The sequence below is a fragment of the Diplotaxodon limnothrissa genome, linkage group LG7 (genome assembly GCF_057381915.1).
Source record: "Diplotaxodon limnothrissa isolate DT_005_m linkage group LG7, D_limnothrissa_male_GT1.1, whole genome shotgun sequence".
Classification (NCBI taxonomy): Eukaryota; Metazoa; Chordata; class Actinopteri; order Cichliformes; family Cichlidae; genus Diplotaxodon; species Diplotaxodon limnothrissa.
In genome coordinates this window covers 62,149,149-62,293,327 of record NC_140602.1, presented here as the reverse complement: position 1 = coordinate 62,293,327, position 144,179 = coordinate 62,149,149, and the positions used below count along the sequence as shown (strand labels likewise).

The following is a 144,179-nucleotide window of genomic DNA, read 5'->3' as shown; positions in this document are numbered from 1 at the left end:
TCCTGGAGCCCACAGTGTTTATCCTGTATTGATAACTATCTGCAAATATACCTGTAAGACTTTACCACAGTGTCTCATCATCATTCTGTTGTTTTCATAACAGTACACTGTAGAAATAATGGACTGTGTAATAGGTATTGAGGTCATAGTGAATGTAGTTTATTAGTGTGTGTCGTAGTATGATTTTGTTGTTTATAGGATTTAAGATTAGAAAATAGAAAATAGTCCTGGGATGGGAACAAAGAACTGGGTTGCAGGGAAGTGGGGCAATTAACCCCAAACACAGGACAGTAGCAAGATTTACTGAGGGTGAGGGGCAGACAATTGCCAATGTACATTACCTTAAAAGGAGATGGGGGTCAGGGTGTCAGCACCCCAGGCCACTTTACCAGTGTTTTTCCATTGTGGGGGATTTACTGTAGAAATTGGAGACCAGAGACTATAACTGTAGCTGTTGTGTGAAACCCTTCAGATCAGCCTTTAGAGTAGGACTGCACAGGATGCAGTGTGCTGATCTCCAGATGCATCTGTAAGGAAAATGGGTAATAAAAGGATTGTGTGAAATTTGGAAACATCTCTGCGTGATCTCTACCGAGACAAAAAGAATTGGAGAGTCTCAACAACACTAAGTAGATATTCCACTAAATCTCATTTGTGATTTATGATAAATGTTACCATTAATTATTTATATTTCTTTACGCTTCTGATTAATTTAGTAAAACTTCTAAACGATTTTTACTGTTGTCAGAAAATAAGACATTTCTAATTCTCTACAGACTTTTGAGCTGTAGTATAGATTGCAATAATAGTGTATGGTTATTGTTTATAGCAGATGAAATAGCAGTATCAGGACAGATACGAGAGAAACGCTCTCGTATTTTAACATTAAACTCATAACTTTCCTTTTTGATGGTTTGCATTTGGCCTCTCAGGGCCACTGCAGTACAGCCCCCCCCCCATTTTTTTTTAACTTAACCCAACAACATAGTTGGTTAAATTATACAAAAAAAAAAAATCATATGTGCCCATAAAAGAGGTCAAAATAACAGAACTCTACTCAAAGTTAGCAACAACCAATACTGATACCTCAAACAAACTGACCTCACTAAAGAAGACAACGGGGGAAACTTAAATAGTGGCTGATCAGCCCACAAAAATCACAAAAAGGGGTAAAACACACAAAAACCTAACTGAGACCAAAACCAGTTATTTATTATCCTGTAAATTAAACCTTATATTTAAAGAAAGACCAATGTGAATGCAGTGTTGTGTGTAAGCCTCTACACTGATATTACCACTGTGTGGCTGTAACTGCAGCCATCACATCGCCTGACCACGTTAAGGTGGTAATCTCTCAGGGGGAAAACAGAAAAACAAAACAACAAAAAAGAAAAGAAAATAATGCTCATCAGATTCTAACAATTCAAAACATGACATTTACCTTAACTGGATGACCTATATAATAAATATATTCTAACCCAACAATAGTACTTCACACTATTGCCAATATTAACAAAACCAAAAAGGGTAAGCCAAGTTATTTTAAAAAAAGACAATTCACAAAGTCTTGAAAAATAGAAATAAAGAATAAAAATCCTCAATCCACTCTATAACAACAGTCTCCTGCTTCCCTGCAGATCAACACGTTCTCACTCCTAACTCGTCATATGTGCGACGCCCATACAGCATGTATCACTTCTCAGTTATTTATTGCACTTCTTGCTCGTCAGTGAGGCACTTTTAGTGCTTTATCTATGTTTGTGTGGGGACTTGTTATAAATCAGTCTTCAACCTTTAATCTCTCTCTGAAAATGACTGGGATTAAATGCAGTGTAATAAACTTTCCTGAACGTGTGTCTTGTCATGATCTCCAGTGCTGCCATTTCATAGGATCTCCTGTCCAGGGCTTCTCAGACGTTGGTTGTTTTTATAACTCCTCTCACCTTCTGCTCTTGTGTCTGCTGTGATAAGCCTTTTATACTCACCCATTTTATTTCCATTTCTGTTTCTCACTATTTTTCTTAACAAGATTAAACCAGAATCAAGGTATGACTCAAGTATGTGAGGAAATTCTACACTAATTGGTACCTGCGGTCTTTCTTCTGTTGCATACCACACCCCAAAGAATGGACACACATAATGCAGACACATTTTCAGTGACCCAAATAACATTCAAACACGCTCCGTATCATAACCTCCTTTTTGTTTGTGTTTATTTTAAGCAGTTGATTTAACATAAGGATTAAAATAGAAAGAACAATCCTTGAAATAACACATGTGTGTGAAATACATAATAAAAAACATAAAATAAATAAAATAAATAACTATGTCAAACCTCCTGAGATCCAGCCTCACAATCACTTGTTCTATGATGACTAAAGGAAGTTTATTTACTTCATAGACCCAGTGACGCCCATTCACTTTCATTATCCAGGAAATAACAGCTGATGCTCACTTCTGTTTAAGACACAGTCCAATCTTAGGTTCCTCATCCTGAGTGGAACAATGGGTCTATAGAATAGAATAGAATAGAATAGAATAGAATGCCTTTATTGTCACTATACAGTTGTGCAGAGCATCTCATACTCAGTGTAAACATGCTGGGGGGGGGTACAGTTCTGCAGCGCTATGTACATATGGACAGTATTAACATGAGGAAAAACATATATATATATAAAATGTACAATATACAAGACGTAAGTAATATGTAATAAATAGTGTTATGTATATACAGTGTGAGTACAGCTGCCTTTTTCAGATCATCTCTACATTATATGAGTTGATGATTCTAGCATTACAGAAAATGTCTTAATATTTCCAGACTCAGCTGTGGTGAGATCTTTTATTTTCTTTCTTGTGTTTCAGTGACAGCCTTAGCCATCACAGCCGGGCAGGTAACAAACCTATTTGCTTATTTATTTATTTATTTTTGTCTCTAAAACTCATAAATACATATCAATACATGTATTCATTGTGAAGCATCCTGATGATCAGTAACCAAGTGTTTCTTCCTGAAACAATTACATGTAACTGTGCTGCAGTGAGGATAATACGATGTAGTATTAGGGCAAAGTTAAGAAAGGTATTATCGATCATTTTGAGAATAAAGTCAAAATGTGGAGATTACAGCTGTCTCAAGGCAAGCTGCCATGGTTGCTACTGTATATCATCTGAGTTGGTGAAACCGTACTTCAGAATTGGTTTTAGCAAGAAGGAAACATGAGCTAAAATAACCAGAACACAACTTTAAAATGCTTTTCACCAGGAGTTTTAGCTCATGAGCTAAAACTCCCTGGTTTTAGCTCATAAACGCAGTGTGGTGATAAGTATTAGGTTGTACCAAAAAAGGGCTGGTAATAATAATAATGGATTGCATTTATATAGCGCTTTTCAAGACCCTCAAAGCGCTTTACAATTCCACTATTCATTCACTCTCACATTCACACACTAGTGGAGGCAAGCTACAGTTGTAGCCACAGCTGCCCTGAGGCAGGCCGACAGAAGCGAGGCTGCCATATCACGCCATCGGGCCCTCTGGCCTCTACTAGTAGGCGGTAGGTGAAGTGTCTTGCCCAAGGACACAACGACCAAGACTGTCCGAGCCGTGGCTTGAACCGGCAACCTTCCAATTACAAGACAAACTGCCAACTCTTGAGCCACGATCTAATGGACAGATGCAAGGTTATCGATGGTTACATCCTCGTGTAATAAAGAAGTTGAATGTTGTATCACACAATGCCTGATCAATTTGTTTCACTAACTCATCTAAATAAGGAATTTTGTAGCAGAAACAGTAATTATAGCAGTTTTTTGTGGGACAGTAATGTCCATATCAACAACTTTTTTCTTGTGGCTCTAAAACTCCATCGTAGCGTAGAGCCTCCCCGTCTTCTCTGTAGCTCAGTTACTTGATCTAAATCCTTGATCAGCTGTGTGCTGAGCTATGGCCCAGTTAGATGTTAATGTGTGTTCTTATGTTGTGTTATAGTGACAGCTGTGTGTACTGCTGCAGGAGCAAGTAAGCTAATTTGAATCAAAGCCCGATCCATGTCTGATACATGTCTTGTCTTCCTGCAGTAGGTGCTGTAGTCACTGCTCCTGCTCTTCTGGGAGCTGCAGGTTTCAACTCAGCTGGAATAGCTGCAGGCTCCTGCGCTGCAGGCATGATGTCGTCTGCTGCAGCTTCTAATGGAGGAGAAGTGACAGCCGGAGGTGTGGTGGCTGTTTTGCAGTCAGCAGGTAAATATATAATTAGATGTTTTATTAGGATTTTAACTTACAACAACATGCAAAAAGAAGAAGTTCATGGCTTTGGGCCTTGGATTCCAGGCCGGAGTTGTGTCCTCAGCCTGTAGTCTGACTTGGACGAAGAAAACTAAATCTTGTGGACCCCATTGCAGTGTGAGTGTGGTGGTTTCTTACTGGTCAATAGTAGACCTTACTACAGTCTTGTACGGGAGTCATTTTGAACCGTACGTAACATTTGACGTTTGTCGACAGGATTTTTATTCAGCATACAAAACTACCTGCCTTAGACTGATCAATATGGCTGATGAACTATCTGAAACCGTTAATATGGTGTGTGTGAATATCAAATAAAGTCTTATGAATCAAATTATGTCAGTCCTTCATGACATGTATCACTTGGTTTTTTTGGAGTGTTTTTTTGGAGTGTTTTTTAATTTTGTCATCCCACATGAAAAATTCCAAAACTGCAGATTTTAGACACTTTAGACCTAAAATGTATATTCATTAGGGGAAAAAACATTCATTTGTGATAGTAAACGTAAAACAACCTGAAAGACTCCATGTGACAGTCAGAACATTGAGCTTAACAACTAAGGTCCAGTTATTTGTTTTAACAAACATTTCAGGCACATCCTCTAGTCTATTTGTAGGATTGTTGGCTGTCCACTCAAGAAGTTCAGAATACAAAAAGCAGAATAAGAGATTTTTGACTACCTGACTTCTGTCTGTATTAAGAGTGGCCTTTGGTGTCTTATTTCAGTTGCTGCACATGTCAATTGATTTTGTAACACCAAGACTTTAATATTTGAGACTGCTATTAAGCAGGTCAAAAATGAAATTTCATGCTCATCTGAGGCTACATATATACAAACCCGATTTACTTCACACCACATCATTTTTCATATGTAGGAAAAGGTAAGTTCATCAGATGAAACTTAAAGGATCTTTGGCTCACGTCTTCATCTGGATCAGCGGTCCCCAACCCCCGGTCCGTGAGTCCTTTGGTACCGGGCCACGAGAGTTGAGGCTCAGGTGTGAAATGTCAAGTCAATGAAAGTAGAAAAATGTTTTAATATATATTAATTTTATAGTATTTTGTAAACGTAAACAGGGGTGGCCATTTTTGGCCACGAACAAGCTGAGAGGGAGTTTTTTTGTTTTTCTGTTACTGCACACAAAAAAACAAAGATACATAAAACTCATTGATACTTTTAATTATTGCTATGCATCTAACCTCCATCATGGTTAGAAAATAATTCAGTTTGCATGTTTTATTTGGAAAAAAATTGGGGTTTTGTGATTTTTTCCATTTATGAGTTCCTAGGATTATGTGATCTAACTGGTATTTAAAGGGTTAGAATTCTGAATTTGAATGAAATTTTGATTTTCATGAACAGCACTGATGCTAATCTAAAAAATCAAGTAAAAAAAAGTGGAAATTTTTCTTAATATATATGAATTTTATAGCATTTTGTAGTTGTAAACAAGGGGTGGCCATTTTTGGCCACGAACAAGCTGAGAGGGAGTTTTCATGTTTTTGCTCTCTCTGCACAAAAATAACAATGCATTATAATCAATGTTGATGTGAATCAATTACATGACCCATACTCTACTATTAATAATACAAGAAATTTCAGTAGCAACTCAATTATATAAAATTGCAAGATTTGAGGTTGTCTTCCAGCTAGTCGCAGTGGACAAACAAACTGGTGTTTAAAGGGTTAAAAATGTAAAAAGTAATAATTATTTTATATTTATGAAAAGAACTGAAGTTACTTAAAAGCTTTATGCAGATAAAATGGCAAAATAAACATGAAAATAACAGACCTAATCTGTTGGTGGCCACGAACAAGCTGAAAGGGTAGTGATTTTGAACAAAGGCAAGGCAAGGCAAATTTATTTGTATAGCACAATTCAACAACAAGGTGATTCAAAGTGCTTTACAGAGACATTAGAAACAAAAACAAATAAAAAGTATGATTTAAAATTGATTAAAACAAGCAAACAAACAAACTAACTAAACACACACATTTCACACCTGTTCGCGCGATCTGAACCCTTATCGTAAGGGGAGCTACCAGTCCTTCTGTGGACGAGCTACTTTCTATTTTAAATTCCCTGAATTTAAAATACTCTCTAGACCCAGTCTAGACCCAGCTGGGGAGCTACCCAGAGCTCTAACCCACTTAACAAACAAACAAACAAACAAAGCAGTATGTAAAATCAAAACAGATAAAATCAGAACAGTAGATAAAATCAGTAGTTAATGTAAGTTTTGAAATTTAAGCTTAACTAATTAACAAACAAACAAAACAGTATATAAAATCAAAACAGATAAAATCAGAAATAGATAAGATCAGTAGTTAATGTAAGTTGAGAAACTGCTTTTTCAATGATCTTACTTAAAAACGGGAGATTTGAGATCGGCCTGTAGTTGTTCATTTGTGTCTTGTCAAGATTGTCCTTTTTCAGTATAGGTTTGATTACAGCAGTTTTTAGTGGTTCTGGAAACACACCTGACATTAAGGAAAAGTCGACGATCTGTAACAGGTCTGACTCTAAAGTCTTTGAGACCTTTTTGAAAAAACTTGTTGGCAGGACATCTAAACAGCAAGAGGAGGAGTTCAGTTGACCTAAGATGTCCTCCAGGTCTTTGCTGTTAATCGGGTGAAACTCTTTGATGGTGTTTAAACAGTTTTTCAGTGGACACAGTACATATCCTGGATCTGCTGTTGATGTACCAACTGCTTGTCTAATCTTTTGGATTTTGTCTGTGAAGAATTTGGCAAAGTCATTGCAGGCCATGGTTGAATGAAGTTCAGCTGCCACTGGCACAGGAGGGTTTGTTAGCCTGTCAACTGTAGAAAATAAGACCCGAGCATTATGGCTGTTTTTAGTGATGATGTCAGAGAAGTAGGACCTTCTTGCACTCCTCAGTTGTAAATTATAATTGTGAAGTTTCTCTTTATAGATGTCATAGTGAACCTGGAGGTTTGTTTTTCTCCATCTGCGCTCAGCTTTCCTACACTCTCTTTTTTCATTTTTCACTAGTGTGGAGTTTCTCCATGGAGACTTTTTCCTTCCAGAGATAACCTTCACCTTAATGGGGGCAATAGTATCCATTACATTTAACAGTTTTGCCTTAAAGCTATTGACGAGCTCATTGACTGAACCTTTGGACAGGTCAGGTGTTAATGGGAAGACCTGGTTAAAGATCTCACTACTGTCTTCAGTTATACACCGTTTTGTGATCACTGCTGTTGATATATTTGTGTGGGCTGAGATTTTACTTTCAAAGAAAACACAGTAATGATCAGATAAGCCCACATCAGACACAGCAATGTTTGAAATGCTCAGGCTTGGAGATCAGTAGGTCAAGAGTGTGTCCTCTATTATGTGTGGCCTCTGTTACATGCTGAGTCAGCCCAAAGTTGCCCAGAGTGTTACTCAGGTCTTTAGTCCCTTTGTCCTGAGGGTTGTCCACATGGATGTTAAAATCCCCAACAATAATTACACAGTCGAAATCAACACAGATCACAGACAGCAGTTCACTGAGGTCATTAATGAATCATTTCAATGTAAGCAGCTGTCTCCTGGAAGTTTTCAGTCTTTTGAATATGTGGCTTTACAGCTGAAGGCCCCATCCAAAGTTGTGTTTGTTAATGTTTACAGGCCTCCCAAATGCTGCACAGACTTTTTTAAATAAGACAGCATCCCCTCCTCCTCTCCTGCTCACCCTGGCCTCACTGATAAAACTGTAGTTAGGAAGCCAGAAGATCGCATGACGTCGTCATTGAAAATAAGCGCAAACATTCCCACTCATTTTTCTTTCAACATATGATGAGGGGAGAGCGCGAACGCAGTCCCCACTACCAGAAATTATGTAGTCGAGATTCCCACATTTGGGGAATTCGCAGGCTGTCAGCAAAGCCAGAGTGCAATGGCTGAGCCTCGGCCTGAGAGAACCACCTTCGTGATCATGGTATCTCTCCTACCAGGTAAGTATGAATTCCTTAGCTCACGCATGGGCCAGTCTTTCACACACAAACCCTGCACACTCACGGTGCTCACAATCTCAAAATCAACACAAACACAGCCTGTAGGAAGCTGGGACTACACACTATTTATATATACACATGAAGCAGTTTCCAACAGAGCCCCATAAGGTTATTTAGCTTTACAAATACCGGGAGAATTTCCCATCATGCATTGCTGTATCTGCGCAACAAGAGCTAGCTGAAAGATAACTTTTTTTCATCCATTTAACCTCCTTAAATCCACCAACAAACCACCAGAAGTTCAGCTAACTCAAAGGTAAAGCACGCTGCTAAACGAGTTTGTCTGATACTCGGGAAAAAGAGGATAAACGCAAAAGTTTTCTAGTTGAAGCACAGTCACTTCCGGTCTTTTCGTTAACTGCTGCTAGGCAACCAACAGTTTCCCGCTACGGTCTCGGAGTATGAACAGTGTTGCTCACGAAAACACGTCTGTGAACATGTCCGTGTGCAACAAACAACCAGAAAACAATCCAAATAAAAACACTAAAAATTTACTCATTAACAACGACTGAATTCACTCAGAGCAACTTTTTGCTTTGGCGGGAGTTTATTACCTGCTAAAGATGGCAGGAAGTCTCAAATCACGCGGGTCCGGCGCACATACACGTCTGGATGGTACAGCATAACCAGGTTAAGACATCTCTAAAAAAATATATTTTTGAGTGTTTTTCAGTGTTTTTAATTATTTGTTTTAATTTTGTTTATTTTCCATTGTTCACTGTGGCCTGATAAACATTTTATCAAAATATATTTCATAAGGCCATCGCTAAATATTTACAAGAAATCAGGCATTATACAGTGTGTAAACTTCAGTGTGATTTGGATGCTCAGCAGAAAATGTAGCCAGATATCAGCTGGGTTTAGATACATTTCAGATAAGAAAACCTTTGTTAGTCCCAGAGTTGGGAAATTCAAATTGTTACTGCAGCAGAGTACACAAGGCAGGAACAAATGAACACACACAGCATACCTAACAGCAATAATGCTATGCAAAAATAGAAGAAATATAGACTAAGAAATAGATAAGTACTTATATATGTAAGTCTATTTATCTATATCCATAGCCATCTATCTATATATATCTACATACATACATATACTTATATATGATGTAATAATACAGATTACTATTAGAAGAAGAATGAAACACAAGAAAACCCCAGGAAGGAGATCCTGTTTATTTTAATACCTGCAGTTGCCATCCCATTGGTTATCGCTTGCCTCTTCTTTCTGGTTTGCTTGTGTCGCAATAAACATAAGGCTTCAAATGACACACCACCTCGTTCCCAGCTCAGCAGCTCACCCTCCCAGGACACGGAGCTGTCGCCCCTGAATCATCAAAAACAACAGGTAGCAATAATAATAACAAGGTAACATTAAATATGGTCACAGTAAATGTGATTTACATACATTTGTTTAAGTATTGTTGAATTCTGGTGGCCAGAGTCTTTGGTGACATGTATTTATTGTTTCATGGCTGCAGGCGAAGCTGCGTGAGATTAACATGTCAGCAGTGCGATTTATGGAGGGGCTCGGTGAGGACCGGTTTGGCAAGGTGTACAAGGGCCACCTATATGGCACAGTACCTGGTGAGCAGACCCAAGTGGTGGCCATAAAAACTTTAAAGGACAAGGTAGATTCTGCTCTTTGTGAGGAATTTCACCATGAAGCTATGGTCCGTTTCCATCTGCAGCACCCAAACATTGTTTGTTTGCTTGGCGTGGTCATTTCATAGTGCAGTGGTTGGGTGTTAATAGGTATTAACAGGTATTGCACACTGATATATGCAAAGACCCCAGTGTGTGAATATGTGGTGTACATTCATTGCTGTTGTGCAGTGTACAGTCTGACAGCAGCTGGAGGGAAAGGCCTCCAAAATGTCCACTTGGAACACGGCCTGTCACTGAAGGGTGACCTGTATGGGGTGGGAGCTGTTATCTGACAGGGATAACTACCTCCACTGGGTCAAGAGGACATCCCAGAACAGAGCTAGTTTTCTTGATGAACCTGTTCAGTTTCTTCCTATCCCCAGCAGACCACACCATAAAACATGGACAATACCACCACAGCGTCTGAGGTCTTCAGGAGCTCTCCCTGCTCCCTTCCAAAAGACTTCTCTGTTGCAAATACAACCGTCTTTATCCTTTTGTGTAGATGGACACTCTGTTGTTACTCCAGATCCGTTTATTAATCAGATCACTTATATGAGTCAGCTATCTTAATGCCCATTCTCTGGATGTTCACTGGTGTAGGTGGAGTCCACTACCTGCTCCTTGGTTTTCGGAGTGTTGATCTGGAAGTGGTTCTGCTGGCACCAGTTGACAAAGTCCTCAGTCAGTTCTCTGTATTCCCTGTTGTCCTGTTGTACACATCGAGGAGATGCTCTCATTGCCCACCCATTATTTTAAAATAGAGATAGCCTACATAGTTCATACATATGAGAGACCATTATGAGCCAATTAGGAGAAAGCATTAAATGAGCTGTGGGCCACTGCTGGCACTGTCATCACATTGGAGGGTCACTTTAGTGTTCAAGTAGTATAAAAACGTTTGTCTTTAAACAAGAAAAAACTCACTAATATTTCAGAAAATGTAGTGTTTTGTTTTAATTTTCAAATATTGTATAACAAGGCAAAACTGCAAATGTGAATGCAAATTCTTTTTCCTCAATCTTAATTAACTAAAACCTTTCATTGAATAAAAAAAGAATTGGCACTCAGACATGTGGCAGCACTTTGCTATAATTTTTGTTTTATTTAACAAAATAAAAATGCAGACATAAGTGTACATTTATGTCTACTAGTGAAAATTGTTTTCTTTACAAATAACTCTCACTGAACTAACACAGCCAATCCCTCAACATGGTTTTACTCTCTGCTCATATTGCCTTCATATTAAATCATTTTTTGCTTTTTATAGAAGTTATTTTCACATTGCACTCAACAACAAAATCCCCCGTAACAAAAACTAACTTCAAGGACCAAAATGCACAATATTTCCTCACGTCAACAGTACGGGTGGCAAGTAGGGGTGATGTGGGCCTCACGCAAGTCGGCCCCGGGCCGTGTGTTTCAGACCGCTAATTCACCTACTGTCACTATAGTGAAATTACTGTTTTTGTTTTGAAAGGTTACTAGTGGATGCTGGCAACCATCTTGGAAGAGAACAATACAATCTGTTGTAAGGCCTTCACTGGAAAATTGTGTATTTAGAATATAATACCAACATGTCATTTGAAGATAACATAGTACTTCAGTGACCAAATAGTATTTGGGTAAAAGTCACTGAATAGTGTTGGAATAAAGTGTGAAATTTGTGAAGAATTAAAATATCCAGGAGCTCAAATTACTTCACCAAAACATGTTTCAATCATATTTTATCAACACAAATTGCACAGGTTTATTGAATATGAATAACTTCACCTCAGTTGTTTAAGCTCCTGCCAAAGCAAAACATCTGTGTGCAACCAGTGTCCACTATTGAATTAAGTAAACCCAACATGTTCTTTTTCAGTGCATAATCACATTTAGTGAAATAAACTATTAAACCAGAATTACATATTAGGATTTAGCCAAGTGTTAGGATGTAATGCAGAGTAGTATTTCTAGTAGGCTTGTTTTGATATGCCTGTTTTCATTTTATTTTCTAATTTTTAAAGAAGGCTTTAGAAAGGTCAAAATAAATCTTCTGTAAGGGAGTATCAGCTATTCTAGTAGAATTTATTTTACCAATGCAAGGGTGCATTAATACCTTGTAATACAACATATCTATTTCATAAAGGGCGAACACAAATGTCCAAAGAGACTTCCTGGCAGCTGCCATTTTAAGTATAACCTCTGGTACGGGCACGTTCAGTTTGCAGCAGCTATACAACAGTGGCCTCTAGAGGTGTTTACACACTATGACCAAATCAGACAATGCAGCACAACACGCAGGTTGCCCCAATGAATTGATTAGGCTGGTAGCAGTGACTTGTTAACTTATCATTTGTCAAGCATATCTCCCATGAATGATATGAAATAATTTAGAGACATAACATTGACATCACAAAGTAGAAGCTGCAATCAGTTTTTAGGAAAGTGAGTTTAATAAGAGTAAAATAATGCAGTAATTTCTTAGATTTTATAATCCCTTTATAAATCATGTTGGCTACTGCCTATTTAGCAGTGCAACAAGAGCATTAGACAAACAAACAAATAAATAAACAGTCAGCAAAAACAAAAAAGTTAGTACCCAGGGATAAAAATGTTGAGTATGAAAGGGAAACCTAATGGACAGATGTGATGCCTGAACAGTGGTGGCTTTAAGTGATGTATCAACTTAAACATGCATCCACAGTCTATGTTACATAAGTACGATGATCGGTGGTGACGGCTGGCGCCACTTTGGAAGCAGAAACTGTTGGTTTGAAAGCCTTTAGTGTCTCCTTGTGGCGGGACTCTTATACTGTACTGTGAGATGTCGAGCAGTGACACCCCCCCCCCCCCCGTCACTCTGGCTCCTACCTCAAAGCACACTGTGCGCTGTCGATCTTACGTGCTGCACAATAATATTCAATATTTAGTATTTACTGTTATATTCACATAGATCATCGCGATGATGTTATTTATTATATTGCTCTCTTTTTTTTTGCTCGTTTTCTTTCCTGACAGGTGATCCAGGTGATTGATATATGTATTTTTTTGTCTGTTTGTTTTTCTTTTTTGTCCTTTATCACGTTCCTCTTCCCCGCTGTTTTTCCTTTCCTCTTTCTTTCTCCGTTTTCTTTCCCGCAGTCAAATCTGTCCCATGTTTAGCAAGTGAAAATAAAACAAAATAAACAATAAAAGCAAAGGTGAATCAAATAGATCATTAAGGCAAGGCTGGGATGGTCCATTTGGTAAAGTAAATCTGTTGGGCATCTTTCTTTGTCTTTACACAATAATTCTGATGGCAAAAGAACCAAACGGGACAGGCAAAAAAAAGAAAAGAAGATGTCGAGCAGTGTCAGTAGTATGCTAGAAAGTGATACATTAACATTTCTGGGGTCACCATGAAGAGCTCACTTCCTTTCTTGCTCAGTGTGTAAAATGTGGTACTTAATGGATTGAAAAGAAAAAGGATGGCACCCTTGTAGTTCACACAGGTGGTGATGATTCAGGGTTTTAATTTGTAAGGTTTGAATTTTGAGCCATCATAAATTTTAAACCAGGAAAGTATAATATTTAACACATGATAAGTCAAAGCTAATATAGCTGCTCATATATAGCTACTTATAATTTGAAGAGCTGCCTACACCAATGAGTAGACTTCCCAGAATGGAAACAGCACTCTGTGTGGTTGGAGAAAACAGTCAAGTTGTTAAGAACTCTGACTGAGAAGAATCCGCCTGTGTACAGCAGCAGGCTGCCTTCCTAGAATTTGGATATCCCCCGTGCGCTCGTCTCTGCATTATGTGCATTACCTCTCTTAGAAAATTAAAACCACAGCAGCTTTTTATAGCTTTTTTCATTCACTATCAGCTTACACCAAAAGTCTACTCTGAAGAAGATTATTCAAAACATGCAACACAGTCACCAATCCCAGCAAATCCACCCCTAAGTCAGACTGTACAATACAGAAAATAAAAGAGCTACAGCTCAGACTCTACAGGCTTCAGTTAGCATGTTAAATGTGAAAGTTCAGTTAGAAAAAGACTGAACAAAAACGGCCTGAGTTTAGCAATTAACCAAAGTGACAAACATTGCTCTAAATAATACTCCCCTAATCCAAGTAGTCACCCAAACCTGGACGTGGATTTAGAGGCCCGAGGGCCATCTCATACGTTTATTCAGAATAAAACAAGTTTCAATTAAAAAAATCAAAATCTTGTGGACGTATGCCTTTTACATGTTGGTAAAATGTTTAGGATGAGATGGAGATATAACACTCATGCACCCTGAAAATTATGAAGGTCTAAACATGTATCAAAGGGACTCACTGAACATCAGTGGATTTCTATGGGGCAAACGTACTTAAACTAGCCACTGTGACCATTGAGGCAGAGCAGAATGAATGATACTGACGGGAACTATGAGGGTTTGTAGTTAAATTCCTGCTCTTACACACTGTAAAATCTAATTAGTTAGAACTCAAAATAATTGAGGAAACTCGTTGCCTCAAAAAAATTGAGTAAAGCTTAGCTAAAAATGACTAAATTAGGACAACTTATTTATTTTGAGTACTCTGTACAAGCTCATTTGTTCCCAGAACTCAAGAAAATTGGATCAAGTTTACGTAAGTTGACCAAGTTAGGGCAACTTACTCATTTTGAGTACACTGTAAAGCCTTGTTAGTTCCCAGAACTCAAAAAAATTAAGGAAACTCATTGCCTCAAAAAAACTAAGTAAAGCTTACTTAAGATGACTGTTAGGACAACTTATACAGTGCAAGTCTGCAGTATTAAGAATAACTTGATATTTCTGACTGTACAGTGCTAATTGTTTACTTACTGACAAACATTTCAAGTTCAACTAAATGAAAAAACAATTTGTGGTAACCTGAATATGATTAAAAATAATTAACAACACTTTTTGTCTTGATGTTAAAATCAGACCAACTTTTATTTTCAAACACAACAAAGTATAACAGCCAACATACTGGACACTGTTCTGCTGAACAACAAACAATTATATTGCCATCACTGTTATAATCTTACAATGAAACAAGGTCGCAGATGTAATTATTCTGAAAATAAGTTTAGGCCTACCACAAGTTTGTTTTGTACTTACATTACTTATATAATCAAAATAAAAATATGTGTTGTTCTGTCACAAGTGCAGTCTCTAATTTAAACAACACATTTGTTTTGCATTCCAACACATGAGCTGGAATGTTGTAATGTTTTAAGGATGGCTTGTTTCCAGTCCAGGCATTACTGCCTGAATGACTATCATGGATCGAGGTGATCCAAATGTAGGTGCAGAAGAAAGTCTTTAACTTCCCTTAAGTACAGTGGCAGTGGATGTGGGTTGGAGATGCAATGAGCTTGAACCTGCAGGCGACCATCTTCACTGACCACACCATCTGTGACGGAGGACTCATCTCTCCTGGTGTCCTGCAAGCAAACAATCATATTTTTTGGAACATGAACTTAATTGCTTTCTTAAAACATTTTTTTCTGCATTTGGTATAAAACAGACTCCAATTTGGACAATCTCAGGCTCCCTCCCCACTGGAGAGGTGACATTCAATGTCCCAATTGTCAGTCTGGATAGCCCTGACCCCCACCCGACACACAATAATGTCATGAAAGCATCATTTTAAAAAGGGCTATGCAAACATGGCCAATAACTTTCATTCTAATGATGTGCAAAATGATTTGGGCACAAAACAAATTTTGCTGTTAGAAAACTTGCAGACTTCACTATATTCAGTGTAGACCCTCTAAACTAAGTTTGGGGGATGTGATCTTTCAAGAAATGCAGACCAAACTGTTGTTGTTTGTTTACTTACACAGCATGTCTTGTAGAATTAACTGGAGTCACCAGCAACAGCCTAGTGCAGTCATATCTCAAGTCTAATAACAGAAGACAGGAAAAGATCAGTAAAGAAACAACTTCCCCAAACCAAAAAAGAAGTAAAACAATAAGTAAAACAGGCTGATCTAAAGTATGATTAAAGTTCAGCCTGATTAATATAAATGTCACTGACAGTTGCTAATATATTGGAAAACCAAAATACTTACCACTGAGTTGATGTCTTTCTGTCCAACAGCAGGAGTGCTGGTCCCGAGCCTCAAAGACAGTAAGAAGCAAGCAGAGGGAGAAAAAACAGAACATTTTTCAGAAACCGATTTGATCCTTAATGGCTGTGCAATCATTGTAACATAGAGTTTGCTTATGTTGTTAAATAAAGGCTAGATTTGACATTAATAGATGCCACAGATGTTCAAGGTGCCACAAAGCATGAAAAAAATAGACATCTCAGAAAACGTCGGGGCATTTTTGCAAATATGTGATGTCTTGATAAATCGAGCAGATATTTGAACTTTCGACAGCTACATTCTCGCCTGAAAATATCTTAAAAGTTGATTTTGTGACCCAGAAAAAGCAATAAGCCGCGCTCCTCCGCCATTGGCGAGCTTACAAGTACGCACAGGCTCCGACAACCATGGCCGACATATGCGATCCTCCTTTCCCCTAGATTACCCTTTCTGGGTCACAAAATAACCTTTTAAGATATTTTCAGTGGAGAATGTAGCTGTGTAATGCTCAAATATCTACTTAATTTATCAAAATATCACATATTTGCAAAAGTGCTTCCACGTTTTCGGAGAGCTCTGTTATCCACCAGCGCGATAGCTGACCGGGAGGTCAAGGCTTGATAAGAGTCCGCAAGCACAGCTAACTCTTGGCTTATTGTTTTCACCCCCCCCCCGAAGAATTTTGTCTGGGCTCTTATCTCACTTTTTTATTTCAAACAATCAACAGAAAATTTCACAGACATATTTTTATATAAGGTTTTTAAGGCTGTGGTGTTAATTTTTAAGTAACATGAGCCCAGCCGCAGCAGCAACGCTAGGCTAACACTAACTAGCTAGCACGATTATAAACCTGGTGCTAAACTAAGAGAAGCCACAAAATCAGTTTGAATAAGAGTAAACATTTACTCACCAAGTCAGTGTATCAGGTAAAGATCCACAGCAATGACAACAATAATCCCTTGAGCTGACGCTTTTCTAGGTTTGCTCAACATATTCCATAAAAAATGCTGGCACCATGAACATGCGGACTGATCCGTGCTAGGGAGGAGGACGGTAGTGACGTGGCATTTTCAAAACACATCTTTCATCTTTCCACACTGAGAAGAAAAACTTCCATCTTACTTAGTTTTTCTAAGTTAAGACAACTCAAATAAATTGAGTTTATCAGCATTTCTGTAGCGGACAGAACCACCTGCTTTAATTTACCATGATGCTCTGTGTTATGTTGTCATGGCAATATGAAGTCAAATAAATACAAATATATAAACTGCACATTTGAAGGAGGACAAGAAGACAGGCAACTGGAAGAGCTTTTGAAGCAGGAAAACTTTTCTGGATTACTCTTAATTTAACTGGAAATTTTGCGAATACAAGTCAAGGAGGAAACAAGGAGGCAGGTTGGATTATATTTGAGGACAGGACGCACGAAGGAGAAGCTTGAGGAGAGAGGAAACAGCAGAGCGATGGTGCAGAGCTAATCGTGGATCAAGTCGAAGAAGCAAGCATCAAAACTGTGAGTAAACATAACACATAAAGACTTAAAAATTACTGTGCTGATTAAGGAAACATTAAATTTGGTTAGTTTGGGGTCTGCAGCTTCAGGTTTGTGGGTTCAGTTGGTCTCAAAATTGAGGAAAGACAAAAAAATTTATTTTGAAAGGTTGTTGGAGGATTTTTACTGTAAGAAATATCTGGGTGTGCAACTGCTTTTATTTAAAAAAAAATTTAATTTTATTTAGTCACATTGGAAAGGGAAAATTGGAGGATCGGGACAATAATGTGGCCAGATTTACTGTTTCCTTAATCAGAACAATAAGTTTGATCTGAACTAGAAATTTTGAAATGGGTTATTTTCTTTCTTCTCTACTGATCACTGTGTGATCGGTTGAGTTACTTGTCAGTCTACATTTATGTTAAAGGTAATTTTAAAAAATGCAGTTTATTCGTAATTTTGTAGAAAAAGGCTCCGCACCTATGAAAAAACAGAAAATGGGTATCCACACCCCCAAAATTCCTGTAGATCAGAGTAGCTAAGCCCTGGTTAACTGCAATTATATAACAGAAGATGAAAAATATTGGAATGATTGAAAGAAACAAAGATTGCTTTAGGGTTTGAAGATTTGACTTTCTTATTGAAAGAGACGAAAACTAATCCATGTGTGACACTGAGAAAAAAACTGAAAGCTTAAAAGATCTGGAGGTCTGACTACTGTTATTCAAATGTGCAAAATTGTTTTAATGACATTAGAAAGAAAAATGGGATGTTTAAAAAGGTAATATATAAAGATGATTTTTATATTACTTGAAAAAATGATGTTGTTTAGCGCTTCTGTACTTAGAAAAATGCTGGGTCACTAGTAAGCTGAGATTTAATGTGATAAACTGAGGAAAGGTAATATAATCTACACACTCGCTGTTATTGTTGCAATCCATACACCAGTTAATATTTAATCAATCGTCATTCATAATTGGTGATCTATGCAAGTTTTAAGGAATAATATTTGAATTGAGGTTGAATGACGCTCTGCCTCTGTGGTCAAGTACAGACATAGGCCTTAAGCAACCATGAGCCACTGATAAGTGTGGCAGATTAGGAAACATGCATACAGTTCATTAGTTAGACTCCTATGAACCACTAATAGGAGAAAATGAGCACGCAATAAAGTGGACTTGTTAGGGAGAGATTGCCACCAGAGTTAAAACACTCCAACTCAATTTTGATGACAGAACCAGCTAAAAAATGAGCGTTTTGTTGACACTGATGACAAAATCCTGATCAGATACAGACAGACACATGCATACAACACACACTACTGCTCAAAACTTTGTGGTCAGATTCAAACATTCTTGTCTTAATTTTAAAATTATATTTGCTATAACATAAAATTGGGCAAAGTTTATCAGAAATGTTTTCACAGATGTGTGTTTAATGAATCATTTATGTTAAATCACCCATGATGCATTAGGAAATGTCTACACACTTATACATGGGCCCATTTTTAGTAACCATCACTCCTGTGTGGACAGATCACATGGTTATAAACCAGGTGAAAATTGACTTCAAACGTTTGAGCTGTAGTGTAGATTGCAATGATAGTGTATATTTATCTATTACAGAAGAATATATAGAAGTCTGAGGACAGGGAGACACTGTAAAAAAGTTATGAGCTGTCTTGCTGCAGAGAAAGTGGAGTCTGTCATCCTTGAAAAGCTCCCAAGATAGGCAGCTGGCAGGTTGAATGATGCTCTGCCTCTGTGGTCAAGTACAGACATAGGCCTTAAGCAACCATGAGCCACTGATAAGTGTGACAGATTAGGAAACATGCATACAGTTCATTAGTTAGACTCCTATGAACCACTAATAGGAGAAAATGAGCACGCAATAAAGTGGACTTGTTAGGGAGAGATTGCCATCAGAGTTAAAACACTCCAACTCAATTTTTGATGATAGAAACAGCTAAAAAATGAGCATTTTGTTGACACTGATGACAAAATCCTGATCAGATACAGACAGACACATGCATACAGCACACACTACTGCTCAAAGGTTTGTGGTCAGATTCAAACTGTCGTCTTTTTAATTAATAATTTACATTTACTTTTAACATAATATTACATGAAAATGATCAGAAATGTTTTCACAGATGTGTGTTTTATGAATCATTTATGTTAAATCACCCATGATGCATTAGGAAATGTCTACACACTTATACATGGGCCCATTTTTAGTAGCCATCACTGCTGTGTGGACAGATCACATGGTTATAAACCAGGTGAAAACTGACTTCAAACCTTTGAGCTGTAGTGTAGATTGCAATGATAGTGTATAGTTATCTATTACAGAAGAACATATAGAAGTCTGAGGACAGGGAGACACTGTAAAAAAGTTATGAGCTGTCTTGCTGCAGAGAAAGTGGAGTCTGTCATCCTTGAAAAGCTCCCAAGATAGGCAGCTGGCAGGTTGAATGATGCTCTGCCTCTGTGGTCAAGTACAGACATAGGCCTTAAGCAACCATGAGCCACTGATAAGTGTGAGAAATTAGTGCACTTAATGCAGCGGTCCCCAACCCCCGGGCCTCGGATCGGTGCCGGTCCGTGAGTCGTTTGGTGCCGGGCCGCGAGAGTTGAGGCTCAGGTGTGAAATGTATGGTTTTCAGGGTTTTTATCGGTATTCAGAGTTATTTTGTTATTGTTTTTATCGTTAACTCGGTGTCCCTGGGTCTTTTCAAGTGTGTCATAAATAAATCTTCTTTTTTTCCGGTACCGGTACTAGTTTTATTTTGTTGTATTTATCCGCGACACCTTAAAGGCCGGTCCGTGAAAATATTGTCGGGCATAAACCGGTCCGTGGCGCAAAAAAGGTTGAGGACTACTGACTTAATGCATGTTTCCTAATTATATACGTATGGGCCACTAATAGGAGAAAATGAGCACGCAATAAAGTGGACTTGTTAGGGAGAGATTGCCACCAGAGTTAAAACACTCCAACTCAATTTTGATGACAGAAACAGCTAAAAAATGAGCGTTTTGTTGACACTGATGACAAAATCCTGATCAGATACAGACAGACACATGCATACAACACACACTACTGCTCAAAAGTTTGTGGTCAGATTCAAACATTCTTGTCTTAATTTTAAAATTATATTTGCTATAACATAAAATTAGGCAAAGTTTATCAGAAATGTTTTCACAGATGTGTGTTTAATGAATCATTTATGTTAAATCACCCATGATGCATTAGGAAATGTCTACACACTTATACATGGGCCCATTTTTAGTAGCCATCACTGCTGTGTGGACAGATCACATGGTTATAAACCAGGTGAAAACTGACTTCAAACCTTTGAGCTGTAGTGTAGATTGCAATGATAGTGTATAGTTATCTATTACAGAAGAACATATAGAAGTATGAGGACAGGGAGACACTGTAAAAAAGTTATGAGCTGTCTTGCTGCAGAGAAAGTGGAGTCTGTCATCCTTGAAAAGCTCCCAAGATAGGCAGCTAGCAGGTTGAATGATGCTCTGCCTCTGTGGTCAAGTACAGACATAGGCCTTAAGCAACCATGAGCCACTGATAAGTGTGACAGATTAGGAAACATGCATACAGTTCATTAGTTAGACTCCTATGAACCACTAATAGGAGAAAATGAGCACGCAATAAAGTGGACTTGTTAGGGAGAGATTGCCATCAGTGTTAAAACACTCCAACTCAATTTTTGATGATAGAAACAGCTAAAAAATGAGCGTTTTGTTGACACTGATGACAAAATCCTGATCAGATACAGACAGACACATGCATACAACACACACTACTGCTCAAAGGTTTGTGGTCAGATTCAAACTGTCGTCTTTTTAATTAATAATTTACATTTACTTTTAACATAATATTACATGAAAATGATCAGAAATGTTTTCACAGATGTGTGTTTAATGAATCATTTATGTTAAATCACCCATGATGCATTAGGAAATGTCTACACACTTATACATGGGCCCATTTTTAGTAGCCATCACTGCTGTGTGGACAGATCACATGGTTATAAACCAGGTGAAAATTGACTTCAAACCTTTGAGCTGTAGTGTAGATTGCAATGATAGTGTATAGTTATCTATTACAGAAGAATATATAGAAGTCTGAGGACAGGGAGACACTGTAAAAAAGTTATGAGCTGTCTTGCTGCAGAGAAAGTGGAGTCTGTCATCCTTGAAAAGCTCCCAAGATAGGCAGCTGGCAGGTTGAATGATGCTCTGCCTCTGTGGTCAAGTACAGACATAGGCCTTAAGCAACCATGAGCCACTGATAAGTGTGACAGATTAGGAAACATGCATACAGTTCATTAGTTAGACTCCTATGAACCACTAATAGGAGAAAATGAGCACGCAATAAAGTGGACTTGTTAGGGAGAGATTGCCATCAGTGTTAAAACACTCCAACTCAATTTTGATGACAGAAACAGCTAAAAAATGAGCGTTTTGTTGACACTGATGACAAAATCCTGATCAGATACAGACAGACACATGCATACAACACACACTACTGCTCAAAGGTTTGTGGTCAGATTCAAACTGTCGTCTTTTTAATTAATAATTTACATTTACTTTTAACATAATATTACTTGAAAATGATCAGAAATGTTTTCACAGATGTGTGTTTAATGAATCATTTATGTTAAATCACCCATGATGCATTAGGAAATGTCTACACACTTATACATGGGCCCATTTTTAGTAACCATCACTCCTGTGTGGACAGATCACATGGTTATAAACCAGGTGAAAACTGACTTCAAACCTTTGATCTGTAGTGTAGATTGCAATGATAGAGTATAGTTATCTATTACAGAAGAATATATAGAAGTCTGAGGACATGGAGACACTGTAAAAAAGTTATGAGCTGTCTTGCTGCAGAGAAAGTGGAGTCTGTCATCCTTGAAAAGCTCCCAAGATAGGCAGCTGGCAGGTTGAATGATGCTCTGCCTCTGTGGTCAAGTACAGACATAGGCCTTAAGCAACCATGAGCCACTGATAAGTGTGAGAAATTAGTGCACTTAATGCAGCGGTCCCCAACCCCCGGGCCTCGGAAAGGTGCCGGTCCGCGAGAGTTGAGGCTCAGTTGTGAAATGTATGGTTTTCAGGGTTTTTATCGGTATTCAGAGTTATTTTGTTATCGTTTTTATCGTTAACTCGGTGTCCCTGGGTCTTTTCAAGTGTGTCATAAATAAATCTTCTTTTTTTCCGGTACCGGTACTAGTTTTATTTTGTTGTATTTATCCGCGACACCTTAAAGGCCGGTCCATGAAAATATTGTCGGGCATAAACCGGTCCGTGGCGCAAAAAAGGTTGAGGACCACTGACTTAATGCATGTTTCCTAATTATATACGTATGAGCCACTAATAGGAGAAAATGAGCACGCAATAAAGTGGACTTGTTAGGGAGAGATTGCCACCAGAGTTAAAACACTCCAACTCAATTTTGATGATAGAAACAGCTAAAAAATGAGCGTTTTGTTGACACTGATGACAAAATCCTGATCAGATACAGACAGACACATGCATACAACACACACTACTGCTCAAAAGTTTGTGGTCAGATTCAAACATTCTTGTCTTAATTTTAAAATTATATTTGCTATAACATAAAATTAGGCAAAGTTTATCAGAAATGTTTTCACAGATGTGTGTTTAATGAATCATTTATGTTAAATCACCCATGATGCATTAGGAAATGTCTACACACTTATACATGGGCCCATTTTTAGTAGCCATCACTGCTGTGTGGACAGATCACATGGTTATAAACCAGGTGAAAATTGACTTCAAACGTTTGAGCTGTAGTGTAGATTGCAATGATAGTGTATAGTTATCTATTACAGAAGAACATATACAAGTCTGAGGACAGGGAGACACTGTAAAAAAGTTATGAGCTGTCTTGCTGCAGAGAAAGTGGAGTCTGTCATCCTTGAAAAGCTCCCAAGATAGGCAGCTGGCAGGTTGAATGATGCTCTGCCTCTGTGGTCAAGTACAGACATAGGCCTTAAGCAACCATGAGCCACTGATAAGTGTGACAGATTAGGAAACATGCATACAGTTCATTAGTTAGACTCCTATGAACCACTAATAGGAGAAAATGAGCACGCAATAAAGTGGACTTTTTAGGGAGAGATTGCCATCAGTGTTAAAACACTCCAACTCAATTTTGATGACAGAAACAGCTAAAAAATGAGCATTTTGTTGACACTGATGACAAAATCCTGATCAGATACAGACAGACACATGCATACAACACACACTACTGCTCAAAGGTTTGTGGTCAGATTCAAACTGTCGTCTTTTTAATTAATAATTTACATTTACTTTTAACATAATATTACATGAAAATGATCAGAAATGTTTTCACAGATGTGTGTTTAATGAATCATTTATGTTAAATCACCCATGATGCATTAGGAAATGTCTACACACATATACATGGGCCCATTTTTAGTAACCATCACTGCTGTGTGGACAGATCACATGGTTATAAACCAGGTGAAAATTGACTTCAAACCTTTGAGCTGTAGTGTAGATTGCAATGATAGTGTATAGTTATCTATTACAGAAGAATATATAGAAGTCTGAGGACAGGGAGACACTGTAAAAAAGTTATGAGCTGTCTTGCTGCAGAGAAAGTGGAGTCTGTCATCCTTGAAAAGCTCCCAAGATAGGCAGCTGGCAGGTTGAATGATGCTCTGCCTCTGTGGTCAAGTACAGACATAGGCCTTAAGCAACCATGAGCCACTGATAAGTGTGACAGATTAGGAAACATGCATACAGTTCATTAGTTAGACTCCTATGAACCACTAATAGGAGAAAATGAGCACGCAATAAAGTGGACTTGTTAGGGAGAGATTGCCATCAGAGTTAAAACACTCCAACTCAATTTTTGATGACAGAAACAGCTAAAAAATGAGCGTTTTGTTGACACTGATGACAAAATCCTGATCAGATACAGACAGACACATGCATACAACACACACTACTGCTCAAAGGTTTGTGGTCAGATTCAAACTGTCGTCTTTTTAATTAATAATTTACATTTACTTTTAACATAATATTACATGAAAATGATCAGAAATGTTTTCACAGATGTGTGTTAAATGAATCATTTATGTTAAATCACCCATGATGCATTAGGAAATGTCAACACACTTATACGTGCGCCAAATTTTAGAAACAATCACTCCTGTGTGGACAGATCACATGGTTATAAACCAGGTGAAAACTGACTTCAAACGTTTGAGCTGTAGTGTAGATTGCAATGATAGTGTATAGTTATCTATTACAGAAGAACATATAGAAGTATGAGGACATGGAGACACTGTAAAAAAGTTATGAGCTGTCTTGCTGCAGAGAAAGTGGAGTCTGTCATCCTTGAAAAGCTCCCAAGATAGGCAGCTGGCAGGTTGAATGATGCTCTGCCTCTGTGGTCAAGTACAGACATAGGCCTTAAGCACCCATGAGCCACTGATAAGTGTGAGAAATTAGTGCACTTAATGCAGCGGTCCCCAACCCCCGGGCCTCGGATCGGTGCCGGTCCGTGAGTCGTTTGGTGCCGGGCCGCGAGAGTTGAGGCTCAGGTGTGAAATGTATGGTTTTCAGGGTTTTTATCGGTATTCAGCATTATTTTGTTATCGTTTTTATCGTTAACTCGGTGTCCCTGGGTCTTTTCAAGTGTGTCATAAATAAATCTTCTTTTTTTCGGTACCGGTACTAGTTTTATTTTGTTGTATTTATCCGCGACACCTTAAAGGCCGGTCCGTGAAAATATTGTCGGGCATAAACCGGTCCGTGGCGCAAAAAAGGTTGAGGACTACTGACTTAATGCATGTTTCCTAATTATATACGTATGAGCCACTAATAGGAGAAAATGAGCACGCAATAAAGTGGACTTGTTAGGGAGAGATTGCCATCAGAGTTAAAACACTCCAACTCAATTTTGATGACAGAAACAGCTAAAAAATGAGCGTTTTGTTGAAACTGATGACAAAATCCTGATCAGATACAGACAGACACATGCATACAACACACACTACTGCTCAAAAGTTTGTGGTCAGATTCAAACATTCTTGTCTTAATTTTAAAATTATATTTGCTATAACATAAAATTAGGCAAAGTTTATCAGAAATGTTTTCACAGATGTGTGTTTAATGAATCATTTATGTTAAATCACCCATGATGCATTAGGAAATGTCTAAACACTTATACATGGGCCCATTTTTAGTAGCCATCACTGCTGTGTGGACAGATCACATGGTTATAAACCAGCTGAAAACTGACTTCAAACCTTTGAGCTGTAGTGTAGATTGCAATGATAGTGTATAGTTATCTATTACAGAAGAACATATAGAAGTATGAGGACAGGGAGACACTGTAAAAAAGTTATGAGCTGTCTTGCTGCAGAGAAAGTGGAGTCTGTCATCCTTGAAAAGCTCCCAAGATAGGCAGCTGGCAGGTTGAATGATGCTCTGCCTCTGTGGTCAAGTACAGACATAGGCCTTAAGCAACCATGAGCCACTGATAAGTGTGACAGATTAGGAAACATGCATACAGTTCATTAGTTAGACTCCTATGAACCACTAATAGGAGAAAATGAGCACGCAATAAAGTGGACTTGTTAGGGAGAGATTGCCATCAGAGTTAAAACACTCCAACTCAATTTTGATGACAGAAACAGCTAAAAAAATGAGCGTTTTGTTGACACTGATGACAAAATCCTGATCAGATACAGACAGACACATGCATACAACACACACTACTGCTCAAAAGTTTGTGGTCAGATTCAAACTGTCGTCTTTTTAATTAATAATTTACATTTACTTTTAACATAATATTACATGAAAATGATCAGAAATGTTTTCACAGATGTGTGTTAAATGAATCATTTATGTTAAATCACCCATGATGCATTAGGAAATGTCTACACACTTATACATGGGCCCATTTTTAGTAACCATCACTGCTGTGTGGACAGATCACATGGTTATAAACCAGGTGAAAATTGACTTCAAACCTTTGAGCTGTAGTGTAGATTGCAATGATAGTGTATATTTATCTATTACAGAAGAATATATAGAAGTCTGAGGACAGGGAGACACTGTAAAAAAGTTATGAGCTGTCTTGCTGCAGAGAAAGTGGAGTCTGTCATCCTTGAAAAGCTCCCAAGATAGGCAGCTGGCAGGTTGAATGATGCTCTGCCTCTGTGGTCAAGTACAGACATAGGCCTTAAGCAACCATGAGCCACTGATAAGTGTGAGAAATTAGTGCACTTAATGCAGCGGTCCCCAACCCCCGGGCCTCGGAAAGGTGCCGGTCCGTGAGTCGTTTGGTGCCGGGCCGCGAGAGTTGAGGCTCAGGTGTGAAATGTATGGTTTTCAGGGTTTTTATCGGTATTCAGAGTTATTTTGTTATCGTTTTTATCGTTAACTCGGTGTCCCTGGGTCTTTTCAAGTGTGTCATAAATAAATCTTCTTTTTTTCCGGTACCGGTACTAGTTTTATTTTGTTGTATTTATCCGCGACACCTTAAAGGCCGGTCCGTGAAAATATTGTCGGGCATAAACCGGTCCGTGGCGCAAAAAAGGTTGAGGACCACTGACTTAATGCATGTTTCCTAATTATATACGTATGAGCCACTAATAGGAGAAAATGAGCACGCAATAAAGTGGACTTGTTAGGGAGAGATTGCCATCAGAGTTAAAACACTCCAACTCAATTTTTGATGATAGAAACAGCTAAAAAATGAGCGTTTTGTTGACACTGATGACAAAATCCTGATCAGATACAGACAGACACATGCATACAGCACACACTACTGCTCAAAGGTTTGTGGTCAGATTCAAACTGTCGTCTTTTTAATTAATAATTTACATTTACTTTTAACATAATATTACATGAAAATGATCAGAAATGTTTTCACAGATGTGTGTTTTATGAATCATTTATGTTAAATCACCCATGATGCATTAGGAAATGTCTACACACTTATACATGGGCCCATTTTTAGTAGCCATCACTGCTGTGTGGACAGATCACATGGTTATAAACAGGTGAAAATTGACTTCAAACTTTTGAGCTGTAGTGTAGATTGCAATGATAGTGTATAGTTATCTATTACAGAAGAATATATAGAAGTCTGAGGACAGGGAGACACTGTAAAAAAGTTATGAGCTGTCTTGCTGCAGAGAAAGTGGAGTCTGTCATCCTTGAAAAGCTCCCAAGATAGGCAGCTGGCAGGTTGAATGATGCTCTGCCTCTGTGGTCAAGTACAGACATAGGCCTTAAGCAACCATGAGCCACTGATAAGTGTGAGAAATTAGTGCACTTAATGCAGCGGTCCCCAACCCCCGGGCCTCGGATCGGTGCCGGTCCGTGAGTCGTTTGGTGCCGGGCCGCGAGAGTTGAGGCTCAGGTGTGAAATGTATGGTTTTCAGGGTTTTTATCGGTATTCAGAGTTATTTTGTTATCGTTTTTATCGTTAACTCGGTGTCCCTGGGTCTTTTCAAGTGTGTCATAAATAAATCTTCTCTTTTTTCGGTACCGGTACTAGTTTTATTTTGTTGTATTTATCCGCGACACCTTAAAGGCCGGTCCGTGAAAATATTGTTGGGCATAAACCGGTCCGTGGCGCAAAAAAGGTTGAGGACCACTGACTTAATGCATGTTTCCTAATTATATATGTATGAGCAACTAATAGGAGAAAATGAGCACGCAATAAAATGGACTTGTTAGGGAGAGATTGCCATCAGAGTTAAAACACTCCAACTCAATTTTGATGATAGAAACAGCTAAAAAATGAGCGTCTTGTTGAAACTGATGACAAAATCCTGATCAGATACAGACAGACACATGCATACAACACACACTACTGCTTAAAAGTTTGTGGTCAGTTTCAAACAGTTGTCTTTTAATTAATAATTTACATTTACTTTTAACATAATATTACATGAAAATGATCATAAATGTTTTCACAGATGTTTGTTTAATTAATCATTGAAGTTAAATCACCCATGATGCATTAGGAAATGTCAACACACTTATACGTGCGCCAAATTTTAGAAACAATCACTCCTGTGTGGACTGATCACATGGTTATAAACCAGGTGAAAATTGACATCAAACTTTTGAGCTGTAGTGTAGATTGACTGCAATGATAGTGTATAGTTATCTATTACAGAAGAACATATAGAAGTATGAGGACAGGGAGACACTGTAAAAAAGTTATGAGCTGTCTTGCTGCAGAGAAAGTGGAGTCTGTCATCCTTGAAAAGCTCCCAAGATAGGCAGCTGGCAGGTTGAATGATGCTCTGCCTCTGTGGTCAAGTACAGACATAGGCCTTAAGCAACCATGAGCCACTGATAAGTGTGAGAAATTAGTGCACTTAATGCAGCGGTCCCCAACCCCCGGGCCTCGGACCGGTACCGGTCCGTGAGTCGTTTGGTACCGGGCCGCGAGAGTTGAGGCTCAGGTGTGAAATGTATGGTTTTCAGGGTTTTTATCGGTTTTCAGCGTTATTTTGTTATCGTTTTTATCGTTAACTCGGTGTCCCTGGGTCTTTTCAAGTGTGTCATAAATAAATCTTCTCTTTTTTCGGTACCGGTACTAGTTTTATTTTGTTGTATTTATCCGCGACACCTTAAAGGCCGGTCCGTGAAAATATTGTCAGGCATAAACCGGTCCGTGGCGCAAAAAAGGTTGAGGACCGCTGACTTAATGCATGTTTCCTAATTATATACGTATGAGCAACTAATAGGAGAAAATGAGCACGCAATAAAGTGGACTTGTTAGGGAGAGATTGCCATCAGTGTTAAAACACTCCAACTCAATTTTTGATGATAGAAACAGCTAAAAAATGAGCGTTTTGTTGACACTGATGACAAAATCCTGATCAGATACAGACAGACACATGCATACAACACACACTACTGCTCAAAAGTTTGTGGTCAGTTTCAAACATTCTTGTTTTAATTTTAAAATTATATTTGCTATAACATAAAATTAGGCAAAGTTTATCAGAAATGTTTTCACAGATGTGTGTTTAATGAATCATTTATGTTAAATCACCCATGATGCATTAGGAAATGTCTACACACTTATACATGGGCCCATTTTTAGTAGCCATCACTGCTGTGTGGACAGATCACATGGTTATAAACCAGGTGAAAATTGACTTCAAACGTTTGAGCTGTAGTGTAGATTGCAATGATAGTGTATAGTTATGTATTACAGAAGAACATATACAAGTCTGAGGACAGGGAGACACTGTAAAAAAGTTATGAGCTGTCTTGCTGCAGAGAAAGTGGAGTCTGTCATCCTTGAAAAGCTCCCAAGATAGGCAGCTGGCAGGTTGAATGATGCTCTGCCTCTGTGGTCAAGTACAGACATAGGCCTTAAGCAACCATGAGCCACTGATAAGTGTGACAGATTAGGAAACATGCATACAGTTCATTAGTTAGACTCCTATGAGCCACTAATAGGAGAAAATGAGCACGCAATAAAGTGGACTTGTTAGGGAGAGATTGCCATCAGAGTTAAAACACTCCAACTCAATTTTGATGATAGAAACAGCTAAAAAATGAGCGTTTTGTTGACACTGATGACAAAATCCTGATCAGCTACAGACAGACACATGCATACAACACACACTACTGCTCAAAGGTTTGTGGTCAGATTCAAACTGTCGTCTTTTTAATTAATAATTTACATTTACTTTTAACATAATATTACATGAAAATGATCAGAAATGTTTTCACAGATGTGTGTTAAATGAATCATTTATGTTAAATCACCCATGATGCATTAGGAAATGTCTACACACTTATACATGGGCCCATTTTTAGTAACCATCACTGCTGTGTGGACAGATCACATGGTTATAAACCAGCTGAAAACTGACTTCAAACCTTTGAGCTGTAGTGTAGATTGCAATGATAGTGTATAGTTATCTATTACAGAAGAATATATAGAAGTCTGAGGACAGGGAGACACTGTAAAAAAGTTATGAGCTGTCTTGCTGCAGAGAAAGTGGAGTCTGTCATCCTTGAAAAGCTCCCAAGATAGGCAGCTGGCAGGTTGAATGATGCTCTGCCTCTGTGGTCAAGTACAGACATAGGCCTTAAGCAACCATGAGCCACTGATAAGTGTGAGAAATTAGTGCACTTAATGCAGCGGTCCCCAACCCCCGGGCCTCGGAAAGGTGCCGGTCCGTGAGTCGTTTGGTGCCGGGCCGCGAGAGTTGAGGCTCAGGTGTGAAATGTATGGTTTTCAGGGTTTTTATCGGTATTCAGCGTTATTTTGTTATCGTTTTTATCGTTAGTTCGGTGTCCCTGGGTCTTTTCAAGTGTGTCATAAATAAATCTTCTTTTTTTCCGGTACCGGTACTAGTTTTATTTTGTTGTATTTATCCGCGACACCTTAAAGGCCGGTCCATGAAAATATTGTCGGGCATAAACCGGTCCGTGGCGCAAAAAAGGTTGAGGACCACTGACTTAATGCATGTTTCCTAATTATATACGTATGAGCAACTAATAGGAGAAAATGAGCACGCAATAAAATGGACTTGTTAGGGAGAGATTGCCATCAGAGTTAAAACACTCCAACTCAATTTTGATGACAGAAACAGCTAAAAAATGAGCGTCTTGTTGACACTGATGACAAAATCCTGATCAGATACAGACAGACACATGCATACAACACACACTACTGCTCAAAAGTTTGTGGTCAGTTTCAAACAGTTGTCTTTTAATTAATAATTTACATTTACTTTTAACATAATATTACATGAAAATGATCATAAATGTTTTCACAGATGTTTGTTTAATTAATCATTGAAGTTAAATCACCCATGATGCATTAGGAAATGTCAACACACTTATACGTGCGCCAAATTTTAGAAACAATCACTCCTGTGTTGACCGATCACATGGTTATAAACCAGGTGAAAATTGACTTCAAACTTTTGAGCTGTAGTGTGGATTGACTGCAATGATAGTGTATAGTTATCTATTACAGAAGAATATATAGAAGTCTGAGGACAGGGAGACACTGTAAAAAAGTTATGAGCTGTCTTGCTGCAGAGAAAGTGGAGTCTGTCATCCTTGAAAAGCTCCCAAGATAGGCAGCTGGCAGGTTGAATGATGCTCTGCCTCTGTGGTCAAGTACAGACATAGGCCTTAAGCAACCATGAGCCACTGATAAGTGTGAGAAATTAGTGCACTTAATGCAGCGGTCCCCAACCCCCGGGCCTCGGAAAGGTGCCGGTCCGTGAGTCGTTTGGTACCGGGCCGCGAGAGTTGAGGCTCAGGTGTGAAATGTATGGTTTTCAGGGTTTTTATCGGTATTCAGAGTTATTTTGTTATCATTTTTATCGTTAACTCGGTGTCCCTGGGTCTTTTCAAGTGTGTCATAAATAAATCTTCTTTTTTTCCGGTACCGGTACTAGTTTTATTTTGTTGTATTTATCCGCGACACCTTAAAGGCCGGTCCGTGAAAATATTGTCGGGCATAAACCGGTCCGTGGCGCAAAAAAGGTTGAGGACCGCTGACTTAATGCATGTTTCCTAATTATATACGTATGAGCCACTAATAGGAGAAAATGAGCACGCAATAAAGTGGACTTGTTAGGGAGAGATTGCCATCAGAGTTAAAACACTCCAACTCAATTTTGATGACAGAAACAGCTAAAAAAATGAGCGTTTTGTTGAAACTGATGACAAAATCCTGATCAGATACAGACAGACACATGCATACAACACACACTACTGCTCAAAAGTTTGTGGTCAGATTCAAACATTCTTGTCTTAATTTTAAAATTATATTTGCTATAACATAAAATTAGGCAAAGTTTATCAGAAATGTTTTCACAGATGTGTGTTTAATGAATCATTTATGTTAAATCACCCATGATGCATTAGGAAATGTCTACACACTTATACATGGGCCCATTTTTAGTAACCATCACTGCTGTGTGGACCGATCACATGGTTATAAACAGGTGAAAATTGACTTCAAACTTTTGAGCTGTAGTGTAGATTGCAATGATAGTGTATAGTTATCTATTACAGAAGAACATATAGAAGTATGAGGACAGGGAGACACTGTAAAAAAGTTATGAGCTGTCTTGCTGCAGAGAAAGTGGAGTCTGTCATCCTTGAAAAGCTCCCAAGATAGGCAGCTGGCAGGTTGAATGATGCTCTGCCTCTGTGGTCAAGTACAGACATAGGCCTTAAGCAACCATGAGCCACTGATAAGTGTGAGAAATTAGTGCACTTAATGCAGCGGTCCCCAACCCCCGGGCCTCGGACCGGTGCCGGTCCGTGAGTCGTTTGGTACCGGGCCGCGAGAGTTGAGGCTCAGGTGTGAAATGTATGGTTTTCAGGGTTTTTATCAGTTTTCACCGTTATTTTGTTATCGTTTTTATCGTTAACTCGGTGTCCCTGGGTCTTTTCAAGTGTGTTATGAATAAATCTTCTTTTTTTTGGTACCGGTACTAGTTTTGTTTTGTTGTATTTATCCGCGACACCTTAAAGGCCGGTATGTGAAAATATTGTCGGGCATAAACCGGTCCGTTGCCCAAAAAAGGTTGAGGACCGCTGACTTAATGCATGTTTCCTAATTATGTACGTATGAGCCACTAATAGGAGAAAATGAGCACGCAATAAAGTGGACTTGTTAGGGAGAGATTGCCATCAGAGTTAAAACACTCCAACTCAATTTTGATGACAGAAACAGCTAAAAAAATGAGCGTTTTGTTGACACTGATGACAAAATCCTGATCAGATACAGACAGACACATGCATACAACACACACTACTGCTCAAAAGTTTGTGGTCAGTTTCAAACAGTTGTCTTTTAATTAATAATTTACATTTACTTTTAACATAATATTACATGAAAATGATCAGAAATGTTTTCACAGATGTTTGTTTAATTAATCATTGAAGTTAAATCACCCATGATGCATTAGGAAATGTCTACACACTTATACGTGAGCCAAATTTTAGTAACCATCACTGCTGTGTGGACAGATCACATGGTTATAAACAGGTGAAAATTGACTTCAAACTTTTGAGCTGTAGTGTAGATTGACTGCAATGATAGTGTATAGTTATCTATTACAGAAGAACATATAGAAGTATGAGGACAGGGAGACACTGTAAAAAAGTTATGAGCTGTCTTGCTGCAGAGAAAGTGGAGTCTGTCATCCTTGAAAAGCTCCCAAGATAGGCAGCTGGCAGGTTGAATGATGCTCTGCCTCTGTGGTCAAGTACAGACATAGGCCTTAAGCAACCATGAGCCACTGATAAGTGTGAGAAATTAGTGCACTTAATGCAGCGGTCCCCAACCCCCGGGCCTCGGACCGGTGCCGGTCCGTGAGTCGTTTGGTACCGGGCCGCGAGAGTTGAGGCTCAGGTGTGAAATGTATGGTTTTCAGGGTTTTTATCAGTTTTCACCGTTATTTTGTTATCGTTTTTATCGTTAACTCGGTGTCCCTGGGTCTTTTCAAGTGTGTTATGAATAAATCTTCTTTTTTTTGGTACCGGTACTAGTTTTGTTTTGTTGTATTTATCCGCGACACCTTAAAGGCCGGTATGTGAAAATATTGTCGGGCATAAACCGGTCCGTTGCGCAAAAAAGGTTGAGGACCGCTGACTTAATGCATGTTTCCTAATTATGTACGTATGAGCCACTAACAGGAGAAAATGAGCACGTAATAAAGTGGACTTGTTAGGGAGAGATTGCCATCAGAGTTAAAACACTCCAACTCAATTTTGATGACAGAAACAGCTAAAAAAATGAGCGTTTTGTTGACACTGATGACAAAATCCTGATCAGATACAGACAGACACATGCATACAACACACACTACTGCTCAAAGGTTTGTGGTCAGTTTCAAACAGTTGTTTTTTAATTAATAATTTACATTTACTTTTAACATAATATTACATGAAAATTATCAGAAATGTTTTCACAGATGTGTGTTTAATGAATCATTTATGTTAAATCACCCATGATGCATTAGGAAATGTCTACACACTTATACATGGGCCCATTTTTAGTAACCATCACTGCTGTGTGGACAGATCACATGGTTATAAACCAGGTGAAAATTGACTTCAAACGTTTGAGCTGTAGTGTAGATTGCAATGATAGTGTATAGTTATCTATTACAGAAGAACATATAGAAGTATGAGGACAGGGAGACACTGTAAAAAAGTTATGAGCTGTCTTGCTGCAGAGAAAGTGGAGTCTGTCATCCTTGAAAAGCTCCCAAGATAGGCAGCTGGCAGGTTGAATGATGCTCTGCCTCTGTGGTCAAGTACAGACATAGGCCTTAAGCAACCATGAGCCACTGATAAGTGTGAGAAATTAGTGCACTTAATGCAGCGGTCCCCAACCCCCGGGCCTCGGACCGGTACCGGTCCGTGAGTCGTTTGGTACCGGGCCACGAGAGTTGAGGCTCAGGTGTGAAATGTATGGTTTTCAGGGTTTTTATCGGTTTTCAGCGTTATTTTGTTATCGTTTTTATCGTTAACTCGGTGTCCCTGGGTCTTTTCAAGTGTGTTATGAATAAATCTTCTTTTTTTCGGTACCGGTACTAGTTTTGTTTTGTTGTATTTATCCGCGACACCTTAAAGGCCGGTATGTGAAAATATTGTCGGGCATAAACCGGTCCGTTGCGCAAAAAATGTTGAGGACCGCTGACTTAATGCATGTTTCCTAATTATATACGTATGAGCCACTAATAGGAGAAAATGAGCACGCAATAAAGTGGACTTGTTAGGGAGAGATTGCCATCAGAGTTAAAACACTCCAACTCAATTTTGATGACAGAAACAGCTAAAAAAATGAGCGTTTTGTTGACACTGATGACAAAATCCTGGTCAGATACAGACAGACACATGCATACAACACACACTACTGCTCAAAAGTTTGTGGTCAGTTTCAAACATTCTTGTTTTAATTTTAAAATTATATTTGCTATAACATAAAATTAGGCAAAGTTTATCAGAAATGTTTTCACAGATGTGTGTTTAATGAATCATTTATGTTAAATCACCCATGATGCATTAGGAAATGTCTACACACTTATACATGGGCCCATTTTTAGTAACCATCACTCCTGTGTGGACAGATCACATGGTTATAAACCAGGTGAAAATTGACTTCAAACGTTTGAGCTGTAGTATAGCTTGATTGCAATGATAGTGTATAGTTATCTATTACAGAAGAATATATAGAAGTCTGAGGACAGGGAGACACTGTAAAAAAGTTATGAGCTGTCTTGCTGCAGAGAAAGTGGAGTCTGTCATCCTTGAAAAGCTCCCAAGATAGGCAGCTGGCAGGTTGAATGATGCTCTGCCTCTGTGGTCAAGTACAGACATAGGCCTTAAGCAACCATGAGCCACTGATAAGTGTGACAGATTAGGAAACATGCATACAGTTCATTAGTTAGACTCCTATGAACCACTAATAGGAGAAAATGAGCACGCAATAAAGTGGACTTGTTAGGGAGAGATTGCCATCAGTGTTAAAACACTCCAACTCAATTTTGATGATAGAAACAGCTAAAAAATGAGCGTTTTGTTGACACTGATGACAAAATCCTGATCAGATACAGACAGACACATGCATACAACACACACTACTGCTCAAAGGTTTGTGGTCAGATTCAAACTGTCGTCTTTTTAATTAATAATTTACATTTACTTTTAACATAATATTACATGAAAATGATCAGAAATGTTTTCACAGATGTGTGTTTAATAAATCATTGAAGTTAAATCACCCATGATGCATTAGGAAATGTCTACACACATATACATGGGCCCATTTTTAGTAACCATCACTGCTGTGTGGACAGATCACATGGTTATAAACCAGGTGAAAACTGACTTCAAACCTTTGAGCTGTAGTGTAGATTGCAATGATAGTGTATAGTTATCTATTACAGAAGAATATATAGAAGTCTGAGGACAGGGAGACACTGTAAAAAAGTTATGAGCTGTCTTGCTGCAGAGAAAGTGGAGTCTGTCATCCTTGAAAAGCTCCCAAGATAGGCAGCTGGCAGGTTGAATGATGCTCTGCCTCTGTGGTCAAGTACAGACATAGGCCTTAAGCAACCATGAGCCACTGATAAGTGTGACAGATTAGGAAACATGCATACAGTTCATTAGTTAGACTCCTATGAACCACTAATAGGAGAAAATGAGCACGCAATAAAGTGGACTTGTTAGGGAGAGATTGCCATCAGTGTAAAAACACTCCAACTCAAATTTTGATGACAGAAACAGCTAAAAAATGAGCGTTTTGTTGACACTGATGACAAAATCCTGATCAGATACAGACAGACACATGCATACAGCACACACTACTGCTCAAAAGTTTGTGGTCAGATTCAAACTGTCGTCTTTTTAATTAATAATTTACATTTACTTTTAACATAATATTACATGAAAATGATCAGAAATGTTTTCACAGATGTGTGTTAAATGAATCATTTATGTTAAATCACCCATGATGCATTAGGAAATGTCTACACACTTATACATGGGCCCATTTTTAGTAACCATCACTGCTGTGTGGACAGATCACATGGTTATAAACCAGGTGAAAACTGACTTCAAACGTTTGAGCTGTAGTGTAGATTGCAATGATAGTGTATAGTTATGTATTACAGAAGAATATATAGAAGTATGAGGACATGGAGACACTGTAAAAAAGTTATGAGCTGTCTTGCTGCAGAGAAAGTGGAGTCTGTCATCCTTGAAAAGCTCCCAAGATAGGCAGCTGGCAGGTTGAATGATGCTCTGCCTCTGTGGTCAAGTACAGACATAGGCCTTAAGCAATCATGAGCCACTGATAAGTGTGACACTACTGCTCAAAGGTTTGTGGTCAGATTGAAACAGTCGTCTTTTAATTAATAATTTACATTTACTTTAACATAATATTACATGAAATTTATCAGAAATGTTTTCACAGATGTGTGTTTAATGAATCATTTATGTTAAATCACCCATGATGTATTAGGAAATATCTACACACTTATACATGGGCCCATTTGTAGTAACGATCACTGCTGTATGGACTGATCACATGGTTATATACCTGCAACACATCTTACAAGTGCAAACAGAAAATGGAGTGATCCATCACAAACTTCAACAATTTGCTCTTTTTAATCCACACAATGATTTTGGTTTGTGCTGATATCTTTGGAAAAAGATTTCTTCACTGACAAGTTGGGATCTAACATCACAAACTGACATCTGGTGATACGATGTACCAAATAAAAATGGGCCTCAGTAGATGTCATGGTTCCCTTGCTCTCTTTTGCTGGCCTGCTTCTTTCTCTCTCCTCTTTCGGTGTATGCCTGTGTTGTTGTCCGTGTGCTTGTCTTTTTTAGGGGATGCTCCTCCATCTTCCCGTCCCTCAGTCACTTGTGAACAATCAGCTGATTACTCGCCTGTTCCTCGCGAGGTCTTCATGCTGGCTTCTAAACAACCAGATCATTGCAGTACCAAGGTAACGTATTATGCCACAGTCATGTCACATTTTCCATCAGTTCTTGCCTTTGAATTGAATAGAATAGAATAGAATAGAATAGAATTCAACTTTATTGTCATTGCACATGCACAGGTACAGGGCAACGAAATGCAGTTTGCATCCATCCAGAAGTGCTTTAGTGATATAGATATATTACAATATATATTAGCAATAATATAGATATGTGAGTATATTACAGAAATGGGTCTATTATGGTATGTTATAATGTACACGGTATGAAGTAGGTTGTGAATATTCTATAACTATAAGTATGTACAGGCTGTAGTGAGTACAAGCTATGTACAGGATATGAACAGGATATAAATATGAAAAACTATACAGAATATGAAATAAATAACTTTACAGAATCTGGGATATACAGCTATACAGAAATGGGAACTATGCAAGTTGTAAACAGTTGTAGGATTAAAAATTATCGAATGTACAGAATGATTATTTACACAGAGCTATACAGTAGTGCAGTTAAGATAAGTGAGGGTGTAGATAGTTTCTACAGAGGCTATATAAAGTGCTAGTGGTTGTGAGTGGTGGTTCAGTCCATGTTATTATTGTGTTTGAGGGTACAGTTGTCCATTGTGGGTGTGTGTATGTTCAGTCCATGAGTTTAACGTGGGTCAGATGTCAGGAGGCAGAGTTCAGGAGTCTGACAGCTGTGGGGAAGAAGCTGTTCCGGTACCTGGTGGTCTTAGTCCGGAGGCTCCTGTGGCGCCTCCCAGAGGGCAGGAGGGTGAAGAGTCCATGTGATGGGTGACTGGGGTCTTTGATGATTTTCCCAGCCCTTTTCAGACACCGCTTCCTGTAGATGTCTTTTATGGCAGGAAGTGGTGCTCCGGCGATGCGCTGGGCAGTTTTCACGACCCTCTGCAACGCCTTCCGGTCCGAGGCAGAGCAGTTCCCGTACCAGACTGTTATACAGTTGGTCAGGATGCTCTCGATGGTGCAGCGATAGAAGTTCACCAGGATGTCTGAGGACAGGTGGTTCTTCCTCAGAGTCCTCAAGAAGAAGAGGCGCTGGTGAGCCTTCTTGACCAGCTTGGAGCAGTTGGTCGTCCAGGTGAGATCCTCGGAGATGTGGACTCCCAGGAACTTGAAGCTGCTCACACGCTCCACAGCCGTCCCCTTAATGTGGATGGGTGGATGTGGGTCAGCATTCCTCCTGTAGTCCACGATGAGCTCCTTGGTCTTCTCGGTGTTAAGCAGCAGGTTGTTTCTGTCGCACCACTCAGCCAGACGATCCACCTCCTCCCTGTAGGCGGCCTCATCGTTGTCACTGATGAGGCCAATCACCGTGGTGTCATCTGCAAACTTAATGATGGTGTTGGAACCATCAGCAGGTCTGCAGTCGTGGGTGAAGAGGGAGTAGAGGAAAGGGCTCATCACACAGCCTTGTGGTACACCGGTGTTCATTGTGATGGTAGATGAGCAGCGGTTATCCAGCCGGACATGTTGGGGACGGTTGGTCAGGAAGTCCAGTAACCATTTGCAGATGAGGGAACTGATACCCAGGTCTGTCAGTTTCCTGATGAGTTGTGAGGGGTGGATTGTATTGAATGCTGAACTGAAGTCTATAAACAGCATTCTGGCGTAGGTGTTGTTGTTGTCCAGGTGTGAGAGGACAGAGTGCATTGCGATGGAGACTGCATCCTCTGTGCTCCTGTTCCGGCGGTATGCGAATTGGTGGGGGTCCAGGGTGGGGGGGAGACAGGATTTGAAGTGTGCTAGGACCAGTCGCTCTAAGCACTTAGTGATGATGGGGGTGAGTGCTACTGGGCGGTAATCATTGAGGCAAGATGGGTTGCTCACTCTTTGTTTCTGTGCAGACGTTTCAGTGTTACGGATCTCCATGACCTTCTGTGACAGTGTCTGAGTGTGCCTCCAGACAACCTTCCCTACCTCTGCCCCGTCTCCTGGAGCCCACAGTGTTTATCCTGTATTGATAACTATCTGCAAATATACCTGTAAGACTTTACCACAGTGTCTCATCATCATTCTGTTGTTTTCATAACAGTACACTGTAGAAATAATGGACTGTCTAATAGGTATTGAGGTCATAGTGAATGTAGTTTATTAGTGTGTGTCGTAGTATGATTTTGTTGTTGATAGGATTTAAGATTAGAAAATAGAAAATAGTCCTGGGATGGGAACAAAGAACTGGGGTGCAGGGAAGTGGGGCAATTAACCCCAAACACAGGACAGTAGCAAGATTTACTGAGGGTGAGGGGCAGACAATTGCCAATGTACATTACCTTAAAAGGAGATGGGGGTCAGGGTGTCAGCACCCCAGGCCACTTTACCAGTGTTTTTCCATTGTGGGGGATTTACTGTAGAAATTGGAGACCAGAGACTATAACTGTAGCTGTTGTGTGAAACTCTTCAGATCAGCCTTTAGAGTAGGACTGCACAGGATGCAGTGTGCTGATCTCCAGATGCATCTGTAAGGAAAATGGGTAATAAAAGGATTGTGTGAAATTTGGAAACATCTCTGCGTGATCTCTACCGAGACAAAAAGAATTGGAGAGTCTCAACAACACTAAGTAGATATTCCACTAAATCTCATTTGTGATTTATGATAAATGTTACCGTTAATTATTTATATTTCTTTACGCTTCTGATTAATTTAGTAAAACTTCTAAACGATTTTTACTGTTGTCAGAAAATAAGACATTTTTAATTCTCTACAGACTTTTGAGCTGTAGTATAGATTGCAATAATAGTGTATGGTTATTGTTTATAGCAGATGAAATAGCAGTATCAGGACAGATACGAGAGAAACGCTCTCGTATTTTAACATTAAACTCATAACTTTCCTTTTTGATGGTTTGCATTTGGCCTCTCAGGGCCACTGCAGTACAGTCATCCCCCCCCATTTTTTTTTTAACTTAACCCAACAACATAGTTGGTTAAATTATACAAAAAAAAAAAATCATATGTGCCCATAAAAGAGGTCAAAATAACAGAACTCTACTCAAAGTTAGCAACAACCAATACTGATACCTCAAACAAACTGACCTCACTAAAGAAGACAACGGGGGAAACTTAAATAGTGGCTGATCAGCCCACAAAAATCACAAAAAGGGGTAAAGCACACAAAAACCTAACTGAGACCAAAACCAGTTATTTATTATCCTGTAAATTAAACCTTATATTTAAAGAAAGACCAATGTGAATGCAGTGTTGTGTGTAAGCCTCTACACTGATATTACCACTGTGTGGCTGTAACTGCAGCCATCACACCGCCTGACCACGTTAAGGTGGTAATCTCTCAGGGGGAAAACAGAAAAACAAAACAACAAAAAAGAAAATAAAATAATGCTCATCAGATTCTAACAATTCAAAACATGACATTTATCTTAACTGGATGACCTATATAATAAATATATTCGAACCCAACAATAGTACTTCACACTATTGCCAATATTAACAAAACCAAAAAGGGTAAGCCAAGTTATTTAAAAAAAAGACAATTCACAAAGTCTTGAAAAATAGAAATAAAGAATAAAAATCCTCAATCCACTCTATAACAACAGTCTCCTGCTTCCCTGCAGATCAACACGTTCTCACTCCTAACTCGTCATATGTGCGACGCCCATACAGCATGTATCACTTCTCAGTTATTTATTGCACTTCTTGCTCGTCAGTGAGGCACTTTTAGTGCTTTATCTATTTTTGTGTGGGGACTTGTTATAAATCAGTCTTCAACCTTTAATCTCTCTCTGAAAATGACTGGGATTAAATGCAGTGTAATAAACTTTCCTGAACGTGTGTCTTGTCATGATCTCCAGTGCTGCCATTTCATAGGATCTCCTGTCCAGGGCTTCTCAAACGTTGGTTGTTTTTATAACTCCTCTCACCTTCTGCTCTTGTGTCTGCTGTGATAAGCCTTTTATACTCACCCATTTTATTTCCATTTCTGTTTCTCACTATTTTTCTTAACAAGATTAAACCAGAATCAAGGTATGACTCAAGTATGTGAGGAAATTCTACACTAATTGGTACCTGCGGTCTTTCTTCTGTTGCATACCACACCCCAAAGAATGGACACACATAATGCAGACACATTTTCAGTGACCCAAATAACATTCAAACACGCTCCGTATCATAACCTCCTTTTTGTTTGTGTTTATTTTAAGCAGTTGATTTAACATAAGGATTAAAATAGAAAGAACAATCCTTGAAATAACACATGTGTGTGAAATACATAATAAAAAACATAAAATAAATAAAATAAATAACTATGTCAAACCTCCTGAGATCCAGCCTCACAATCACTTGTTCTATGATGACTAAAGGAAGTTTATTTACTTCATAGACCCAGTGACGCCCATTCAGTTTCATTATCCAGGAAATAACAGCTGATGCTCACTTCTGTTTAAGACACAGTCCAATCTTAGGTTCCTCATCCTGAGTGGAACAATGGGTCTATAGAATAGAATAGAATAGAATAGAATAGAATAGAATGCCTTTATTGTCACTATACAGTTGTACAGAGCATCTCATACTCAGTGTAAACATGCTGGGGGGGGGGGGGGGGGGGGGGTACAGTTCTGCAGCGCTATGTACATATGGACAGTATTAACATGAGGAAAAACATATATATATATATAAAATGTACAATATACAAGACGTAAGTAATATGTAATAAATAGTGTTATGTATATACAGTTGAGTATTGCACATGGAATTGGTATAAATAGTGTTATGTATATACAGTGTGAGTACAGCTGCCTTTTTCAGATCATCTCTACATTATATGAGTTGATGATTCTAGCATTACAGATAATGTCTTAATTATTCCAGACTGAGCTGTGGTGAGATCTTTTATTTTCTTTCTTGTGTTTCAGTGACAGCCTTAGCCATCACAGCCGGGCAGGTAACAAACCTATTTGCTTATTTATTTATTTTTGTCTCTAAAACTCATAAATACATATCAATACATGTATTCATTGTGAAGCATCCTGATGATCAGTAACCAAGTGTTTCTTCCTGAAACAATTACATGTAACTGTGCTGCAGTGAGGATAATACGATGTAGTATTAGGGCAAAGTTAAGAAAGGTATTATCGATCGTTTTGAGAATAAAGTCAAAATGTGGAGATTACAGCTGTCTCAAGGCAAGCTGCCATGGTTGCTACTGTATATCATCTGAGTTGGTGAAACCGTACTTCAGAATTGGTTTTAGCAAGAAGGAAACATGAGCTAAAATAACCAGAACACAACTTTAAAATGCTTTTCACCAGGAGTTTTAGCTCATGAGCTAAAACTCCCTGGTTTTAGCTCATAAACGCAGTGTGGTGATAAGTATTAGGTTGTACCAAAAAAGGGCTGGTAATAATAATAATGGATTGCATTTATATAGCGCTTTTCAAGACCCTCAAAGCGCTTTACAATTCCACTATTCATTCACTCTCACATTCACACACTAGTGGAGGCAAGCTACAGTTGTAGCCACAGCTGCCCTGAGGCAGGCCGACAGAAGCGAGGCTGCCATATCACGCCATCAGGCCCTCTGGCCTCTACTAGTAGGCGGTAGGTGAAGTGTCTTGCCCAAGGACACAACGACCAAGACTGTCCGAGCCGTGGCTTGAACCGGCAACCTTCCAATTACAAGACAAACTGCCAACTCTTGAGCCACGATCTAATGGACAGATGCAAGGTTATCGATGGTTACATCCTCGTGTAATAAAGAAGTTGAATGTTGTATCACACAATGGCTGATCAATTTGTTTCACTAACTCATCTAAATAAGGAATTTTGTAGCAGAAACAGTAATTATAGCAGTTTGTTGTGGGACAGTAATGTCCATATCAACAACTTTTTTCTTGTGGCTCTAATACTCCATCGTAGCATAAAGCCTCCCCGTCTTCTCTGTAGCTCAGTTACTTGATCTAAATCCTTGATCAGCTGTGTGCTGAGCTATGGCCCAGTTAGATGTTAATGTGTGTTCTTATGTTGTGTTATAGTGACAGCTGTGTGTACTGCTGCAGGAGCAAGTAAGCAGTTTATTTATCTTTAACTAATTTGAATCAAAGCCCGATCCATGTCTGATACATGTCTTGTCTTCCTGCAGTAGGTGCTGTAGTCACTGCTCCTGCTCTTCTGGGAGCTGCAGGTTTCAACTCAGCTGGAATAGCTGCAGGCTCCTGCGCTGCAGGCATGATGTCGTCTGCTGCAGCTTCTAATGGAGGAGAAGTGACAGCCGGAGGTGTGGTGGCTGTTTTGCAGTCAGCAGGTAAATATATAATTAGATGTTTTATTAGGATTTTAACTTACAACAACATGCAAAAAGAAGAAGTTCATGGCTTTGGGCCTTGGATTCCAGGCCGGAGTTGTGTCCTCAGCCTGTAGTCTGACTTGGACGAAGAAAACTAAATCTTGTGGACCCCATTGCAGTGTGAGTGTGGTGGTTTCTTACTGGTCAATAGTAGACCTTACTACAGTCTTGTACGGGAGTCATTTTGAACCGTACGTAACATTTGACGTTTGTCGACAGGATTTTTATTCAGCATACAAAACCACCTGCCTTAGACTGATCAATATGGCTGATGAACTATCTGAAACCGTTAATATGGTGTGTGTGAATATCAAATAAAGTCTTATGAATCAAATTATTTCAGTCCTTCATGACATGTATCACTTGTTTTTTTTTGGAGTGTTTTTTTTCTTTGTTTTTTAATTTTGTCATCCCACATGAAAAATTCCAAAACTGCAGATTTTAGACACTTTAGACCTAAAATGTATATTCATTAGGGGAAAAAAACATTCATTTGTGATAGTAAACGTAAAACAACCTGAAAGACTCCATGTGACAGTCAGAACATTGAGCTTAACAAGTAAGGTCCAGTTATTTGTTTTAACAAACATTTCAAGCACATCCTCTAGTCTATTTGTAGGATTGTTGGCTGTCCACTCAAGAAGTTCAGAATACAAAAAGCAGAATAAGAGATTTTTGACTACCCGACTTCTGTCTGTATTAAGAGTGGCCTTTGGTGTCATATTTCAGCTGCTGCATTGGTTAAGTGATTTAATACTTTAATATTTGAGACTGCTATTAAGCAGGTCAAAAATGAAGTTTCATGCTCATCTGAGGCTACATATATACAAACCCGATTTACTTCACACCAGATCATTTCTCATATGTAGGAAAAGGTAAGTTCATTAGATGAAACTTAAAGGATCTTTGGCTCACGACTTCATCTGGATGGTACAGCATAACCAGGTTAAGACATCTCTAAAAAATATATATTTTTGAGTTTTTTTGAGTGTTTTTAATTATTTATTTAAATTTTATTTTCCATTGTTCACTGTGGCCTGTTAAGCATTTTTATCAATATATATTTCGTTAAATATTTACAAGAAATCAGGCATTATACAGTGTAAACTTCAGTCCAGTGTGATTTGGATGCTCAGCAGAAAATGTAGCCAGATATGAGCTGGGTTTAGATACAGTTCAGATAAATTGGGAAATTCAAATTGTTACTGTAGCTGCCCACTTGGAATTACCACTCGTGACGCAGAGAGCTTCAACTGATGCAACTTTATTCTCTCCTCTTTAAACCACCGACAATATGGCACCGTGAAAACTATAAAGATGCACAAACAAATACCATTAAACATTCAAGTAGAAAGTGCAGAAATGTTCACATTTTACTATAGAAAATTATTTTGATTAACTCAAATAGTGATATTGACATAAATCAATAGTTTTTAAACTATTTATGTTACAGCATTTAATAAAATGAATTAACGACAACCTTTCTGTCTCTTAAATACATCAATTCAATTCAATTCAATTTTATTTATATAGCGCCAAATCACAACATAAGTCGCCTCAAGGCGCTTCATAGATACAGAGAAAAACCCAACAATCATATGACCCCCTATGAGCAAGCACTTTGGCAACAGTGGGAAGGAAAAACTCCCTTTTAACAGGAAGAAACCTCTGGCAGAACCAGGTTCAGGGAGGGGCGGGGCCATCTGCTGCGACCGGTTGGGGTGAGAGAAGGAAAACAGGATAAAGACATGCTGTGGAAGAGAGACAGAGGTTAATAACAGATATGATTCAATGCAGAGAGGTCTGTTAATACATGAGAAAGGTGACTGGAAAGGAAAAACTCAATGCATCATGGGAATCCCCCGGCAGCCTATGTCTATTGCAGCATAACTAAGGGAGGATTCAGGGTCACCTGGTCCAGCCCTAACTATATGCTTTAGCAAAAAGGAAAGTTTTAAGCCTAATCTTGAAAGTAGAGATAGCGTCTGTCTCCCGAATCCAAACTGGAAGCTGGTTCCACAGAAGAGGGGCCTGAAAACTGAAGGCTCTCCCTCCCATTCTACTTTTAAATACTCTAGGAACAACAAGTAGGCCTGCAGAGCGAGAGCGAAGTGCTCTAATAGGGTGATATGGTACTACAAGGTCATTAAGATAAGATGGGGCCTGATTATTTAAGACCTTGTATGTGAGGAGCAGGATTTTGAATTCAATTCTGGATTTAACAGGAAGCCAATGAAGGGAAGCCAAAACAGGAGAAATATGCTCTCTCTTTCTAGTCCCTGTCAGGACTCTTGCTGCAGCATTTTGGATTAGCTGAAGGCTTTTCAGTGAGTTTTTTGGACATCCCGATAATAATGAATTACAGTCGTCCAGCCTGGAAGTAATAAATGCATGAACTAGTTTTTCAGCGTCACTCTGAGACAGGATATTTCTAATTTTAGAGATGTTGCGCAAATGGAAGAACGCAGTCTTACATATTTGTTTAATATGTGCATTGAAGGACAAAAATGACTCCAAGGTTCCTCACAGCGTTACTGGAGGCCAAGGTAATGCCATCCAGAGTAAGAATCTGGTTAGATACCATATTTCTAGGCTTTTCAGGGCCGAGTACAATAACCTCAGTTTTATCTGAATTAAGAAGCAGAAAGTTAGCGGCCATCCAGGTCTTTATGTCTTTAAGACATTCCTGCAGTTTAACTAATTGGTGTGTGTTATCTGGCTTCATGGACAGATAGAGCTGGGTGTCATCTGCATAGCAGTGAAAATGTATGCTATGTCTTCTAATGATACTGCCTAAGGGAAGCATGTATAATGTAAACAGAATTGGTCCTAGCACTGAACCCTGTGGAACTCCATAATTAACCTCAGTGTGTGAAGAAGACTCTCCATTTACATGCACAAACTGGAGTCTATTAGATAGATATGATACAAACCACTGCAGTGCAGTACCTGTAATACCTACAGCATGTTCTAATCGCTCTAATAGGATATTATGGGCGACAGTATCGAATGCTGCACTAAGGTTTAATATCAGGGAAACAATCGTTTGCAATCATTAACCAACCTCTTTCTGCTTCCAAGGGTGCTAATCATGCTGAATCAGCTACCCAACCTCCTCCATGCACATCTCTTAGCCAGTCTTTCCACACCACAAACAAATGACATGCATATACAATAAAAAACGAATTCAACCACATTGAGTAAACTTTCAAAGTTATAGCATGTGACAGATAAATAAAATACATCATTTTGCATGAGTATTTTCAAATTAACGTTTTTACTCACTCTGAAGCAACGTGTTTGTGTCGTTCCACTGAGAACAGAACAGGAAGTCTGACACAATAAAAGAGGAAGTGCTAAGGTACTCTTCAAAATAAACGCGCAAAGTAAAGTGGCTTTGCCGGCATTTACAGTTACTGCAGCAGAGTACACAAGGCAGGAACAAATGAACACATGCAGCATACCTAACAGCAATAATGCTTTGCAAAAATAGAAGAAATATAGACTATGCAGGTACAATGAATAGATATGTACTTGTATATGTAAATCACTCTATCTATCTATCTATCTATCTATCTATCTATCTACACATACACACACACACACAAATACACACACACAAATACACACACACAAATACACACACATACATATACAGACATACATATATACACATATATGATGCAATTATACAGATTACTAGTAGAAGAAGAATGAAACATAGTGCAGTGTTTGGGTGTTAATAGTAGCAGGTATTTAGTATTGCACACTGATATATGTAAAGACCCCAGTGTGTTCATATGTGGTGTACATTCACTGCTGTTGTGCAGTGTACAGTCTGACAGCAGCAGCAGCCTGTCACTGAAGGGACTGCTCAGTGTTGTCAGGGTGACCTGTATGGGATGGATCGAAGATGGGGTATTTTAATCGAGTATATAGGGAAATGTGAACTCCTCTGACAATCTGAGTAATTGGATAACGCACTGTTATTGAAATTTCCAACTTCTGAGCCACAGAAAGAAATAACAGGCTTCATTAGGTTACCTTCCACTTGTTGACAGCAACTAAATAAAACCAACATATCCATATAATAACACCTTAAAGCAGGGGTGTCAATCTTAAATGAGCTGTGGGCCACTGCTGGTACTGTCATGTCATTGGAGGGCCACTTTAGTGTTCAAGTAGTACAAAAACAAACAAACAAGAAAACACCCACAAATCTTTCAGAAAATGTAGTGTTTTGTTTGTTTGTTTTAAGTTTCAAATATTGTATAACAAAACTGCAAATGTGAATGCAAAAAACTTCTCACTCTTAACTAACTGAAACCTTGTTATTGAACTAACAAATAAAAAGGAAAGATACTCTCTTTCTGGCCAGACACGTGGAAGCATTTCTACAATAGTTTTGTCCATATTTAACAAAATAAAAATGCAGACATAAGTGAACACATTAGTTTTTGACTGCTAGTGAAAATTGTTTTCTTTACATATAACTCTCTCACTGAACAAAGACAGCCAATCCCTCAACATGTTTTTACTCTGCTCATATTGCCCTCATTTTAAAACAGTTTTGCTTTTTAAACAACTTATTTTCAAATTGCACTCAACAACAAAATCCCTCGTAACAAAAACTAACTTCAAGGGCCAAATTGTATTTCCTTTCTTCACGTCAACAGTAAGGGTGGCAAGTTGTTAGGGTCCCTGGGTCGTTGACCCAGTGTTTTGTGTTTTTTGGTTCTTTGATTTTGCTATTTCATTATATTCTAGCTTTGCTTTACAGGTTTTAGGATTATTCTTAGTTAAGGTTCTCTGGGTGGGGTTTGGTTAGTGTTCTGGTTTTCTGTCTGTGTTCCTTAGTTGCTGTCTCCCCTGTCTGCTGTATTCCCACGTCCAGTCAGTGTCTGTGTCTGCCCTGGTCCCATGTCTCTGTTCCCTTTGTTATAGTGCCTGCCTGTGAGTCTGTGTTAGGTTTCCTGTTTTACTTTGAAAGTCCATGTCTGATGTTAATGTGTCTGGTTTTGCTTCCCCTTGTCTCGTTAGGCCTGATTTGCCCCAGCTGTGTTTCCCTCCTGTTACCCATTCCCTGATTGCTCCCTCTATGTATTTAAGCCCTCTTTCTTTGTGTCTGTGCCGTGATCTGCTCTCATTTATGCTGCGTGGGCCGCCTGCCTGTTCATGTAAGTTTATTTGGATTTTTGTTACGGTTGCCACTTTTTGCCATCCAGCAATAAAAGCTGAGTTTTGAGTTACTTTCCACCTCCGAGTGTCTGCACATTGGGTCCTTCTACTTCCACTCCTGGCTGCACACAGCCTTAACCTGACACAAGTAGTGCTGACATGGGCCGCAAGTGGCCCCCGAGCCGTGAGTTTGAGACCCATGGTTTACCTACTGTCACTGCAGTGATATTAGCGTTTTTGTTTTGAAAGGTTACTAGTGGATGCTGGCAACAATCTTGTAGGAGAACAATACAATCTGTTATAAGGCCTTCATTGGAAAATTGTGTATTTAGAATGTAATACCAACATGTCATTTGAAGATAACATAGTATTTGGGTAAAAGTTACTGAATAGTATTGGAATAAAGTGTGAAAATTGAAGGATTAAAATATCCAAGAGCTCAAATTACTTCACCAAAGCATGTTTCAATCATATTTTATCAACACAAATTGCACAGGTTTATTGAATATGAATAACTTCACCTCAGTTGTTTAAGCTCCTGCCAAAGCAAAACATCTGTGTGCAACCAGTGTCCACTATTGAATTAAGTAAACCCAACATGTTCTTTTTCAGTGCATAATCACATTTAGTGAAATAAACTATTAAACCATAATTACATATTAGGATTTAGCCAAGTGTTAGAATGTAATGCAGAGAAGTATTTCTAGTAGGCTTTTTTTCATATGCCTGTTTTCATTTTATTTTCTAATTTTTAAAGAAGGCTTTAGAAAGGTCAAAATAAATCTTCTGTAAGGGAGTATCAGCTATTCTAGTATTTATTTTACCAATGCACGGGTGCATTAATACAACATATGTATTTCATAAAGGGCGAACACAAATGTCCAAAGAGACTTCCTGGCAGCTGCCATTTTAAGTATAACCTCTGGTACGGGCACGTTCAGTTTGCAGCAGCTATACAACAGTGGCCTCTAGAGGTGTTTACACACTACGACCAAATCAGACAATGCAGCACAACACGCAGGTCGCCCCAATGAATTGATTAAGCTGGTAGCAGTGACTTGTTAACTTATCATTTATCAAACATATCTCCCATGAATGATGTGAAATAAATATGAGGCATAACATTTACGTCACAAGTTAGAAGTTGCAATCAGTTTTCAGGAAAGTGAGTTTAATAAGAGTATAGGTAAAATAATGCAGTAATTTTTTAGATTTTATAATCCCTTTATAAATCATGTTGGCTACAGCCTATTTAGCAGTGCAACAAGAGCATCAGACAAACAAATAGAATATGTATAGTGACAGTCAGGTCTTGGCAGCTGATCATGGCATCTGGTACAAGACTCCAACCCCCCCCCCCCCCCCAAAAAAAAAACCCCCACTCCGTCTGGACTGACGTGTATGTATACTTACAACCAAACAGCTGAAATTAACTGTATTAACCCCGGTTATCTTTTTTCACGTATTTACTACTATTTCCTTTTTGGAAATAAACTTTTTAAAATCACTTTTAATTTTATTTCAAAATGAAATATACAGTATTAAAATTAAAATTTAATTTGTTAATAAGACATATATTCAGCAGTGGAAATAAAATTAAAACAGACTTATACCTACATTAAAAGACAACAGAACATCAAGGAATGGCCTAAGTCTGTTAATGCAACAGTGCGTAAACAGTGTGAATTATGTAGTAGCTAAATTTGACTATAAATATAAACCAATGTGACAACCTTAAACGTTAGACGCACGGAGCTTCTACAGCTTCTTGTGCTGTTTTAGAAGTGTACGCCCCATTTGCAACATTGTTGGGAGTAAATGTGCATATTTATGCCATGGTAAAAGTAGTATAAGCAATAAATACATCGGAAATATTTTGTTTTCGTAATATGAGGACAAATCCGAGCACGGTCTGCGAGCCGATTGTCGCAAATGCTTCACTCCTACTGTGAATGACGACAGACATTCTTAAATAAGATTTGAGCTCTGGTGAAGCCAAGAGTCATTGGCTAAAGTTAGAAAATGCTGCATGCCGATTGGATGCAGTAGCTGTCATTTAATTTCACGCTGCCAATGCACTCAACCACTGACCTACTAACACAGATCCATGAGTCACTAGCCACCTTGAAAGGAAAAAGCCAAGGGAGGAGAGCAAAGTACTTTATAACTTGTAGGATTTTCTTGACAATCATTTCCTTATTAGCTGATGGAAAACCTATGCTGCTTCTGTGTGCATCATACGCGGTGGAAAACCAAACCAATCCCCACAAGCAGGTGATAGAAAAGGTACAGCTTTGATTTGCGGTTAATATTAAATGTCTGGGATTAACATTAAGCGTTGTACAGGTTTGTAGAGGATGGTGCCTGATCACACGCCCAGAAATCACAGGGGCGTTTAGCTAGCTTATATTTCAGTCAGCTGGCTACCTTCTGTGTGTCCTCGCACAAAACCTATTTTAAATGTAATAACAGCCTCGGTAGTTTCCAAGTTAAAAGTGCGACAAAGCTCACGTTCGAGTGTGTGCTTTTTTAAAAAATATATAGTTATAACCGGTATAATAGATGTTTAATTTTATTCAGGCACACGGGCCTACCAGTAGCAGTGATTCATAGATTACAACACTGTGTTGAAACACAAGAATGTGATGTGGCTTGTAGAAACATTATCAAAGCACTGTGGCTTCTGTCGATGTGTGGACAACAGAATGGGTCAGTCCACGTCGGGACAGCAAAGTAACGCTTTCTTCTCTGTAATGTTGTAACAGTTTACTTTTCAGGGCGTAGATGGACCTCGCGCTTCAGCCGCCAATGTCATGAGTAACGAAGACAATGATGTCATGTACAGAGTTGAATGCCCACATTGTCTTAGTAAAGTCTGTTACATACAGTGTTAGCTACCTAATACATGTGGACAATTTTAGAGCTATTTTACTTGGACGCAGAGCTGAGCAATCACTGGTCCGTATTGTTATTGCCACACAGGCAAACATTGCATAATGTCTGCACCAATAGAAATTGCTGGCACTCGGGATGGCAGGAGCGGGGCTTATTGTATAATACCGACACAATGAAGGAATCTGGGGCAACAGGACGCGTTGACGGCCCGGTGCTGGAACGCCGCAGCAAACACTCGGTCAGCACCCACCCTCCAAGTGTCGCACGTTGCGATAACATCGCCACCGTTTTTAATCATGTATGATCCAAATTTAGGCACGATGTTTTGTTGCCTCGTTAAAAAAAAGACAAAAGGACGTGTTCGTCAACGCCAGCTGGGGTTTGCACATCGGCACCATAAAATCTGTAGTAGACTGCGTAAGGGGTTCAAGTAAATGAAAAGAGAAATATTTCTCCTGTATTTCAAATGGATTTGTCGGGGATACAGCGCCTTCTTGCTTCTAAAAAGTGGGAGACCAAATTGTAACACACAAAGTTAGTGTCTGAAAGTTACCAGACTATAATGTATACACAAGTCTGTGACCTATTAGTCATGTCTCTCTCTTCCTAAATGTAGACCCAAGTCAAGGACAAAACGAGGGCACAGAGTCAAGAAGAAACATTTGAGGAAACTGTATCACACCCTAAACATTAATTTTTCTAATTAAAAATCTTTCTGCTCCTCTTCTAAATACCACTGTTTGCTGCAGTGAGTGTGAAAGACTAGTTCAAAAGAAATTATTCAGGTTACAGGCTTCGTGTTTCTCATTTTTTGTGATATCATGCCTTTATGTCTATTTTCATCATTTTGAATAAAAAAGTTTGTTTACTTCAATTTCCTAAGCTTGGCATGTGCAAAAGAACTGCTACTTTAAATTTTAATCAAGGTAAATCATGGGGAAGCACCAATTTATTGGCCAGGCATTGGAACTGACTGATATACCTTGTTGACTGGTATCAGGCTATTGGTAAATAAGATGACATTCACCAATGACATCTTTAAATATTTATCTGTTACACAGCATGAATTTTGAAATCTGTTGAAGGAATCCAGTTTCTGAAAGTTAAATGATTATATGTTTTCTTCATGTTTTTTTTGTACTTTAATGAAGATTTCTTTGTTTCTCTGACACAAAGTAGGAAATGGTAATAGCAAAACTAAAAAGTAATTACCTTGATATTAACTCTCCCTATTAACCACATTTTACTCTTCTACAAATGTATTTTCAGAAATATACTGGACTCATAATTGCAGCCTTAATGTTTTATGTGTAGAGCACAAAAATCTGAATAAGCTTTAAGTGGATGATAATATACAATCTTTGATCAGCACAAGTAAATATTAAAGTATCATGGTAACTTGTTTGACATTGTTTCAACTAAACTCTGACGAAAAACATTTCTGTTGTGTCTTATTCCACAGATTTCTTCAACTCAAGCGGATTAATTCCATGTGACAGTTAATTTTGCTCGATACAAGCATTATGGTATACAGTTGAAGATCTTTTAGCATGCTGACAGTAGCAAACAGTAATAATATGCAATCAATAAAGCAAGAAGTGGACTCCAATCAGTCCTACAGTGGAGAGGATGCCCTGTGCCTGGCTGTGGCTTTACAAGGGACCAACAGAGACCTCCTGAGCCACAAAATCTCTGCACTTCCTTTCAAGGCTAAATCTGCTTGTCGTAGGAAAAGGGAGTTTATCCCAGAGGAAAAAAAAGACACCCTGTACTGGGAGAGGCGTCGTAAAAACAACGAAGCAGCCAAGCGTTCAAGGGAGAAGCGACGCATAAATGATATGGTGCTAGAGAACAAATTGGTAGCACTTGGCGAGGAAAATGCCTCCCTCAAGGCTGAGCTGCTGTCATTGAAGTTGAAGTTTGGATTGGTGAGCTCGACAGCATATGCCCAAGAAGTCCAACGGTTATCCAGCTCCGCCACTCTTAACCTCCACCAAATGTTTATTCCACCCAATGCTAGCCAAGGTTTTACCAGCAAAGAAAAGGAGCCTATTCACCTGCGCAGCAGCTGCATATCAGTCATCAGGCATTCACCTCATATGCCCAAGACATTTACCGCAACTCAGGGTAGCTTTACTGTCTGCAGGAATGCAGAGGTCAAGCAGGAACCGGGAGAGAATGGCAGCTATAGACAAGAGCAAGGTAGTCCCTATGAACTCTACAAACCTGGCATAGCCAGCCCTTTGTCTGGAGTCTACACTCAGTCTGCATCATTCATGCAGATCATGAGGTCATCTAGTAACTCACCCAGGAGCTCGGATGATGGTGCAGTTAGCAAATCATCTGATGGTGAGGATGAGCAGCAGGTCCCCAAAGGGTTGATGCCATCTGTAGTAGACCCAAGAAGCATCATTGTCTCCACACATAAAGTGCCAGATGGTAGTTCTTCAGCTTTACCCCATAAACTGCGGATTAAATCCAGAACCGTCCAAATCAAAGTGGAGGCAATCGACCCCGAATACGAATCCTCTGGAAAGTCCTCTTCTCCTGTCAGTATTTCAGAGGGAGAATGCTACCAGGCCACAAAAAGCACTTTTGGTTGCACACAGGCTTCTCACTGCCCTTTGTCAGTACAGGTCACCAACATGCAAGACTGGAGCCAGCAGTCTGAGCAATGGCATGTAAGCCACGCAATGACACTGCAGGGTGGGTGCACGAATAATGAGTCCTCAAGCCCCGTGTCAAACAAAACCATTGTGGATGTAAAAGACTCTTCCTATGCACACTTGCATGCAGAAGACTGGTATGTAAAACAGAGCTTTGGCACCCTGTCTCCCAGAGCAGTCGCTTCCAAAAGAGAACAGGTACCTGGAATAGATTCTACCAAAAGCGTCGCTGATCATCATGAGACATGAGTTTCTCTGAATGACAATTGTATGCTTAGCATTATATTTGCTGTTTCACTGTGTGGACATTTGGGTTAAACAATGTTTTCTTTTGGTAAATTTTCAAATAAATGAGTTTGAATAAAATACTAGAGTCACAAATAATAGTTTTTGTGTATCCAGGCTATTTTCCAGTGAAGGTTGAGGAGAAATGGAATTACCCACATTGTCATATGATAAATTTAGTATAATATTCCTGTTCCTCTTACAAAGGCTATTTCACTTAATAATGCCAGTTCATTGTACTTTGGCTTTTTCCAATCCAAACTTACTGTTAATGAAACCAACACTTTATGGCATTGTTTGTGTTAAATTACATCATTAACAGATGGGTTTTATGTCATTTAACAAAGCAGGAAGCTATTTAATGTGAAGTGAACAGTGGAGAAGACTGGAATGTTGAAGTGGTAATTGGAACTAGTCTATGTAGCAGCAGAGTGGTGAAAACTGATAAAGGTTAAACTGTACGTGACAAATTATTCAGCATCATGTCCCTCCACGTTTTGCAAAGTAAAATAGGATCACATGCATAAGTAGCCTAAGTAAGGATTTTCTGGGTACTTTGAGAATTTGCTATAGACTGTTATTGTGTAAAACACTGTGAGTGAAAGGTTTTTTTTGGTTTGTTTGTTTTCAAGAGTCCAAACTGTTCATGATTGCTATCATAGAGCGTTGCCTATTGATATGTACCTGCTGTTGTTGAGCGCTGCTTTTTTCTTTTTTTTCTTTTATTTTGTGGCGCTGAAAAAAGGTTCCAGTTGTTAACAGCAGCCCTCCCCCCTGCTGTCAAATTTGTGGCCAGGAGCAGCCTGGCCATTATTTGCCTTGAAGCTGAAATTCTTCATGTTTTAAGTCATATTATTGGTTTGTATGTTTGTGTAGTGCCAGATTACTTTTCTTTTAACAACTTCCTTAAAGTGAATGAAAGTTTTATACTTCTTTTCAGAATTATTTTGAGGAATTGGTTTGAAAGTTACAGATTGTTAAGAGAGCATTTGTGTTCAGCCTTGTTCTTTTGGTAATGTAAAGCCTGCTTATTGACATTAAACATTCATTTAACAGCACCTGGAGGCTTAAACATTTAGTCAATAACATTGTCACAAACTTCCACCAGTGGGCTGAAACACAGCCACATCCCTACTGGAGTTTAAGAAAAGAATGATACAGATTTTGACTCAAACTTTAGTACAACTTTTAAATAGGCTCTGCTTCACTCACTGTTTCACTGTTTGCCAAACTTTGTTTTGCTTTTTCATTATTTTGTTGATTACTTAAACTTTCCAGGCTGCTGGTTAAAGCGAGATTGTGAGTGACATTTGCTGGAGAATTGTAAATTTCCTTAACCTTGACAGGACTGTAGTTGGATTTTACAAAGCTTTGAAATATTTTGAATTACACAATGCTCAGTTTATGGAAGAAAGTATCTCAACCCTAAAGTTTCTGTTACTATGTAGAATCCAGAGCCATCAGTAATCATCATCATCATATATCCCTTGTTTGCTGTTTGTAGCAAATTGGGGTGGTCACATATTACTATGTGACTTTCTATATAGTTAATATAAATGAGCAAGTTAAATCAAACATAGCTGGTATCATGTCAAATAATTCACTTTATTTCAAATACATTGTATGTGCATATTATGCCATAGTTGGAAATGATAATCATAACTCATTTTTTCCAGCAGCCTCAAGCTTTATTGTAATGTGAGCTTTTATTCACAATAAATGTCCTGTCATTAAATATATGCTTTCTTTCTTTCTTTTTCTTTCCTGAAGCTAATACTAAATGTGATATTTGTGATTGAAAATTATATTTTGGCTATATTTTCAGCTATGTCCCTTTTCTTTTATAGTATTAGGTCAATCATTAAGCAGTCATGTTGCCATAAGTCAGATCTCCCAGCATCCAAGTGGCTTTCAGTTTTTATTTTTACTCAGTGAGGAAAGACTTTCTAGTTCTTTTCACGTAATATGGCTGGATTAGGAAACACACTAGAAAATAATGCTACAGTAGCAAATTCATTTAGATGTAAAACCAACCTCTTCAGTTGTGTTAAGAATGCCTAAAATCCATCAATCCATTTGTTTTATGACAGAACAGCAAAGAGAAAAATTCTCCAAAAGTTGTTGATTCAAGCTGAAACTGTGTGGATAGCATACTGCCATTGGGAATAGAGAACACTCACCAAAAGAAATGGGTTAGTCATGTTTGTAAATCATCATACAATTAAAAACAGTACAGTTAAAATAATCTGAGTTAGGATTTAGCATTTGCTTTTGTTTGTTACTGGTTTAGAGAAATCACTGCAATAAGAAACATAATTGTTACAGCTTTAATGTGTAATTTTATATAAACACTACTCTATATAAACACAAAATACGTTTTCAACTTAAGGGACTCTTAAAGTAGAATTTTCAGTTCTGAGTTTAGCTTTCCAATGAGTTCAAGAACAAGTGTAACTTCACCTACTTTTTCTCCTGGTCTCTCATTTTCCTCCTTAGACACTGGTGATCTAATCAAACATAAGAACTGTCAAAGAGATTAAGATCCCCCCATCTTTATCCAAAATATAAATAACAGTACTTAACATCCAGTCTTTTCATCAATAAAGAGATACAGAGTTTTAAAACAGGGTTTATCTGAATGCAGTTTTGCTAATAGTTAATTATGCTTAATTCTAATCATATTATATCCAACTACAAGTTTAATTAATATCCATCGGGGGCATTCACCAGGGCATACCCGGAACACCACACCCAGGAGGCATCCTAGTTAGATGCCCAAACCACCTCCACTAGCTCCTTTCGATGTGGAGGAGCAGCAGCTCTACTCTGAGCCCCTCCTGGATAGCCAAACTCCTCACCCTATCTCTAACAGGACATATTAGCTGCATTTAACCTTCAGTTACTCTTTATATAGTTAGGTAGGAGTCAGACCATGTTTCTTTTTAGCTGAAAAACATTACACCAGGTAACCTGCAGTGTTGAAAACGTGTTTTCCGACAATGTTTGCTACCCTACAATCCGTCCTGCTCTGTAGTAAATTCAGCGACATTTGACCGTCCTGTTGCTCCCATTGAAATGTATACAGCCTATTTAAAATCTAAAACTTTAAATTGTCTGCAGCCTGCTGTTGTTACCACTGTCCTGTTTGACATGGATACTAACTAGCTAACTGACTGAATGCCCATTAACCTTAGAACACCTGTTGTGTGTGTGTGTGTGTGTGTGTGTGTGTGTGTGTGTGTGTGTGTGTGTACAGAGAGACAGCCAGGTTCATAATAGATATAAGGAAGTTTTTTTTTCAAAAAAAGGACCCACATTCAGGTAAAAGTGTAAAATCAAATGATCCGTCAATCAAGAATAATGTTGGATCAGTGTTTCAATGTTTATATCTCTTATTAGATGTTCATGTGGTTTGGTTATTTGCCTTTTGGTTGAAAATACACTGAGAGAGGACTTTTTGTTAGTGATCTTAATAGAATTTTTTTCATATTAATGTAATTTTTCATCTAATTGAATACAATCTATTTGTGTATGATTGCCAGCCCAAAGAGGGAGAGAGGAAAGAGGGGAACGTGAGGAGAAAGTACAAGGTCAGGAAGAACCAGGTAAGAAAACAGACAGGGAATAGTGACAGGCACAACAGAAACTGTTAAACTGGCAAAGAGAAAAAAAATCTGATTTTACTCACAATCTGGAAGTTGTGTCCTCCCTATATTAAAGCTGCTATACAGAATCTGCAAAACAAACTGGGTTGAAACATTTTTGACCCTCTTTAACAACATTCCAACATAACATTATAATTGATTGGGGAGATTAAAATTAATGATATATTTTTATGTGGTTCAGCCACAACTCTACTAAAACCTCAGCCAGTAATAGGTAGCAGGAGGGACTATGCGCTTACCTGCTGCTCCTTGGCAGGTAGCTCCATGCCCTCCTGGGTTTTAATTGCACCTTAGAACACACATGCATCAACATTACAATGAGCGGGTGGAGGGAGGTTTGGAGTCTTCTCCCACCCCCATTCTCTGCGGCCTGCTGGAGCGGGAGGGCTAGTAGGAGGAGTTGGCCGTCCGACTGCGGTCTGGGGTGTGGGGCCTCCCTGCTGCTGCGGAGTCGGGGTGGTCTGCCTCTCCCCACCGCAGGGAAAAGGGTAACACCACCTGGGTCTGGGTGCAATTCCCCCCTCCAGGGGCAAGGGTACCTAGACCCGGTTTGTAGAGTACGCTTGGGGAGTGTGATTGTGTGTACAGCGTCTCTTTATGTCTGTCTCCACGTTGGTTGAGTGTGGAGTGAGTGCATATGAGAGCATGAGGGTGGGAATGGATGTTTGTGTCTGTGTGTGCCTGTATGTCTGTGTCTATATGTCAGGTTGGGTATCAGACGCCACCTCTCTGGGGACACCTCAGGCCCTCCAAGGTTTGGAGGCCTATCTCCACCCACCACCACTTCCCCTGCCGGTGGCGGACTCCCTCAGGTGTCGGTGTGTTGGTGGTTCTTTGTGTCTGGGGGTGGGCGTCCGGGTACACACCGGCTCACTCCTTGGCGGCCGCTTGTCGGGGCCTGGGGCCTGGGGCTCGCTCGGGCCCCTTTGGAGGTGGGGTGCCCCCGGCCTCTCGGCCTGGGGCTCGGTCACTCAGGCACAGCTGGGGGCCGGCGGAGCTCACGGGCGCGTCACTGCAACTCCCCCTGACTTCTGCTCCGCGGCTGCTGGGTGAGCCCTCATCTGGGACTCTCCTCAGCTCTTACTGGAACAGTGGCGCGGCTGCCCCTCTGTTGGTCTTCCATGGTCTCTTGTGTTCTGGGGGCCTCTGGATGTCTGGAGTTTTGATCTCCTCCATACCCGCTTCACACCCTGAAGGACGGGGCTGTGGCCCCCCCACACTCCCTAGCAGATCATTACATGGAGAAACCTTTGGAATGCAAGCATGCTGATCCACACAGGTATGCACACATGGGTATTCACAGACGCGGACTAAAGCTTTCTTGGCTGCTACCTCAAAGCACACTGTGCGCTGTCTATCTTGCATGCTGCACAATATCGTTTATTATTTAGTAAATATTGATATCTATGACTAGCTAGTTTATTGTGATGGTGCTTTGTTTTCTCTATTATTATGTTGCTCTTTGTTGTTTGCTGTCTCCTCTGTTTGTTTTTTTTGTTTGTTTGTTTTTTTTCTCCATACAGGTGACCCAGGAGTTCTTTTTTTTCTCTCTCTCTCTTCCCCCCCCTTCTCACCGTCTCTTCTCCCCTTTGGTTTTCTTTCTTTCTCTCCCCCTCTTTCTCTCATTCATTCCCCCTGTCCTATTTATTATAAAAAATAAAAATAAAAAAAAAAATGACAAAGGATGAACTGAAGCTCTGCCATCACGTAATGTCGCATACTGCTGTTTCTGATGTCATTTAGAAAAAAAAAAAAAAAAAAAATAGGTAGGCCAATTTTTGGACCGTCCAATTGTCTGTATGACTGCCACAGTAGGTACATCACATTATCAGAAAGTGCCAAACAGCCCTGGTGGAGTGAGGAGCTGTAAAGAGAAGCAGATGTTCTGTTTATATTCTAAAAATGTTTTAAGCTTGTTTCAAAGATTCTGTACAGCAGCTTTAAATGTTTTCCAAAAGCACACATACACTTAACTTATCAGTGTTTCTCAAACTTTTTACAGTGTGTACCACCTGATAAAAATGTCAAGCTCTCCCAAGTACCACTATGAAAGCATGAAAGTCATAAATCTTACAACACAAAATTATTATTATTAAATTAGTAAAATTAGTATCTGCAATAAAGCTTTTTTCATACATTGTATACATTCAACCACGGGCAAAGTTGCCTCCATTTCTATAGTTTTTATTAATATTTTGTAATAATTAATTCTGTTTTGGGAGTGTTTTTTATGTATCTGTATTATATTAAACACACACATTAAAAGTGAATCTCTATCCAAAAAATGCACTCAGTTTACTTTTTACTCACTATGAGCATCATTCATTATTCTCCTCCAGTAATTAAGGTTAGGATATGTACTTTTTCTATTCCAATCCATTCTTCTTTTGCAGCATTTAAATAACCTTTATCAGATTTGATGGTTTTGTTACAGACTTTTCAAAAAAGTGTTTTGCTTTTCTTTCACAAATGTGGGATTAAATTGTGTTAAAATGCCACAGCACCAATTCGCCTGTTGATCTCCAACTTCCTTCCCCCCTCACTCGTGAACCTATCTATATCACGTTATATCACGTTATCCAAGCCAAAATCGATTTTAATCAATAAATCGATAATCAAAACCCACCTCTAATGGGAACCACCACTCCGGTCTGCCAATCCAGAGGTACTGCCCCTGATCTCCCATGCAACATTGCAGTAGCTTGTCAACCAAGACAGCCCTGCAACATCCAGAGTCTTCATGAATTCAGGGCAAACCTTTTAACCAGAAAGCCAGTTCTAGACTTTCCTGGATTGGGGGTATGGGCTTGAATCCACAGAATACGAAAAGTTTAGCATGCAACTTTTCATTCCCCCTTCCACTTAGAGTTATTTGGCCAGCTGTACCATAATGTTAATATTTAATATTAAATAACATCAAGTGTGAACAGCAGAAAATGTTGCCAATTTAAAAACCAAACAAAAACAAAAGTCTAAATAAATATTCCACTTATATATTAGATTCCTCCACATCTTCTGCACTTTTTTTTAATCAACATCTGTAAATCTTAGTACAGGGAAGGAGGCAGTGAGATCAGCAGCAGATCTCAACTTCCAGTCTGAAAGTTAATAAATATGTCAAAAGGAATTAGCTGGTGTAAGTTAGCTATGTGTTCTACGGAACTGTGAAAAATAGATTCCTAAATTGTGGTTGATGCAGTAAATGATGGGGAGATTTCATCCCCACTGTGAATTAAATGTATTGTAGAAGCAGGGGTGTCTGGACTGGGGGGGGGGGTAATCCCTGAATGATAATTTGAAGCTGGGGGTCAACATAAAAGGTACTATTTCAATCTGTGAAAATCATAGAATTCAATGCAGTACACATACTGCAACTACCACAGCCATGGCAATCAGGGGCGTAATTTCCAGGGGGGTTAGAGGGGTTATGACCCCCCCGATAATCAAACCCAACCAATATCACCCCCCCAATAAAATTATGAATTATCTTGTGTAAATAGCCTTTTTTTTTCTTTACTCATTTAACTTATTACGAGCAAAATAGTTGCATGTTAAATCATCTAGAAATGTACCCAGATTTATTTATTTATTTAGACAGAGGACACAAGTTACAAATGATTTGCTTTCCTGCTTTTGGCAATATCTCTAAAATGAGAAGCATTCTGTCTCAGAGGGGTGATGAAAAACTACTTCATGCATTTTTTAATTTCTAGCCAGGACTATTGTAATTCATTATTATCAGGTTGTTCTAAACCCTCCCTGAACAGCCTTAAGTTGATCCAAAATGCTGTAGCGAGAGATTCCCAGCCAGCCGTGGCAGATGCTGCAAATCCCTGAGCCTGGTTCTACTGGAGACTTCTTCCTTAAAAGGGAGTTTTTCCTTCCCACTGTCACCAAATGCTTGCTTAAGGGCCAGGTCTTTCTTGGAGATGAGATTTAAATCTCAATGACACTTTTTACTTAGATAAATAAAGGATACGAAGAATAAAGAGGGGGATGTCTGACTGCTGGAGTTTTCTCTGTGTTATTGTAATGTCTTTTTCCTTGCAAAATAAAGCACCTTCAGCCAACTGCTGTTATCTTCCTCTATAAATAAAACTAAATTGAACTTTTATTGTGTATATAAACAGGGAATCGTATGAATCAAATCTAATTGTCACGTTCAAAAAGTGAGTAATTATTTTCATCATATTTACTATTGGGTTTTAAAATTAGTGATATATTTTGCACCACATTTATAAATTAAGACAACGCGCGACACGAGTAAAATAAAATTAAGAATTAAATTCAATATTTTTATTTTTCTGCCATGCAGACCGCAAATAAGTCATGTGATCTCATCACGTGACTGGGTTCAAAGTTGAAAGTCAAACAGCATTACAGCTCCTCGGTATGGCGGTCTTGGTAGGTTGCAGATCCTTTTGGCAATCTTTTCGCGTACAGGCAGCGCATCGACAAAGTGCGTGTAGGCTAGCCGCTGCCTTCTTCTCCAGACGGTATGTTCTGTCTAACAGAGTCGTGCTTTGTCCTCGCCTGAACGGCCACGGTGCTGTTACGCGATACTACAGCTCCGACTCAAAGGATGACCTGCGCGTTAGATACCTAGACGGAGAAGACAGCGGTAAGTTCTTGTCACAGCCTGCATTACCTGGAATGCGAGTTTGTCAGGAGAAAGCTGGTGTTATTGTCGAAACGGAATTCCAAAAAAGTCAAAGTAAAAGGTGGCACTCACATCACTGTGTAACATGATGTCATCCTAGACCGTAACAAAACACCAGAAAAGGTTCAAATTCATTTAATGCAGGTACATTTCCAAAAAAGAATTTGATAATCCCTTACCTTTAAGGCGAACAGAATGCAGTTTTGAGATTGTTTACTGGTAATGTTTAATAATTATGAGGAATTTCAAGTTAGTCGAATTTTCTCGAAAAGCTAGTGATATATATATATATATATATATATATATATATATATATATATGCTCTCTGACCATCTCGGCTATTCTTATATTTATCTTCTTTTTCAATTATATATTTATTTTGTTTATTGATTTCATTGTATGCTTAAAGTATGGTTTTAACTGCTATCTCTGTTTTATTATTGGAAAGCACTTTTGTCAACTTTGTTGTTTTTAAAAGTGCTATATAAATAAAGATGGATTGGATTGGATTCTGTTTTGGTGACATTAACGTGTGTGGCGTGGTCAGTCAGCAGGATGTCACATCTATCTTTCAGGTATTGTCGTCGTTGGAATAAATCGACCAAAAGCCAAAAATGCCATAAGCAAAAATCTTGTGAAAATGGTATGTATTGCTATGTGCCTTTTAGTCTATTTGTATTTTTTTAAAATTATGGTTAGAACCAAGCAAACAATTCATAAGTTTGATCTAGAATTCTACTTGCCTGCACTACACATAGGCTTCTTTGTGCTTAGGTCATTCAGAGAGCTTGGCTACTTGAGTTATACATTATATGTAGTTATGGGTCATTATGGCTCAGGGGTGGCGATCTTTTTACATGTGTGAGTGAATTTAGTTTAAAAAGTTTTCAAGTGGTTAAAGATCTAAATGCCAGTCAATACTACAATTTCCTTTTCCACTCTTAATCTCCTCTAGTCACAACTTCTATAAACCAATTAACTTTCTTGAAGAACAGTTTTAAAATTAAACGGCTTTAAGATCTGGAAGGAGTGCACACTTGTCTCTGTTCACCAATAACAGCTAACTATGACTAAGCTGTCCATGTTGTTTATGTCCTCATATAACTCAGTAACAGAAAAATAGACTTCTGCTCTTTAAATATCTGCTGAGCCTAAGCACTCAGTAGAAACTTAAGAGCTCAAAAGTATTTTACTAAACTTTTAATATTTCTTAAGTACTAGTTTATCCTGAACTGTGCTTCAAGTTATTTATTTTCAGTTGTCATAATTTATAAAATGTTGACAGACATTTTTTGTTGTTGTTGGAAAACTTTTTTGTCTTTCAGATGTTTGAAGCTGTGGAGGACATCAAGAAGAATAAAAAAGTGCGCAGTGTAATTTTATGCAGTTTGGTTCCTGGTATATTTTGTGCAGGTATACTGTCCTTGCTAATTGGGCTATTTTCTTTTTGAACCATAATTGGAATAATAATAATAACATTAAAAATGCTCTATGTTTTACTTGTCATTCTTCAGTTGTTGATAAATTCCCACATCACTATGATCCGGAATCTGAAATACCCATCTTGGGTCTTGTGAGCGAAATTCGGCTTTAAATTCAGAAACGGTAGCAGATGCCAAAACTGTGTGTGCTGGTAATGCACTCCTCTGCTGTATGCCTCAGGAAGCCACTTACCTCTGGCTGAACGCTTTTCCTTTGTGTCTATTGGCAGGTGCAGATCTGAAGGAGAGGGCCAAGATGCACCAGAGCGAAGTGGGACCATTTGTATCCAAAGCAAGAGCCCTCATTACAGAGCTAGGTAAAGTCTGAATCATGCAAAATGAATTCGTGAATTGTTTATTTATTGAGTTGGAAGTGCTTTAATGGTTGTTTGAGGTTCATGCCACACTTGCACAAATCTCTACTTAAACTGTTCACACAAATAATTTATGGACAAATCCTACATTCATCAATATTTATTTACCACAATTTGTAAGTAATGTGAATACATTTTGTTTGAACCAGTACTTTTCTTAAATTCAGTTCACTTTTTGTTATATATGGCAGTTCCCAATGATGGTCAGTCCTGTATAAATACAGTGTGCGTCTCCTTGATTGATAGAAGATCATTCTTTTCATAGGAAGCCTGCCAGTACCAACAATTGCTGCAATTGATGGTGCTGCCTTAGGAGGAGGTTTGGAAATGGCCCTTGCTTGTGACATCAGAATTTCATGTAAGACTCAGAGGACTTTACTTTGTGCCTGTGTTTACTAATATGACATTAGTAGCGCCCCATAGTAAACCTGAAAGGGCTACACTCCAAGGAATGTATGAAAATCAAATATATATTATGAAATGTGTTTGTAGTACATTTTACAACTTTTATAATCTTTGAGTGAGAACCTGAGTTATGGCATGCTGCTAACACGGATGCTAAACATGCAGTAGAACATATTTTAACCAACTTAAAAATCAGTTTAACTGTGGCTTGAATTTAAAGTTTACTTGGCACTTTAAGCTTTACTTTTATGAAGATCTGAAGCACTATTGGTCTCATTAAAAATAAAGATGTGAAAAAAAAATTAAATAAATGCTTTCTTAATCCGATGTGTTTGAGAAATTTTGCTGCACATTTTCCAAAGCCACTAAATGCTACTAAGAAAAGTAGTAATTCCACCTCAGGATTGACCACTTGTGATTGGTTAGTTTATGTCACTCTTAAAATACATTAATATGCTGAGATGGAACAGAGTTGCAGTTCTCACTGTTCTTCACTTTAGTGGTTTTAATGTTGTGTGTTAAGAGCGTACATCAGTAGTAGTGGTAGTAATAATTTTTCTCTTTAATCTTTCTAGCCAATACTGCCAAAATGGGACTAGTTGAGACTAAACTTGCAATTATTCCTGGAGCAGGTACAGCATGTTTTATTTCATTTCTTTGTAAATTTTGTAGTTTCATTTTATATTATGTTGTCTATAAAAATGTAGTGTGTAAACAGAGCACTTATTAGATTTAGAAACCTTGGGAAGATAACTTGGGGAATTGTTTCCACAACTTGTCCTATAGTTTCTCCACAAGGTGGTCATTTTTACATTGAATTTCTACTACAGATGGAGGGCAGTATCAGTGTATCAATGGGTGAGGCCATATTCTATCCAGGTTTCTCCTGTGCCCTGTGCAGGTGGTACACAACGTCTCCCTAGGGTGATTGGCGTCTCTCTTGCCAAGGAGCTCATCTTTGCTGCACGAGTGGTTGATGGAACACAGGCGCAACAAATGGGTCTTGTCAGTCATTCTGTGGAGCAGAATGACAGTGGAGATGCTGCCTACTTGAGGGCTCTGGAGCTTGCACGGGAGATTAACCCCCAGGTAAGAAGATCATGTAACTGATAAGCAGATCTTTGTATCAATAATTTCAAGACCCTATTTTTACAATGCACTCTTACCCAACTGGACACTACTCCTTCGAGGTCTGCTTGTTGCAAAATGTGAGCACTCCATTGCGACTGTTATTTTTAGCTCTCTGTCAAAATTGCTATTCTAAACACCTGAATATTCACACTTGAGTTGCATGCCAGATTTCACCCTCTCTGAAAACAGAATCTCTCAGCTTGACTTTGAGAAAGTGGAAAGTCTCAGTGATTCAAATTACAGATAGTGAGTGGTCTTTGTGCTGGTATGGAAAGTCTTCTATTTTATTAATGTAGTGAGAGCAGTTCAGTTCAAGCTGTTTCACCCATAGTTGTCCCCTAGAACTCTCATCATGTTGCAGTAGAGCTCTTACAATGTGACCTAGGGGATGAAATTATGGTGCACAACCCTATAAATTTGTAAGAAAACTACAACCCTGGTGCTGGTTGGGCTTCTGCTCAGTTGTACCTTCTTCAGGCTTTCTCCCTGAACACAGCAGTTTAGACGCGGTCAAAAAAGTGCTTGAGGTGTTTAGTGCCAAATTGAAAGGATACATTTTTGTTTCCTTTGATCGTTCATATTTTAAAAAATGAACATTTTGTGCAAAACAACCTGACTAAAAAAAAACAGCGAAACGTTTTCTCATATTAACCATTTCAACCATGGCATATAAAACTTATATACATTTTTGATTTTTTGACTCCACAGGGCCCAATTGCAATAAGGATGGCAAAGTTGGCAATTAACCAGGGGATAGAGGTAAGTGTGGTCAGTGGATGGGTGCCTTTACGGTTCTTTATTTTGTTGTAATTCTGTAATAAAATGTACATTTTCAAAACTTTACACCTTTTAAAGCTCTTCAGTTTAACTCTTTGCGGACAAAGATATTTTTTGGCTATATTGCAACCCTAACTGAGAATTCCCACATTCCCTTTCAGGTGGATTTATCTACAGGTCTGGCAATAGAAGAGGCTTGTTATTCCCAAGTGAGTAATGAAAAAGTGTGATTGTGCAGGTTGAAGATTGTTGGCATAAACGAAAGGTAGAATGTGAGGGTCAGGAAAACCTTATGTTATTCATCTCAATTATATAAAGTAGAAGAGGCTAGAGGCTATACTGCCCACCTCTGACAGAGATGTCTCTTTATTTGTTTTTACAACCAGCCAGTTTATTTCTTGCAGTAAACTGAGCAGTTTGCAATGTTACAGAGTTTTAGGGACATTTGTACCTGGAGATCTGTGCATTTAAAAAAAAAAAACAACAACAACAACAAAAACCTGTCTAACCAATAGGGTATTGTGAAACCATTGGGGGGGGGGGGGGGGGGGAATTTGTGTCTTGTGTATATACAAGAACACAGAAGTGGCCACGGTGCATGGTTTTTACTACTCACATGCTTTTGGTGTTTTAAGGTGATACCAACTAAAGACCGTTTGGAAGGCTTGGCTGCTTTCAAGGAGAAGAGGCAGCCTCATTTCAAAGGGGAATGAAGTCATCGTTCCAGAATCGATCAGTTCTGCCTTCAGCTCTGCTACTGTTCACTGCTTCCAACATAAATTACGGGTCAGACTGAACTCGCCAATACATTAGCCCATACAGTACCCATAGGATAGTTGACAGCTGGACCTTAGGGGTTATTGTGGGCTGATGTTTCAGGCTAAAGCACTTTCTGACTTTGTCGATTCAATTCACTTTTATTTATATAGTGACAGTTTATGACAGCAGTCACCGCAAGGCGCTTTAAATTGTAAGGTAAAGACTTTACAACTAACCACATTAAGATTTGGAGAAACAAAGCAAACTAACCCAGCTAAGTTAAATGTGTCCTGCTGTGTTCATGTCTGCATAACAGTTTTTGATTCACTTTACCAAAATGAAGTGAATGAAGATAGTTTGAGGCCCCCAAAGGAAGAAATCAATGTGCTAGTAACAAAAAATCCTTCAGATCAACTGGTTGAAAATCATTGTTATTTTTCTACAAGTCAGTTTTTGGTGCCAAATTAATCTGATTAATTAAAAAAAAAAAGATCTGAGCAAGTTGATTACTGCTCAGAGCTTGATACGTTTCCACATTTGTTTCATAGCAAACATAACCTAAACTATTTTGTTTACGTGTCATCTTTACTTTCTGTCCAATTTTGTTACTTAAGACAACATCATATTAAAGTTGTTTTTGTTTTGTTTTTTTTAATACAAACCTTCTTTAAACACATGAGGGGTGCTTAAAGCTTACACTGTCTGAAACGATCTGAAATCGGCTTGTCTCCCTTTACAGTAACTTTGTTCTGCTTGGCTATCCCTTGAACAGGACAACAGTGGGTTGTGCTTCTCTGCTGAAAGCCAGAGCCACACCTGAGATAACGATATTATGGATATCAGTTCTGACATCATACAAAGCTAAGAGTAGAGCAAAACGCCTCAAACCTATAGTTTTTAGTCTAAAGCCAGATCTTTTGGCTTATATTGATTAAAATAATGGGATACCTGCTGTCATTATTTGTAACTGGCCATGTTCATTACGACTGTCCATCATTAATTTAAGAAGTGAATATGACAGAAAAGGAAAAGCAGAGTAAGTCCCAGGGAGACTGTAGAAGCAGCATGTTGAATGTGAATTTAAATGCATCGCAGAGCTCACTACGAACTCCAAGTCACTTAATTATTTTTAACGTATACTACATTGAAAGATGAGTGGTTTTTCTTGCAGTATACATCTGTCCATAGTACTGCTGGAAAGGTCAAAAGCGTGGGATTTGACTCTACACACATCACAAGTCTGTTCGGTTTTTAGTGTATCTGCAGAAATTGAATACATTTTCAGTTTGACTTGAGAAATGTGAACTACACTTAAAACTTTTTTTTAATTATATTCTGAAATAAAAAATAAAAAAGGCTTATCAGTGTAACTTGTGTTACTGTGGTTTTTTTATATAAATGATATTCATTTTAAACGTGCATTAACACAGAATTTTGTTAATCATCAACTTTTTGGCTGCTACCTTCAGGAGTTGTCACAGCGCGTGATTTGCTCTCATCTCACCTTATCCCTAGTATCCTTCCTTGTTACGCCATCCCTCTGCATACCCGCTGTCACCACATCCATGAATCTTCTCTGTGAGCCCGCCCTCCGCTTGAGCTGTCATATTGATATACTCGCTTTAAATTTTGTAGGCTCTTTACCTTCTAATACAGTGGCGTTAGGCAACTGGGAAAAAAAAGGAATTGTCCTGTCCATCTTGATTGCTCACAGTGAGTGTCATTTTAAACTCTTGCCTCAAACTCTATCTTCAGACTTTGGGTCAGTACCACCATCCCCACACCATACATCATAGCAGGTGTCCCTCCCATCTTGTAAATCTCCCTTTCACGCTTGCTGCTATCCTTCTGTTGCAAATCATCCCTACTGTTACTACAGATCAGAGTGGTGCTTATAAACACCTTAGACAATGGAGACTCCTGCCTGAGTTCATCTGTCAGCCTGTCCAACACCTTTGCAAATAAGAAGGGGTGATGATGTAATGTAATACCACCTCCACCCTGAACACTTATGTCACTCCAACCACACACCTCACCACTCTTTCACTGCTGTCCTCATACAAATTTCTCTGCTACTACTGATTTTCTAATGCACCACTGCAGTTCCTCTCTTGGCACCCTATCATATACTTTCTCCAGATCAATGACACTACAACTCTTTCTGACCTTCTCTATACTTCTCTATCAACACACTCCACCTTTCTTCTTAACATAGCTTCAACAATGCTTTCCCAAATCTTCATGCTATGGCTCATCAATTGTATAACTCTGACCATCACTAGATCTGCTTTCTGGACCTCTCCTATATGGTTTCAGTTTGTGAAATAGTATTTCTTTCTTGATTTCTATTTTTTTTGTTACATTTTATACTTACCTGTTTCAGTTTCTCAAACAAATTTTAATTTTAAACAGATAATTTAAGTTAATATAATGCAGATTTTAAATTGCCAACCAACCCTAATAACTGGTTCTGCAATCCTGCTAAGCAAGAACTGCAATCAAATATTTGCAATACCTGGCAATGTGACTTTCACAGTGCTGTTGGGGAACTGTGGCAGTCTTCTTTATTAATTTTCTTTTGTTTGGTGCTGTGCTTCAGATCACTGTCCTGCTAAATAAACCAAGTTCACTTGAGTTAGAGGGCATAAACTGCTGGCCAGACATTCTTTCAGGATTTTCTGGTAGAGAGGACGATTCACGGGACAGTCACTGCAAGTCATCCAGGTCCCATAGCAGCAAAGCATAGACCATCAAACAACCACCACCATGTTTGACCATTGGTGTGATGTTCTTCTTATGAAATGCTGTTAGTATTACATGAGATGTAATAGGACACAAACCCTCCAAAAAGTTCAGCTTTTGTCTCATCAGTCCACAGGATATTTCCCCAAAAGTATTGGGTATTTTGAAGATGTTTTTGCAGTAGTTGTGCCTTAAAACTCTCCCATGAATGCCATTTCTACCCAGTTTCTTACTTTTGAATCATGAACACGGACCTTAACCTGAGGCCTGCAGTTCTTAAGATGTTGTTCTTTATTCTTTTGTGACCTCCTGGATGAGTCATTGATTACTCTTGAATTTTGGTAGGTCAGCCACTTGAAGGTTCACCACTGTTCCAAGAATTCTTGATTTGTCCATAATGATCTCACCTTAGTTCATTGGATTCCAAAGATTTAGAAAGGTTTTGTAAACTTTTCCAGTCTTATAGATGTCATTGACTTTGTATCTAATCTGTTCATACCATAATCTAAAGAAACTAATGATGTGTTACTTTGAGATGGTGTCAGTGAGTGTGGCTGGCCATCATCTGTAACCTGTTCTCTTTATGGCCACTCAGTCTACATCTGTTTTCCTGTCTTCTCATTTATGACCACCAACTTCTCCTAAATATTTTAGTCACTGTTGAAGAGTAGTCCCAACTGGTCCCAGGATATCAGCAATTTTGTATTGAACTTGTACTAGCAACCATACCTGTGTGTATTTGCTGCAGTCCAGCTTGCCTTTCTTTCTGCAACAAATACAGAAGATGGGTAAAACACTGTGTCATTATGCCCTGGAAGTCCCTGAAACCTAGTTATCAATGGATCCCACCTGTGACTACGCATCTCATTGTCCAGCCTTTACAGTGTTATGTGCAATCTCGTGGTTGTTGGTCTTGTCCCTTAGGGTTGAAGTCAGGGTTGGCTCGGGTCTCTAGCATGGGAGAGGGTGTCTATTCTGGGTGTCGAGTGGTTCTTGGGCGCCTGGGGTCCTGTGGCCCTGATTTCAGCTCCCACAAAGATGGCTGGCCTGTGGTTCTCTGGTGCTCTTGCCCTTTGGCTGTGAGGGCTCCATCTAGGGCCTCCCTTCTTCTAATGCTGGGGTGGGCATGCAGCTTTTATCAATATGTGTGGCCTGGGGTCTTCAGTACTCTGGGGGTGCTGTGGATGGCCCGGGTCTTTTTTCTGTCTGCATCTGGCCTCACATGTTGGTCAAGTTACTTGAAAAAGTAATTAGTTACTAATTACTTCTCCAAGAAATTAATCCCATTACTTTACTGATTACTCATTTTCAAAAGTAATTAGTTACTGTATTACTTCGTTACTTTTTTAAAACATGATACACAACCTGAATAAGTTATAAAGCAAAAGCCCTTTCAGGCCAGTTCTATTTTTTCTGCATAACCCATAGACTAATTATGTTTAAGGTTGAAGCATTAGTTAATGGCAGGACTTCTTTGAGCAGTTTTGTAGGAATGGGGGTCTAAAAGACACATTGATGGTTTGGAGGAAGTAATTATTGAAGTTAACCCAGAAAGATCAGTTGGAGAAAAAAGACTAAATGAATATCAATGATGAATAGTAAGATGTTCTAGCCTAAGAAGGCTTTCTTATAAAGCAAAATACTATTTCTCCAGGCTATTTCCCTGGCTGCATGAGTATCATTTGCACCACTTACTGGACTATAACTGGAGAGCTTTCTCTAACAAACAGATTGAGCTTCTCTACCAGAACAAATACAGGAAATCTGGCATGCATTATACAATATCTCTCTACAATGCAGCAGATAATCATCTTGACTCCCACTTTAACCTCTTTTTCCCTTTCTGATTTTGAAATATTTTGCTATGATGATAATCCTTATTATTACTACTATAGCAAGAGAATTTCCCAAATCTGGAATAAATGAAGTAGATCATATGTTAATTTCAGCTTTTAAAAAGTTCTGTATAATATAAATATACACAAGTGATTGTTCATGGTGGGTCTTCCGTTGACAGATGAGTAAAGGTGTACTAATACACTAATATGGATGCATTAATAGCTAAACGTTCACATACGGGGAATAGACATTTTTGTACTGGATTCAACAGAGATGATGCTTGTGGTTTGCACACTGCTGAGAAAAAGACATCTCAGTTTAGTTAACTTCTGCTCTGTTTTATGAAAATACTTGTGCTATTTAGGAGCAATAAGTGGGCCTTGTGTTATGGATTCATCACTCCAGCAGACATCAATTATAACACTCAGTTGCAAACTTTTCAACATAGGAGTATGTTGTACCACAGAACACCACCACATCCAGAGTGAAGACTGAGTGAAGACTTTTAGGACAGAGAGTTTTGGCACTGAACTCACAGCTTTTTCCTCTTTTCAGATCATCAAACAAAATTAAATATTAGACAAAGATAACACAAGTAAATTAAAATGCAGTTTATAAATACATATGCCACAAGACCAGCCCCCAAAATACTCCTGCTCAGAAGAGGGGTTGCAAAACTGACACTGTGCCTCTTTAGCAAATCCAAGTAGCTTTTTAAAAAAAGAAGGCTTTGCACTACTGCAGGTGTTAGTAAATCTGGCCCTAAATCTTTGTTTAAAAAACAAAACAAAACATTGCACACTGTAGTTTCAACATGGCGGCCATCTGGGATTGCATTGTTAAGGACTAGGTTAACCTTGTTAACCTTGCCCCCTTCCTGATTTCCTCTTTTTGTTGTCACACTTAAATATTTCAGATCATCAAACAAAATTAAATATTAGACAAAGATAACACAAGTAAATTAAAATGCAGTTTCTAAATGAAGGTGTTAAAAGGGGAAAAACACTTTTGAAAAACTGGAGAAAAAATTCCAACCCTACATGGCCCTGTGTGAAAAAGTGATTGGCTCCTAAACCTAATAATTGGTTGGGCCACACTTAGCACCAACAATAGCAGTCAAGCATTTGTGATAATAGGCAGTGAGTCTTTTACAGCCCTGTGGATGATTTTTGTCCCACTCATCTTTGCAGAATTGTTTGAGCATGAACCATCTTTTATATGGTTAAAGGTTATGCCATAGCATCCCAGTTTGATTCACGTCAGGACTACAACTCATCAGTCCACATTTTCCCATCAAGATGTTTTCTGGCAACAGTGAGAAGAGCCTTTATATTCCTTTTGTTCAGCAGTGGTTTTTGACTTGGAACTCTGCATGCAGGCCATTTTTGCCCATCTCTGTCTTATGGTGGAGTCATGAACACTGACCTTAACTGAGGAAAGTGAGGGCTTCAGTTCTTTGGATGTTGTTTTGGAGTCTTTTGTGACCTCATGGATGAGTTGTCACTGCCCTTGCCATTTGTGTGGCAGTCACTTTTTCACACAGGACCATGCAGGTTTGGACTTTTACCTTTTAATAATAAAGTCCTCCATTTAGAAAATGCATTTTGTGTTTATTTGTGTTATCTTTGTCAATATTTAATTTGATCTGACACATTTAATTGTGGTAAACATACAAAAAAAAAATCAGGAAAGGGGCAAACACTTTTTCATCCCATTGTACATGGTGGTCTCGCTTTGCACAGCAGAATTTGTCATTTCCGGACCTGTAATCCACAATTATTGCTGTCTGTCATGAAGTGCAGGTAAATTAAAACAGAACAAAACCTCAACCGGAGAACCATATATGAAAATCATAATGAAAATCAAAATACAAATGTTTTTATTTTTTCCACATTTTTAAAAAAATGTATCATATTTATCTTAACCTCAAGAACAATCTACACAATCAATACATTTTTCTAGTACAATGATGGTGATCATCGGGCTCAGTCTGGGGGCGACATCACTGCACTTGCAGCCATGTCTTTTTTTCTTTTGCATCCTGTGATTAGGATTTGTTGTTTAGGGTTAAGTTAGGCTGAAGGTATGCATTGCTTATGATATAGAATAAGGGTAGTCATTTGTGCAAGGCTGTGAACAGACTGTTGAGGCCCTGGCCAGCAGTTACGTGCAGACCTGGCCTGTGGCTTAATGCTGCTTGCTCAGGGCCTGACAACAGACTGAACATCCCCACTGTGGCTGGCCTCCTTCCGGCAGATGTCCCAACTCTAAGCCGGGGGGAATCCCACCACAAGTCAGAGTTGCGTAAAGAAAGACCGGTTCCCCAATACTGGAAACCTGCACCCCAGACGCTTCTCATGGGAAACATAGAAGGTGCAAGTGTAACGGCATCCTTCACAGATTTCTTCTTTTTTTTTAAGGAACATTTTTTGTCACCGCAGGACAGTTTGGAAGATGTGGCTCTTCCTCCCTGAGCATGTTTTGTGGGGCTGTTTGCAACTGTTTCTTAACATGTGGTTTGGGCCTCAAATTGTCGAATTGAAGGCCATCTCAACAGTATTTACACTGAGCAAACACTTTAAAATTTTGTACAACCAAAGTAAAGCCAACATTAGAAAATATTATTAGGTAGAACATAGTTAGGTTTGTGATGTTGAATAAAACTATCTGCACCAAATTTCACTAGAGGGAAAAATAATATTTGTAATTTTTAAAAATTGGATGAACTGAGTCCATAAAACTGGATTAACTACAAATTATATCAGTTGCCAAGTTATGAGTCATTAATAGGTGTGTCGTGTATTATAGATATAAAGGCAATAATAAAGTTATGAGGAGAAGAAATCTGGAGCTCCTATTAGAAGGAATTCAAGAATCAAGGCTCCTCTTTTCTAATAAAACAAAGGTAAACTTTAAAAAGCCAACTGCAGTTATAAAGGGCAACACATTACCTTAAAAGCAGTTATATTTCTTAATTGGGATCAGGCAGCTTCTAGAAGTTCACAGATGAGCTAAAAAGACAAATGAGTACATGAAAACCCTCAGTGTTATTCATGGAGAATGAAGCAGTCCTAGTTCACTGGAATTGAAATGGGTCAGCAATCTGACATGATCGTCATTCCTGATGTGCAGCCCAATGAAGATGTTTAATGTGTGCAAAAACCTGCTACTTAACATCCTGCTTTTGAAATCTCTTCGACCAGATTAAGCAACACAAAAAACACTTGATGGATTTTTCAAAATTGCACATTGTACACAAAATCCACACAATCTAGTCTCTCAGTTTAAATTCCTGTCTTCTTTAAGCTCTGTTTAAAATACAGAGTAGATCTGTCTTATCCATTTTTCACCAAGCTTTTGGAACTAAACATAACTAGCAGTGTCACAACAGACGGAATACCTTTTACTCGCTCCAGCTTTTTTAGTGGAAATGCATAACATTTGTGTGACGTGATCTTACATTTTACCTCAGGTCATCTTAAATGATCTTAACCCATTTTTGTTTCTTTGACAGCTTGCAACAGCTGTGGTGTTCAAGTTGTCAGTTTAATCAAATTTGACTCAAGCATTTACTTGAATGTATATAGTCAATAGAGTTTGACAGTCAGAGATAAGAGACAGTGTGTACCCAATTTCTGTTTCTGACAGAAAATAAAAACAACAACAACAAAAACAAACACATAATAATAGGTCCAACAGCTGGGCTACTCTAAACCTACATAGTAAATTAGTTGCATCTCATCACTGGTCACTTTGAATAAGTAGATTGTCAAATTTAAGTACACCATAAAATGTAAATGCTTTATCATTTTATTTTACAGTTGTTTGCCAGCTTTTCAATTGATGTCCAGTAAAAATGGACATCAATTTTGAAATGTACCAAAGTGAAAGCTATCTATCTCCTCTCATCTCAAGCAGTAGTCTGTCATCAAGCTTTTCGCCTGTTTTGGTCCTTTACATCACTCCATCTTGTGGTCGTAGTTGGCTATTGCGACTGGAATTACACCCTCCTTGGATCCCATTGGAAACTGTAGTATGTCTACTTTTTACAGGCATTTCAGTTTCACATTATCAATCGCTTGTCAAGCTGAGAGCCAAGCAGCTTTTTCTGGTTGCTTGTGCAGGAGACTGCTGGGAGATTAGCATCCTAGACACTGGCTCTGCTTTTATTGCTCTGAGAAAGGTTACAAGCAATGGAAACAGAACTACTCTCAGTAAAATAGATAATCTTGTGTGATTTATCATAATAACAGAATCGTCTACTTTTACTTGACCTTGGCCAAAATGTGTGTTATATAAACAAAATAGAGTGCAGAGTTTAAAAAAATACAGTGATTCTATTAGCATGTTAGCAAGAAAAATCTTGATGATGACGAGATGTCAGATCTTTAATAAAGCAGATAAGTGAAACAGGTGCTGGCACACTTGGCCTACTATAAAAGTCGTTGCATCCGAGCAATAGAGACCAGATCCATTTTTGTACCTGTGAGTCTGGGGATTAACTGGCTTTTCTGCCCATCCCCAAGTGTCTACTAGAGAAGCTACAGGTTTTGGCCATTTTTCCTTTTTTTAAGTTCTGGAGGTTGACACTTAGTTCTGAGCTGAGTGCCACTTAATGACATTTTTTCAAGAGGAAAAGTGTGGAAAAAAATAGGAGTAATGTCCTGTAATGTCAGCATATAATCTAACACTTTCTAAAACAAAAACAGTTTTATCTTATGATGCTCATATGGCCAAACAGGAATGTGACTAGGGCAATGTGACTGGTTAAATAATAATGTAAGAAGTTCAGCTGCATTGCCTGAAAAATTTAAAAGCTATCAGTGCAGACTACAGCCTTCAGGTCATGGTGTTCTGGAAACTAATATTTTAATCCATCAGAAGTGAGTCAGTGAGAAACTAAGATGTTTGAATGGAATTCAAGCTAATGACAATAACCACTTGATAGCGGGTATGTTACCCAGAATATGTTGTGTGTGTGTGTGAGGTGTCCTCAGACACTTTTGTGGCTGCGGTTTTATGTGTTTCAAGTTGTCTTCACGGCACTTCTCTCTATAGGGTTGAGTGCTGTGTGACTGGATTAACTGTCAAGATCCAGAGATAGATTAACCTCCTAAGACCCGAACTCTTTCATGTCATGCATTTTTAATTTCTCTTTGCTATTTGGGCTGATTGGGACCTGACGAATGTAAAAACAAAGAATTACCAGATTTTTTTTACCAGATTTTTGTTTCTGAGAGAAATGAGATCCACATACGAGGACATTCGTTTTAAATTTTGATAGAGCAGCAGCAGTATAATGTCCTTGTAAGTGGATATCAGGCCCTTGTAAAGCAAAATTTTGTATTTTGGTCTAGACAACCCAAAATGTGATGTCCACATATGTGGACCCAGGTCCTAGGAGGTTAAAAATTCAAATGAAAAATTGTATAACTAGTGTATTAGCAAAACACTTAATTAAAGTGGGGGCATTTGGCCAACCAGGTAGGGCCTGCATCTTTTGAACTTGCCTGTTTGAAAACCAAGCATGAATTGAACAGGAATTGATAAGAATATAGCAATTTAGATTCTGTTATCAAGATCACTTATTGATTTGATTCTATGAGTGATTCTCTTATTGATTCTCATTGGGTTCTCATTAGCTCTACATTCATGCAAACTAATTACATGCTATGTGGTCAAATGTTTGTGTTGGTAATGGAATGTAGTGCACATAATATACAGAACACCTCTCTTAAAAGTAATGCAGTATGTTATTTAATTACGCCCAGGATACATTAATTCATTGTACAACTTGTTATGTTACTTTTGCATTACTCTGTAAAATGTCCTGAAATGCACTGTCACATAATTACCATTTACCAATAATATAAAATAACACAAATCTCTATTATAATGAGGACAGAGACATGATTTTGTACTCCAGTAGTTAGGTATGAACACAAAGCTGCCAGAGATGCAAAAGCAAAGCGAGGATGAAAACATGAACAGGCAGAAACAGATGCCTGACTGCTCATCCACTTGTTACCTGTTAAGGTCAAGCTCTGCTGCTGGTTTGGCATTTACTCAGCTTTAGCATAGACCTGGCTTCTTGGCTAGCTTAGCGTTAGCATGCAGGTGTCTGTGCAGATGCTTGCAAAGAGCCAAAGTTTTTCTGCTCTGCTTCTGTAATAAAAATGAAATGAATGTCCATATCCATACTTCAGACTGACAGTAGCAAAGTCCAAGAACTGACACGTTTTTTCTGGATGCTTCTGCTATGATCATTTGTAATATTTGGAGAGCAGCCAAACTGCGCTTTACACTTTGGAGTTGAAAGCCCTGAAATCTTTATCTCTATTGGTGCCAGACTAATATAATGTAGTTTTATTATAGCAAAATTCTACTTATAGTGAATAAAACGAGGTAAGGACTTATATGCCATACATGCTTTTGTCAGGTTTAGTTTGTATGTGGATTATGAGCATATGCAGCACTGACTGCAGTTCACTTAGAAGGGGTGTCATAAAGTTTTCTAGAGACTATACAGAGAGCACTGACAATGTTAAAATGTCCAGAGGTCTTTAAAAAAAACACTCTTTTGTCAGACTATATTGAAAAAATCGCGTTGTAGATTTGATCAAACCTTTTGATGTAAGCGCAATATTGACTTTTATTTTGACCTGATGGTGGGAGTGTTGCATCACCATTGCATTAGTCCCATTTAATCCCAGAATTCGCCTTTCACTAACAGTGCATATGCACAAATGTGTGTGCAAACTTTACATATGAATGTTTCATGCATAAATGCACGATTTATCAGTATTTTCTTATATTCATTTGTTTGTGCTCTACGAACAACTCTGGAACTGCATTAGGCCATACGTGCAAACAAATAATCATCAGCCAAGAGCTTTTAGGAAACAAAATCTCACAAAGACAAACCATTGCAAATAGACTGCATTAAATTCCCTTTCAGAGTCTCTGTCTGTGTGTTCTGCTGGGTTCCCTTTGTAGTCATAAGTGTTATAGTGGCACGGTTAGCTCCCAGCTGGCACATCCCTTAATTCTGGGAATAGTTTGGCCAACAAGTTAATAATAATTTAATGGGGTATTATTTAGGCATGCACTCATAACTGCTAAGGACATGTGATGTTTGTGCTGCACTCAGCTGTGACATGGGGTTGTCTGACACTGACTCAGGGGAGGAGGAAACGGTGAGCCCTTCTCAAGAGACCCCTGCTGGTTCACTCCTTGGAAAATATTTCTACTGGACCAATCTTAGGACCATGCTCTACACTCAGCCTTTGACTAAGTAATAATGATGGCCAAATAGTGCACCCCAATGTAGCACTGATATTTCCTAATCTCTTAATGACTATATTATATATATTATATTATACAGACTATATTAAGTGAGTCATGACACTCACACAGAGGATGAGCATACCCAGTTGTTGGTGTCAAAAAGCTGCTGGGAAATTATTTTTCAGTTGGCTCACTAAAACTCAAAAGCAGCATATGGAGTATGACAAAACTCTGGGTGTATGTACCTCATTAGTCCATTTCACCAGAGTGCAAAGGGATATTGCTTTGTATTCTAGTGCATGCAACGTGATATCCTGAGGCAGTGCCAGATTAATATTACTGCTTGTTGTGCTATGTTTAAGTTTAATTCCATTTTAAATACTTTATTTCTATTTAATGTTGAGCATCATATTCTAAATATCACATTTGTAGTGACTGTCCTTTAAGGACCAAATATCTGTGAAAAAGAATTAGTTGTTCATGAACTCAGAAACACAGGTCTACATCTTGATTTTTCAAAAAGTATGTTAATATATAATTTTTAAAAAATCAGCTGAATTAAATGGCATGAGGAATGAGTGATGTGGTCAGTATCCACAGGTTAATATTCACAGGGAATTCAAAATATAAATGAAAATTGCCAAAACAGTTGGTTAAGCTTATGTATGTATGTATGTATGTATCTTTATTTATTTCAGACATAATAAAAAAAAACAAAAACAAAACAATATATACTCGTCTACATGTATTTTCATTTACGAATACGAATATATGTGTAGATATACACACACACATGTATTTGTACAGACAAACAAGAAAGAAATATAATAAAATAAAACACATTCGTCTAACATGAGATAACAGTTGTTTGATCTGAAAAGGAGTAGGAAGAAGTATGCACATACTTATTAACTCCTACCCCTGCTCGACATCTTATTAATCCCACATATTTACCTAATTCTCCTCATCACATACTCCACACAATACACAAGAAAACTTATATCAACAAGGCTGGCACGATATTTATAATTTCAATACGAGTTGACATATTTATACATACAATGGGTGATTGTCTTTTTCAATATCATATCCTTCCAAAAGTAATTTTTGAAGTGTCTTTATGAACTTGCCAATTCCTGAGCATTGCTGTAATTCTGCAGTAAAGCTATTCCACAGTTTTACTCCATAAATAGTTACACAAAACGTTTTAACATTTGACCGTGCTTTAAGGATCTTCAGATTCAACTTACCCCTTATTCCATTCAGTCATTCTCATTAATCTGTTAATCTGAAAGTGCTGATGAGCCTGGACCTGCAACAAGTTTTTCCTGCTCCATCAATGTGGTTAACAAGATGAAACTCATCTGTTATGATGGCAGATTTCTGAAACTTGTTGATTTGCTACTGTGTTTCCACACTGCTAGTAACTGATGACAGAACAGTGAAAGGAAACCAGCAGCAGCTTGCCTGGCACTCTCTTTTCCCATCAGTCTACCATAAAACACCAGAGGGTTATCCACAATGTGGATGCGCAAACCACCAAAAACAAGCTGCTGATCTCTCAGCTTGCCTAGCTCCAGTTATTGTTAACAGGAGACCGACAGCAAGCCCTCAGAGGCAGAGATGCCAGAGCTATGAGATGAAACGTAAAATAAATGCAGCTTTCAGCGACAATAGCCAACTCTGGAAACAAGATGGCAGTATTGTGCATCCTCTTTAATGTAGTCTCCAGGTTGAAGTGATTTGTCAAGTCACTAACTGGCTGTGGTAGATAGCTGCCCCTCCCTTAGCCTGGTTGCCTTTGTAAAATCAAACACCTAGGCATGCAGACTGCTTCCACAAACTCCTGTGTAAGAACAAGTCACTCTCAGGAGCTCAGTGGATTACAACATGGTACACAATAAAGTGTGGTTGCTTACTCATCTACCTTGTCTGACCATCTGAAAACAGTCATCTTTGTTGTTTACAGGAAGATTATTTACCTTGAACCTTGCCAGATGTGATTTTGTAAACCTATGGTCATATACTTAAGGCACTGCATAATTCAACAAGTAAATGATAAACTGCATACTGCATCTATAACAACAGCTTGACTTCATAGTAGAAGAGCCTGGGTACCCAGCTTGCCCACCTGCAGTCCAGACCTTTCACCAGTTGGAAAACATCTGGTGTATCATGATACAAAAATGGAAGAACTGGGATTGTTGAGCAGCTAGAATCGTATATCAGAACAATATTCCTCTGCCAATATTCCAGCAACTGGTCTCCTCAGTTCACTGATATTTATAGATCAAGAGGAGGTGGAGCTAAAGATAAACATGTCCTTGACCTAGCGTTTCTCAGTTTAAACATTTGATATAGATAGAGAGCAGATAGTCTGTCTTTCACATTACAGTATGTATCTGTAGGTAATATAAGCAGACATTCTTAGCATTCCAATCCTCTGTTAACCATCTCCCTCTGTTGGCTTTTATTGGTGTCATTTGTGTTCGCAATGCTCTAATTCTCTGATTAAAAAGGCCTCAGTAACTTCCAGATTTGAATCTGATGCCATGTCTTTTTCTTTTTGAACTGTTACAGATTTACATATAACTTTACTACCAAAAACTGTACTTGTAACCAAGAAAAAAACAAATATCACATCATAAGATGGCATTGTAGTTGCTTCATCATCTTTCTTCACTTCCAATCTCTGTGGCACAGAGAGAGTTGTTGATACCTTTGTTAACATCTTGTTTTAATCAGAATCCTAGGGTTGTGTGATGTGTTGCTGCCATGTTTCATTTCCACCAGTTCTTTAGAGTAATTTGTTCTGGTTTGCTACAATCATCTGTACCAGGTATAGAGGCTTAAGATTTTGGTACCTAAATAGATAGGTTTACTTTTGAAAAAGATTTGTAATGCATTTATGAAGCTCTAGCTCTAGTCATTTGTTTGCCGATGTTTTTCTGTTCAGGAAGTGGCTCAACAATCCATTTGAATTGTTCTACTTTATTGCTCTTAGCTGAGGTAACCAAAAGCGCAAAATAGCAGCAAATCCTTCGTCAGATTTTGAGTTACTCTAATGTTTTATATGTCAACCAACCACTTGGTCACTGACTTTGACAATGTATATATATAAAATAATTTGAAGGCATATGAATGTAATTTATTCATCTTAGAATTGTTTATGCAAGTACAGAAACTCAGAGTGCTGAAGATGCTTAAACAAGGTCGGATTGTATGTTGATATTAGGAAGCTTATAGGAAAACAGTAAGTTATGTAGTTTTTAGGTATAACATCAGTGATTGCCGTGAAATAAGATAGACTTGTAACAGTTTATTATCATTTTCATATGGCTTACATTCAAGAACAAATAAATGTAATAGGAATTATATTTGCATAATCAGAGTTTATATTAAAAGAGAATATATTCCAGTTAAAGTCTATATTTTACAGCATTTATTATCCATAACAATCTCTGAACCAATATGTGTAAAAGCTCATTTTCATCATCAGCCACTAGTTTGCATAGTCTCATAACATTCAAGTGAGCAATCACTGTGCAATGTCGTAGTAATAATCTCGTAGTCTTGGCTCAACAACATTAAATCCAGGCCTCTCATTTGCCCTGGAAGACATGAAAATAACATGCAATAATCACAAAAGATGTCCATAAAACATAAACCGGTTTGCTGTTTGTTCAGCTAATGCCTTATGATGAACATGTTACTTACTTATATGTCCAGCAGGTCTTCATGAGCTCATACATCTCCAGTGGACACTTCTCTGGGGAGTCCATACGCTTACCACTTTCAATCATCTGCAGGACATCATTTCCTTTCATTCCCTGTAAGGAGTTAAAAATTCAGAACAAATAAGACGCCATCAAATAAATTAAAATGTAAAGGCATAGAGATTATCAAAGTCATAATTTTTGTGTTGCAACCATTATTTTTTAATAGCAATAAGAAGGTTAGTACATAATTCTAAAGTCACACACTAAGATTATTATCCATCTATCCATTCGCTTATCCTTTTCAGGGTCGCGGGGGGCGCTGGAGCCTATCCTAGCTGTCATAGGGCGAGAGGCAGGGTACACCCTGGACAGGTCGCCAGTCTGTCCCAGGGCCAACACACAGGGACAGACAACCATTCACACTCACACCTAGTGGCAATTTGGATTATCCAATTAACCTATCCCCACAAGCTGCATGTCTTTGGACGGTGGGAGGAAGCCGGAGTACCCGGAGGGAACCCACGCAAACATGGGGAGAACATGCAAACTCCACACAGAAAGACCCCGGCCTGATGGTGGAATTGAACTCAGGACCTTCTTGCTGTGCGGCAACAGTGCTAACCACCGTGCCAAGATCATTATGATACATGCAATTCATAGGTCAAGATTTCATAGGTAGACAGTGAGTACACATCACAAAATTATTCTATAAATTACAACTAAACAAATCTGAAACATTTGTTTTGTAGTCATTTAGTTTACATAAGACAGCAACTATAAAGAATAAAAATTAACAAAATAAAGGCTGCAACAGCTGTTTGAATATTAAACTAATATTCAAACAAAAACACAATGTGTGAGTGAGTGAGGTTACATGTGTCACCATAACTCCTTATATTCAATAATAATAATACCTTGTATGGTTTTTGGCCATAGGAGTAAGCCTCCCACATGAGCACCCCAAAGCTCCACACATCACTTTTGGATGAGAACTTGAAGTAGTTTATACATTCAGGCGCGTACCATTTCACTGGCCACTTCCCATGACCTTTTGCCTAAAGGGAGAGACACGCAAACATAACTAGTTTTAATTTCATGCCACACTGGTCATTTTGCAGCTTCAAATAACACAATGATTAGGACTGGTTCCTGGCAGTAGTGTTCACAATATGATAACAGATACAAGTAAGGCAGATTGACTGGTGTTAGTGTTACAGTTATTTTAATGCTTTACAGCAGGGATGGGCAAATCCAGGCCTCGAGTGCCGGTGTCCTGCAGGTTTTAGATCCCACTCTGGGTCAGCACACCTGAATCAAATGATTAGTTCATTACCAGGCCTCTGGAGAACTTCAAGACATGTTGAGGAGGTCATTTAGCAATTTGAATCAGCTGTGTTGGATCAAGGACACATCTAAAACCTGCAGGACAGTCCTTGAGGCCAGGAGTTGCCTACCCCTGCTTTACAGTAACACTTTCATTGAGAGTGACTTACTTTTAAACAAAAATCTAAGAGTGTTGATGCATGCTCAATCATGAAGATAAGGAAATCCCAAAAAGTTTGTGGGATTCTGTTCATGAGGACAGTTTTTTCAGTGGGAGAAATATTTTGTCAGTCATCAAAGTGACTTCTTTAGACAAAATGTTTCTCTCACTGAAAACGCTACGTCCTCACGAACAGAATCAACTTTTTGGGAAAAATCTAAGACGTTCATAGAGATGGACCATCAAGGCTTTTTGAGAGTATAAGGACAGATGACGTGTCATCCTATACCATATGTTACCTTGTAGTAGTTTTGATCCTCAGCAACAGCTTTAGAGAGGCCAAAGTCACTGATCTTGGCATAGTGCTGTGTGACCAGCAGTACATTCCTTGCAGCAAGGTCCCTGTGGACAAAGTTATGCTCCTCCAGGTACTTCATCCCCATAGACACCTGATGGACCAGCTCTGTGATATTCTTTATGGCCGTTTGCCTGGAGATGAGTTGTTGTTACTTTAACTCTAAAAGCCACCATAAACCTCACACAATATGAGAACTGTATTTTGAAATCTTTGATTTTTTTATATACTGTTATTTTGAAACTAAAACTTATAAATAACTTCACATTTAGAAAAAAGTGATTTGTCACTTCAATCTCCTAAACTAGCAGATTACAATATTGACCACAATACTAGAGTTTTGATTAAGAGTGAAATGGGATGTGTAGGTGTTTCAGAGAACACTGAAACAGAGAATGGAGAAGTACGGCATTGGATAGGATGTGTTTCTCAACAGACATTTGCACATATCTTAGCTGATGTGAATATTGCAAGCTCTAATTGCTACTGTGTAGTGCTCTTTTGTAGCTAATGTAGATACTTGTAGAATAACTTGTTATTCTACAAGTTACTTGAGTTACTTGTAGAATAACTCAAGTAACTTACCACAAAACAGTACCTTTATAAATAAAAATTCAGACTCTATCATAATGTACTTGCATTAATGTGAAGAAAAAAAAACAATGTTCAAACAAACCAAATTGAGGAAAGAGCAAGGCCAAGTCGCAGTACATACTTATTTTTCTGCAGGAACTTGTGGAGGGGTCCCAGCTCAGCCAGCTCCATAACTAGCATGAGGTTCTCTGCTTCACAGATACCAATCATCCGGACAATATACGGATTGTCCAGCTGCTGCATTACATTGGCTTCCCGCAGCATTTCGTCACGTACTGACTGGTTATTATCATCATTCTTCAAGACTTTAACTGCAACTGTCTTCTCTGTCCTGATATGCAACATGGATTAGTGTAAGTATTAATATGTTACTACAACAGAAATGCATTTTTCAGACATTTTGACTCATCCACAGTCAACATTCATCATCAGCAAAACAACATAGTGGTACGGATATCAATAGACACAACTGTCAATAAAGTAAACCAGTAAGACAAAAGCAGTATACACTTGCATTCTGTATAAAGGGGGGGGGGGGGGGGTGTGCTATAATGAAGCCATCTTTTAATGACTGCAGGGACCAAGACTGTGATATTTGTGTCCTGTGGACTTTGCTTGGTTTTGATTTGTATGATATGAGCTGTGTGTTTTTGGAATTTGAATAACCGATTGAATATTTCTTTGGGAAAACAATGAAACAAGATGTGCTGAACTCATGTTTTATTTTTTGGGTTATATCAGTGAATCACTGACAGTGAGTTTGCCTGCTGCAGTCAGCAAATCATAAATATCATTTATGATAGGGAGAATATTTTAAATTTGTAAGTCTGATCATTTAACAAAGCATTGTGGTGCAATGTTTGTATGTAGTAATATGGTTTAATGTAGCATACTTTCTCATCTTGTAGGTGCCTTTCATGACGGTACCAAAATTCCCAGAGCCCAGTTCTCCATCCTCCAAGAAAAGATGTGAGCGATCCACTGTAGAACTCCGCAGTTCATCTGGATCCGCATAAGGACTCTCATATACCTCTGTGTCCATTGGCATGGCCTCTGATGAAGAATTCAACATGTCAAAATTAGGAAGCAGTGAAATATTAAATGAAAACATGTGAATTTGGATTTTACAAGTTTAGAATGTTCTCTAGCCAAAATAATAGCTCGTTATTCAGGTAGATTTTCCCTATTCAGATTTATCATAATCTATCTGTCTACACTGTAAAAGAAAATCCTAATATAAAAGGATTTTACTGTGTATTTTACAGTTTTGTACTGTTCTTCTAGAATATCATTAAATTTACATCAATAGACTGTGATTTCACATTTCAAGTGTACATTAACGTAAAATCACTGTAATGTAATAAAACACAATTTTCTTGTTTTTTAAATGTATTTGTCTGTACATATGCATATTTAGATTGTTAAAATACATTCACAAATGTATCATGATTTCACAAATATTTGTCCGTTATTTGAAAGATTGAACTGTTAAATTATTTGGAGTTGTGGTTGCTCGTTTTCCTTTTGTTTGCTTTGTTCATTTGTCTCTTTTAATTCTATTTTTTTTTATACTTTTTCAACATGTTCAAAATAAAGATTCAATCAATCAATCAATCAATCAATCAAATGTAATGCTATGGAAAAATATATAAAATGATTCTTATAAACTTTTTTTACATCAAATAATTATTATTATCATTGCTATTTAGGGCGATCGTGGCTCAAGAGTTGGCAGTTCGCCTTATAATCAGAAGGTTGCCGGTTCGAGCTCCGGCTCGGACACTCTTGGTCGTTGTGCCCTTGGGCAAGACACTTCACCTACCACTCACTGGTGATGGCCAGAGGGGAATTATAAAGTAGAATTGTAAAGCACTTTGAGGGTCTCAAAAAGCGCAATATGAATGCAGTCCATTATTATTTAAACCAACTGTTAAGTGTATATTTCTGTATATTTAAATATTATTATTCATATTGCCACATTAATTGACCTTGTTTATAGGTAATTTCATTAAATTGTTCCAAATTTAATGTTTCAAAGCACTTGAAAAAGGTAAAATCCCATGTAAAATTAGGGCAACAAATTGTATTTTCATTAATGGAAATAACCGTATTTTTATGAGTAAGTTATCTTCTGTTAATTTACGGTATTATTTTGGCGCCCCAGCTGCCGGAATATTACTGTTTTTTTAAGATGTTTTCTCTAACAGTGTAGTATGTCCCCTATATGAAAGCATAAAACTGATTTTACTTATTTTTGAAAAACATTGTACTGGAAAAAATATTGAAGGAGTACTGTACCTTTAGCATCACTCATTTGAAAGTGAAAAGAAATGCATTTTTTAAATCCGATTACTGTAATCCAAAAAATCTGTCATTTCTGACAGATTCAAGTTAAAGTTCATCCTAATTTTCCTTGAAGACTGGTCATCTCGAGTTACATTTTCAGGGTAAAGGAATAGTCTTGGTTTTTGTTAAACAAACAAAAATTAAAAGTATCCCTTGTCTTGTCTCATTGATATGGAGTCGTAGTGAGAGGCTTTCCTTTTTTGGTCTGGATCAGGTGACCTGGATGCTCTCTTGGTTAGGTCTATTCTGCTGACAGCACTAAGTACTTTCCTTTCACTCTCTATAGATTCATATGCCAATATTGCATGTGATTATCTTTTGTCTGCTTGTGTTTTGTCCCGTTTGTTGTATGCTTTTGTTACACAGAGCAGCTACGTGAACGGTACTCACACAGAGGTCAGTTATCTTTTTCATTTCTTTACATCTTCATGATATACAACTCTGGATACTGTAGCTCCCCAGAAAAAAAACCCTCAAATATACCAGGGAGTCTGAAATACTTGATCCCCTGGTATAATTCTCAATACACACCTTTAAAACCAATAACTAGTAAGCTAGAGATATTAAAATAATTACGTAGTCTGGAAAAATTGTTTGCTGCTTTATTTAAAAATAAGCCCTCACAAAGCTGGAACATCTTACTATTCATCGCTGGTTGAAGAAAATAAGGACAACCTTAGGTTTCTCTTAAGCACAGGCTGAAAACAAGTTTGTTTTGAGCCAACCATTCATTTAACCTTAATGACTTGATGAATTTTTTTACAAATAAAATTGTCACCATTAGAGAAATATTGCTTGTAACCATCTCACAGACATAATATTATCTACAGTTACTTTCAGTACCATTGGTATTCATTTAGAGTCTTTTTCTCCAATTGATCTTTCTGAGTTAACTTCCGTAATTACTTCCTCCAAACCATCAACATGTCTTTTAGACCCCATTCCTACAAGACTGCTCAAAGAAGTCCTGCCATTAATTAACGCTTGAATCTTAAATATGATCAACCCATCTCTAATAATGGGCTATGTACCACAGGCCTTCAAGCTGGTAGTAGTTAAACCTTTACTTAAAATAGTAACAGTTTTTACCCAACTCTCTTAGCTAATTATAGGCCAATCTCTAACCTTCCTTTCATCACAAATAAATTCTTGAGAGAGTTGTTATCAAACAGCTAACAGATCATCTGCAAAGGGAAAGTTTATTTGAAGAGTTTCAGTCAGGTTTCAGAGCTCATCACAGCACAGAAACAGATTTAGTGAAGGTTACAAATGATCTTCTTGTGGCCTCTGACAGTGGACTCATCTCTGTGCTTGTCCTGCTAGACCTCAGTGCAGCGTTCGATACTGTCGACCATAATATTCTATTACAGCGATTAGAGCACGCTGTAGGTATTACACGTACTATGCTGCAGTGGTTTGTATCATATATTTCTAATAGACTCCAATTTGTTCATGTAAATGAAGAGTCCTCTTCACACACTGAGGTTATTTATGGAGTTCCACAGGGCTTCATGCTAAGATTAATTCCTTTTACATTATACATGCTTCCTTTAGGCAGTATCATCAGAAGGCATAGCGTACATTTTCTCTGCAATCCAGATTACACCCAACATGACATAGAATCTATGCTAAATAATATTTACACAGTATGGAACATGCACAAGCAAGTTAGCAATTGAACAACAGTACATATAGGGTTTGACAAAGGCAGTCTTACCTTTACCTTTACCTTTACCGGGTATCCTAGTTTCATAAGGATTGGAGTTATCTGGAGGCCTGGGACGAGATGGTCGGTTCTGTTATCATCAGAGGAGACAGTGTTAAAGAACATTCATTATGAGAATGCATGAAGTATAGCTAAATAGCACTTACTGCTGAAAGTAACCTGCAATAAGTGAACACATGATTTCAAAGAAGGGGTTTAAGACAAGTTTACAGTCAGGGGGTATTTTGACTCTCAAACATCTCAAGCATAAAATCTCAGAAAAAATTAGGAAGAAGACTGTACAAGATAAAACTGCAGGATTCAAAAAGGGAAGAAAAAAAGACATCTGATCCAAAACTTAACTGTAACAAAGCCAGGCAAAAACAAGAATAAAAAAGAAAACAAAAAAAAAAAAATGGCAGAGGGATTTTAAAGGATGGAACATGTGGACAATATTATCACAAGCACATATAGAAAGCTACCAAATGGCTGCTTGTGGTTCTATAATGTAATTGCACTGGGTAACCTCTGGATGGTGTTAAAACATAATTACAAATACACCAACTAAGATGTCACACCAATTCAATAAGCTTGTGTGCACTGACATCCATTATTTACTTGGATGTGAGATCTATCAGAGGGATTAGAAAGGACATAATTCAAAGGACTAATATTGCAAGAAAGAGTTAGTAAATAGAAATCCACATTCCATTAGTGAAGAAGTGCAGAGGTAGAAGGAAGGTGGAGGTTACACACTGCTGTGAGCAACTATGACTGAGGAAACAGGATGTGTGTAATGCACCTTTTTTATGCCGGGAACTTTACTGATGATGGTGAAAAATCCATCTGTCGCACTTTGCTAAAAATCAAAATGTCAGAGAGGTTATCATTAATGGTAATATTAAAATCATGCATGAAATTATTACAATAGGAAAAAGATTAATGGGAAAAATAGCTCCAAACGAGGATGTGTGAAGTCGTCTGACACACACATTCATCTACACATTACAAGAAACATTTCTATGTTTGTTTTACCATACAGGGCTTCCTGAAGAAGCCATATCATTCTAATAATAAAAAACAACCCTTGTCGTAATGGTTAATGGTAACCCATACAGGCTGACTGCTGAGGCCAATTTAACCAGCATTTCTGTTTCAGTTGAATGTATTAATGCACATAGATGGAACTTACAATGGCAGAACCAAGTCTAGGATGGCCCGGTGGAAGAAAAGGCCGTCCTATCAGCCCTGTGAACATGGAATAAGACAAATGTTAATCAGCTGTGTATACAGTGTTATAATTTAGATTATTAGATATTAGTTAACATGCAGTGAAATTTGCTTTCAATGAAAGTCTTCCTGTAAACACATTTCGATTAGTTGTGTTTGTGTTTCTCACCAATATCTCCATCAGGCCTTGGACAGGGCTCTGTTAGTACTCGCAAAAGACCATCTGGTTTGTATGAGTAGTGCTCCACCAGCTGTGTTTAAACAGAGGTGTAGGCAGAGTACACACATAAGTTTTACCACCTCACCTTGTAATACATTATACAATTTCAAACAGATTAAGATTGTTGAAATGTTCTAAGTAGCCCATAAATATAAAGCACACTGGGATTACCTGCCACAAGGTGTCAAATTTCTTGCCCTCTGGAATGGAGAGCTTGCCAGCCGAGTCCTTGTCAATACGATAATGCATGACTTGTCCTTCATGCAGTAAACACAGAGCATAAGATCCATTCGCATCTCTCTGCCGAATCCTTCACATAGAAAAAAAAGGGAGAATCGTTTGAAACAGTTTTTGTTTCTGTAGTTCATTATAAGTGGCGGAGGGCTTTCACTTTGGTGGCCTCAGAATCTCATCTCTGATTTTTGCAGATGATGTGGTTCTGTTGGCTTCATCGGGTGAGGGCCTCCAGCTCGCACTGGAACGGTTCTCAGCCGAGTGTGAAGTAGGGGGAATGAGGATCAGCACCTCCAAATCTGAGGCCATGGTTCTCAGCCGGAAAAGGGTGGAGTGCCCACTCCGGGTCGGGGATGAGTTCCTGCCCCAAGTGGAGGAGTTCAAGTATCTCGGGGTCTTGTTCGCGAGTGATGGGAGAAGGGAGCCGGAGATCGACAGACGGATTGGGGCTGCAGCTGCAGTAATGCAGACGCTGCACCGGTCCGTCGTGGTGAAGAGGGAGCTGAGTGTAAAAGCGAAGCTCTCAATTTACCGGTCGATCTACGTCCCTACCCTCACCTATGGCCACGAGCTGTGGGTAGTGACCGAAAGAATGAGATCGCGGATACAAGCGGCAGAAATGAGCTTCCTCCGAAGGGTGGCTGGCCTCTCCCTTAGAGATAGGGTGAGAAGTTCGGCCATCCGGGAGGGGCTCAGAGTAGAGCAGCTGCTGCTCCACATCGAAAGGAGCCAGCTGAGGTGGTTCGGGCATCTGACAAGGATGCCCCCTGGGCGCCTCCTGGGTGAGGTGTTCCAGGCATGTCCCACCGGGAGGAGGCCCCGGGGCAGACCCAGGACACGCTGGAGAGATTATATCTCTCAGCTGGCCTGGGAACGCCTTGGTATTCCCCCGGATAAGCTGGAGGAGGTGGCTGGGGAGAGGGAGGTCTGGGCCTCTTTGCTTAGGCTGCTGCCCCCGCGACCCGGCCCCGGACAAAGCGGATGAAGATGGATGGATGGATGGATAGTTCATTATATACATATATACCATTAAATAACTACAAAAATGTTCACATCTGACTGCAAACTGTGAATCAGTGATTAGGTGGTTTTTCAACTCATCTGATAGCTATTATGGAACGCAAAAGCAATGAATATCTTTTTTTACAGTTTCAAGATGTATTAACATTATTCATGCACAATACTTCAAGGTCACAAGAAAAAATGTCTATAAATGTAAAAAAAAATCCTACTTATTGTAGAGTCTTTACCTTATGCACCTTGAGGCAACTGTTGCGATTTGAAGCTATACCAATAATACTAAACTGAATTGGCCTAAAATCCTAGTGCTCATGAATGAACTCATGAATTTGTACATTTTTCTGTTTGTTTTCATTTATTTATTTTGCAAATTTACAACTTTAATTCAGAAAATTATGAATATTTTCCACTGCTGCGTCTGTATTGCTTTTTATTTATCTACGATGGCTCACTAAGCACAATGAAACCAAATATTAGTCTGAATTTTCAATTGAGAAATCATGTTACCCCGCCTATTACCACATACTGTGTCAGATGTGATAAGTTGTGGCTAAGTGCAACTTTTTTCATAGACTTGCATTTTAAAAAAAACCTCATCACATGGAGACATTACAGTAAATAAGAAGTAAGGAGAACTAAACAGGAAGTAAAACTAATAGCCTGTGTGCTATTATCAATAACTGTGCTCCAGAATGCTATGTGTGCAGTATGTGATTCACTCTTAACAAAATTTCAATAAAATTTAGAGACATAAGCATAACATGATGATGTGTTTCAGTGGAAAGTAAGTTTCCTGCTAGATGTTACATGAGAGAAGGGACAGAACAGTTACATTTTGCCCTGCTGTTAGTCTCCCTCTTGTTTGGCTACTTCAGGAAGTCCTTTGCAAACTGCCAGAGCGGAAACCACAGTGTGTTTGTGTGTTTGTGTCTCTCTGTGTCTGTATGTGTGTGTATGTGTGTGTGCATGTGTATGTTCCTCTCTTTCTTCAAGCGAGACCACAGCCGCTCAACTGAAGCTTGAGGTTCTATAAATACTTTACAAACTTTATTCAGTGGTTTCAAAGCAAAAAGACATTTTATGCATTTGACAAATGAAATGTAATAAGATGGAATGGAAGCAATACAGTGCTAACATAGCTGTGTTTGTTTAGACTGCTTGCATTTGTAGAATTTGATGTATTTCACTTACATTACAAAACCATATTAGAAAATCATATTTAAAAAATACTTTAACAACGAACAAATTGACATAATATGTATCTTTCAGTCTTCATCTATTCTCCACCTTTTTGAGAATAAAAGTTACATAAGAGAACTACTCAATAGGAAATACTCAAGAGTTCTGCCCCAGAGGAAAGGAAATTTCTAAATATTTTCATTGCCCAACCTATTTCTCAGACACATAACTGAACTGAGTTTCGTGTCATTGTGAGAGTTTAATCATTTGCTATCTCTGAAAGGCAGAAGCTCCTGGAGGGAAAAAAGCTACCCTCAACTTTAATAATTTCTTTGCTTTTTCTTTTCTCACTTCACTGATCTTGAGTTCACAGCTCTTGAGATAACACTCAGAAAATGCAACAAAAAAGGATGACACTGCACAATCTTAGGAGTTCTAGTTTCAGTCCTGTACTTGCCCTGCTTGTTATTGTGTTTCTTCAGTATTTGGATGTTGTAAGTTGTCTGAGACTGTATTCTTTTGCTCACTAATTTTGTAAAGCTGCAGATAATATTACTATTTTACTTTACTTTTGCTGCTCACCATAGTCTTTCATTTGTCTCCTCTGAAATAAACATATAGTTAAGTTAGGTAAAGTAAAGGCAAACCAAATGGAAACCTCATGAGGTTATTAAAATGTCAAGTTCTGAGAGGATTTGGGTTACAGAATATTGTATGGCTTTCTTGAAAATAAATGAAAAGACTCTGTTGATGTTGTCTTTAAAACAGTGAAATAAATAACTGACTCAGTCCAATTCCAGGTGATGTTGCAGTGTTGTGTGTATAATGAATTAATTTACTGTTTTGGCCAGACCTCAGCAATATGAAGTAAGACAATGAATCTGAATAAGACTTCTACTGTCATTGAAACAGCTGAACGTTTGAGTCTGATTTCACTGTTTTACAGGGTTAAAACAAACAAACAAACAAACAAACAAACAAACAAACAAACAAACAAACAAACAAAAAACCCAAAAGCATCCTTTTCTGAGTGAATTAATACATTAATATTAAATAACAAAACAATTTACTGTGCATGAACCACTTGTAGGTTTTGTCACATTTCTACCAATGTGGTAATGTTTTTTTACTCTAGTTTATCCTATTTAGCAGTTAGGAATGCTATGAACACAATGAACATAGTGAACGTTAAACTAAAATATTTTTAAAATGCAAATGTAGTTGAATAATATTTTTTTTACCAGCTAACTTCTTACAAAGTGAAGCTAAGAGGAACTGAAATATTAAAACCACATTAAACCAATGTCATTTGTTTGTAAAACAACACCTCGTTACATTTTTCAAGGTCTTTTCTAGTGCCATGAGGGCCATTTTGTCACGGGCAAGAATGTAGAAGTTCAGCACGAGAATCACTGTATGAAAAATACAAAAAAAAAGCCATTTTAAAAGCAATTAGTCCAGAGTCAGACAGATGTTTTAATATTTTGTCTTCCATCATGGTTAAGGTCTCTTCAGCTGTGTCAATTCAATGCACACTATTTGCACACACTATCAGTGGCAGGTTTCACAGCTAAACTTGTACAAGTGATTCATTTTATTGAATAGAAAAATTATGAATATAAATATGGAATCGTAAAGTCCATAAAGAGGTTTTCTTCCAAGCCATAACTCTAAATGCTCTTCAGTTAGATTTTTCTACCCTGTCAGATAGAACTCAAATTCAATCCATGTAGTAACCGCAAGCAGTTCTTTAAAACTATGTTTTAACTGGTTTTCTAAAATTTATTGATCAGGACTAACAAAACATGAACATGAAACATGAAAAGACAATTATTTTTCAGACCAGAACCAAAAGACGCAGTGTAAAATTTTACCATGAGAGGAATGATATTATTCTTCTGGCTTTTTATAGGATTTTCTACTACTGCCTGCAAACACAGCAAATAATTTAATAAAAAGAGAATTAATATAATACTTACAGAAACTTTCCATTTGCACGCGGGCCACATTGAAGCCTGGGCTCAGAGTCTTCTCGTGTTATTGTTCCATGAAACCAGGGCATTCTTTCATGAGCAGTGGTAGCGATGAGCTTCTCCAGCTGAGGTCGCTGGCTGATGATGGCCTGCTCCAAAGCTGCACCCTGCAAACAGGCAACACACTTAGCTGCACTTGTAATATAAAGCTAGATTAATGCTGCCTACGTCCACCCAGAGCACACTCGTAAAACTCACTTTAACTCTAGATTTATCCAGGTATAATGGCTGACTTACATATTGCGCCTGTCTAAGAAGTGGTTTTGTACATACATCCATGTGCAATTGAGAACAAGAGGTGACGCACAAGCAGCAGAGTCTGAGGAATAGTTGAGATAACCATTTATCTGGGCGACCATGGCTCAGGGGGTTGGGAAGCGTATCTGTAACCGGAAGGTCGCCGGTTTGATTCCTGGGCTCTCTGTCCTGGTCGTTGTGTCCTTGGGCAAGACACTTTACCTACCGCCTACTGGTGTTGGCCAGAGGGGCCGATGGCGCGATATGGCAGCCTTGCTTCTGTCAGTCTGCCCCAGGGCAGCTGTGGCTACAACCGTAGCTTGCCTCCACCAGTGCGTGAATGCGAGAGTGAATGAATAGTGGCATTGTAAAGCGCTTTGGGTGCCTTGAAAAGCGCTATATAAATCCAATCCATCATTATTGAATTTTCAGTATGGAAGAGACAGATTGGATACCACTATTGTTGTGGTGGAGATACTAGAACATCAACACAACCTGAGCTATCAGTTGCTATTTGGGCCTCCTGAAGTGAGCAATGGAAATTTTGTTGATTCCCTTCAACATTACTGGGAGTCCATGATGGTCTTATCTGGTCTGGTCTACTAATGAGGACAATTTTTAAAGGTAGCCTTTTGATCAAGATATGGTAACACAGTAGCATTATTTAAAAGAAGTCAAAGTAACATTATTACCAAAATTGGAGACAGACCAAAGTGACTTTCCTCTGACCTTCTTTACTTCCTGCAATTATATGCTTTTTCTAGGCCTAGGGTTTATTAACAAAATTTAATGTGTGTAAAATGTAAAATACACTTTTAACATCTCAACAATTATGTTGGTGACTTTTATCATGAATGTAAATAAAGCCCAAACTGCAAAAAACCATCATTTAGTTTGCTATGGTATTCCATAAAGTTCTGACTTCTCATTTCAAATATGGTTTTCTTATATTATATAATAGAGCTGAAACTTACCTGCAGGTTCCAGGTCTGCTTTACATACTCCCGTATGAGTTTTTCCTTCAGGTCCTCAAACGGCCCAACTTTCGGCTGCATGTTCTTGGGCCTGTTACAAGGCTTCTTCAGCAGACACACAAGACCGTCTGGTTCTTGGGAATGGTAGTCGATCACATCAACGGGACTTCTGTAGCTCTTACCACCAGCAATAGCATACATGTCATTGGGCTGTCTTTCAATTGTGTAGTGGTAACAACGGCCTGCATTTGACACGGACAGTGCAAAGCCTCCAAGATAGTTTCGGCTTTGGCGTAGGAGGTACAGGCCATTGCTTAGGCCTGTCTGCCGCAGGTAGTCCTCTGCCTCTTCCCTGGTAATATTGCCATAAAAGAATGGCAATGAATTTACATTGTCAGCCATACTGGCTTTTGGTGAGTGGCTCCCTTTAAGGAAGTCCCTTCACAAACTTCTTCCACTAGGATGAAATTCACCTAAAAACAAAAATTGGAAACAAATAGGAAATGAGACAGATTTCAAGTAGAATTGCATGACATGATAAATCATTTAGCACTGAATCCCACAATCGAATCACAAACAATAAACAATCCCAGCATATGGTGACTGAAAAGTCAACATGTGTGATGATTTTCTTAGTTTGCAAATGTGTATTCCATTTTGTGTTTTGAGTCTTTCATAATGCAAAAATGGTGATTAGTTTCTGCCTGTTTAAACACAGCAGTATTTTTGTTTCCGGGGAATTTTTTGTTTTGTGTTATTTTTAACTCTGTCTAAATTTGCACAGCACAGCTGCTCTTTTGCATGAAAACTAAAATCTGAAAAAACAATAACTTTAACCATTTGAAGCACAATATTTAAATGGCTCAAGCTCACTTTAAGTTCCCAGAAGACATGACGTGATAGTGTTTATAAAATTTGGATACTTTTTTTTTTCGTGTAGAGCTGCCTACCTGCTTTGCAATGTAAACTAAAGCACATAAAGCAAGTTATCATTGGGTTTCAGCAGCATTGCTTTTTGAACTCACAAAGGTCAGAAATAAGTCTGAGCTGTCAAAGGTTTTGGCCATGTTTTAGCCATAAAGACACCACATAGACAGGTTCCTGACTTTTTCACCTATTATTGTCTTTACTGTGTTTTTAGGTTCTTATGTGGAACTAACCTGACCAAGTCACCAAAATATAAGGATTCATTTGCCTTTACTAACATTTTAAAGATACCAAAGTATATCCTGGACACCAACAAGTGATAGATCAACTTTGGGAAGAAAATAACTTTGACAAACCACTTCCTTCTTTGAGAGAAATATGAATCTATTTTAATGCTGAATGCAGACTGCAACTGAAAGTATGACATTTTTTTGCTGGTTAGACAGAACCATTTCAAATTCAACAACCATTAATGTACACATAATGAAAACTAAAACTCAGCTGAAAAGTTGCAAGGATGGTGACCTTAAAAACCTGACCATCATTGGTAGGCCTTTTTTTCAGATCACTGTGCGCATGATTAGTTTCAGCAAGACAATTCTAGCTTTTCTTAAAGTAAAGTGACCACAGTGATTATAAAATGAAACCTTAGATTAACCGATTAAATAAAAGAATAAATAAATAAATACAAGGTTTAGACATTTTTTTAACTGTTGCAGATATTAAGACAGTGCACTGACCTTGTTTTTATGACCCCATTGTTCCATTTAACAGTTAACAAAATCTTTCCTGTTTGTAATGCACAACAGTCTAACATTGAAAATAAAAATTTAAACGGGAATAAGCTGCACATTTGTGACCTAAAATAAGCAGCTTCTGGTATTTCCTGACAATGTCATCACACTACAGACCTCTTGAACTCTGCTCTCCTTGAGAATCTACCTTCCTTTCAGACTGTTTGATGTTATTTTTGATTGAGTTGTACTTTGTATTTTTTGTTTTCAATGAAATGCTAGTCACTAGCAGTTAATCCTTTTTAATCATTTTACTTGCTAAGCAGGAATGTACAAATAGCTTTCAATGTGCAGAAAAAACAATTAAATCTAGCATCCATAACTTCACACGTAGAGATAGATATATGGTAGAACAGCTACTAAATGGAGTAGGGTTTTCCTTTTCTTTAACGAAACACGAGGACTACAAATAAATTTCCCTCAAAAATAGAATTAATGTTAGAGTACTTTTGTATAAAAGCTGTCCCGGATCTCATGTCATAAATATGTCACACTAAAATGCTGTCACTGTCTCTGAAGACAGTTCAGATAGTTAACTGTAACACTTTTGTTTACAGATAAATTTGATGATATTTTTTTTTAAATCCAAATTTCAGTACTGGGCATCCTTTAATGTGTCACACCCAAACTCTGTGGTGTCATTCAATGGCTTATGCAGTTGGAAAGAACCCAAAGACACGTGCCAGAAAAAAAAATGCTATGCTAGACACAATTATTTTTATTTCTTGATCAGTTTTTAGCTGAGGCAGTTGTTTCAGTGAAATCATGCTGAGTATTTGAAATGTCTGGTGTTTTTTTTAGGCTCAGAAGTGGAATTAAGCACTTTGGTCAAATGTATTTTATTATTTTCCACAGCTGAAAAAAGATGCTAAAAGTGCCTCCTGATAATCTGACACTGTAGATAACACGAGATCCAGAACATTCTTTTCTCTTTTCTTTAAAAACCCTATTAGAATGGTAAAATAAGAAAACAATGGCCAAATCACTTAAATGATTTTAAATGTGTTATTCATTGAACATAATTATTACTTCCCAAAACAAGCACAGCAGCAAGTGACAAATGAACAAATGAAAATGATCTCACACTGTAGGGCAGATTTTTTTTTCTGATCAAAAACAAGTCAGCAGTTAGTGAGAAATGGTAAGCCTCGATAAGACAGTAAAAAAAAGAGGAAGTATAATTATTGTCGTTAACGAGACAGTCAAATGTAGCTTACTGGTAAATTTTAAATAGTCGTTTTTGAAAGAAGACACAAAGACTACACTTACTGTAGATATTGTTGTGAACTAGTTCCACTGTTCAACTTCAGAGCCCAGTTGAGTTTTTCAGCCCTTCAGTATATCAACTTCCAACAGTCTGAGCAATACATGAACAGGTCATCTTAAATTCAGTCAGCTCCTGACAAAAAAAAAAAAAAAGTGCTGTCAATATCTCATAAAACCAGGGAGCTTACACTCACGGGTATCCTGGTTGTGTTTTCCAGCTGAAGCAGGTTAACCTTTACTTTAAGTACTGACACACAGTAAAGCGGTGGAGCTCTGAAGCTTCCTCATTTCAACGACTTCCTTGACAATTTAACTCTTATACTTCCCTTTTTTAATCTGCACACTGACCAACAAGACAACAGGAAATGATGTGGCAACACCAAAAACACAAATAAAATGTGTAATTCAAATTCATCGTTAACTCGGGTGGAACGTTATTTTTTGGGGGAAATTACTGTTTGATATTTTCTTTCTGGCCTGTAAAAAATGTGAGATTATCTAAGAGAATGTACTTGTTAAATATAGTTCTTTTTCATCTATTTCTTGTATTTAAAAAAATGTTAACATTTGGCTTTTTTTGGTATGTGCTATGATGTATTTCACATGTTTTATCATATCTCGAAAATTCTAATCTTATAATGAATTTTAGAGCTGTTTTTTCCGAGCTTGGTGGGTCTTCAACATGTTTATGTCAGTCATGTTGTTCCATGTTATCTTCAATCTCATCATCTTTAGTTTTAAAAATTATTCTGGATAATATTATATAAATATTTCTTCATAAGTGAGCTTGGCTGTTACCTGCATGTATTTACTGTTACCTGTGTTCCCAATTGAGAGTTTTATGTATTTTTTAAAAACAGGTAATAAACGTGATACTTCGAGTTTTCTGACATCAACACTTTGAAACTCTCGATGTGTGTGTGTCAGTATAAAATAGCACAGGGTGGTGGAAAGCAGACAGGGACAGTCAGTCACTCGTGTTTACCACTCAGGAAGCGCCAGCTAGCTTTGGTGTGTGTAAAACTCGTCACATACTAAAACAAAGACACACATGCATGCATATGTACATCCTCGATCGTCCTTGAAGCTGCAAGCTCTGGCTGATGTGGTCATGGCCAAAATGTTTCCAATCAGTTGCAAGTAAGCTGAAAATTGCACAAAAATGTAAAATGCATGAACTACAACTGTAAGGAGGTGGTGTGTTTCTGTAACTTTGTCAAGACCGTTTAAAACATTTCCTTTCAGAAGTATAGTGTGATCACACCAAGTTTCTCACCTACTACTTATACTTACGTTTCTCTTCATCTCTAAAATGGGCTGGTTTAACTATCCTGTTTGACCTGTGGATTTTAATTGGAACAGAATGAAATATCCGTCTATAGTTTAAAACATTATTAAACAAGGATGTAAATTTATGAGGTTATGTGGTTATAAAACTCTTTGGTGTGTAGAGTTATATCGCAGACTCTTAGTGGGTTATGGTTTACACACATAATGAAAACTTTACAGTACATTACAGTAAATCGTTTGCAAACATGACTAAATTCTGAATACATTTAATGCTCTACTAGACTGTAACTGGGTGGTTACCAAAATAATTTGAAAACACAGTTATGCATGAAAATCAAAACACAGAGCTAACTACTGTTTTAGTACTTAGTACCTTTATTTATCATAATGATCTTTATCTCTGCTTTTTTTTTTTCTTTCTTTACAATTTGATAGCACATATCAGAATGTATCTAAGTGAGTACAAAGGAAATTCAAGAGTGTTTTTGAAGTTATTGAAAAAATACCAGTCATGATTAAAATGAACAGACATTATTTTTTTCATCAAGAAAAGGCTCGTTTTTGTTTTGGGTTGCTTTTACAATTTCAGATAGTTATAGCCAAATAAAGAAGGATTTTATTTAAAAATAAAACTGTGATGTTACAAGTATAGAAAAAAACTCTGAATCACTTGATCCTACTGCAGTAATCTCTGTGACTGGGTCTGAGTAAAAGTAAAAGAGAGAAGGGCATGAAAGAGATTGTGTAACACTGACATTTCAAGCTAAAGTTGTTTTATGCAGATTTAACTTTAACTTCAGGGCTAAGGAGGCTAAGGTTTCTTTGGAGTTGATGCTCAGGGGAATGGAAAAAATCTCAACCTATGATGTCAATTGTACATTTAGTGGTCTTTGTACTGTAACCTTATTGCAACTATGTCAAACTTATGTGTCTTACCACTGTGGAGGAAGTGAACTGACTTCACTTTCTCAGCTGTTTTTACACAACTTTTAATTGTTACCTTCTGGGTGTAAATTAAATATTAAGAGTAACATTTAAGTGCTTGCATGTATCCAAAACGGTCAGGTAATACAAACGTGACTTCACCGGTACCTTCTGAAATGCAGTGACATACACATACACAGCTTTAGTATGCATTCTGACCACTTTTAATTTTAGTGACAGTTGGGAGAATTTTTTTAAAGGTTTTATTTTGAAAGTTTGATTATCAAAATTCTGTTAACATAAGCATCACTACTGGAAGATTTCATTTACCTACCGGTATATACCATATGGCTCCACCTTGTGGAGAGCCATACCATCTCAACATTGCACAAACCTCATATATGCTACAATAATGATGTATACTCTTTAGATTAAAAACCATCATACACGTTAGCACTACACTGAAAAAATAATAGTGCACACTCGGTTAGCTTAACATGCTATGGTTATATGATCTATAAATACCACAAACAAAGCTCAGATTAAACCTTTAAATGTTTAATATCTGTCTAAAATACTAATGTTTTAACCAGTACATCTGAACAGTGACATACTCATATTCTTCAGGTTGGTCAGATAAAAATAAAAAGAAATTTAAAATGAACTGGCAGCAGGTCTCTACTTTAAATATAAATAGTGTCTACCACTTGCTTCTTCTGATGGTTTCCTAGTGTACTATCAAGTATCTTGTGTACTTTTCTGTACATTATTTTAAACTGTACTTTCATGGACGAGTGCTAGTGTGGGTGTGCTTAACTTGTATATGGCATAAATGCTTATTGAGTTCTTCTGCCTATGTTCACACTGCAGTAGAGCTGCCGTATTCATGTTGTAATTATGTTCTCCTTTTTGTTTCCATCAAGTTCGTGTTTTCTATAATTAAACATTCTCAAATGGTGTGTTGCACCATGTCTTAAATACATTTCTTTCCTTTTCTGTTCAGGCATCTGTATGCTGCATATTTAAATGATCATTATTCACCATATTATTTTTTTCTTATAGTCATTTTACTTTCAGAAACAGATCAAAGAACAGTGTTTCTTAAGAGCAGTGTTGATCATTTATTCCCAACCTTTTTTTTTTACTGTCTCACAACTTGATTTTAAATGTTTAAAAAAAATTATAGGTGTTTACTGATTTACCTAATCTAACTCCACCTCATCCAAAACTGATCCACACCTTCCTTTCCATAGAATAAAAATAAATTGCAAAGACCAGAACACGCAATCGTAAAAGTGAAAGAAAGAATCTTAATTTGTTACATCTGTAAGACAAAAACAACTTGTAACTAAGGCAAAAACAGGAGAAACATGACCAAATAAAATGGAGAATGTGTAAATTGACCCACAATATGATCAATATCAACATCAATATGATTACCATACCGTGTTCTTACTATGACTCTTGTTAGTATTCTCCACAAAATTTCCCTTAATTTTGTTACTTCTGTATCTGTAACACACACACACACACACACACACACACACACACACACACACACACACACACACACACACACACACACACACACACACCAGAACAGAAAAAAACCCAAGTGGGCCATTAAGACACAACTGTGTCATACTGTGGTATAAACGGATTATACGGAGAAGCAGCAAATCATGCGCAGTGGAGGAGCCCACAGTTCACTTCTGTGTTACTGCTGAACACAAGCTCCATTTTTGCATTTGTAACGTGTGTTCTGCTAAAGCTAAACTGTGATCCGTGCCTTTTAATCATAAAAATATCCTTACATGTGCGACAGAGCATAGCGAATAATATGCTTGCCCCTGCAACAGAAGGGTTCACGCCAGTGATCTTTTGGGACACGCCTCTGTGTCACATTTTATCCGCATCATTTGCAAGGTTTAATTCCTGTCCTGGAACATTATCATCGGGTCAACTCATGTTTTTTCGGTCATATAAATTCTATCTAAATGAAGCTGTTACAAAGATGCGGCGAAATGAATCGATATTTGCGGTCATATACTCACCCTCTGGAGCACAGTCCGTTTATCTTATCCATCAGTCACCCCATTGCTTTTATTCTGTTTGGTCGCCTATAACTTTAACATCACTATGCTGGATAAATTTGATGGCGATCTGTGGACACAAATGTGGTATCCTCGGAGCTCATCAGTAGCATCCTTACTGCTTTGAAATATTTACAGATGCAGAATATGAGCTTCCGGAGCTTCGCCATCCCTGGATCACCTCCTATTGGTCCATACCCACAAACACATGCAGTGATTCTGCCGACCTAATGCCCCCTTATTCCCTGAAGCAGATCATCTTGTTGTCAGAGTTAACAGGCATATCTGTCATATTTCTATCAGTGTATGCACTATCGACCAATTCATATCTGTTTAATGTCAAATTTGTTACAGAAGTAAAATGAGGTCCATTCAGCATGCAGTAGACAATGTCGCCAGCAGGTGGTGATGTTGCTACATAAGGGTTTAATTTTCTGCTGCTTGCGGATAGTTTTTCAGATAGCGCGCGTGCGGCTGTCACTGCCTCTAAAACAGGCATGCTTATTTAAAATAATCTCTATTCTAAATAGCTATTTTGTTTCTGAAAGCCCAGGTGACTGTACGTGTGAGTTTGTATTGGATTCACGTACTTGTTTTTCAAAATGCATTTTTTTATATATAAGGAACACTCGCCAAGAGCAGAGAAAGCACGTTAAGTGGATCAAACACACACACGGTCTGGAGAAGGGTTGTACGTTTCAAACTACAAAAACTATGGTTGACGGCTATCGTAATTCCTTAAACAAGACGGACTTTTATGTACGACCTTGTATATGTATAACCTTGTTGTTGTGATGACCTAAATTATCAGACTAGCTTTATTTCCATTTGTTCCAATAAAGATAAAGACGACTTATGAGAAACCGACGTTTCCTGCTGCTACAGTGGAGGAGTAAGGAGCAGAGTCGTTACGTCACTGTCCGGGGTTTCCTGGAGAAGTGAACCCTACGGCGTCATGGCGGAGGCCGGTTGTGGAAAGACACTGGAAATAAAATGCTAGCTTTCTACAGTCGCTGCTTATCAACGGGCACTGTATTTTGTAACTTCTAAAACGGCAAACAGGACTTTGGTTAAGAAGAGGAAAACCAACATTCTACCAGTTCTATCGACCGGAGTCTTTCGGGCTGCGCTCCCTAACCGGGAGATAGCTAGCAAGTTTACGGTAGCATTAGCTACCAGCAGCTGCTAGCTCGCCAGTTAAATAAAAGAAGAAAGGACCCCTGGACTGGAAAGGCTGGTTTAGACAAATATTTTATCGGAGTTTCACGAGTAACCTAAACTAAAGACAGGTAACACACATCATTTAGTTACTTAGTCCTTACGCTAGCGAAAAGTAAGCTAACGTTGCATGTTGATGTTGTAAAAGCCGCGAGAAGTGAACAGCGAATGAAAACAAGATGGGAGAGGGTGAAGTTGGTTAGCTAATTTGGTTTTGTGGGTTTAATGATGAATACTAAATTTGTTTAACTGTTCATCCCAATCCACTGATTGCGCATATATTTACATAGTTAAATATTATTGATGATTAACTTTGAGTATCATCTGTAACTCTAAAGTTATCATTCTATTGGTTTCCTATTAGAGCAAAGTTTTCTCATTTTGTTAGCTTCTGTGCTAGCCTCGTGCTTCATAGCGTTAGCTAATGCTGTTTGCCTTGACAGCCCTTGTGATGGCCTGTGAGCCAGTTCTCCTCATGTTTATTTCACCCACATTGACACAAAATGAAACAAAGTACCAAAGGTACGTACAGTTTGAGCTACTTGGTTGCGGTGCATACCGTAAAGGTATAAAGTTCACAGTTGTCACGTGTAGGATTTTAAATCCAGAAAACAATAGCACAGCATAAAGCGGCTAGCAAACTGTAGCTAGATAAACATAGCAAAGTGGTTACAGGTAATCAGGTGGTTGCAGGTTTTGTGCTGAATCTTATTTTGTATATTTGTTCTTTATAGCTGGCTATGTCTGCATACGCTACTACTACCCGCCAATCGCTAATACTGCCATCGTTAGCCGGTAATAGCTAGTTAGCTTGAGCTACTTGCTAAACTGTAACCATAGTGATAGTGTACCCAAGTGATGACTTGAGGGTGTCCTGAAACTATTTATTCTGATTTTATTTTTATTTATTTATTTAGTTTTTCATCTTCTTCGGGTACACACGGAGCTTCATGTGTACATGAAAACACGCTGGTATAGTGCAGGCCTGATAGGCCTCTGCGGTGTGGGATAAATGACGTTCAGCTAAGTAGCATGTAGTGACAGCCATCCACACAGATCACACTTTTCTAGTTTTAACTTGAAATAGTCATATCTCAACACGTTTATCTGTGTTTCAGACGCGGTTCACTTCTCTCAGGATGAAACCACAGACCTGATAGATGTCTTGAAATGGTTTCAATTGAAACTAATTTAGCGAAAGTATATTTGCGTCCCTGCTTGCATGGTTCACAGGACAAGCTTTGATGCATTGGTTGTAGTCAGTCACGGGTGGTACACTAAGCTTGTACTTTGCCATATGGATCTGAGTTTTATCAAGCTCCACCTAATCAGATATTTTAATGCATGTTGTTGTGAAATTCTATTCCTGATATTATTCTTGTTTCAACGAGTAATAATATAACCCCAAGTATTTGTAGCATTTGTAGCATACAGTTCTTTTTAAACTTGTGTGTATTTTTGCTCACAGGTTAAACACGTGGACCGTACTACTACAGGTTGCCAGGTTGAAGTCTATATATTTTTGACTTCAGCATGGCTGGACGCAGTGAGGATGAAAGTGTAAGCAACAGCAGTGGAGAATCCAGGTATTGATTATTTATTTTTTTATCACAAATAGAAATAACAGTTTGTTGTTTACTTATTTAGAACATCATCTCATACCTTACATACTAGATTGTCCATCACAGACACCGTCAAAAGGTGTCTGTGATGGAGAGATCTAATTTTGGTTGTTCCCTTGTGACAAGGGGTTGCCACAGAAGGTGGCAGCACATGCTTGATTTGGCACAGTTTTTTCTGGATGCAACCCCAATCAAATCAAAAGCAATTTTTTGCTTGCCAGGCAAATGTGTCAAATGTTACACCATCAGAGGCCCTTTGTCAGTAGCCAATACAAATGTTTATGTCATTTGTTATGCATTTTATATTTTTTACTTAACTGAAAAATATGTACACAATTACACATTTATTATAATTCAGTTTTATAAAATCCTGTATATGTGAGTGTAGAAAGTAGTAGAGAAATGAATACCTGAAACCTAGCTAGCTTTAGCTGCAGTGAAGCACTTAAAGCTACATAGAGACAGTATAGCATTTCCCTAATACTAATCTATAACTGTTGGTTATAAATTGTTGTTAAAGGTACCACACGTTATAGTCATCCCTCAGCATCCAAATTCAGAAACCTTGGTGTTATTTTTATTTTTTTTATTTAGCCATGTCTTTGGAGAGCCATTCTCGTGGATCAATTTGAAACTGTTTTGTTTTTTCAAATGAGAAATATTTCTAAGCTTTGAATTCTTCTGTCAAAAGCTGAATTAAGGATGATTACCCATGCCTTTATTTCAGCTCGTCTTGGTTAGTGTGACAGTCTGTTTACGTGTTTACGTGACCGTCCCCAGTCGGTACAGAATGCTGCTGCTAGGCTTTAAACCAACACATGAAAGAGACTGCACATTACTCTAGTTTTAATCTCTTTACATTGGCTACTGGTTCGTTTTAGAATTAATTTAAACATTTTAGTCCTTACTCTTCTTGCAGTCTGAGATCTTCCAGTCAAAGATTGTTAATGATCCCACAAACTCACTTTAAGAACAGAGGGGATAAATCCTCTAGAGCTGTGGCCCCTGGATTGTGGAATGCCTTACCTCCGTGTTTGCGCTGTTTTGTTGATTCTTTTAAGAAGCAGCTGAAGACTGATTTAATTAGACTGACTTTTAACTAGTTTCAGGTTGTATACTGTTTTATGTTTTAATCTTCTGTGTTTTTGTTCATGCCTGTTTTTATTGTAAAGCATTTTGTGGTTTTTCACCTGTGAAAGGTGCTGTATAAAAAAGGTTTTCTTACTTGCATTACTTTATTAGTCCCCTTGGGACTAATAAAGGTATATCAAATCAAATTACAAATTCCCCACAGCTCTCGTCTATGGGTATAGGATTGACTGAGTTCCAGTTCCTAACGGTAAAAAAAAACAAACAACTTGTGTCAATTTATATTGTTTATTCTGAACAAAAAAAAAAAGTTTTTGTCTAAGTCTGTTGGTTTTGACAAGTCCATGAGAATCCATCAGGGCTGTCTCATAGCAGTTCATTTTTGTGTTCTTGGTCATTGTCCTGTCCCCATTCACATCATTACATTCAGTGTCCATGTTAGCAGCATGCTATGATACTTTTGCCCTGGAAATGGAATCGTGTGCTTTCCTGGGTATTGGTATCAAACTTTAAATTCTAATAATGTGACAACCCTGATAAATAGAATTGATAATGATAAAATCCCGATGCCCATCCCTGTCACAGGCAGGATTTCTTGTACTGCTCCACTATTGTCACTAATGGCTCTCTAAAGCTGGAGATATGAGTGATGCAGGTGGTTTCATATTGTGACATGATATATTTACTGGAGAAACAGTTGATTATTGCTGTTTATGACAAAATAGTCTTATTTATATTTGCATAGAAAATCATTCATGGTATAGCAAGAATTTTTAAATATAGAATTCTTTGGAAGGCATTGCTGCACCTCTTTTTGATTCCATACACCTATGTGTCATGTGTCAATCTCCACCTTCAGGCTGAGCAGGAGAGGGGTTGGAGAGTGAGCAGTTGAGACTCCAAGGGGTTAAATGATTTCTGTTTCTGATATGGGAAACCCAACTTTTGTTATGTTATTTCTGCTCAAGTATGTAAAACCTATTGTAATGTTTTGCTTTGAGAACTTGATTCATCTAGTAATTACTAATGTCTTTATATGTAACAGTAATTCTGATGATGAATCCGGTTCTGGATCGGGTTCAGCTTCAGGATCCGGCTCAGGCTCGAGTTCCAGCTCTTCCAGCAGCAGCAGCCAATCAGGGAGCAGTGACTCAGGAAGTGGCTCAGACTCTGGCAGCCAATCCGATTCTGACATAGAAAAGTCAAAGGAGAAGATCGAACCACCAAATAAGTCAAACATTGATGGAGCTGAGGTAAAAATAAAGTTTTAAATTCCCAAAAGGTGGGCTGCTATTTTCTATTGCATATGTACAAACATGATATTATTTAGAGAAGCACTTGTAAAAATGTTGCCTAAGCTTTTTGGTTCCCACTGTCAAGTTTACTTAAAAGTGAAGTTGATCGCTATTTATTGAGTTTTAAGAATTATCAGTTTAATAGATGGTTGCAATTAAAGCATTGATTGAAAAGACAAATCATCCAGCTGTCTTTGTTAATTAAAAATCATTTTAATAGCACATAAACAGTACTAGTGAAGGTCTTACTGCCATACTATCATACAGTGCTAGTATGATCTTTTTATGACCGTTGACAGTGGACTTGTCTCTGTGCTTGTCCTACTAGAGGTTAGTACAGCATTGGGCTAGGCGATAAAATGATAAAGATAATTATCACTAAATAACTTTTCCTTCATATAAATCTGAGACATGATCAATATAATCTGGACAGAACTCAATCTATTCATGTTTTGACAGACGACATGACAGGCCAATAAAATAGTGATGAAAATAGTGCTGCAGGCACTTGATGACATGTAATTTTCTACTTTTAAAATTTGAAAAAAAACTGAGGTTGTTATATTTGGCCCTAGCATTACCTTGGCCTGTACTACTACAGGGAGGAACCTTGAAGTCATTTTTGGCTAAGATATCTCCTTTAACCCGCACATAAAACAGACTAGCACTGTCTTCTTATTGTTAAAAGCATCCGGTCTCAAAACTATTTAAAAATGGTGTGTTAATAACAAAGTTACTAACACACTGTTCTAAAAACTCCCTGAAAAGCATTCAGTGGGTTTAAAAGGCCTGTGCTAGGGTGCTATCAGTTTTTTTCCATATTCTTTTCATTTTCTCCATGTTAAACCCAAAATCAATATCACAAACAAAGTCTTGTTAATAAGGTTTTATCATATCTTAAGGATCTCATACAACTTGCCTTGTTGATGTGGTTTATAGATGTACTCTTTTCCATTACCGTAGTACCTATTCGGCTCGACTCCATTAGGTGATGGTATCTGGTACCAGTTTTGTCGTCTTTTTTTGTTTGTTTGTTTTTTGTTTTGTTTTGTTTGTTTGCTTGTTTGTTTGTTTTTAAACACCTACCCGGTCGGGGTTCTGAAGAGTCTGAGGAAATCTGAAAATTTGACATCAACAGACACTTTGCTATAGATTGGCCAGTCAATGGCGTAACTTGATGCGTCATTAAAGTGACTCCTTCACTAAAATTAAACCTGCAATTCTTAAAACCCAACAATGAGGACAAAACACACCCCTGTGGTCCTTGGGTCTGACAATAAGCCGTACGCCAAGTAGTGTATACTATTGCTTTGACATGCATGTGTTTGTGTACCGTATAAATGATACCCTGAGACTTTTGGCCACATTGCTATATTGACCGTGCTCACATTAGCTGATAATGAAAAACGAGTCGCGTTGAGTCAATCCGAGTAGGTACTCATGGAAAAGGGCTATGGCTGTATATCACCACACTCTGACCCTTGCATTACACATTAGCTTAGAACAGCAGGGTTGGGCAAAACCCTGGACCATTCAATAAAACGTAGATTTTATTTAACCGGTCTGGCACATTTGCAGTGTACTGTTCCTGTTTTTGTTAATCTTTGAGTGCATTCATTGGTTGCAGTTCTGGAAGTCGAACCCAAGTATCCTAGCAGTGCAAAGATCTGCTATGCTCAGGAGACAGCAGCTTCAGCAGCAGCAACAACAACAGAGACAAAGCTCATCAAATAGTGGATCGGATGAGGTTTGTTTTATACTCTTATAGACCCTAACCCTTCCCCAAAAACATTTTTCTTGCTATTTGAATGGAAGCTAGTCAACAATTAGATATTGCATAAGTGTACCTAAGTCAAATGATCATAATCTGACTTTTCATGCATTTTGTTTTGTTTTTTTAATATTTTGTGGTATGTTTTTCCAGGACTCTTCAAGTAGTGATGAATCGGACTCCTCCAGTGGATCCAAAATGAGAAGAAAATCTGGTTCTTCTGACTCTGGATCAGGTTCAGAATCTGGTAGTGGTTCTGGGTCAGACTCATCAGCAGAAGAGTCTGAAACAGCATCAGACTATGAGCCAAGTCACAAAATCAAAAGCAGGAAGCCTCCAACCAAGTGAGTTGATAGATGGTCTTTAATTATTGCTTAGATACGCTATTTTATACTATTCTTTTAACTATTTCGTCACAGTAACTCACTTCAGCTGTTTAGCTCTGGATCTGATGTTTTGTGAAGGAATGTAAAGAGTTAAACTTCACTGCCTCTTTATCTATTATTCATGTCTCAGGATGAACTTTCGAAATGGAAAAAAAAGCAACACCCAGAGAAAAAAAGCCCAGAAAAGTTCATCATCTGACGATGAGGATGATAACTTTAAGAAAATTACATCTGGAGGGCCACGGCGGCAAGCCACGGTCAACATTAGCTATAAGGAGGACGAGGAGCTGAAGACTGACTCAGATGATCTGGTTGAAGTTATGGGTGAAGATGTTCCACAGCCTGAAGAAGATGAGTTTGAAACACTGGAGAGAGTAATGGACAGCAGGATCGGGAGGAAAAAAGGTAAGAAACAGAGTCAAGATCAAATATGTCATACATTCTGGTTAAATTGACGCTGAAATAGGAATCGCCCAGAATTATCACAGTGGTTTTAGGTGCAAAGTCAATGAGGTAAATTTTATTATTTTGATCTTTGTGTGACACAAACAGCTCAACATTCCTTATGGTCTATTCAAGTCTTTAAGTAAATACATTTTAAGCACTGTTTCTTTATTTTTCCTAACAGCAACGGGCAGTTCAACAACTGTATACGCTATCGAGGCAGATGGAGATCCAAATGCAAATTTTGATCCCAACAAAGAAGCTGGTGATATCCAGTATTTGATAAAGTGGAAGAACTGGGCCCATATCCATAACACCTGGGAGACTGAGGAGACACTCAAGTTACAGAATGTCAAGGGCATGAAGAAATTGGACAATTTTAAGAAGAAGGACCAGGAGAAGAAAAAATGGTAAGCGTTTTAACTTGGCACTGCTGATTTAAGAAAGCTTTTAAAGAGCTCTTTGCATGCTAAAGTGTTTTAAACATTGAGCAGCAGGAAATGTCATAATCATATTATTGAATAAAAGACAATAATGTAAGTGAAAGAAACTGTTATTGGACTGAAAATTCAAAATAAACCTGTCAGAAAGATGGCAAAAATCCCCAAAAGAAAGGAATACAAACACTTTAGCACTAACTAGGATGAGAAGAAAAAGAAAATTAGTTGCTGTCTTGTTCTGGAAACTATTAGAAATAACAGTAATCCACCAGCTCTGCAGATTGTGGGGGTTGCCACAGCACTATATCAACTTTCTAAAGTTTCTTATTTTTTCTATGGGGATTAACACTGCTCGCAGAAATTTGCGGTCTTTTATTTTGCTTTATGCTTTATATTGTAAGGTAGACCCTACAATAATACATAAAACAATACATACATTGTTAAATTTCAATTTTATTTTTTTCCATGTCACCAGGTTGAAGGCAGCATCTCCAGAGGATATTGAATATTTCAATTGTCAGGAAGAATTAATGGATGACCTGCGTTCTCAGTACCAGCTTGTAGAGCGAATAATAGGTATTTTTGCATATATAAAGCACTCTGCTCTCAATATAATCTGCAACACTGGATGTGTATAGCTTAATAAGTCTGATTTTTTTTTTTTGACCAGGACATTCAAACCAGAAGTCAGCAGCTGGTTATCCAGACTACCTGTGCAAATGGCAGGGCTTACCATACTCTGAGTGTAGTTGGGAAGATGGTTGTCTGATTGCTAAAAAATTCCAGAAATGCATCGATGATTACATGAGCAGAAACCAATCTAAGACCATTCCATTCAGAGACTGCAAGGTAACTTACTCCAAACTTTATTCTCTTACATTTTCTGATTTGAAATATACTGAGCTTTGAGTTTTGGTTCAGAAAGGAATTCTCCAACTTCTGTTCTGTCACTTAGGTGCTGAAACAGAGACCTAGATTTGTGCCCATGAAGAAGCAACCAGCTTACATAGGAGGTGATGGTTTGGAGCTCAGAGACTACCAGTTAGACAGCTTGAACTGGATGGCCCACTCCTGGTGCAAGTAGGACAAATATCCAAGAAAACATTGTCATTATTTGGATTTTGGGGTTTCTCCTAGATCCCCACCAAATTTTATTGGGTTATGTTCTGTTCTTACATGCTGAATGTTCTATTGGTCTGCTCTGTCTTAATTCATAGAAGCAACAGTTGCATCCTTGCTGATGAGATGGGGTTAGGGAAGACGATCCAGACCATCTGCTTCCTGAACTACCAGTTTAATGAGCACCAACTGTATGGGCCCTTCCTGCTGGTTGTGCCTCTTTCAACACTAACATCTTGGCAGAGAGAAATCCAGCTGTGGGCCCCTCAAATGAATGTTGTGGTCTACCTGGGAGACATCAGCAGCAGGAATATGGTATTGTGGTTTTAAACACCTGTTAAACGGGGCTTATCAGAGAAAAGCAATTGTTTGTTTGTCTTAATTCTACAATTTAATGTTGTCTTCCTTTTCTTTTGTGAATAGATCAGAACACATGAGTGGATGCATTCTCACAGCAAGAGACTGAAATTTAACATCCTCCTTACAACATATGAGATTCTCCTCAAAGACAAGGTCAGCTGGCTTACTTCATTATAGATCCTAGGTTGTGTATTTTGCCCATTTTTATAGTTATAACACATGAAATGATAGAGCTCGACTCAGAAGATGTTAAAATTACTTACTTTTTTTTTTTAAACAACTTTTGTCTCCAGTCATTTTTGGGCAGTGTTAATTGGGCCTTCATTGGTGTGGATGAGGCGCACAGACTGAAAAATGATGACTCCCTCCTCTACAAGACAATGATCGACTTCAAGTCCAATCACAGGCTTCTGATAACGGGAACACCACTGCAAAATTCCCTGAAAGAGCTCTGGTCCCTGCTGCACTTCATTATGCCTGAAAAGTAGGCCATGGCTAATGTTACTTTCAAGCAATAACTCTTAGTATGTTAAGTATGAATTTGAATTGAATTAGTATGTCAGTACCAGTAAATTTGTTCATTTACATTAACTGCATAGGCAAAGGTGTGAGTTATATGTGCAGATAATGTTTATGCACTTTTTTCTTTGTTTACATTAAAGCAAAATAGTGGATAATGGTGACAGACAGGGCAAAATAGTTTTGACAGTGGTATAATAATATAACAAAAACACAATAGATAAAAATTTAAAGGCATTTAGAAATGAAGAATAATCACACCTAACCAGTTTGTTCCTGTTTTTCTTTTCTATATCACTATAAGTCAGTTGATTTGTGTAAAATTTGTCATTTCAAAAGGTTTCATTCGTGGGAGCTGTTTGAGGATGAACATGGCAAAGGTAGAGACTCTGGCTACACCAGTCTTCACAAAGAGCTGGAACCTTTTCTACTGCGCCGTGTCAAGAAGGATGTGGAGAAATCTCTTCCAGCTAAAGTGGAGCAGATTCTCAGAGTGGAAATGAGTGCCATTCAGAAACAGTATTACAAGTAAGAGCTGGATGGTGCCTGCATTTCAAGAAACATGGGCAGGGATGTGTAGCTTGGGCTCAAAGTTTAAGCATCACTAAAAATATTATAGCATTAGTAATATATGCATGTGTCCTGTTTGCCTGTTTGTGTTCAGGTGGATCCTAACAAGGAACTACAAGGCTCTGAGTAAAGGTACCAAAGGCAGCACGTCAGGTTTCCTCAACATCATGATGGAGTTGAAGAAGTGCTGTAATCACTGTTACCTTATTAAACCTCCAGAGGACAATGAGTTCCTTAACAGAGCTGAAGCTTTACAGGTATGTTTTATGTAGTAACAATATTAATATTGATGCTGAGGTTTTACTCATTTAAAATAAATACATTTACAATATTTAAATGTATTTAATTTTCCTAAATGTGTTACCACATTTAATCATTCAATTCTTGGTTTTTGAAACCCAAATAAGAATCATGCTTACTGCAATAAATGTTAGCTGTCCATTTCATATGATAAATTCTATTCAAAACCAGATTTAGATTGTGTGTCTAAATGTCTGCAAAAGTGAAGAAGAAATGGACACGCTGCTCTAATTTAACACTATATGCTTTGTCAGCGGTGCAAAAAACCATTTTTGCCATTTGAGGGTTGACTGGTTCTCTCTATAAACAAATTCTCTAACATTTATATTATATGTTAGATATATAAATTATATCTAATTATATTTGCATGTGAATAATTGGAAAATATCATGCTACACATTTTCTTTTGCTTTCTTAAAAACTGAGGTCAAAATTCTGCAACTTAACATACGTAATACCTTTTTTTTAAGTTATTATTGTATGGAACAGGATGCATTTTAAATTATTTTTAAGGTGATCATGTTAGAATAAAAATAACAACTATTTTGTGTTGTGTGCTCCAGAAGTGTATCAGGTAAACCGTTACCTACTATATATTCAGTTTATGTCATGACTGTTGAGCGCTGTTGTCCTCCTACAGCATCTGATCCGCAGCAGTGGAAAGCTGGTTCTCTTGGACAAACTGTTGGTGCGTTTGAAAGAACGGGGACACAGAGTTCTCATCTTCTCCCAGATGGTACGAATGCTTGATATCCTGGCTGAATATCTGAGGAGCAGACAGTTCCTGTTTCAGGTAAATATATGCTGTTTTTCCAATACCATAATACATATTGTAGATACAGTTGTGGTCAGAACTTTACATCAGTGACATATCATGTCATTAATCGTGCCATGGTAATTTGGTAATTTGCTTTTAATGCTTTATTTAAACAGTTCTCTTTCCAAGATGAAATGATTGCACAGCATGCATCTTTAAAGACTTTTTTTTTTTTTTTTTTTTAAACATGATTTACGTGGACAAGTTTCAATATTTTTGGCTTTTCTCTAACCCACACAAAGTCAAAAGTATGCATGCATGCTCAAATATATACATACATTCACTTAAATCTTTCAATAAGTGGTGCTGAATGTTCCACAGTGTCATTTTTTTTCCTTCTCGACAGAGCTATGGTGGGTTAACGTAATTAGTAATCATGATTGACTGCAACTGGTAGTCTCTTTGCCAGCATAAGCATGATTTTATTAAAAGCACTCAATTGATTGACCAGCAGTCAGAATAATGGGAAAGATCAAGGAGAACTGAAGATTCACACAAGTTTGGAAGGTCTTTTGGTGCCATTTCCAAACAACTGCAGATTCCAAGATCATCAGCTCATACAGTTGTAGCAAAGCCTAAAAATTTTCCAGACTTTGCCATGGTCTGGAAAAAGACCTAAACTGTCAACCTCAGATGAGAGGACGGTTCATGGTCAGATAAGACTTAGACTAGTGGAGTAAAGGTGAGGCTTTTAAACCTAAGAAGTAAGAACACTGTACTGTCAAACACGGTAGCAATATCCTGCTTTGAGGATGTTTTGCTGCCGCTGGTTCTAGTACATTGCACAAAGATACTGAATGATGGAGCACTATGCCAAAATTCTTCAACATCACTTCAAATCAACATCTAGATTTTTAAAACATAAACACAGCTTGGTGTTCAGCAGGACAAGGACCCCAAGCGCATATCAAAACTGGTTTTGCAATGGCTTAAACATACCAGTATTATGCTTCTGGAATGCCTAAAGCCCTGAGCTTAACTGTGAACTCGGCACCACTGCTGCCAAGAAGACTGATCAAATATTCAGTCATAATTATGCCAGAATATTGTTGAAGACTACCAAAAGTGTCTGGTCAAGGTGCAATATGTAACCAGTAGTAATAGAGGTATATATTTGAACCTGCATGTATACTTTTTACCCTGTGTGGATTAGAAATGAGTTTATTTTATGTGTAAATTCATTTTTGAATTATGCACCCATGTATATTGTGCAAAAATTAGTCTACGATCGAATTCGGTTCAACTTCAATTCAATTTTTTTTATATGGCACCAGGTCACAACAACAGTTGCCTTAAGGCAATTGAGGCCATGGCTTGACCTCCATTCCCATGATTAATGTATAGAAACTTCTGACCACAACACTACATACACATAAAAATTGTGAATAAAATTTGTATATCCATTCTAAATATATTAATAATTTTGAATGTTGTAAATTTGTCTAGCGATTAGATGGCTCCATCAAAGGGGAGATGAGGAAGCAAGCATTGGACCACTTTAATGCAGAGGGTTCAGAGGTACAGTAACTCTTAATTATTTTAGATGCTGTTTAGGAAGGCCTGTACCTAATATCAGTTTCTATGCACAGGATTTCTGCTTCTTGTTATCTACACGTGCTGGAGGTCTGGGCATCAATCTGGCTTCAGCTGACACAGTGGTCATCTTTGACTCAGACTGGAACCCCCAAAATGACCTGCAGGCGCAAGCCAGAGCCCACAGGATTGGACAGAAAAGACAGGTAAGAAGAAACTTAAATCATTCAAATTCATTATATTTTTTAAACTGTATTTGCATTTGTAGAGTTTCGTACACTCTCACTAGTATTAATCAGTATTAATGGACCTAAGTCTACACCAAGCTGCAACTGCTGAAAATTTACCAGTGAATTAAAAACAGTGTTCATTGATTCGTGCAGTATATGAATCAGTGAACTCGGGAGGTACAGTAGGTCATCTGCTAATCAGAAGGTTGTTGGTTTGATGTCTAGCTGCTCCAGTCCGTTTGCCAAATACCCTTTGGCAAGATTGTGACCCCAAGTTACTCTCTGTGTCCAGAATGTGAATGTGTGTGAATGTTTGATGGCTACTTAAGCATAGGAAAAAAGTGTTTGTGGGGCATGTTATATAGAGCGTAAGGGAGCACAATACAAAACCAGTCCACTTATTCTTTATCATTATCTTGCCTATCTTACCAATTGTTATGGACCGGCAGGTGAATATCTACCGACTGGTAACAAAGGGTTCAGTGGAGGAGGACATCATTGAGAGGGCAAAGAAGAAAATGGTACTAGACCATCTTGTTATTCAGAGGATGGATACGACTGGGAAAACTGTACTCCACACAGGATCTGCTCCGTCCAGGTAAGTAACTTTATGTGCTTGTTCCCATATTGTTTCTGGCAGCGCTGCCAAGTCCATTTCACCCCAAAATTTGAGTGACTTAATCTCGTGTGTGTGCGCGTGTGTGTGTGTGTGCGCGTGTGTGTGTGTGTGCGCGTGTGTGTGTGTGCGCGTGTGTGTGTGTGCGCGTGTGTGTGTGTGCGCGTGTGTGTGTGTGCGCGTGTGTGTGTGCGCGCGTGTGTGTGTGTGTGCGCGTGTGTGTGTGTGCGCGTGTGTGTGTGTGTGCGCGCGTGTGTGTGTGTGCGTGCGCGTGTGTGTGTGTGTGCATTACTGCATACAGTTCAGCACCATTCAACAAGGAGGAGCTCTCTGCAATCCTGAAGTTTGGGGCTGAGGAGCTTTTCAAAGAACAAGAGGGGGAGGAGCAAGAGCCTCAGGTTTGTACCACAGTGCAAATGTCTAAATGTATTTAAAAAGCATTGCATGAAACAAACGTTTCATCAAAAAGAGAAAAAATATTTCAAAAGTATGTTAACACTCTTTGCCTTTAAAATAACATTTAATTAATTTAATTAAATAAAACAAATTTCCCATCTGTGGGACTAATAAAGGTTATTTATCTTATCTTTATTGCCCCAGTACACTTGTACATTGACCTACTCCAACTATCAACTGGCCAGAGACCAGAATTAGTCGATTAGTTTGTTTTTTTTACGATTTACATTAATTTACGATTCCAAACTGGTCCATTATACACATGCACAGCACTTTATGATCCATTCTTGATCATGCTGCAGCAAGAGTACCTGACATGGACTAGAAAGAGAGAGCATATTTCTCCTATATTGGCTTCCCTTCATTGGCTCCCTGTTAAATCCAGAATTGAATTCAAAATCCTGCTCCTCACATACAAGGTCTTAAATAATCAGGCCCCATCTTATCTTAATGACCCTATAGTACCATATCACCACATTAGAGCACTTCGGTCTTGCACTACAGGCTTACTTGTTGTTCCTGGAGTATTTAAAAGTAGAATGGGAGGGAGAGCCTTCAGTTTCCAGGCCCCTCTTCTGTGGAACCAGCTTCTAGTTTGGATTCAGGAGACAGACGCTATCTCTACTTTTAAGATTAGGCTTAAAACTTTCCTTTTTGCTAAAGCATATAGTTGGGGTTGGATCAGGTCACCCTGAATCCTCTCTTAGTTATGCTGCAATAGGTGTCGGCTGCTGGGGGATTCCCATGATGCATTGAGTATTTCTTCTTCAGTCACCTTTCTCACTCACTGTGGTTTTATATATCACTCTGCATTCAGACAGTGTATTATTAATATCTGTCTCCCTTCCAAAATGTGTCATTACCTTACAATATAATGCACCTTGAGGCAACTGTTGTTGTGATTTGGTACTATATAAATTCATTTGAATTGAAGTCTCTTGTAATCAACTCTCTAGGAAATGGACATTGATGAGATCCTCAAAAGAGCTGAGACCAGGGAAAATGACCCCGGACCTTCAACAGTTGGAGAAGAACTGTTGTCTCAGTTTAAGGTTGGGGGGAGGTTGTCTTTCTCCTTTCAGAAACTTGATAACCAGTGTTCAATATGTTACATTATTAAAGTGGTCCGTGTATTTAGTTTGTGCAAATCTGTGCAGGTGGCCAACTTCTCCATGATGGAGGATGAGGAAATAGACATCGACTCTGAGCGAAGTCAGCGGAGTTGGGATGATATCATTCCAGAGGAGCAAAGGAGGAGAATGGAAGAGGAGGAAAGACAGAAAGAGCTGGAAGAAATCTATATGCTACCACGCATGAGGAATTGTGCCAAACAGGTACCCAAGGAGTCACAACAAATACACTATATACTGCTGGAGAGAGAAAAAATGAAGGGATCACATAAGATACTCAATGTTTTATCTTGATCAGAAGTTAGAATGCGTTTACGCTGAAATCTTTCAGACATGCTCGTATCGAATCTGATCAAACTGTTAAGAACTGTTATGCTTGCAATATGAGACTGTAAATTAAATTCAGGTGATTTTTAATGGTTTGTTTGAACAGATTTATCAGAATGCAAATGAGGGCCGGCAAAGTAGAAACAGGAGATACTCTGGTTCCGACAGTGACTCCACATCTGATCGAAAGAGGCCAAAGAAACGAGGGCGGCCCAGAACCATTCCAAGGGAAAATATCAAAGGTTTTAGTGATGCTGAGATCCGGAGGTAACTATGTTAACTATGTTTTGTGTGTGTGTGTGTGTGTGTGTGTGTGTGTACATCTAATCAGCCTGACACATTCCTTTTTTTAACATATCTGTACACTATTGACAGGTTTGTCAAGAGTTACAAAAAATTTGGAGGACCACTGGAAAGGTAGAGTGCGCTACACTTTCATCTTGTTGTTTACATAAATGGCAGTCTGCTCAACATGTGCTGTCTTTAGGTTGGACGCGATTGCTCGTGATGCTGAACTCGTGGATAAGTCTGAGCATGACCTAAAACGCTTGGCAGAGACTGTTCACAATGGATGTTTGAGAACACTACGAGAAAACCCCTCTGGGCCAGAGAAAAATTCAGGTAACTAAAAAAAAAACTTTTCGTCCTTCTTATCATAATGTCTATTCCTCTGGTGGACATGTGGCATCTGTATTCTTTTAAAACAAGACCTTTTATATGAAAAAGGTATATTAGAATACAAATTAAAATACTTACATTCACCAAAAAAAGGAGTAATTTCAAAGACTAAACAAATCAGTATTGTGTGGTTTACAAACAAGACAATTATTCCAAATAATTTCAAGTTCTAAAACAGTTTACTTCTCTCTACAGGAAGATTTAAATCTGAAAACTAACATTTGTTGTGTGTGTTTTCCTAGATACGAACTAAATAAGTAGCTTTGGTTTGAGTGAATTTCATTTAAAATATCTGTGCTGGGGATGTTACTGCCAACAAATTTCTTGTTTAACTAATTGGGGTTGAAAAATGAGACTGACTAGTCTAAAAATAACACTCAAGTTGCATTTGGGGCCCCTTTAATGGACAATCTCCAAAGCTGCATGAACAACAGCATGATGTGGTCATTTTGAGCCCTGGAATCGTGTATTCAGGCTCAATATATATATTTCTGCCTTGAGCAAAACTGAAATATCTTCTGCATTGCTGTCATGAGCTGTTTTTTTTTTTTTTGTTGTTGTTGTTGTTTGTTTGTTTGTTTGTTCTAAACTGAGCGGGTTCATAGCACCTTTGGGTAAATGATGTCATACTGGTTTTCTGAGGTGGCTAACATTAGCATCAGAAGTCTTCTTTCCATGCAAATTAACATCCACATGTCTGTTGAGTGGTTATATGCCAGTTTATTCTGCTGTTTCCTGGACTGCCACTCCATCTAGTAGTAGATGGCTGCATGACATTTAGAACGCAATACTTCACTCTCAACAACTACATTCATTGACTAGTGCGGGTTGTGCCAACTAGCAACATCAGCATCATTTAGTTGATTAATCGCGCACATCCCTAATCTGTGCATTTAATGCATATATGTGTGGTATATTTTTATTGTAATGATAACATGGCCGCGTTTCTATTAATTTCCAGTCATTTGTTGAAATTTCAGTTTGTTCCAAGCAATAAGGTTATAATTTGAAGTCTGTGTCAAGTGTCAGTACTAATCTTGGGAGTTGTGTTGTGGTTTTAAATTACAGATGTGCTCTAATAATTTAAGAAAATATTTGCATTCAGATTAAATTTGCACAATATTCGTTGCTGGGCTATGCGGGATCTTTCAGATATTTTTGTATTTGACAAGTTATTTTGAAATTGCTATGCTAGGATTTCAGTACAAGTTATTATTTTGTTTAGCCACAGTTTAACTTCTTGTCATTGAAATTACATGGCATCACACAGGATTAGATGAAGAAATCATGAAATAGTTTCTGTTCCGCTTCTTTGATTATCAGGGGGCAGAAGAGGGAAGGTGAAAGGCCCTACGTTCAGGATCTCTGGAGTCCAGGTGAATGCAAAGCTTGTGATCTCGCATGAGGAAGAGCTGGCTCCACTGCACAAGGCTATTCCTGCTGACCCAGAGGAGAGAAAGAAGTAAGACTGATTATTTATTTAATTTTATTTAGTAATTTTTTGCTCACTGTATCTTTTAACCATTTTCTGTCACGCTCACTCCTGATGCAAACATCAGGGTTCAGAACCTTGGGGCTCAGTATCTTTCCCAAAAACATTTCATATATGGACTGGAGGACCAGGGCTTCAGTCATTACCCGTCCAATTAGCTGATCAAGTCTGCAAGGCTTCGTCCACTAGAGAAGTCATAATCAAGATGACTGGAGGAGCAGGCAGCTAAGCTTAGAAAAAATCATTTGCTGCAAAGTGTGTACATATGTGTCACATATCAGTATGTATTATTGTCCAGTGTGGAGTCAGTGCAGTATGCAGTCAGTCTTCAGCTGAAAATGTTAAAGGTATTAACCTCCAGAGCATCAGCATTAAGATGTGATTAATACATAATTGAAATCAACTATGATCAGCAGGATTGATCATAACTGATTTTAGTTTTCAGAGCATTCTTCTCTCCATCACCTTGATAATTCTGCCTTCTTCATAAGTTCGTCCACGCTGTTCTTGTCTTTTGTGTAGACACCTTCTCCTCAACAGGCCACAGCAAAAAACAGAGCCCTAGCCACTAGAGGTGGGAATCACCATACATCCCACGATACGATATTATCACAATACTTAACGCACAATACGATATTATTGCAATTTTTTAAAATATTTTGCGATATTCAGATTCTGTACATAAAGGTAAACTTTATCAATATTCATTTTATCTAATATCAAAGTCTGCACTGAATCTTTCTCTCATTTCAGTCAGTTTTACTGTTGACAAACTAAACGGTTTGTATTACAGTCTAGTCCAACTTAATTGAATGCAACCATCTGGTACAATTATAGCTATTTATGAAAACTATGCAGCCCCTTCAGCAACTGAAGAATTTGAAAGTAAATTAAAACAAAATATAATTTTACATTAAATAAAAAAAGTTTTAAACTTAATTAAAATAAAACATGTCTTAAATTAAAATAAGTAAACTGTCATGTTTATTGCTGCCAAAAAACAGTTAAACACATTTGGACAGTGAAGGAATGTCAGGATTCTTGCTCAGAAAAAGGATCAACATGCTCTGAAGTCAGAGCACAAAAACCTTTTTTTGTAACAAAATATCGATTTCTGCTGTCCCTGTATCGACACATTATTAGCAAGCAAAATATCACGATACTACACAGTATCGATTTTTTCCCCCCACCCCTACTAGCCACCACTCTATGGGTGAATGACCCATAAAGAAATGGATTTATTACAACAATAGTGCTGCCAAAATCACGTTGTTTTTCTAAAAATAAAAACAGGTTTAAATCTTTCAGATCTCTAATGTCACATTACAGTTCACTTAACCAATCCAACTAGATACAAACTGGCTGTATCTTTCTTTTTATAAAAGGTCCCATTTAAAAGATCTACATACTTATGGATTTCAAAAAATAAGTTAAATATTTCTATTTTCTTTATTTAATAACTGTATTAATAGTAATAACTGTATGTTTGCATACGTAAAGCACTTTATAAAAGAGAACAATGACCAACGAGTCTTACACTCCGGATTTTCCTCATCTGGCTGATTGTACCGAGCCACGCAATCAGCTGGCAGAGCCGATGCTTGCAAAATGCAATCAGTGCCATTTCAATAAAACAGTCTCTTGTTTCCTAAGCACAACCAAACAGTTTACAACATCACAGTACTACATGCACATCACACCACAAACATAACTGTTTCTTACTGAAACAGTTAAATGCGAAAATTCTGACATCCATCTGCATGTCCACAGGGGGGGAAAAATCTCCACGTTGCACATTTAGGCAGTTTTACTGTCAAACCAGAAGTATGACTCAGTCTGATTTGCTGTCTAAGCTGTTGGTCTTTTAAACATCAAAAATAAATCAGTAACACACAAATTCTCTAACAGGTTTTTCTGCATACACCAACCGTGCCCCTAGAGGTGACTAACTGTATATTTGTATGAATTTGTATATTTCTGTTTCTGTGATATTAATTTTATATTTTTGAATAGGTATGTCATTCCATGTCACTCAAAGGCAGCACATTTTGACATTGAGTGGGGGAAGGAAGACGACTCCAGCCTCCTCATAGGAATCTACGAGTATGGTTATGGCAGCTGGGAGATGATTAAGATGGACCCAGACCTTAATCTCACACACAAGGTCAGTCCATGCACAATAAATGTCTAATCTCATGTATATAATTATTTATGAATACATAGATGCTCAGGAATACGTGTATTTGCTTCGATGCTTCATTTAATACACAGCTTTGCAATGTGCAAAGTGTTTCACCCACATTTGCTTCTAAAAACAGACCTGCAATACAAACATATTTAGAAGGAGCATGTGTTTAAAAAGTGTGACAACATGAACAGTGTGCAGTTTTCACTGGGGATATTTCACTGTGTCCATTGTTGAACAGCTCCTGCCAGATGACCCTGACAAGAAACCACAAGCCAAACAGTTACAGACCAGAGCAGACTACCTCATCAAGTTACTGAGCAAGGACTTGGCCAAAAAAGAAGCACAGAAACAAGCAGGAAATGTAAGTCTTCATATAACTTTACATGTCATCTGTGTATCTTGATATTTATTTATTTTTTTGTAATTGTTTTATAGATTAATTATATCTATCTCTAAGTAGTCTGACTTTCTCACACAGTCCAAAGACATGTTAACTTGGATCAGGGCAGTTGGTGATTCTAAATTAGTGCACCTGTCCAGAGTGTACCTTGCCCTATGGCAGCTGGGATGGGCTCAAGGCCCCCCAACCCCTCAGGATGGATGGAAGGACAATTAAGTTTTCCAGAATCTATAATGCTTCTTTGTATTTAGGCCAGCTCACGAAAGAGGAAACCCAGAAGTAAAAAGAGCAAAACTCAAAAGTCAACAAAGACAGATGAGATGGTTAAGAGCCCATCCTCAGATCTCCCATCAGACAAGAGGTCAGATGATGAGGATGAAATGGAGACAGACAAGGTACATTTATTAATTTATCTATTTTGCTTTTTTTTGTGCGCTGTGCCTAAGATGAATATATTGAATTTTCAGTTTGAAAGTAAGTTGCTAACATGCTCTAATGATCAGGATCTGGCACCTATGAAGCTACCAAACCGACGAAGCCGAGCAGACAGGTTGGTGGTTAAAGAGGAGGATGACGAGGAAGACGACGAGGAAGAGAACTATGATGAGGAATGCGAGCAGGAAGCTTCCTCATCAGGGGAGCAGGAAGTCAAAGAGAGGGAGATAAAAAAAGAAATCAAAAAGGAGAAGAAGGAGGAAAGCTTTGAGATTAAGGACACAAAGGAGCTAAAAGAGAAAAAAGAAACAAAACCTCTTGAGGTTGTACATAAACAAGAGGAAAGCAAAGAAAAGGTGATTTATATTTTATTGATTGATAATTATACTAAGAATAGAATTGTAATTTAGTCAAGAATTAACTCTCAGAACCTTTTTACATCAGAATGAAGCCAAAAATGAGGTACGAGAACGGACAAAGAAAACTTATGACACGCCGGTCCACATAACGGCTAGTGGAGAGAATGTGCAAGCAGCTGAAGATTCTGAGGAACTGGATCAGAGGACCTTTAGTGTGGTATGTTGGGCTAATAATCAAATCTCTAAATAGAAAATAGTTTCATGATTAATGTCATGGATTAACAGATGAGCATAATTCAATTCCAGCAACAACATGGATTTCACTTCCTGAGGTGCATATTTGCTTTTGTGTTGCAGTGTAAAGAGAGGATGCGCCCAGTAAAAGCAGCTCTGAAGCAGCTGGACAGACCGGAGAAAGGGCTGTCGGAGCGCGAGCAGCTCGAACACACACGGCAGTGCCTCATAAAGATAGGAGACCACATAACCGAGTGTTTGAAGGAGTATTCAAATCCGGACCTGATCAAACAGTGGAGAAAGTTAGTTTACGTGGCCTCTTCTAGTTAAAGTCTTGATTAACATGTCAAGTTAAGCAGCTGACTAATGCCATTTGAACCTTGGACACTTTGTCATGAATGTACCATGTGGGTCTGTTCACTAAGTAACATGCCCGCATGGTAGATTTGTAGCTTTGAATAGATGTGGACGTGTTTCTTCTTTTTTAAATAAATGAGGCATCTTTGTACATTTTAAGACTGTCATAAACACTGTTACACTCAATGTCTCACACAAGTGTTATTTGAGTAATTTATATTTGCTAAGCAGATGGAAATGTTTTTTGTTTTTATTCCAGAAACTTGTGGATATTTGTTTCCAAATTCACTGAGTTTGATGCAAGAAAACTACACAAACTTTATAAGCATGCAGTAAAGAAAAGGCAAGAGAATGCCCAGGTATGTAAAAGCACTGTCATTTCTTATAATTATAATCTCTACTGACGTTAGAGATCCACAGTGATGATGGTGATGATTTTTCTTAGGCATTGGAGCAGAACACTAGAAGTATAAACACCCATGGCTACAGACATGCAGGTATAGTCTATTGTCTCACACACACACACACACACACACACACACACACACACAGAATAGGATGAAAAGGTTGACACTACTGTCACTTTTTCCCTTCTTTGTCTTCAGATATTGAAAGGCTGAAGGACAGCTCTCACCAGGACGAGAGCAGCAGGGACAGCTACAGCTCTGACAGGCATCAGCCTTCAGGAAGACACTTTGAGAGCAGCACCAGTAAGGAGAGACACAGCTCTGACTCCCACAGGAAATCCACAGCTGGAGAGTCCCGAAAAAGACCGTATTCCTCTTTCAGCAATGGAAAAGACCACAGAGACCACTACAGACCAGACAGCAGGGATAGAGACAAACAGGACAGGTGAGGGATGAGAACTGCTCAAAGTTCTTCTTCCAGAGATAGAAATGTCCTCAGTTGATTTTTACAGGCTACACAAGTTCTTTAAGGCCCAAACATGAAATGCTCCACAAGTAGGTTTTAAAGAATTCAGAATTGCTTTTGCAAGACCTTCATATTCAGGGAGGAAGAGAGCCAGGTGGAAAACACCACTAAAATGCTTTGATTTGTATTGGAATTAGACTGAAGTTAAGGTCATAGTGAAAGAAGTGGCCGTTTGTGTTGTTTAGCCATACTGACACTAATGTGTATGTATGCGCAGATACTATGACGACAGCAAGCACAGGAAGTTAGAGGAATTCCGCAGTAGCCGAGACCACCGGCTGGACATGAAGGATCATCACTCAGACCACCGCTCTTCCTACCGCTACCACTCAGAATGGCAGACAGAGCAGCGAGGCTCAGCCAGTGGGCAGCGCTCACCCTACGACTCCCGGTCACCACTGGGGCACCGCTCACCTTTTGACTACTCATCAGACCACAAGAGCACACCAGAGCAGATTTGGAGCAGCCGCAAAACATAACAGGAGTTGCCCAGGTCTGCAAGTAGCAGCCATAAACTCGGAAACACAGCAAATGCCTTACACAGACTGTGGACTCCAACCTGAAGCTGTTTGAAGCACTGCGTATCAGTCAGTTCAGCATGACTGTCATCTCCTCGCTTCAGCAGCAGCTCATCTCGGGAACCCGGCAGGGAGCGGCTCAAAGCAGGCAACAGATTAGAAAAATAAATAAATCAAAGCTTATTTTTGTATTTAAGAGTTTAAAGCTGTAGTGTCGTGTATGCTCAACAGCATGCGCCACAATTTTTGTTATTTTTATAAAACGTTTTTTTACACAAATGGACACAATTGACCCTGAGTGCTGCCTCATATGTCACCAACCTATGACACTGGATCCTGTATTTGACTGTTAGTTGTCTCTGTGTCTCAATCATTCTTAATGTGATTATCTACCTTATTTAAGTGTTAACTGAACAAGAAGTTGGTTGTCACATGAATAATGTTATAAGGTGATTTTTAAGGTGTCTGGACTCAGGCTCACCACCTGAAGTACCTCATTTACAGCATTTGTCATTTCCTCAGCAGTTTTCTTTTTGTGTGTGTGTTTTTGTAATTCCCCCACATAAGGCATGCATTATTTAATAACACATCTTAGCTGTAAAAAAACAAACAAACAAAAAACACATGGATGCTTTTTTCCCTTTTTTTTTTTTTAGCTATCATGTTTGTTTTCCTTAAATACTACTATTGTAAATTTTTTGTAAAATAGTAAATCGATGGTCTTTTTCCTCAGGCTCTTTGAATTTATTATGACTTGGCTTACCCCATCAACTCAGGCTTTTTGTCATTCTATAAATGAGTTTCTGTATATTTCTTTAAGAATGTAACTTTTGGTAAAGGGAAAGGTCTTTTAAGCATACCCAGTGTTCATTCACTAGTGCTTAGTTCTTTGATCTCTGTCGTGAAATGAGTGAGTTGGCAGGAACTGACTTGTCACAGTCTGGAAAATAGAAGCATCTGTTAGATGTTAAATAAAATATGCTTTTTACATGACTTTTTTTTTTCTTTACCTTTCATAGTTTATTTGTAGGCAATAATAATCTTTCTATGCAGCCAAGTATATTTGTGGTGAACCACCTAACTGAATGAAGTCACTGTTACAGTTCGCTCTGTTGTAGATAAATTTTCTCTATATTTCCAAAAGAATTTACACTGAAAATGCATGAATTTTTATGGACTGTTTTATATAGTTGTTTATGAAGCCATTAAAATCAATCACTGTACTCCCTCCTACCACCTCAACAGTGTGTTACATTTTTGGTTTTGCCACAAGTTAACCTTTTTTGGAACACACTATTACAAGACGTTGCTCAAAAAAATAAATGAACACTTTGAAAATATCAAATCTCAATAGGGGGGAAAATTGCTTAATATCTATGTTGCTATGGACTGAATACTGCTTTAGGAATGGATGCCTGTCATGGTGACTGATGGAAATTTAAATTACCAAACTACACATAGCTGAATTTAAATACAACCTGAAACCCAAAGAATGAAAAAAATTATGCGGCAGACTAGTCCATTTTGCTGGAATTTCGTTGTATAAACTTAAACTGGTACTCAGTATGGACCCCATATACTTTTATGTAAGCCTAACAACACTGGAGCACGCTCCTAACGACATATCAGATGGTTTCCTGGGGGATCACCTCCCAGACCTGGATCAGAGCATCTCTGAGCTTGGTGGCGTCAGATGGACCAAGACGTGATATATCCCAGATGTGTTCTGTTGGACTTAAGTCAGGTGTGGGGGAAGTCAATGGTGTCAATTCTGGTGCACCAGGAGGAAGTCAGGTACCACTGCACCAGTGTTGGTCTAGCACTGGATCCAAGGACTTCATCCTGATATCCAGTTAGTGTCCCATTGCCTGGCCTGTAGAAGTCTGTTCATTTCTCCCCCAGAACATTACTAACCCACCACCAGTGGGTCAGTCATGTAATATGAGTGATGTTACGCAGCATAATGTTCTCCACAGCTTCTCGCATCTATCACTGCTGTAGGACTTGCCAGTTCTAGTATTCTATACAAGGACCTTCTATAGCCCAGTCCACTACTCTTAGGGTAACTAATCTCAGCAAACCTTATTGCAGTGGCACATGTTGCTATGGTAAATGGACTGATTCCTATATAGCGCTTTTCTACTCTCCTGGAGCACTCAAAGCACTTTATACAACATGCCACACTCACCCATTCAGCACTTTCTTCTATGCTTTTCAGTGCTTCCTAGCTAATATTCGCTTCGATGGATGCATCAGAAAGCACACTGGTATCTTATTGAAGCATCAAACCACTAACCTTCGATCAGTAGATGACCTGCTCTACCTCCTGAGCTACAGCCAGGAGAGGAGTCAAACTTAGAGGAATCTTAGAGGAGTTGAACTACCTTTGCAACCTGTAGGGTCCAAGTCTCGCCTCATGCTACAAGTAGTGACCCGGACTCTGGACTTCTACACAAAAGCAAAACTAGTGAAAAACAGAAAAGAGGTAAAAAGTCAGTGGCCTGTAACACCATTCCTGTTTTGGGGGTTGTTTCATTGTTCTACCTGTAGTGCACCTATTGTTAATTTCATTAACATCAAAACAGCTGAAACTGAATAACAACCCCTTCTGCACCTTAACTGACCAGCTAAATAACCAAGAAGTTTAATTGACTTGAAGCTACACTCTGATTAATTCAGTTCAGTTTTATTTATACAGCGCCAAATCACAAAAGCAGTCACCTTGAGGTGCTTTATATTGTAAGGTAGACCTTACAATAATACATACAGAGAGAAAAAACAACAATCATAAGACCCCTCTATGAGCAAGCACTTCAGCGACAGTGGGAATGAAAAACTCCCTTTTAACAGGAAGAAACTTCTAGCAGAACCCGGCTCAGGGAGGGGCGGAGCCATCTGCTGCGACCAGTTGGGGTGAGAGAAGGAAGATGGGATAAAAGACATGCTTTGCAAGAGAGCCAGAGATTAATAACAAGCATGATTCAATGCAGAGGAGTCTATCAACACATTTTGAGTGAGAAGGGTGAATGACGAAGAAATACTAAATGTATCCTCCAGCAGAGCAAAAAACCCATTGCAGCATAACTAAGGGAGGATTCAGGGTGACCTGATCCAGCTCCAACTATATGCTTTAGCAAAAAGGAAAGTTTTAAGCCTAATCTTAAAAGTAAAGATGGTGTCTGTCTCCCGAATCCAAACTGGAAGCTGGTTCCACAGAAGAGGGGCCTGAAAACTGAAGGCTCTGCCTCCCATTCTACTTTTAAATACTCCAGGAACAACAAGTAAGCCTGCAGTGTGAGAGTGAAGTGCTCTAATGTGGTGATATGGTACTACAAGGTCATTAAGATACAATGGGAACTAGTTTCTCAGTGTGGATATGGAACAAATGGAAGAAGTAGTCGTAAATCTTTGTTTAATATGTGCACTGGACATATCCTGGTCAGAAATGACTCCAAGCGTTACTGGAGGCCAAGGTAATGCCATCCAGAGTAAAAATCCAGTTAGATACCATATTTCTAAGATTTTCAGGGCCGAGTACAATAACCTCTGTTTTATCTAAATTTAGAAGCAGAACATTTAGAGGCCATCCAGGTCTTTATGTCTTTAAGACATTCCTGCAGTTTAACTAATTGGTGTGTGTTATCTGGCTTCATGGACAGATAAAGCTGTGTGTCATCTGCATAGGAGTGAAAATGTACACAATGCCTTCTGTTGATACTGCCTAAGGCAAGCATGTATAATGTAAACAGAATTGGTCCTAGCACTGAACCACGTGGAACTCCATAATTAACCTCAGTGTGTGAAGAGGACTCTCCATTTACATGCACAAACTGGAGTCTATTACTCACTCTAATAGGATATTTTGGTCAACAGTATTGTTGTATTTTTACATCCCTGTACAGTGACAGCTAAAAACACACTAGTAAATGAACTGGTTCTTATATAGCAGTTTTCTAGTCTAACTGAGACCTTAATAAAGCATTTACAGAACCTGTCCTCATTCACCCCCATTTATACAAGCACTTTTTTCCCTCTATGCGTTTCCTACATAAGTGCTCTTTATCAGAGTATAAAGCAACCTAGGGTTACTGTCTTGCCCAAGGATATTTGGCATACAGGCTGGAGCAGACAGGGATCAAACCAACAACCTTCCAATTATTAGGTGACCTGTTCAACCTCCTCACATCCCAGCTGGATTTACACTATATATAAGGCCAGACCGAAAGTGAATAGTTTTAACCTTCTTTTTTTTTCAAAACATTTCATTAAGGGGATATAAAACACACAATTTGTTCCATTTGAAGTCTCTTACTAGTTAACTTAACATCTTTTCAATGAGCTGATCAAACTGGCACCAAATATTACTTAGGCAGCGATAAAGGAAAAACAAAAGAACAGCAAAGTACATGAGTTGTCAGTAAGACCTGAGTCATATCAACTCCTCAACAGCAAACTGAATAATCTCCATCAAATCTGTTGTACGATCATTAACATTAGGAAATGGTTTTAGTAAAGTAGTTTTTATTTGGTTCAAGAAGCATACCAGGACTACCATACAGTTAAACTGAGAGCCTTCCAGAAAAACCAAACAAAACATGGAGCGGCTTTGACTGCTACAGTTTTACATTTAATATCACAGGCATGAAGCTTACAGATGTGTTCTGAATAGGTGCTGTAAAAACTGACATTTTCAAGACAAAATTTCTTCAATGAGTCAGCTACAGAGCTGGCACTGTGGACAGACTTCATTCTTAGGAGCTCTTCTTCTCCTCAAATATGAGGTTTGCTGTGGCTTTCTTAGCTGTGGACAAATCACAAACAAATACAAAGATACTGTCAGTGAAACGTAGTACATCAGCACTGCAGATGTTTGACTTTAGAAACCTGCAAAATGGAATCCAAGATCAACTTAATTTTAATTTACAACTACAAAATATAAACATGTCTACTATGAAACTATTTTAAATTATGGCCCACCCCTAGTTTTGGGGATTTGGACCTTGTTGTGCTGTTGTTGTGTACGTTTGGTACAGTGGATGATATGTGAAAATCTCCTGTATTTTTTACTGAAAATGTTTCAATCCTTTTTTTCTGTTTTTGGTTGACTTTATTATTGCCATTTTTTTTTAAATAACTGAAATGTATACAAATTCACAAAATTACTCCCAAACTAGAGAAAGAACTCAAGTTGGAGTATTGTCTGAGGTTTGCTGTTCTTACATTTAGCACACAACATGTTTCACTTCAGGGATGCTTAGTAGCTGCCTATCCAGGCAATGTGGGAAGCAGGACACGTGTTTCTTCCCTCTCGTAAGAGGGAGACCATTATCTGCATTACACTCACATGAATACAAAGTGGTCTCTGCTAGGAGGTTTAAGTCTGTTTAATATCTAAGGAGCTTGAAAAGAAAGGCCAGTAGACTTTTTGAGTTTCTTGAAGACGTTTCACCTCTTATCCGAGCTTAGCTAGCTGAATGTGAGCAGCTACAGTTAAATCTCTTGAAGGCAATTTTTCATTGCATCTTAAATAGGATCTGATATATCATTTAGGCTCTTTTAGCAAACACTACACAATTATGATGATTTAGTCACCCTCATCCTTGAACTTGTCTGCAGCTTCTGACGCCTTGTCCTTGATGTTATTCACTACATCATCAATCTTGGCCTCGTTCTTGAGGAAGAATGGTCGAATGATGCGGTTATATATCTGCACCGATCCATTAGAAGGAGTTGGAGCCATACACCACACCAAGAAGGCACACTGGGGAAAAAAAACAAAATTTCTCTCAAAAAATTAAAACAGGTATAGAATTTGGCACTAAACAGAATAATAATAATATAACTTTCAGGCATTATGACCACCTGCCTAAATTGCTGGTCCCCCTTTTGCTGCCAAACCGGCCCTGAGTCATTGAGGCATGGACTCCACTAGACCCCTGTAATGATTTTGTTGTATCTGGCAGTATGATATTAGTAACAGAACTTTTAAGTCGTGTAGGTTGGGAGGTGGGGCCTACATGGATCGGGCTCGTTTACACATTACATTCTACAGATGCCCGACAGGATGAGGGGAATTTTGAATCCAGGTCAGCACCTCAAAGTCATTGTTGTGCTCCCAACCATTTCTGCTTTGTTGCAGTGTACATTATCCTGCTGAAAGAGGCCCACCCATCAGGGACTACCGTTTCAATTAAAGGATGCACACGGTCTCGTACAATGCTTAGGTAGGTGATATGTGTCATGGTAACATTCACATGGATTTCGAGACTCAAGGATTCCCAGCAGGGAATTGCCCAAAGGATCATACCGTCTCTGTCAACTTGACTTCTTCCCTTAGTGCATACTGGTGCCAGGTGTTCCCCAGGTAAGCAACACACACACACACACACACACACACACACACACACACACACACACACACACACACACACACACACACACACTAGGCCATCCACGTGATGTAAAAGAAAATACGATTTTTCAGGCCAAATCACCTTCTTACATTGCTCTGTGGTCCAGTTATGATGCTCACATCCCTAGCGGAAAACATTCAACATGACCCTGACTGGTCTGTGGCTTTGCAGCCCGATGCACAACAAACTGCGATGCACAGTATCCTGACAGCTTTCTATCATAACCAGCATTTTTTCCCTCTCCTATCATGACCAGCATTAATAGCAATTTCAGGTACAGAAACTCATCTGTTGAATTGGACCACATGGGCCAGCCTTTACACGTGCATGAATGAGCCTTGGATGCTCGTGACCAATGTTCCCTCTAAGCTGCGCGCGTGTGCAATTGCGCACTGCTGGCACGGTCGCTGCGCACAGAAAATCTGCGTTGGGCACAAAAAAAAATCTAACCTGAATTGAAATTAAAATTAATACTTTAAGAATTCTTTTTTGCAGTGTTAGTCAATAAGCTACTGGCTGCTCCCGTATGGAATTAGCACGATGCCACCTTATCCCATAGTCCAGCCAATAATGCGATTCACATTCGTATATACGCAGCTAATCAACGTCATTGACAGTCTATGACAGCGTCCTTATGTGCCGACACCGGTGTTTTAGCTAGCAAAGCAGCGTGGCTGATGTGGAGTGAAGCCACTTAATGACAACGTGTACAACCACTGGAGATGTGAGCAGGACAGACGGAACAATTGACGGAAAAAGTGTGGACTTTATACCAGTTTTTAAATTGTGTTGATAAAACCAGAGTTATAATAAAAATGTATCTGCAATGTTTGGTTTTCTTCCTGAATACTGTCGTTGTTTATATTTACTGCGGGAAGAAACGGTAAAAACTGCATTTTATAAGGAAAACACTCAAAAGCATTCTCCGCCTGTGAGCAAAGACAAAACCAGAAAACCCCACCCTTTCTTATTGGTCGAAAAATGTACCATATCTACCAATCAAAAAATGATATGGCAACAAGGCATTTAATTGTTTAGGAAGGGGGGAAGTTTTAGGAGTAGAGCGGTGTTTTGAGATGTGAGAGATTTGCGACGTTTAGCGCAAATCTTGTGTAGTTAGTGTGTAGTGTAGTCGATAGTTTTGTTGTGTGTGTCAGAACAATGAGGCGACTGCTGAATGTTACAGGTGTTACAGCAGTGATACATCTCCTGTTGTCAGGCCTGCAGGTACCAGGCTGTTGTTCTCCTTCATCTCATAGTGGACAGAAATTATTTTTTTGGACTGACACAAATAATTTGTGTGGCATCAGATTTGATGCAGAACAGCTGATTGTTCTGTAAATAGTTTGAAATGTTTGTTTAAAAAAACGCCTTGGCTGCATTTTAAGGTAAACAGCTGCAAAAAAACTTTGTTGTTTGCATAACTCAGTTACTTTTTTGAAGAAGTAACTATATCATTAACTGCCCAACATTGGTCATTATATACTGTATTTTGCTGACAGAGAGTTACAGGACTCTCTCCCAGACCACAGACTCAGACTCATAATACAAGTCAGAGCTTTATAAAAATAATATTAAAAAAAAAAAAGAAAGTTGTGTTTTCAAAAAATACTACACAGGTCACGAACAAGATTTATTTAAATTTTCATTGTAAGTGGGCTAAAGCAGTTAATTAAAAGTAGTCTAGCATAAATGTAAATGCTGTAATTTGATTATTTTAATAAACCATGTAACTTGGATGGATTTGATGCTGGCGTGACCACAGTGCACACGTCTGCTGTTGCTCACAGTGGTCCAAGGGACCGCTCGGGGAGTTTGTGTGTTCGCTCAGACACGTGAAAAATTAGAGGGAACATTGCTCATGACCCTGTTGCTGGTTCACTACTGTTCTGTCCTTGAACCATTTCTGATTGACACTGACAACTGCAGACTGGGAACATCCTACAAGAGCTGCAGTTTTGTAGATACACAGACATCACAATTTGGCCTTTGTCAAACTCGCTCAAATCCTTGTAACAGATCAACTTCAAGGGCAAAATTTTTATTTGCTCCCAAGAGATTCTCCGTGTTATTTACTTCACCTGTCAGTGGTCAAAATGTAATGCCTTATCAATGTAAGTGCCAGGAGGACAGGCACAGAGACCAACTGGATTACCTTTCCAATATAGTAGAATGGGAACCAGGAAAGGAAGATGTCAGCAAAAAACTCTGCCACACTGAAGACTCCATACACCACCCAGTAGGTCAGCCACTTAGTATCATCATCTTTGGTGGCACTTTCAATGGCCTTAATCCTGGGAAGAACAAAGACATGTTTGGTACTTCTTTTACACATACCTGTAAGCACTGTTCTGTAAGGACCATGAATGTGCACATGGATCAAGCTCATATCTCGCTTTCAATATGCAGCATGTATTGATGTATTCAAGCATCAATAATAAATTGAACAGACAATACCACCTTGTGAATGCATAGGATGAATACACAGAAATCGGCCTGTTAATCAATGGGTCATGAATTTTCATTTTCCTCCAGTAGTACCAACACATCCATTATATGTCATTAATACTTAAACTCACTTAGTCTATATGGCCATTTGGTGAAAACGTGCATGTTGAGGTGTTCACAGAATACATCACAACAACATTTATACACACCATTAAGAATTTATCACACAAATGAGGGGTTTATAAATCTTACAGCAGTGGTTTGATTTATTTGTGTGACTACAAGGCACACAGACCATGCCATGCCTTCCAATATTACAGCCATACTCGTCATTTTCATGGGAGACTAATGTTACAATCAGTTTAACTCATATGTGAAAAGGGTCAACTCTGAAACAAGTTGTTTTTTTTTATTCTATTATTGAAAAGCACCAGAACTCTACAGTGATGAAACAGAAGCTACAACATTTTGATCATGCTGTTGATACAGATTTTGTCTAATTTAGACATTTCGTTGCCATTTAAAATTATTAAAATGAAGCACAGCTACCATGCTCCACTTGCAAGGTGTCGCCTGGGATTCACAGTATTCACAGTAGTGGACAGCCTGAACTACAGCCTTTTCCAATTCTCATCCTAGCTAATCAAGCAACCAACCAAACTTTTTTAACTCTGCTGCTCAACCCACAAATGCATTTTCCTTACAAATGTAGTACTATTTAAGGGGGGAATAGACAGGATTTCCAACACCACAAGATTTATTGCAACAAACAGAAACACTGTTACACAACTAAGAAATAATCACGCAAACACCCAGGCAACCATGTTGCAAGTAATGGCTTAACTTTTAAAGAGCTGCTAGCTCTAGAGATTTCAGTTTAGTTTCGAAAGGATGAGTCATTTCAAATAAGATTTACAAAATCAGGATAAAATAACCTGTTATAAACAGAGTTACAGTGAAGATAACATATGTTTGTACAAATAAACCTATGCAGATTATTAGCTCCACTCTGAGCTTATTGTTTAACATTATTACTCTTTTCTTCTCTTGTACCAAATAATGTAACACCCATACTTTTGACTTGAGAAAATACTGATATCTTAAGATTAATAAAATGTATCAAATGTTGAGGACAATTCTGGTTACTTTCTATCAAGCTGTTTCTCAAAAAACTTGAGACAAGAAAAACATTCATAGTGACGGCAGCAGGCCAACATGTGACACTATGCTGACTGCATGTAGTATTAGCCCTGAGATTTTACTAGATAATATCACAATGATAAGAACTGTTTTAAAACTTTTGATGACAAAATTTTTTAAATGCTTTCTTTGTAAGTCACAGGGGAAATCCACTAACTTTATAGATGAAGTTCAGTTTACAATTAATAGATGATAAATCTGTGTAGGTTCTCAGTCATCCAGATCATGGTAATCTTTCAGTTCCCAGAACTGATGAAGCTTCAGAACTGAAGAGTCTTGGATGAGAGCTGAAGCTTCTTCAAGAATCTCAAAGTAGTCCAGTCGCTTTTCTTTCCAACTGCCTTAGATTAGTAGCCCGTTAAACATTTTTGTAACTCTGTGCAAGAATTGCTATAAAAAAGGCAAAACCTTACATCGCTGATACCCCGTTATGATGAATTATTTCCATGGGTCAAATGAAAATAGATCATCTATATCTATCTAGCAATGTTCCCCTGTGTTAGCAGATGTTAAACCAAAAAGCTAGAAGCCAGGGGCTAATTAAGGGCTAACTACGGCAATAATTGATAAAAAGTCACCTCACATTAAAGAAAGTTCCTGGTTCAAAACTGGGCCTGTCTCAGTGTTGGGCCTGTGATGGACTGGTACCTTGCCTCTTATCCCATAACAGCTAAGACAGACTGCAGCTCCCTGTGACCCCAAATTGGATAAATGTTGGGACGTTGACAATGCAGGAAGACTCAAATCAGCAGTAGGGCTGGGTATCGTCACTGATTTCAATAACTGATTTGGTTCCGATTCACAAGGTCCCCATTCGATTCAATTCAATTTAATTTTGACTCAGACAGTCAGAAATATTATATTCTAATCATTTATCAGAACATATCCATATTTTTATATCTATGTGGGCTATAAAAACAAAGCTGACACTTGTGAGACTTAATCAGAAGTCTAAGCATCACAGCAGATGTACTTGTGATCGTGGAATTTCTTTATTAGGGGAGCTACAATATCTAGAGTCGTAACCAGTGAAGATGTAAAATTATTAGCAAGAAAATCGACCTCTGTGGGAGTAGAGTTCAGGTAGCTGCTCTGCACTATGCTGGCACATGGCATTGAAGAAGAGAAGAGTGGATAATTTAAATCCTTAAACTTCATTACAACACTTTTAGAGAAACACCTACTGTGATGAAATCCACTCCCCACTGCTGTGTAATGACTTATTGTAAATTGAAAAGTTGTTAGGAAATGATAAGACAAAACTGGTTCTTTTACATTTTGAGATAAGCCAGTTGAGTATAAATAAATTAAATACCATCAATGAATCATTTGTTTACTAATAGGGACTTAGAAGACAAAGACCTATACAGTTTAATAATCCACAGTTCACTGTTTTACTCTTTGGTGCAGTTGTGGATATTATATTGTTCTCCCTTTGTGATTTTTTTAATGCTTAAATTGTTCTTTTTCTTAAAACTAACATTTTTGTAGGTGCTTATGTATTTTATTGTCATTGTTTGTTTGCGGGAAATGATAATTAAAGACTGGTGGAGGGCAAACGCACTCAAAAATTAAAAACTTTGCACAAAAAAGAAGCTTAAATATTAAGTAAGCCTACAGATCTATATCCTTTTGGAGCTTAAGCGCTACAATACCCTAAATAAATCTCACAGGTGTGGTCATCTCGATTAAAGGAGGTTGTCCTTAGCGCTGACATGAACGCAGGCCTTTTTATAGATTCAGTGACTTGAAAGCACAACGACAGGAGCAAATAACAGGCGATTAAGGCCATTTCCAAGTGTTCTGAGAATAACATATACTTACGATATGTAGGCTGGATACAGAAACCCGATGAGGTTACATAGCAGGGAGGCTCCGTATCCAAAGACCAAGTAAACTGCGGTTACACCGATGACAGCTGAAACACATCACACCACACAATTGTCAAGATTTTCTTCCCACGAATACATTAACCGGATCATACCTATATACCTATGTTACAACCAGTAACTACATTATGGAGACTACTTTTATAGTATCGAGCTGGTGATGTAAAATAAACACAATTTCTTTTGTTAGCTTATGGCTAAAGGAAACTGCAGCTAAATGTGAGTCTGTCCATCGGGCTTTTATTTCCTTTATCTATGCGTCCCTCAGTGATGCGGACAGCCTCTGCCTCTCTTTCCACCCGTCAACACTCACCGAGAGCAATGTAGGTCCTGCTTACTCCGACTTTTGCTTCCACCTTTGCCAGGGCATCTGTCAGCAGATTCTTTTCATGGAGAAAATTTTCAAACCTTTCTCTGAGCCCCTGCGCCATGGCTGCACTTCCTGCTTAGCGATGATGAATTACGAAACGATCAGAATCAAACTGCGCCACGCCTGTAACCTGACACGCCACTGTTCTCAGACCCACGGGCGTCAAAGTCAGAAGAAGGGATGTGTGGCACATGCATCAGATCATATCCTTCAAAATAAAAGCAATGGCGCTGTAACGCAAACAACCACTTAGTACAAAAAAACAATAATACAGACAACTGCTAGTAGGTCGATGTTTTGTGTGTGTGTGTGCTGCGCGTTTAAAATAAAAACAACTGGCACTGTTCACATGCTCTGTTAATTATATGCGGTATAATAATTAATCAAGGATAAAATGTGTATTTCCCACTATTGCATTAGATTTTTTTCTGACAATTGTAGGGAGCATGCAAATTTACTTGAACAGTAAGCGGAAGTAAATGTGGTTACATGTACTAACTGCAGTGAACTTGATGCAGCTGGTAGCAACCAAAAAAAGGATGCGGGTTGATTCCACCAGTCTGTAGTCTTACAGGCATTGCAATAGTGTTATATACTCGGTAGAATGCTCAGAAACCTTTAGTTTATGGATTACAGACTTAGATATACGTCAGATATAGGTTAAGTCAGAAACTGCTGTTGCTACTGAAGAACTACTTAAATTAGAGAAATAGTGCCTAAAACGCTAAAGTCAGGGCGCAAATACAATGGTAACTGCAGCCACACCCTTCCCTGCTTTGATGACATTGCAAAATACAAATAGGGACCTATTCCAAGAAGCATGTTCAACAAATTCTGAATTTTAAAAAATAAACTCAGAGTTGATTAAATCTGAGTTTGGCCAGTCTAGAAAGCTGATCAGTGTTATGTCAGTGAGCTCTCCTTGAGGTTGTATGGTCTCCTTGAGGTTAGCGATTGTGTGACTAGAGAAAGACATCCATCATCAACAGAACTCCATTGTCCGATTCACCAAGGCAAGGGGTGAATAAAGACTAGTGCATCCATTTTAATCCAATAGACACATGAATATTAAAATCTGCTAATGTGGGCCTTTTGATAACAGCAACTTTTAAAAAGTTATTTAGTATACTTCATAGTAAAATTAATAAATAAAATGTCCAAAATTATACCAAAAGGTTGAAGTCACAGAATGATACTCAAATAAACCATCAGTGCAATTTGAGTTATTGTGTGCTGCTGTTTTTTATATTAAGCAGAATGAGTAACGTCAAGAAAAAGAAATTGAAATCCTGAGGACATATTTATTTAGAAGAGAGTATGGAGACGGTCCCAAATTTTGCCAGCCCTTGCTTTTAGTTTCTGCTTTTATTGTTCCATAATGGCTCCTTTTAAATTGGGTGCCCTCTTACTAGTCTTTTTGATGCTCACCACTTCTTCACCTTTTCTGCTCTTTTGGAAGGCTGGACAGGTAACTGTGGGTGCCCTGTATACATGCGTCGCACTTTTCTCCTCTCCTCCTCACCCTTATCTTCCCTGCTTAGCCTCTATGTCCTTGTCTTGTCTCGTGTGCATTACTTTCCCTGGAACAGCCTCCCACTGTCGTTCTCTAAAACCTAAAAGAGAATTATGGATTTGATCAACTGGTCTCTGAATGCTATTGACACCCTTTTCTCAACGAGAAGTCTGGGCTCGGGAGAGCCTGAGTGCCCTGGAGGGACTTTCCCTGCCGGATACACGATGGACGGGTGGCAGAACTGGAGGATCATGTGCCTGGCGGGACTGTCGATCGAGGACGCTGAAGATATCTATCTATTCGGAACCGTGATGACAGGGTTCATGCTGATCGGAGTTGGCTTAGCCCTGGTTTATCGGAGAAATAAGAGAGCGGAACCGGCTGTTCAAACCCCCCCAAGGCTGCCAGCTGGAATCGAAGCGATGGGACGAGGCGCGACCTCTCACAACGAACGTAATATGGTCAACGCCTTGGAGACGCTTACAGCTGCTGTGAAGGCTCAAAGCAACAACATTGAGCGTATGGGGGGATACATCAGAGAGAGGCCTGCTCAAAATGAGACCCTTGAGCGACAGTTGGAAGACATCGCGGAACGGATCACTGCAGTTGTGAGGTCTCAGAATCAAAAGAATGACAACACCATGGAACAGAAGTTTGATACCATCATGGGGAGGCTCGCGGCTCTCCAACGGAGATTGAGAGACCAGTGTCAGAGTGTTAGGGCAGCCTGAAAATTCTCCTGGGCTGCTCGCATGGAAATTTACAAAATCAACATCAACATTGCGGACCCCCATCACGGCGCCAGCTGCAGGCCCAAGGCTGGAGCCGAACAATCACTCCCTGATAACGACTGTGTTACGGCTATTCTTCCCATCCCATGCAAGGACACCTGGATTGGCTGGAGGACTGTTTACTTAGCCTGATAGGCCGAAGGACACTGTCTCAGCTGAACTATGGACACGCACACACATACACTTACACTGATAAGCACTCACTCATCCCCCCTCCCTTTCCAACGCCTTCGATGCTTGTTGCCCCCTGGGAACACGAGGTGGGTCCGGGCACGCGCTGTCGAAGAGCGGGGCGATGTCTTACGTCGCCCCCGGCTTAAAGACGGCGCCGTTGCAGGATGGCTGCTGTGTTGCCTGGGGTTACTCCTCATCCCCTACCCATCCCTGTGGCTTGTCATGTCTTCCACAATGTTGTGCTGTGGACATTTATGTGCTTTTTTGTGCAGAGGAGTTTTTTTGTTTCCTGTTCTCGTGCTGTCCTACCATGGAAGCACAGCATGAGTGGAGGTCTCTTTTTTTCCTCTTGTACCTTCCCGTTGTTGTGTA

General features: G+C 38.5%; 5 protein-coding genes and 1 non-coding gene across 6 annotated transcripts; 3 read left to right on the top strand and 3 right to left on the bottom strand.

Annotated features, from left to right (window-relative positions):
• Positions 1 to 8,090: 8,090 nt before the first annotated feature.
• On the bottom strand, positions 8,091 to 8,254 carry LOC146629476 (U1 spliceosomal RNA). Its single transcript, XR_014906446.1, has one exon. It is a non-coding gene; the product is annotated as a U1 spliceosomal RNA (small nuclear RNA).
• Positions 8,255 to 51,699: 43,445 nt separating this feature from the next.
• On the top strand, positions 51,700 to 57,015 carry nfil3 (nuclear factor, interleukin 3 regulated). Its single transcript, XM_085358627.1, has 2 exons — positions 51,700 to 51,870; positions 53,942 to 57,015. The coding sequence occupies exon 2, from the start codon at positions 54,030 to 54,032 to the stop codon at positions 55,392 to 55,394; it is 1,365 nt and encodes a 454-aa protein (XP_085214753.1). The 5' UTR covers positions 51,700 to 51,870; positions 53,942 to 54,029; the 3' UTR covers positions 55,395 to 57,015.
• Positions 57,016 to 63,446: 6,431 nt separating this feature from the next.
• auh (AU RNA binding protein/enoyl-CoA hydratase) lies at positions 63,447 to 70,043 on the top strand. The gene is made up of 10 exons (XM_085358625.1): positions 63,447 to 63,716; positions 64,331 to 64,398; positions 65,081 to 65,168; positions 65,467 to 65,553; positions 65,876 to 65,968; positions 66,591 to 66,647; positions 66,917 to 67,104; positions 67,855 to 67,905; positions 68,085 to 68,132; positions 68,559 to 70,043. The coding sequence occupies exons 1-10, from the start codon at positions 63,488 to 63,490 to the stop codon at positions 68,634 to 68,636; spliced, it is 987 nt and encodes a 328-aa protein (XP_085214751.1). The 5' UTR covers positions 63,447 to 63,487; the 3' UTR covers positions 68,637 to 70,043.
• Positions 70,044 to 84,065: 14,022 nt separating this feature from the next.
• syk (spleen tyrosine kinase) lies at positions 84,066 to 100,951 on the bottom strand. The gene is made up of 14 exons (XM_085358624.1): positions 100,870 to 100,951; positions 97,880 to 98,352; positions 96,615 to 96,775; positions 92,374 to 92,512; positions 92,152 to 92,233; positions 91,945 to 92,000; positions 91,555 to 91,611; positions 90,765 to 90,843; positions 87,595 to 87,754; positions 86,823 to 87,032; positions 86,052 to 86,241; positions 85,184 to 85,324; positions 84,268 to 84,380; positions 84,066 to 84,161 (listed from the first exon to the last, which is right to left on the bottom strand). The coding sequence occupies exons 2-14, from the start codon at positions 98,279 to 98,281 to the stop codon at positions 84,089 to 84,091; spliced, it is 1,863 nt and encodes a 620-aa protein (XP_085214750.1). The 5' UTR covers positions 98,282 to 98,352; positions 100,870 to 100,951; the 3' UTR covers positions 84,066 to 84,088.
• Positions 100,952 to 106,110: 5,159 nt separating this feature from the next.
• chd1 (chromodomain helicase DNA binding protein 1) lies at positions 106,111 to 129,589 on the top strand. The gene is made up of 36 exons (XM_085360108.1): positions 106,111 to 106,462; positions 107,860 to 107,977; positions 110,148 to 110,355; positions 112,025 to 112,144; positions 112,322 to 112,512; positions 112,685 to 112,959; positions 113,183 to 113,408; positions 113,914 to 114,014; positions 114,109 to 114,287; positions 114,394 to 114,518; positions 114,656 to 114,872; positions 114,981 to 115,070; positions 115,211 to 115,401; positions 115,776 to 115,964; positions 116,101 to 116,263; positions 116,947 to 117,099; positions 118,570 to 118,641; positions 118,713 to 118,862; positions 119,336 to 119,484; positions 119,804 to 119,900; positions 120,915 to 121,010; positions 121,116 to 121,292; positions 121,522 to 121,682; positions 121,791 to 121,832; positions 121,903 to 122,036; positions 123,417 to 123,555; positions 125,599 to 125,749; positions 126,012 to 126,134; positions 126,425 to 126,568; positions 126,677 to 126,964; positions 127,053 to 127,184; positions 127,325 to 127,503; positions 127,818 to 127,917; positions 128,004 to 128,055; positions 128,164 to 128,410; positions 128,709 to 129,589. The coding sequence occupies exons 2-36, from the start codon at positions 107,925 to 107,927 to the stop codon at positions 128,968 to 128,970; spliced, it is 5,376 nt and encodes a 1,791-aa protein (XP_085216234.1). The 5' UTR covers positions 106,111 to 106,462; positions 107,860 to 107,924; the 3' UTR covers positions 128,971 to 129,589.
• Positions 129,590 to 131,709: 2,120 nt separating this feature from the next.
• On the bottom strand, positions 131,710 to 141,463 carry reep5 (receptor accessory protein 5). The gene is made up of 5 exons (XM_085358623.1): positions 141,273 to 141,463; positions 140,895 to 140,988; positions 137,578 to 137,716; positions 134,602 to 134,770; positions 131,710 to 133,810 (listed from the first exon to the last, which is right to left on the bottom strand). The coding sequence occupies exons 1-5, from the start codon at positions 141,388 to 141,390 to the stop codon at positions 133,761 to 133,763; spliced, it is 570 nt and encodes a 189-aa protein (XP_085214749.1). The 5' UTR covers positions 141,391 to 141,463; the 3' UTR covers positions 131,710 to 133,760.
• Positions 141,464 to 144,179: the final 2,716 nt, after the last annotated feature.

What these genes read in the sequence shown, in the direction of transcription:
- syk (XM_085358624.1), bottom strand. Translation starts at nt 98,281, where the DNA reads ATGGCTGACAATGTAAATTCATTGCCATTCTTTTATGGCAATATTACC. An exon ending in AATTTGACACCTTGTGGCAG is followed by an intron (nt 92,234 to 92,373) that starts GTAATCCCAGTG and finishes GTTTAAACACAG; the next exon opens with CTGGTGGAGCACTACTCATA. An exon ending in ATGGCCAAAAACCATACAAG is followed by an intron (nt 84,381 to 85,183) that starts GTATTATTATTA and finishes AACTCCTTACAG; the next exon opens with GGAATGAAAGGAAATGATGT.
- reep5 (XM_085358623.1), bottom strand. Translation starts at nt 141,390, where the DNA reads ATGGCGCAGGGGCTCAGAGAAAGGTTTGAAAATTTTCTCCATGAAAAG. An exon ending in CAGGACCTACATTGCTCTCG is followed by an intron (nt 140,989 to 141,272) that starts GTGAGTGTTGAC and finishes GATGTGTTTCAG; the next exon opens with CTGTCATCGGTGTAACCGCA. An exon ending in CTGTATCCAGCCTACATATC is followed by an intron (nt 137,717 to 140,894) that starts GTAAGTATATGT and finishes TGTTCTTCCCAG; the next exon opens with GATTAAGGCCATTGAAAGTG.
- chd1 (XM_085360108.1), top strand. Translation starts at nt 107,925, where the DNA reads ATGGCTGGACGCAGTGAGGATGAAAGTGTAAGCAACAGCAGTGGAGAA. An exon ending in AACTGTTGTCTCAGTTTAAG is followed by an intron (nt 121,011 to 121,115) that starts GTTGGGGGGAGG and finishes AAATCTGTGCAG; the next exon opens with GTGGCCAACTTCTCCATGAT. An exon ending in TTTGGAGGACCACTGGAAAG is followed by an intron (nt 121,833 to 121,902) that starts GTAGAGTGCGCT and finishes TGCTGTCTTTAG; the next exon opens with GTTGGACGCGATTGCTCGTG.
- auh (XM_085358625.1), top strand. Translation starts at nt 63,488, where the DNA reads ATGGCGGTCTTGGTAGGTTGCAGATCCTTTTGGCAATCTTTTCGCGTA. An exon ending in GCAAAAATCTTGTGAAAATG is followed by an intron (nt 64,399 to 65,080) that starts GTATGTATTGCT and finishes TTTGTCTTTCAG; the next exon opens with ATGTTTGAAGCTGTGGAGGA. An exon ending in AGCCCTCATTACAGAGCTAG is followed by an intron (nt 65,554 to 65,875) that starts GTAAAGTCTGAA and finishes TTCTTTTCATAG; the next exon opens with GAAGCCTGCCAGTACCAACA.
- nfil3 (XM_085358627.1), top strand. Translation starts at nt 54,030, where the DNA reads ATGCTGACAGTAGCAAACAGTAATAATATGCAATCAATAAAGCAAGAA.